We start from the raw sequence: 144179 nt of genomic DNA on the forward strand, positions 1-144179 counted from the left end.
ATCAACACATGAGAAAACATGGTGTCTGAAATGAATCAACACATGAGAAAACATGGCGCCTGAAATGAATCAACACATGACCGCTTTTTCTTATGCTATTCACTTTTGTTCCAGTTTGGTCAGTTATCAGTAATTGACTTATGTTTCATATTATATAGCCGGGCTCTCATAGGGCTCCGTTTCAAACGCTATCATGTCTAATCGTTCTATAAGTACTGAATTATTCACGTGCCAAAATCACGAATAGTTGGCTAGGTTACTCCAAGGACGAACAAAGCTTGAGCTTTGTGGATATTCTGCAACACATTGTATCTACATTAGTCAAATCGATACAACAAGACTGCTTTTAACCGGTTGTTGCTGAGACAGGAAGTAAACTCAATAACGACACTAAGGAACCGAAGATTGGCGTCGTAGAAATAAAGTTTGTACAAATAAGGTTTGTACAAATATCAATATGAATGTATTTTTTTTATAAATGTTTAGCTTTCTAAATATAAAACATATATATATCACTAAGTCCTAGTTGTACATTCTCTCTCTATTTTTTATATATTTCAAATTCAAAACATTTAAAATAAAACCTAAATAATTCAAAGCAAACATATTTATCTATTACCAATCCTTTTCATTGTTATTAAGTCATAAATTATATTAGATATAATACGCCTTTGTGGTATGGTTTGTTTTTGAATTTCGAGCAAAGCTACACGAGTGCTATCTGCGCTAGCCGTCCCTAATTTAGCAGTGTAAAACAGATTACGAGTCGAACGCTTTAACCCACCTGGCCATGCCGGGCCACCTTGGTGTAATGTCGTAATGTTATCTCGCTCATTTCTACCCTGTTTCCTTACTTTTTGGTACTCCCATTATTGAATATTAATTTTATTTATTTATTTTTAACCTGTAAAGAAGTAAAGGGTTTGTTTTAGTTCTGTTGATGTTAAGTGTAAAGATACACAATGGGCTATCTGTGCTAAGGCCAACCTGAGTAGCGTGATAAGCCTAAGGACATACTGCTGAGCCACTGAGTGGAGAAGGGGATGACGTTCATCCTAATATGAAGTTGTGTCATACGGAGGCTCTGCGTGTGACTTCGATTAATATTAGTTATTTAGTTACACGTTAAAGAAGTTTATCACCGGCCATAATATAGACTCTCCTCCTTCCCAATAGAGAATCCTGTCGCATCACTTTCTCAGTCCAGGTAACATTAGTTAATTAACAGAAAATAGACGGTTCTGAGAACTCATTTAACACCAAATAGGTCAATTAACATCGCCTTAAGATATCGAGATACGCCCCCTTTTGTTTTCTTTACACATTAAGATATCGAGATACGCCCCCTTTTGTTTTCTTTACACATTAAGATATCGAGATTCGCCCCCTTTTGTTTTCTTTACACATTAAGGTATCGAGATACGCCCCCTTTTGTTTTCTTTACACATTAAGATATCGAGATACGCCCCTTTTGTTTTCTTTACACATTAAGATATCGAGATACGCCCCCTTTTGTTTTCTTTACACATTAAGATATCGAGATACGCCCCCTTTTCTTTTCTTTACACATTAAGGTATCGAGATACGCCCCCTTTTGTTTTCTTTACACATTAAGATATCGAGATACGCCCCCTTTTCTTTTCTTTACACATTAAGCTATCGAGATACGCCCCTTTTGTTGTTTTTACACATTAAGGTATCGAGATACGCCCCTTTTGTTTTCTTTACACATTAAGGTATCGAGATACGCCCCTTTGTTTTCTTTACACAATTCGTCTCACTTTAATTCATATTCCCCATGTTTTGTCAAAAACAAGAAATCTCACACTAAACTTTATCTGATACTGTTTGTGTTTTTATGCAAGGTGGCTTATAGCATCACTAGTGATTAGTTTTTTACTATCAGGTTCGCACTCTATGGAGATATTATAATCTCGTCTTACGATGTAGAATAGGTAGTCGTCAAGTAATCACCTTAATATCCTTGATGTATGACATATAATTAAGTGTTACTACTTTCAGAATATATCGATAAAGCTAGTACAGAATAATATACAAAAGAATGGATAAGAAATACTCCCTTTTCAGTCCATTCTATTAATCTAAACACTTTATATAAAAATGAACAAATATTTTTTTCATTTTTTGTACCTATTTATTATTTTTCACTTTCAGTTCTTCAATACCTCACAGAGTACAATATATTACAACTTCAAATTTCACAAATTCCTTTTTCCTTGTTATACGCCATTTGTGGAGCAACAAAAGGGTCACTGTCAATATCCTCATTTTACATTTTTGGATCAGTAAATGTGTCTATTCTCATATCATTAACATTTACTGAACTTACTGTCTGGACTCGTTATTATTTGTTGAAGAGTTGGTTCTTATCGTACTCTAATAGCTTCCGCAAGGCGACATGGCATGCTGTCGATGAGGTTACTGATGTAATCTACAATGATTTCATCACTACTTGTCACTAGAAGGCGCTGCAACTCATCTACTGTAGCTGGTTTAGAGTCGCGTTAAGCGTGTGCGTATTTTTCTATAGCAAAGCCACATCTAATGTGTCCACCGAGGCGAATCGAACCCGTACTTTAGTTACCAAATATGAGTTATAGGAACACTTTTGAATTAAAGAAAAAATAGCACATTTGGTGTTATAAGATCGTTTATTACCAGTTAAAATACTGATTTTGTATTTTATATTGTGCATATTTTATTTTTCACTGGTTTCTTATGCCTGAAAGTCCCCCAGTAGCTGAGCAAGAAATCTGAAACCCGGGTTTCAATACCTTTGGTTGACACAGCTTAGAAAGCACACTGTGTAAGTTCGCGCTTAACAACAAAAAAACAAACTTAAGCCTAAGAATAGCGTAAGTAAAATGTCGGAACGTTGAATGACAGTATATATACATACAATACATATGTGAATGTGTAGTTAAACGAAATGAAGCATTAGCTAAACTGTAGACGACAAAATTTCGGTATTATTAATACAAGAGTTCTTTTTTACATTAAAACTGTCAGTATACTAACTCATAAACACGGACGAAACTTATATTATAATTCCGATCACTTGAGAAACGTGACTTCAAATGTGAAAAACGTGAACAACGAGAGCGGAAAACAAATTCCTCGCTGTTCCCATGGTTACATGAACTAAGGTGTTTCTGGGCAGTTTTATAAATAAGAATTTAAGCACTACAAAAGCTGAGAGGATATTTTAAATTTTACTTCACTTCTATAAAAAATAAAAAAAGCTTTCATGATATGTGATAGTAGTAATAATTTATTGTTTTTACGAGAAGTTGATTTAAATTGATTTCTAGTACGTTGGTTAAAATAAAATAAAAATAACAGAAAAAAGCATTCATGTACTAGAATTATTAAAAATAACTGGCAAACGATATTCGCTTAAAAACAGAAGCGAACCGGAAGAAGTCGACAAACTAAAAGTTTATAAAACTTTGTAGAATGGACGGTGGAGAAACAAGTGTAAAGGACGACGTTTCGAAAGTCTTCCGCCAGGTGGATAATGCACTCGATTCGTACGTAATAAGAGGGTCGCGGGTTCGAATTCCCTTCGCACCAAACATGCTCGCCCTTTCAGCCGTGGGGGCGTTGTAATGTTATGGTAAATCCCATTATTTGTTGGTAAAAGAGTAGCCCAAGAATTTGCGGTGGGTAGTGATGACTAGATGACTTCCCTTTAGTATTTCACTGCTAAATTAGGGACGGCTAGCGGAGATAGTTCTCGTGCAGCTTTGCGCGAAATTCAATAACAAACAAACATACACCAAGGTAGAGTAACTGTATAAGACAAGAGAAAGCTATGTTTTTCCTACAACGTTAATCAGTCAGTTATAAAGATTTTGTGAAGTTTCTGTTTTTACTCCACCGAGTTTCTCAAGTATGTTAGTACCTTATGCTCTAAACTTAGTTTGTTTACTACTCAACAATGTGTATGAACTGCTTATACAGTTTTCTTTACATGCTGTTTATAGTATGTTTTAGATTTTGATTTGCATTGCAAATATGCACATCTGAACCATTCCTGCTATAAGGACTACCGCGCTTATGACATAGCACGTGCGCCTTTGAACGACTTTTGAAAGAACAAACAAGCATAATACCCAACTTTTCATTATTCTCCATTTTCTCGAATTTCTATGCTGAGTATAGTTTGTAAGTTTCTACGATTTAAACTGCCTCTTCTTGAAATTCAATTTTCTATGGATAATTTTCATGGTGTGACCCATGTGATATCTACATTGAGCGACGAGACAGATCTTTGTAACCACGATTGTATTTTCTCTGCCGTAAGATCCACTTAAAATATTTTTAACAAAAAGGGAGTCATTTTATTATCTATTCCGATTTTTTTCTTTCCATAAACTTACACAGTTGTATTACTATGTATAAACTTACACAGTTGTATTACTATGTATAAACTTACACAGTTGTATTACTATGTATAAACTTACACAGTTGTATTACTATGTATAAACTTACACAGTTGTATTACTATGTATAAACTTACACAGTTGTACTACTATGTATAAACTTACACAGTTGTACTACTATGTATAAACTTACACAGTTGTATTACTATGTATAAACTTACACAGTTGTATTACTATGCATAAACTTACACATATGTATTACTATGTATAAACTTACACAGTTGTATTACTATGTATAAACTTACACAGTTGTATTACTATGTATAAACTTACACAGTTGTATTACTATGCATAAACTTACACAGTTGTATTACTATGCATAAACTTACACAGTTGTATTACTATGCATAAACTTACACAGTTGTATTACTATGTATAAACTTACACAGTTGTATTACTATGTATAAACTTACACAGTTGTATTACTATGTATAAACTTACACAGTTGTATTACTATGTATAAACTTACACAGTTGTATTACTATGTATAAACTTACACAGTTGTACTACTATGTATAAACTTACACAGTTGTATTACTATGTATAAACTTACACAGTTGTATTACTATGTATAAACTTACACAGTTGTATTACTATGTATAAACTTACACAGTTGTATTACTATGTATAAACTTACACAGTTGTACTACTATGTATAAACTTACACAGTTGTATTACTATGTATAAACTTACACAGTTGTATTACTATGCATAAACTTACACAGTTGTATTACTATGCATAAACTTACACAGTTGTATTACTATGTATAAATTTACACAGTTGTATTACTATGCATAAACTTACACAGTTGTATTACTATGTATAAACTTACATAGTTGTATTACTATGTATAAACTTACACAGTTGTATTACTATGTATAAACTTACACAGTTGTATAACTATGCATAAACTTACACAGTTGTATTACTATGCATAAACTTACACAGTTGTATTACTATGTATAAACTTACACAGTTGTATTACTATGCCTAAACTTACACAGTTGTATTACTATGTATAAACTTACACAGTTGTATTACTATGTATAAACTTACACAGTTGTATTACTATGCTCTTTTCACCACAGAGAATCGTACACTGAATATTAGCATTATAAATCACTGAACTTTCTGTTTACCCAACAGAGAGTTAAACATGGTTTTCCTCAAGTGGTTAAAGTGGTTCAAAGTTCGTGATTTGTTACCGTTCAGTAAGTTACATACTTTCAACAGTCGGTTCACCGTAAGTGACAGTCTATCCCTTTACTCCTTTCAAAGTCAGACGAAGCCCTTGTGGCGGCGGGCGCTGTTGATTAGCAAGTCTTCTTTCTGGGTACTAATTCAAAATTAGGGACTACTATACTCTACACTCGAATTCTAAGTGTTTCTGACTTGGCCGAGTAGTTCATGTGCTCCCTTCAGATTAAAAATATTAACTTTTGTTCCCTCGAAAAAAATAAATAAATGTTAAAATGTGTTTGTCTTACGGAAATGGTTCCGTGAATCCTTTATTTCGATGTGAATTTCACACTATGGTGAAGTTATATATTACAAAAAAAAACAGATTTTCTTTAACCAAAATAAAATTTACAAAGTCGTAATTATAAACAAGTTAACATGGCACTTCCGTAGAATACATCTGTTTATCCAACTTTGTCGTGTTTAAACTCAGACTATGATGAAAAATCACTGTCGTAAGCAAAGATATGTGTTGAAACATTTCTTTAACAAAAATTCAAAGTTCAACCAGTTTATAGTTTTATTAGCAATGACACGGATTTGTTTTCTGGTTCGAGAAAGCAGGAAAAAATTGATAATTACTTTCATTTGTCTGCCAGGTGTCACAGCGGTAAGTCTAAAGGCTTTTAATGATAAAAACCAAGTTTCGATATCCGAGGTTGGTGCAGCACAGATAGCCCGTTGTGTAGATTTGTTCTTAACTATAAAAAAAGAAAAACACATTTATTGAAATCCATCTTCTATTGCCATCTTCCTCCGCTAGTACAGCTGTAAGTCTACGGATTTACAACTCTAAAATCAGGGGTTCGATTCCTCCAGGTGGACTTAGCAGATAGCCCGATGTGGCTTTGCTATAAAAAAACACACACTATCTTCACCTAGTAGAGAATTTTTAAAAACAGTAATGCATATTCTCCAACATACACCTGTACAGTGACTTAGCTGTACGTCTGAGGGCTTATAATCTCAAAAATCTGGTTTTCATCCTCGATATGCGCACATCACAGATAAAACACATTGTGTACGTTTGCGCTCGACAACAATTCAACATGCAATGTTGGAACCAAACTTTCAATGAAACAACTTCATAATTTCGTATATATGATTCTCTGGAAAGAAACGAAGTGTCACAGCTTGCTTTAGAACTTCATCCAAATAACCATTTGTCTCTCTCGAGCTCTCAGAAATCACAGGTGAATTCTCGTTCATACATTACACTTTTGTATCCTTGGATTCGTAAGTAATCCTCATGGAAATTAGAAGCCTAGTATTCTTCTGAGACCTTTCCAGATGGATAGGTGATTTAATAACAGTGCAGTGGCGCGATACCGACAAGTGTATGTAAAACCTTTTCATGCGTAGTCGTGACCAATGAGTTTACATCTGCAATTATCATGAGACTTCAACATTAGGCCTATTACATTTTGAAACACTTCTGTTCTTTATCCAGTCCGTTAGAGATTTTCAAGAATGGTAGAAGTGTATAATAATAACTATATTTGGGATACCCAGATCAGCTGGGATACAACAAACATATTGCAACAATTGTTATTGTATAAAACGGTTTATACAAGAAGTGTTAAGACCATTGTTGTGTTTGTTATATCACAACCATACTGACGAGCTGTAAGTTGAACGAAATGCGTCGTCGGATGTGGCAAATATAATAAGGTTGTACTAATATTACTACACATTATTCTAATTATTGAAACTTTCTGAGGGACAAGGTATAGAAAGTAAAGTTAAAAAACCTAAGATACCTAATTCTGATGTCTTATGACAAGTATATCTGTAATCATACCTCACCACATGACCAACGAGCTAATAGTTGATTTATTTGAATTTCCTTCATTCACAGAACTAATCTTTGGCTCATTGTATCCAATCTTTTGACTAATGTGATTTTATTCGTTAAACACAAGGATAAGTAAAGAAATGTATCCTATCGGTGTTTAACGTAACAATTTCTTCTTATAAGATACAAAGACTTTTACAAAAAACGTGATTTGATATTTTACAAAGATCTTATATCTTAAGCAGAAACCATAAACATGCTATATCATTAGCTGAGTTGTTACTACTTAGAGCTATATAACATTTCTTGCTGTTCGCAGAACGTGTAGTTTGGTGTTGAAATTTACTTTGAAGACTAACAACTCCTGACATTTTTAAAGAACGTAAATTCCAGTTATATGTTTTCCCTTCAGGTTTTGAATCTTCGGCAAGAGCATGCGCAAATGAGTTGCAGGTTTAAACCTATATCTCGTATCGAGTTATTTATGTGCAGGCTAACACACTTTCTGTCGTTGTTACCATAAACATACTTTTGTTTTGTTTTTATTTAATCCTTTGTTAATATATTCTAACTGTTCTGTTCGTGTTTCTGCCTTCTAATTAAAATAGGAACTGAAAAGCAAGAAAAGAAACATTTTGATCTCAAAGAAAGACGCTGGATTTAACCACGTGACTGGGTTTGAAGTTTCTTTCCTTTACGAAGAAACATTGATTTTATAATAAAACAGTTGCCTTGGCAACTCTGTTACGGGAACTGCATGAACCGCTGTTATGTTATAAACATACAACAATGGATGCCGCAAATACTTTTATCTCTGAATATAATGTTACAAACACACAACATGGAAAGCAACAATAATCAATTGCCATAAAATAATGTTACAAACACACAACATGGAAAGCAACAATAATCAATTGCCATAAAATAATGTTACAAACACACAACAGTGGATGCAACAATATCCCGTTTCTCTAAAATAATGTTAAACACACAGTAATAGATGCAACAATATCCCGTTTCCCTAAAATAATGTTACAAACACACAGTAATAGATGCAACAATATTCCGTTTCCCTTAAATAATGTTACAAACACACAGTAATAGATGCAACAATATTCCGTTTCCCTTAAATAATGTTACAAACACACAGTAATAGATGCAACAATATTCCGTTTCCCTTAAATAATGTTACAAACACACCACAGTCGATGCAACAATATCCCGTTTCCCCAGAATAATGTTACAAACACTGCGATGGATGCAACGCTATTCTGATTCCCTAAAATAATGCATAGAAATAACATTGTGATTTCTACAACATTAAGAAAACGTTTAACGAATAGCACAAAGTTAAATTTATATTTTAACATATAGTATAAAAGTAACACATAATTTTTCCCAGGCTTACTAGGAAACGTAGTTATAGTATTAAAATGCTGATCAGAAGGTTCAAGGTTCGAGACGGAATATTGTGCTAAAACAGATTCTACACTTATCTGAGGGATTGTTAAAGTGGTTACTAGTGAATACTGACTTAACGCCCAACTCTACACATTAACAGCGCATATTAACAGCGAGTAAGATAATGTATGTGTATATCCTAAACGTACATGTTAACTAATATTTCAAATGTGACAGTGTTTGTATAAATAGCAGGTACATCGAGAAAGATAGTGTGTGTATCACCCACACTTACATAAATTAACATCTATTAAACTAATGTATGCATATCCCAAACTTACATAGAATCTAGTAGTAAGGGTTAGCGTAACGTGTGTGTATATCCCAAAATTATTTCAGTTATTGTAGTGATTATGGTTTCTGATCAAAATTTCCATAAAAGAAATATTTCTTTATCGAGTCCCATGTCATTAGATTGAAAAGTCTTCGAAAAAAAACACCTAATGTAACTTTTAAAAGAAATACTGTTTTAAAAGTTATTTGTAGGAGATGCAGTGGAACAAAGGATGGCATCTGTTTTTCATCATCCATCGCTTCCAACATCATGATGGAAGGATGTGTCACAACTGGAATAAAAAAGTATAACATCTCAGACAATTTTTCTCCATTATCACCTAGTTTCTTACTACAGACCCGAACAGATATATTACTTAGAAGAGAACCCAAGAATCGATGAATACCTATCTAATATCAACCCAAGAATCGATGAATACCTATCTAATATCTACCCAAGAATCGATGAATACCTATCTAATATCTTTCTGGTCAACAAATTTGTTTTCTAAATAGTTGCGTACGAGTTTAATTCAGTTTTCGGTGTGTGTTTTTTTCTTGTAGATTCTTAGTTAGATACCTTATTTTTTATTTATTAACTTGAGTAGCTATATCGAAAGAATTTTATTACATTTTATACGTTAGAGAAAAATTGGAAAACAAAATACCAATATCCTCTGTTCCACTGATGTCTTTTAAAAAGCAAATTTTTCTTAGATATTGATTATATATAGATGTGTATATATAGCATATCTGCTTCTGTATATTGGCCACATATCAGTGTATCGGTTACTAAATATTGATTAGATAACAAATTCATATAACGTAGCTGTGAATGGATATTGATGAAATCACAGCTATGAACAACATATGAATAATATATTTATTTGGCATATCTTCTGCAGGATTTTAATGAAATATCAACTTTTCTATAGCATATATGTTACAGTGCATTGAATAAATAGTAATATTATAATTTAAATTATATATTGAATAAATCCGCATATAAACAGGTTTTCAGAATTTCATTTCTCTGCAAGAAACAGCTATAATAGCAAAGTCATCACTATATTAAATGACAACAGTTATTATGATGGTACAACATCGTGTCTCTAGGCTTGAAGAACGCAACTAAAACAAAAAGCAATATATCAATGTTTACAAATGAGCTTAGAAGACGAAAAATCTCTGCTAGAGATCTTATACTTTCTCAATGTATATTTATTAGTTATTTAAACTGTTTTGGTGTACAGACGAACTATCTTTCCAAGTTCAGCCTCCATCACACAGAACTTACCAAGCTACGACATCTCCCGACCACAGGTCCTATTACAGCATTCAGACTTGATTCTTGTTTTCTTTATATTTTCGTGTGTGTCAGCTAAGCCTAACATTAGGCTTAATCGCAAAAGTTGACAAAAAAAGAATCATATTTTATTTTGATGGATTTATATCCTCCAAATTAACTTCCCGTTTTATACTTTGCTCACAGCGTCCTCTGTTGTGGTTCGAACGCAGCGTGAAGATGAAGAAGTAGGCACTACACTGTCCTCCTCGCCATCAGTAGGGAGAGCTGATGTCGCTGGCATTGATGGCTGTCGTTTAGACAGTCGAATAAATCTATCTCTACGAACAAACTCGTCATACAGGTGAGTCAGGCGAGATTCGTAACGTTCTGTTCTTATATACTTTATCATTACTATTACTAGTGCTAAGGCATACAAAAGTAACACCACCATAACATAAATGATAGCGTTTGATTGGCTGTTAGCATGCATCTCCAGAATAGCCTTATGTCCTGCAGGTATGTCGTCTACTATTTTTGTTGTATTGTTTTGAACTGCTAGGTAATTCTCCATAGTAACACGCTTTATGTGAGCTCCAGACACCTGCTAAATAATAAAAATAAGATGTTATTACAGAAAAAAATTACTTTAAGTGACTGGTAATTAGTATATGTATACAATGAAAGATATGTAATTCAAGAGAATATATTTTGCTTTTAAATACATGAATTAGCATTTTTTCTTTACATAACCAAACATTAACGTATTGCCTGATCGCTTACATATTTGTTAATTACTGTCTTATTAGAGACTTTTTCTAGCTACCAAAATATATTCAAAAACTAATTCACTAAACTTGTTTAATTAACTATAACGCAATGTCTAAATACTGCATCTATGTAACTATAATAGTACTATCAGTTGTATGTTCATGTAACTACTTATCTATATAAATATAATAGTACTGTCTGCTGTATATCCATCTAACATCTTATCTATATAAACATAACAATACTGTCTGTTGTATATTCGTGTAACTACTTTACCATATAAATATAACAGTGTTGTCTGTTGTATGTCCATGTAGTTACTTATCTATAGAAATATAATAGAAGAATATGTTGTATATCCACGTAATTACTTCGCAAGCAGTGGGTGGATCTTCACCCAAATTGATATGGACGTTTATTGGTTCCACGTGGGATACATACTCGTACATATATAACTTTTCACATTTACGTTTTTTGCCACTACTTCGTTATCCCCTCTTCAAGGATCTTCACCAAACTGAGCAGGAAGATAAGTTGGTTTCATTCGGAAATACATGAAATTTACAGTATCGTATCTTAAGATAGGCTTTCATTAATCATGAATTTACGTAACTTCCGTTCAGGGTACTGGTACACCAGCTAATAATGAAAGAATTTTCTAGATTATGTTTTTACCTGACACTTTTGTACTGTTAATTGATTATAAAAGGTTTGACGTCATGTGATGAATGCAGTATTTAACGTCTCGACATTTCTCCAATCTGTATATTGTATAAAACGCGAGTTTGACAAGATTACATGGATTATTGAGCCGTTTGTTAAGGTTCATTGAGTCTGAAGCAGTGAAGTATTATTCAGTATTGGTTGAGTTTGTTAACCAGCTTGTTCAGTATTGGTTGAGTTTGTTAACCAACTTGTTCAGTATTGGTTGAGTTTGTTAACCAACTTGTTCAGTATTGGTTGAGTTTGTTACCCAACTTGTTCAGTATTGGTTGAGTTTGTTAACCAACTTGTTCAGTATTGGTTGAGTTTGTTAACCAACTTGTTCAGTATTGGTTGAGTTTGTTAACCAACTTGTTCAATATTGGTTGAGTTTGTTACCCAACTTGTTCAGTATTGGTTGAGTTTGTTACCCAACTTGTTCAGTATTGGTTGAGTTTGTTAACCAGCTTGTTCAGTATTGGTTGAGTTTGTTAACCAACTTGTTCAGTATTGGTTGAGTTTGTTAACCAGCTTGTTCAGTATTGGTTGAGTTTGTTAACCAGCTTGTTCAGTATTGGTTGAGTTTGTTAACCAGCTTGTTCAGTATTGGTTGAGTTTGTTAACCAACTTGTTCAGTATTGGTTGAGTTTGTTAACCAGCTTATTCAGTATTGGTTGAGTTTGTTAACTAGCTTGTTCAGTATTGGTTGAGTTTGTTAACCAGCTTGTTCAGTATTGGTTGAGTTTGTTAACCAACTTGTTCAGTATTGGTTGAGTTTGTTAACCAGCTTGTTCAGGATTGGTTGAGTTTGTTAACCAGCTTGTTCAGTATTGGTTGAGTTTGTTAACCAGCTTTTTCAGTATTGGTTGAGTTTGTTAACCAGCTTATTCAGTATTGGTTGAGTTTGTTAACCAGCTTGTTCAGGATTGGTTGAGTTTGTATTTCAAAAGTAAGATAAATGAATGGAAGAATTGTATGAGCAATATGTAATTTCTGTATTAGTCAGTGAAATTATATCTATCAATGACCATTGTTAGGTAACTTGTCGTTGAAGAAATAAAACGCTTTTGTTACCTGTAAATGGACTAGGATCTCTAATCTTGATTTTAGAACCTTCGCAACAATTAAAACTTTAGCAACAATTAAACTTTAGCAACAATAGTCTCCGGTGCGAGATTATTTTGGGTAAAGCCCGGCGATGACACAAGGGGTATGTCTGCGGACTCATACCGCCAGAAATGGGGCTTCAATACCTGTGGTGAGCAGAGCACCGATAACTCTTTGTGTAGCTTTTTCTTTAATTCTAAAACAATGAATCAATTTAGTAAAAAATAAAGTTTAATCTCGACTCAGTTCAAGATGATTACAAGAAACTGAAATGTTATTGTACGGTAAAGAAGAAAGATACGGTTAATTAAAGAAATTAGAAAACATGAGAATCAGTTTGATATCCAGGAAAATGTACTGAATCTAACAACAAAGTCAAACAATTGCGAAAGAATAATGAAGTAAAAAAGAAATACAAAAGATTTGTTTGTTTGTTTTAAATTTCGCGCAAAGGTACACGAGGTCTATCTGCACTAGCGGTCCTTAATTTAGCAGTGTAAGACTAAAAGGAAGACAACTAGCTATTGCCACTCACCGCCAACTCTTGGGCTATTTTTTTAGCAACGAATAGTGGGAATGACCGTAACATTATAACGCTTTCACGGCTAAAAGGGTAATGATATTTGTTGTGACAGGGATTCGAACTTGCGACGCTGGGATTACGAGTCGAGCGCCTTAACCACCTGACCATGCCGGGCCTTAAATACAGAAGGACTATAGTAGTACGACCCCAAAAGTAGAGAGGGATTATAACAACAATAGCGAACAATGTAAAAGGTTGTAAAAATACAATTAAAAAGTAAATAAATACAATAATGGCAAGATCGAATAAGAATAGAAAATGTAGGGGACGCTCATGTCAAAGTAAAACGTAAAACTGAATTTGTAAGTTGAAGGATCAAAACGTTCACACTTCTCATCTGCTCAACAGTTCCAAACTTTAAACATCAATAACAATTTAGATTAGGAAAACCCACGTGACCTATCTATATCTGTTATTACAACTGTCACTACCACAAGACCTTTATGGGCTACTCTAGTTACTTCTTCAAATTGCTGAGTATAGGAGATGAGTTAAGCAACATCACCCAACTGAGAAACCAATAGATAATACCATTGGAAGCACATCATGTGCAGTTGGAAATCATTTTCAAGTGAATGATTAGAATAATGAACAACAGGATTTCATTTTGTTGCACATTTAAAAACACAAGCTTTGACAACGTTAAGCAATGTTCAAAAAGAGGACCTAACCAGATATTAGTGGCCACCTTATGAAACAGATTTGGTATGACACGTCATCTTCCAACAGAGAACCTAACCAGACATTAGTGGCCACTTATGAAACAGATTTAGAATGTCGCGTCATCTTCCAATAGATAACCTAATGTAGTGGCCACTTTAAGAAACAGATTTTTGTAGTGTTACGTCATCTTTCAACAGAGAACCTAACCAGACATTAGTGGCCACTTATGAAACAGATTTAAAATGTCACGTCATCTTTCCACAGAGAACCTAACCAGACATTAGTGGCCACTTATGAAACAGATTTAAAATGTCACGTCATCTTTCCACAGAGAACCTAACCAGACATTAGTGCTCATCTTATGAAACAGATTTAAAATGTCACGTCATCTTTCCACAGAGAACCTAACCAGACATTAGTGGCCACTTATGAAACAGATTTAAAATGTCACGTCATCTTTCCACAGAGAGCCTAACCAGACATTAGTGCTCATCTTATGAAACAGATTTAAAATGTCACGTCATCTTTTCACAGTGAACCTAACCAGACATTAGTGGCCATCTTATGAAACAGATTTTGAGTATTATATCAGTTTCTAAAGCAAAGTAAGGAGGAAGTGCAAAACCTTATCAGAACTGGCTGAAGAGTGGAAACACTTCCACAACTGTCAGGTGCTCCACACTAAATAATGGATTTGATGGTTCGTGACCAATTCCTAGAGGCCACAAGGAATGAGGATATGTGAATTAGACTAAAGGAAAGTCGATATAGTCCCTTAAAAGAAGTTCTTCAGTTGGTAATAACACTTGAATAGTCTCAAGTCTCTGATAAATAACTAAATCAGGAATTACTTACTATATTATCGGATCAATTAGTTTAGAAACATCAACTCTCTTTGATGGAAGTCGAGAATAATTTAAAGGATTAATTAGAAAACTGTTTACTTAAGACAGAAGATGCTTTAATTATAATTTAAAATGTTTATTGCTCGGAACGGTAGACAAAATTCATTATTGTACTCAAAATGGAGGAAGTAAACCGGTATTAATAAAACAGGGAATCGATATCTTGAGTACAAAAATACTCCAAATGTCCAGTTGAAGTAATGAGTATATTAGTGGATTCATTGACGAGAAGCTTTGCAATTTGTTAATCAACATTCGTTATATAGTTACTATTGTTTATTTGATATGGTAATAAAAGGTAAGAAGTTGTCTTCAGAAATTAGTAAAGATGGGTTGATGCGAAAAGCAAACGGTTATAAAGTTCCAGCAAGAAGAAAGTTGAAAGTTGTCCTCACAGTTGAAGGCTTCTCTAGATAACAAGATGTGTGGGTGGTTGACACTGAGGAATATTCCATATTTGAAATATACTTTAAGTGTAAACGCAGATATTAGGTTTAAGTTAATCCATATATTCTTATAAGTAGCAATATAAAAAGTTAGAATAATGAGACTGAAATCAGTTTGAGATGATTAATAACATTATTTTAAAATTAGTGTTAAAAAACAAACAATTTTACAAATGCTTAACACTCATGTTCTAAAACCATGTATTGCTGTTTTTTGTTTTGTTGTTTTCTTTGCTGAAAATTTAAAAAGTTGTAGCACCCAAAGGTTAAAACTGGTTAACACTTGACTGTTCCGTTTCACCTATTAATTATTAAACACAGTGGCTTTCAAATGTAAAGTTTCAGTGGAAACAAATCAAAGAATAGACCCTATTTTTATTTATTTATACATTTCGGAGACTCTCTTCATTATTGGCTCTTGCTAAAATCTAAAACCAATTAGAATGAACTTCGACGTCACGTCCTCTCAGAATTCAAGTGCACTTAACGTAATGGAGGAATGTTAGGATAGCGCGCTCTTTTACTGGCGTCAACAATTTTCTTTTACTACAATCGATACTGCCTTACTAACAGTGACGAAACACAAATTTACAAACTACAAATGATGAGAGGAAAGAAGACTTTGATCCTTAAATATAAAAAAAAAACATATCCAACAATTAGGTTTAAACACATCTCAACCACACCTGCGTATACACCCTTGGAACATTTTAAAACTAATTGTTAATAATTGAAAGATATTTAGTATAGTCGACTGATGGCAACAGGTTTCTTAGATACTTTAAATATACATTCTGAAATAACACTTTGCTCATCTAAACTATGACGAACTATTCTCTCAGAAGAAAAATGATTAACCATTCTTGGATAAAAGTTATTTGGCATTATTATTATTTTCTTTATACAAAACTTTACACCTGTTTTATAAACACGATAAAACACTATTTTGGCTATATTTTCCTTTAACATGTTCACAATAAAGCGTACAAAATTTAATTGTAGGCCTGTAAATGTATTTTTATGGTGGAGTTCACACTTTAAGTGACATTTGTTATTACTAATTAAAACGTCCAAGAATGAAAGTTTATGGTCTTCCAGATGTTTTACAGTAAAGTTTATATCGTTACGTTTAGTGTTTAAGTACTAAAGGAACTATGAAGATTGGTCAGTCCTCAAAGGCAATAAATGTGACATCATCATGGCTACGATAGTAGAGAGATTTAAACTGTTACAGGCAACTTTTTTACCATTGTTTTTTTTCATAAAAACACAACAGTAGATTGGTGTCAACCTCAAATCTATGTCGAGACGGGAGTAAACTTACAGATTCATAACAATAAAATCCGGGGTTTGCTTCTCCACAATGAACACAACAGATAACCCAATGTGGCTTTGGTCTAAAACAAACAAATACTGCGAATCCAGTAATAAAACTCTTGATAAAATGACAAGAACAAGTCTGTATTACTCCGAATGTAATTAACCACAAAACTATAAAAATAGGCTATCTATACTTTGCTCACCGAGAGTATCGAATTCCGGTTTCTAGCATTGTAGGTCCGAAGGCATACCACTGTGCCACTGATGGCTACTCCGAATATATTTGGCCCGGCATGGCCAGGTGGGTTAAAGCATTCGACTCGTAATCCGAGGGTCGCAGGTTCGAATCCCCCGTCGCACCAAACATGCTTGCCCTTTCAACCGTTGGGGCGTTATAATGTTACGGTCACTCTCACTATTCGTTGCTAAAAGAGTAGCCCAAGAGTTGGCGGTGGATGGTAATGACTAGTTACCTTCCCTCTAGTCTTACACTATAAAATTGGGGACACCTAGCGAAGACAGCCCTCGTGTAGCTTTTAGCGCAAAATTAAAAAAAACAGAACAAAACCGAATATATTTAAGGAAAGTGTAATTGAAATACTCTTTCATCGTGCATCTAACATATCCAATATGTATGAAGTTCATAATATTAAATTAAAGAGATTGCAAGTAAAAATAATTTCCCTTTTTTCTTTTATTGATAGAATACCTTGTAATTATTTAAATAAGTAAATCGTTAGTTCAACCTGTATATATCCTGTTGTCACAAGTCTGTCGTACGTGGGTAAATATTCTTTACTTATTAAAAATTAGTTTTAAAATGTCATTAGAGGAGAGTATTCGCACATTCGACCCCAAATGGCACATTGATATGTCTACAGACCTATACCAGTAGAAACCGGGTTTTGATACCCGTGGTGTGCAGAATGTAAATAGTCATTTGTACAGCTTTGAATCTAAGTACAAACAACAATCGACGCTTGCTGTTGAATTGGGCGTTTAAATCTAATCGTCTCCTACGGGGTTTTAATTCATGCTTTTAGATTTGAAAGATAATTCCTACTTTACTGTCTCGATCTGCAGTTTTCTGAACAAAATTGATACATATATATATATATATTCCAATTCAAAGAGCTTTTTAAATTAAATGAATGTGTGCATTAGGGTTAATATGAAAAGACTGCGTTGATGTAATAAATGTTTAAAACCACGTCGGCAAACATTTTATGAAACTGCTGGTTTTATGTGTGTAATAGACTCATTGATGTTTTATGAACCTGTTTGACAGAAACTCGTTAAGAACTGAAAACATTCTGCCTCTTGTTTTCGTTGATGCTGTTTGTTTCTTTTTAAGCCTAATAAAAGCATCTTAAACTATCGGTTACGACAAACTTCTTGTTTGATGAATGGGCTTTCTTTTTAAGTCTTAAAAAACGCTTATTTTATATTATCGGTTACATCAAAAAGTTTGATTTCAATTGAGTGCTCTCCAGTAATTTTTTTTCTTTTATTTCGTATTTATTTTCTCCATGGAAACAGAACTGCGTCTACATAATAAGGCCTAGCACGGGCTGATGGTTAGGGAACTTGCCTCTCAAGTTCCGGGTAACGTGTTCAAATATTCGTCCCACCAAACATGTTCACCCTTTCAGCCGTGGAGACGATATAATGTTACGATCAATCCCATGATTCGTTGGCAAGATAGTACTCCAAAAAGTTGGTGGTGGGTATTGATGACTAGCTGCCTTCCCATTAGTCTTTCTCTGCTACGTTAGGGAAGGTTAGCGCAGATAGTCCTCATGTAGTTTGCTTAAAATTAAAACCAAAAATCAAACCAATCTATAAGCCCTTGTATAGCTTTCCACGACAGTGTTGAAACAAACGAACATAATAATGATTAATAATAAACATTTGGATATGAATGTTAACTGTAATTCGTCATATCTTGCTCTTTTATGTCTGCTACTTTAGTTCACAAAATCTATCACTTAGAATAAATATGCATTTTCTCTGCTAAAATGTAAATAAAAGCGAATAAGCCTACATGATTATAACTAATCATAGCTCTGTAAAGCCTACATAGATTATAGCTAGCCCTAACTCTGTTAAGCTTGCATAAATTATAACTAATCCTAACTCTGTTAAGCCTACATAAATTATAACTAGCCATAGCTTTGTTAAGCCCACATGAATTAAAAATAATACTAACTCTGTTAAGCCTACATAAATTGTTCTTCATGTTTATTATTGTGTTTCATATAATAACCATAATGCATTGATTGTTGTTCATATTTATTATTGTGTTTAATAGATTAATTGTAATAAATTTAGATTAAGTTAGTCAGGTTCCTTTACACAATACCTTGAAAAATTTTCATGCCTATAGTTGGCTCGACTAGATTAACCCTGATGTACCGGTGCATGTTTATTGTTGAATTCAATAGATTGACCACAACGCAGTGATTGTTGTTCATGTTTATTATTGTGTCCAATAGATTAACTACACCGCATTGATTATTGTTTGTGTTTATAGTATATCTAATATATTAACCACAATGCACTGATTAACAGTTTAATATATCTAATATATTAACCACAATGCACTGATTAACAGTTTAACCATAATGCACCAAATGTTGTGCGTACCTATTGTTAGGTTTAATAACCTAAGCCTAATACGACAAGTGCTGGTATATACATATTGATGAGTCTTGCTGTACCTGTATTTCTTGTTCCCGTAAGTTACGGTGTCATTTTAGAAACTGAGATCTGTTATCGTAATGTATGCTCTTCATATTCACGTATGTTTTGCATTACATGGAACTGTTTAACAAGCAGACAATTAAGCACTAGTTACGTCAGAATAAGAAACTGATTTGAACAAATGATGTTAGTCAGAAGAACAGAAATATAAAGATGAAAGAAAATCTCGTGTGTTTTAGCATAATATCAAGATCGCACCAAACATGCTGTTAAAATTAGTGTTAATAATTAATATTGTCAGCTGTTATTTCCAAAACGTGCATGTAAATAATTTTGGAGTTAAAAGTGTAAATCTTGGCCTAATGAATAACCCGCTAGTGTTATTAAAGTGTAAATCTTGGCCTAATGAATAACCCACTAATGTTATTAAAGTGTAAATCTTGGCCTAATAAATAACCCACTAATGTTATTAAAGTGTAAATCTTGGCCTAATGAATAACCCGCTAGTGTTATTAAAGTGTAAATCTTGGCCTAATGAATAACCCACTAATGTTATTAAAGTGTAAATCTTGGCCTAATGAATAACCCACTAATGTTATTAAAGTGTAAATCTTGGCCTAATGAATAACCCACTAATCTTATTAAAGTGTAAATCTTGGCCTAATGAATAACCCGCTAGTGTTATTAAAGTGTAAATCTTGGCCTAACGAATAACCCGCTAGTGTTATTAAAGTATAAACCGTTCCTGGGTTAATCTTGTGGTATAATAGTAAACTATTTTTATTTTTTTTCTGAAATGAGATGTTTTATAAATTTATACCGTATATAATTAACCTTTATTCTTTTGCGGTCGTTTCATCATTTCATTTTCTCTCTCCATCTTTATGTTTATATTTTCTAGTTGCACGAATAAATATATTATTACTTGCATACAATTAGTAACAAATAAACACATATACCTAACTGCTAATCCACAGCCGTTGTACAGACGCATAAAAACTATAGATTAAGCGAACTCGGATGCACACTCGTTAGTCCTAACATTTAGTCACCTCTGGCCCGGCATGGCCAGGTGGACTAAAGCGTTCGACTCGTAATCTGAGGGTTGCGAGTTCAAATCCCCGTTTCACCAAACGTGCTCGCCCTTTCAGCCGCGGAGGCGTTATAATGTGACGTTCAATCCCACTATTCGTTGGTAAAAGAGTAGCCCAAGAGTTGGCGGTGGGTGGTGATGACTAGCTGCTTTCCCTCTAGTTTCCCACTGCTAAATTAAGAACGGCTAGCGAAGATAGCCCTCTTGTAGCTTTGCGCGAGATTCAAAAGCAAAAAACAAACAAAAACTTAACTTAGTCAACAAGGGTTAAAGGAACGCATGTATGTAGCCTTTGATCCCAACCCACAGCCAAGAAAGATTAAGCGATCGGTGCAGATTCGATAAAACAGTGTCTAAGTGATGCAATAGAGCGAAAAGAAAGCAGTTCCAAAGCCTCGTGGAAAGAAATCTGTAAAAATGAACAATGGGCACACTTATTGCAGCATGTATCACGTAGGAATAGCAACTACAATACCCAGGGCCATAATTGTAATGAAAGTTAATACACTTCCGTTGACCACATGAAATACGTAAAGACAAACATTAGACCTCATGTGTTTGCACACAATTTTGAAACACGGTTTATTCAGAATATATATTTATAGACGTGTGTATGGGAAAATGATGAAACTGTCCAAATTAAAGTTGCTACTTTCCCAACTTTTCCTCTATACTTTATATTAATTAATTAATTCACATTTAGAAATGACGGAGTTCTGAATATTGTTTGTACAAGTGCTTTAGATTATTCGTAAGACAGTAAAAAGGAAAATTGTTTTCTATCTAGCGTCGTATAGTACTGTCTTAGTTTACCCAAATCATCCTGTTTACATCCATTTTATTTTACAGTTTTGTGTATTTAATAACAATTCTGTAAGCTTATGACCAGCGCGTGACTTCGCTCACATCATTGGTTAGTCAACATGAGAAGCCCATAATCAAATATAATAAAATAAAACCGCATTAAAAGACACAAACTAAGGCGGTAAGGTGATTTAATACACGTACGTTACACGATACCAAGGAAATTAATGTCGTTAGAAAGAAATTAATGTAGAGGGGCTCGGATCTGCCACAAAGAAAAATATCATTTAATTTTACTTTATAATATTATTTTCTTTCTATTAAAACCATTGTTTGATTTTATCTTACAATACTGTTTTCTTTCTATTAAAACAATTATTTGTTTATATCTGATAGTTTTGTTTTCTTTATATTAAAATAATTGTTTGATTTTATCTTAGAGTTTGTTTTTTTATTAAAACTATTGTTTGGTTTTATCTTAGAGCATTGCTATATATCTATTACAACTGTTTGATTTTACCTTTTTTGTATTGTTTTCTTTCTATTAAAACAATTATTTGTTTATATCTGATAGTTTTGGTTTCTTCATATTAAAATCATTGTTTGATTTTATCTTCTAGTATTGCTTTCTTTCTATTACAACAACTGCTTGGTTTTATCTTAGAATATTGTTTCCTTTCTATTAAAATAACTGTTTGATTTTTATGTTGGAATATTATTTTCTTTCTTTTAAAGCAACTGTATAATTTTATCTTATTGTATTATTGTTTTCATACTATTAACACAACTGTTTGATTTTTATCTAATAGTATCGTTTTCATACTACTAACAATTATTTGAGTTTATCTGACAGGATTGTTTTCTTGTTTTTAACATCACTATTTGATTTTATCTAAGTTACAAATAATAAGACAAACATTCTGCTTTAACTCTAATCACGTGGACAATATAATGTTAAAAGAAAGGTTCACTTGTGGAGACTTTAACGTGAATTAAAATATTATCCGTCTACTACAATAATTGGGTGGGTTTTTTAAATCATAATAAACGAGTTTCATTTTTATTGATGAAAAACATTTAAAAGAAGTTAGTGTAATTAATATTGGTGATACGTGCTAATACTGGGTGTAATTATTATTGGTGATACGTGCTAATACTGGGTGTAATTAATATTGGTGATACGTGCTAATACTGGGTGTAATTAATATTGGTGATACGTGCTAATACTGGGTGTAATTAATATTGGTGATACGTGCTAATACTGGGTGTAATTAATATTGGTGATACGTGCTAATACTGGGTGTAATTAATATTGGTGATACGTGCTAATACTGGGTGTAATTAATATTGGTGATACGTGCTAATACTTGGTGTAATTAATTAATACGTGCTGATACGTGTAATAATACTGGATACGTGTAATACTAATAATACTGGTGATACGTGCTAATACTGGATACGTGCCAGTGTAATTAATACTGGTGATACGTGCCAATACTGATACGTGCTAATACTGGGTGTAATTAATATTGGTGATACGTGCTAATACTTGGTGTAATTAATATTGGTGATACGTGCTAATACTGGGTGTAATTAATATTGGTGATACGTGCTAATACTGGGTGTAATTAATACTGGTGATACGTGCCAATACGGGTGTAATAATACTGGTGATACGTAATACCGGGTGTAATTAATGGATACGTGCTAATACCGGGTGTATTAATATTACGTGCTATACGTGCTAATACTGGTGTACGTAATTAATAATGGTGATACGGGTGCTTAATACTGGTGATACGTGTAATACCGGGTAATATTGATGATACGTACTGCTAATACTACTGGTGATACGTAAATTAATATATTGGTGATACGCGCTAATACTGGTGATACGTGCTAATAATTAATACTGGTGATACGTGCTAATACTGGGTGCGGTGATACGTGCTAATACTGGGTGTAATTAATATTGGTGATACCGTGCTAATACTGGGTGTAATTAATAATACTGGTGATACGCGCTGTAATTAATACTGGTGATACGTGCTAATACTCGGTGTAATTAATATTGGTGATACGTGCTAATACTCGGTGTAATTAATATTGGTGATACGTGCTAATACTCGGTCTAATTAATATTGGTGATACGTGCTAATACTGGGTGTAATTAATATTGGTGATACGTGCTAATACTGGGTGTAATTAATATTGGTGATACGTGCTAATACTGGGTGTAATTAATATTGGTGATACGTGCTAATACTGGGTGTAATTAATATTGGTGATACGGTGATACGTGCCAATACTGGGATACGTAATACTAAATTAATATGGTGATATGTGGCAATACTGGGTGTAATTAATATTGGTGATATGTGCTAATACTTGGTGTAATTAATATTGGTGATACGTGCTAATACTGGGTGTAATTAATATTGGTGATACGTGCTAATACTGGGTGTAATTAATATTGGTGATACGTGCTAATACTGGGTGTAATTAATATTGGTGATATGTGCTAATACTGGGTGTAATTAATATTGGTGATACGTGCTAATACTGGGTGTAATTAATATTGGTGATATGTGCTAATACTGGATGTAATTAATATTGGTGATATGTGCTAATACTGGGTGTAATTAATATTGGTGATATGTGCTAATACTGGGTGTAATTAATATTGGTGATATGTGCTAATACTCGGATTTATTGAATTTTATTCGTTCCTGCTTCCCTGATATCGTCACACTTTCAATTGTTGGTAAATATACTTAACTTTATATACAGATACAAAAAATGACTTGCCACATGGAAGCAAAATAAACTTTTTATAAAGTTTGTCATTGTTTGTTTCTTTGTTTTTTTGACAAGAGATTTTTACAAATGTATTTTTGTTGCTAATCTAAGAGGATTTTCCTTTCCTGACAAAAAAACACTTATAGATAAAAATGTAATTTGGATACTTAACAATTAATTAACGGCGAAACGTAAGCCTAAAGGACTTGACGGAACAATCGCTCACAAGAGAAGAACAGATAACCATTTGTCAACATAAACAAACGAATGAGCTTGTGCGGTTAACTTGGCGTTTCTGATTGTAATTTAGGTTTGAGCAATATGCATCTTCGTTGTATTTTAACGACTGGCAAAAATTCATTTTTTTTTGTATTTCAAATTTCGAAACTCGAGTCTAATGTTATTAAAAATAACAAACCACTGTATGTATATTCAGCGATTTAAATAATTCCAATGTAGTGTAAGAAACACAGACTACTCGATGAAATTTAAGCAAATATCTCATCTTTATTTTTTTATTTCGTTGCACTGTGGGTGTGTGTGTGTTTTTATAGCAAAGCTATATTGAGCTATCTTCTGATTAAACCGAGGGGAATCGAACCCCTGATTTTAGCGTTCTAAATCCGAAGACTTACCGCTGTATCAGAGGAGGACTTAACATGTGGAACAGAAACGCAATAGAAGAAACAAAGTTATTGGATCCTGAGAGTTATAAAATACAAATATATCAACTGAATCTTGACAGTGTTCAATAACTATTCACCCAGACAGTTGTCCAGTAGTTCTATTTCTGAAAGCTGACAATTAGAAAACGTATTAGTTAAGCTTGTCCAAGAATTTTACTACCTATCCGTTTACTACTGTTTGTTTATTCATAAGTGTTAGTAAATCAAAATACGAGAATAAAGTGAATCAGTTGAAAATTAGTTGTTGATAGATTACGCTACTGTTTAAACACTCAAATATTATCAACCTTTATACAAGTCGACCAAGCCAATCATGTGGTCCCTGGTATTTCAGTTTACGTTAAGAAAACAAGAATGCTTAGAACTGCATGCAGTAAAACAATGACCTGTTTTGACACAATATAGTTGGTTATTTTATGTAACCAAGGTAACCTGGCGGTGACTATTACTGTATTGGCTGATTTTCATCTTATTATAATTCAACAAAATATCTACGAAACACTTGTTAACACTACAAGAATCTACTAGACACATGCGTCAATAAGGGCAATAATACGTGTATAAAGTCTTGAAATAGAATTGTTACTTTTATAAAGACTGTCTATCTTTTGTGGTCACTAACTCCTGGCGCCGCCACAGGAGACCTCGACATTGTTACATAAAAGTTTCTGTTATTGTTCCTGCCGAAAAATCTAGAAAAGAATACACTTCAATTCCATCCCAGCAGTAAAGTACATTGTAAGACATAAAATTAGTTTGTTTTTTGCGACCTGCTCAGCAACTCGTCACTAAGATGAGTGTGTTTACTCCGTCAGGCAACAGTTGTAGTATGAGGCGTTACTGTGCGGGTTTATTTTAGCTAGATACATACACGGAGGAAGAATCGTCTAATTCACTTCGTTTACTGAGTTTTGTTGTCTAATCTTAGCTTAATTCTACGACGAGGAATAAAACGATATTTATTGAATAACAAGTTAAAATAGACGTTTATCTTGTTTTAACACTAGTTGCGTATTTGAAAAACATTGTAATTGTTTTAGCGTTATTTACGTACTCGAGACACATTCTAATTATTGTTGTAGAGTTATCTACAGACTCGAGACACGTCTTAATTGTTGTAGAGTTATCTACATACTCGAGACACGTCTTAATTGTTGTAGTTATTTACATACTCGAGACACGTCTTTATTGTTGTAGTTATCTACATACTCGAGACACGTCTTAATTGTTGTAGAGTTATCTACATACTCGAGACACGTCTTTATTGTTGTAGAGTTATCTACAGACTCGAGACACGTCTTAATTGTTGTAGAGTTATCTACAGACTCGAGACACGTCTTAATTGTTGTAGTTATCTACATACTCGAGACACGTCTTAATTGTTGTAGAGTTATCTACAGACTCGAGACACGTCTTAATTGTTGTAGAGTTATTTACAGACTCGAGACACGTCTTAATTGTTGTAGAGTTATCTACATACTCGAGACACGTCTTTATTGTTGTAGAGTTATCTACAGACTCGAGACACGTCTTAATTGTTGTAGAGTTATCTACAGACTCGAGACACGTCTTAATTGTTGTAGTTATCTACAGACTCGAGACACGTCTTAATTGTTGTAGTTATCTACATACTCGAGACACGACTTAATTGTTGTAGAGTTATCTACATACTCGAGACACGTCTTTATTGTTGTAGAGTTATCTACAGACTCGAGACACGTCTTAATTGTTGTAGTTATCTACAGACTCGAGACACGTCTTAATTGTTGTAGTTATCTACATACTCGAGACACGACTTAATTGTTGTAGAGTTATCTACATACTCGAGACACGTCTTTATTGTTGTAGAGTTATCTACAGACTCGAGACACGTCTTAATTGTTGTAGTTATCTACAGACTCGAGACACGTCTTTATTGTTGTAGTTATCTACAGACTCGAGACACATCTTAATTGTTGTAGTTATCTACATACTCGAGACACGACTTAATTGTTGTAGTTATCTACATACTCGAGACACGTCTTTATTGTTGTAGAGTTATCTACAGACTCGAGACACGTCTTAATTGTTGTAGAGTTATCTACAGACTCGAGACACGTCTTAATTGTTGTAGAGTTATCTACAGACTCGAGACACGTCTTAATTGTTGTAGAGTTATCTACAGACTCGAGACACGTCTTAATTGTTGTAGAGTTATTTACAGACTCGAGACACGTCTTTATTGTTGTAGAGTTATCTACAGACTCGAGACACGTCGTAATTGTAGTTATCTACATACTCGAGACACGTCTTTATTGTTGTAGAGTTATCTACATACTCGAGACACGTCTTAATTGTTGTAGAGTTATATACATACTCGAGACACGTCTTAATTTTTGTAGAGTTATCTACAGACTCGAGACACGTCTTAATTGTTGTAGTTATCTACAGACTCGAGACACGTCTTTATTGTTGTAGTTATCTACAGACTCAAGACACGTCGTAATTGTTGTAGTTATCTACATACACGAGACACGTCTTAATTGTTGTAGTTATCTACATACTCGAGACACGTCTTAATTGTTGTAGAGTTATCTACATACTCGAGACACGTCTTTATTGTTGTAGAGTTATCTACAGACTCGAGACACGTCTTAATTGTTGTAGTTATCTACAGACTCGAGACACGTCTTTATTGTTGTAGTTATCTACAGACACGAGACACGTCTTTATTGTTGTAGAGTTGTCTACAGACTCGAGACACGTCTTAATTGTTGTAGTTATCTACAGACTCGAGACACGTCTTAATTGTTGTATTTATCTACAGACTCGAGACACGTCTTAATTGTTGTAGTTATCTACATACACGAGACACGTCTTTTTTGTTGTAGAGTTATCTACAGACTCGAGACACCTTAATGTCGTTGTATTATTGTTTTCGTATTCTATATGTGCATATAGTTAAGCTTTGTTTACAGACCCGAGATCTTTTCATACAGCAAATTAATATAGTGGTGTTTACAGTTGTAGACAGCTTTTGTTTTGTCAGAAATTCTCCTATTTAATAAACTTGTATAATAATACAGTATACAACAACCAAATTCCAGCAACGAAATTATTTTAAATTGGATAATAAAGTTTACAATTAATCTTTTAGGAACACTGTTCCTGGTATATATAGCCATGGTACACAGTATTAGTTAGTTAATTCAATTGTATAGAAATGAAATACTTGAAATATAGTGGACTTTACCTCCGTTAACTTCTGCTATTGATAATACCGTAATTCATTAACTAGTCCTTATACCCGGATTTAAGCAGACTCTGGAAAAACAGAGATAAAACATCGTTTTGAAATAATGTAATAAAGGTTAGCAGATGTTTTTAATGTCCCACATTTAGATTCATCATTACACATAACCTCCACTCTGACAATTTTATTATTATTTAGTATAAATATGAGGCCTATTAAAGCTCGGAACCCTAATTCACTATCGTATTAGTTACGATTATTTCTCTTCAATTCATCAAAAGCTGTAATTTAACATCGTACCCATTTCTCGAGCTCTTAACAGCGCACGAGCCTCAGTTCCTGGTTTAATAAGGCCTCGCTTCTAATTTTAATACCACATAGAGAGCGTTTAATTCACTGATGATATATATGTATCCATAACCAGAATGTTCCCCCGTTGATGGTGCATGAAACATGTTCGTTAATTTTCTTTTAATAATGAAATGATGCGTGAAGCAGGGTCGTTGTTTGATGTTATTTAAGGAAAGTGTGACGAGATTTCTCGTCGTGTTGTAAGTAAACTCTGTCATCAGCAAAAGTAATGACGTGGATGAAAATACAACCCTATCATGGAATGAGTTTCAGAAACAACATTCACCTTTATTAAACACCTCTATTATGAGTAACCACGTTTTAATGGATACTCGTTGTTATTGGTCGGTAGGTTGTCTAATACATATATACCACAATAACATTAATAATAGTTTTTAAGGAATATTTCTTTCCTGGCAATATCCGAATCTTCAGGAAAAAGAATGTAATAGCATACATTACGTACGTCACTTTCTGTCAACGAGGCACTTCGTTTAATACCATAACTTGTCAATTTACGTTAAAAATTAACATCTGTGTTGGCGAAATGTGGTGTAAAGATGTCAGGCATGCATCACAAGCAAAGCATTCGTCAAATCTCTTGCAGTGGTCCTATGAGGCATCACTTCACAAGGTATATCAACGTAGTATGTTTTTGTGGAATTACGTCACAGTCATGATGACAATAACGTTTAACTTATGAGCTGCAGCAGCGCCACCACAGACAATGCTATGACATCATCCAACTGGAAATTCTTATAAGGTCTGCAAGAATATATTTGTTAGTTTGTTTCTTGTTAAGCGCAAAGCTACACAATGAGCTAGCTATTTGTACTTTGCCCACCGCGGGTATAAAACACAATTTTTAGTATTATAAGCCTTCCGATTTACCAATGGGTCACTGGATACCGCGGGAAAAAAAATAGAGTTTGTTTTTGTTGAATTTCACGCCATTCGAAGGTTCTCTGAGCTCGTGGTCTCTAGCTTTAAAGTAATAGACTAAAGGGAAGATGGTTAGTCAACATCACCTGTCGTCAACTCTTGGGCTACCTTTTTTACCAACAAATAATGGGATTTCGTCAGTTTATAATGGTCCTGTGGCTGAAAGAGCTCGCATGTTCGGTGAAGGGACAGTGAGTGGACAGTCCTACCCACCAGGCTATGTCAGCCAAAAAGGTTTAGGTTTGTTAAGAAAAAAATATTAGCAGGGGTAGGCTTCGGAACTGTAATGCTAAATTCGAGGTTCTCTCCCGCCATGTGTCGCAGATTTTGTTCGTACACGAACAAAAAGGATATTTTAGCTTCTGATAAAGTTTTACCGCACATGAAAGTAATTTTGTCTGCACCATTATATTTGTTGAATAAAAAACATGATTACGTAATAATAACCACTAAACGAAATAATACATGTAGGACTATTTACTGTCTCTTGTTCCACGGGTAACACAACGTATGCAGCTGTGTGCTACGACTTATTCTTCCGCGTGTGAGTTTAGAAACAAGATTCCAATGTTGTAAACAAGATACTTTGGAAACAAAATTTATATCGTTTCAGAATTGTCGTAAGATAGTATGATATCATATTATTAAATAAAATCCATTGTTCTATAAGACTTATTGCAGATAAACTGATATTTTGAATTATACACGAACTTTTCTTTACGTTAAAATAATCTTATATTCTGTCTTTCAGCTGTCTTAGCCAATCTTATATTCTGTCTTTCAGCTGTCTTAGCCGAAACTTCGCTGTTGCTCGATGGATTGGTTTGGTTTGTTTTGAATTTCGAGCAAAATTGCATGAGGGCTACCTGCTCTAGCCGTCCCTAATTTAGCAGTATAAGACTAAAGGGAAGGCAACTAGTCATCACCACCAACCGCCAACTCTTAAACTACTTTTCTACCAACGAATAGTGAAATTAATGGTCATGTTATAATACCCGCACGGCTAAAAGGGCAAGCATGTTTGGTGCAACAGGGATTCGAACCCGCGACCCTCAGATTACGAATCGTGTGTCTTAACCACCTGGCCAGGCCGGGGCCTGTTGGCTGGAAGAATGAGACGATTTATTTGTTTGTTTGGAATTAATCTGTGCACTGCCCACCACGGGTATCTGAACCCGGTTCTTAACGTTAAAAATCTGCAGACATAACACTATGTTACTGTAGGTTTGTGGGTGTGTGAGTGGGAAAGTAATAATAATAATGTTCATATATGGGCTTGTAGTCAAGACGACGTCCGTGGGCTTGTTGTCAAGACGACGTCTGGTCTGTGTAGGACGCGAAGCCCTGCGATTCAAGAAGAAAGAACGATCTAATTTTTTTAAATTAATTTTTTCATACTTTGTCCTTGAACTTTGTCGCGGGTTCGCATCCCGGTCGTGCCAAACATGCTCGCCCTTTCAGCCGTGGGGGCGTTATAATGTTACGGTCAATCCCACTATTTGTTGGTAAAAAGAGTAGCCCAAGAGTTGGCGGTGGGTGGTGATGACTAGATGCCTTCCCTCTAGTTTTACACTACTAAATTGGGGACGGCTAGCACAGATAGCCCTCGAGTAGCTTTGTGCGAAATTCCAAAACAAACAATCTTTGAACTTTTTATTCGGTTCTGGTTATTACACTTACTATTGCTTTTATTGAGTAAGAACTACACTGGCCTAGCTCGAGACAATAACAATGTTTTTCCATTGTTAGAAATCTAACGTATGTTGAATCGTTTCACCTGATATATTCCACCCTTTCAGTCGATTTTTAAATGCACTGATTCAACGTTTCTTTTCCGATCATTGATTAGTCATGGCATATTCTTAAACTTACCCCAAAGAGCCAGTCATCACTCGTGAAACATTTCCAGTAGAACTTCAGCCAATGAATAAGCTTTACTACTTTACGCGTCAAACGCACGCTGTAAATACGATTAAAACTTACTATTTAAACCAATTGAAGATTTGTATTATAAGTTACAATTTGATTTAGTTTAGCGGGGTCTTCTATAAAAGCTATAAAGCGAAACGTCGAGTGTTCAATTGAAGAATTAAACAAATCTGGTGTTATAAGGTCGTTTATTACTGGTGTTAAAATGCTCTGATACACCAATAAGCACTAAAGAGAATTAAACAAATTTGGTGTTATGAGGTCGTTTATTACCAGTGTTAAAATGTCTCTGATACATTAATAAGCACTAAAGAGAATTAAACAAATCTGGTGTTATAAGGTTGTTTATTACTGGTGTTAAAATGTCTCTGATACACCAATAAGCACTAAACAAAAGTAATAACAAGCTTACAATATTTTTGTTTGTGTATCGTAGGCTGGTGTAAATAAAAAAAAAAAATCTGGTAGCTGTTTTATTGACCGAAAAACGTGGCATTATTACAAAACAAATTATTGATGTTGAGGCATAAAACATAACCTTTGTCCCCAGAGGGTGACCAGGATATTACAATCGGATCAAAGTGTGTTGGAATGATTTCTGCGCACGTATCACAAAAACTAATAAGTCAATCAATGTACATGAAACTTTTACGCAAGGTGGGGATTCAATATGAGACAATCCTCCCCAAATTTAGGATCCGCATTGCGGATCATTTTATAGCTTTTTTATATACATATATGTGTATAATGGAAAGATAAGACATTTTCGGGGTTTTGAATTAATAAGTCTCTAAAGTGTGATTAGATTTGTGCTAAATAAGAGGCACATTAAAACTGAGACTTCTGATCACTCTACAAAAAAGTATTCGGAGCTGACAAGGATTTCCTAAGTTTTCGAAGGTGAAGTTTTCCAAAAGGAACGGCGAGTAGATGATACACAATATCTCTGATTGCTCTTGTATTGAAGGTTTGGAAAAACAAAGATTCCATCATCAATATTCTATAGAAATGGAAGCAAGTATAAAGAGAGTAACAGAAAAAGTAATAGGCCTAAAGTTTGTGATAAAACTCACATCAGAAGCACATGTACTTTATATAAGTATAACAATACTGTCTGTTGTTTGTCCACGTAACTACTTATATATACAAATATAACAATACTGTCTGTTGTTTGTCCACGTAACTACTTATATATATAAATATAACAATACTGTCTGTTGTTTGTCCACGTAACTACTTATATATATAAATATAACAATACTGTCTGTTGTTTGTCCACGTAACTACTTATCTATATAAATATAACAATACTGTCTGTTGTTTGTCCACGTAACTACTTATATATATATAAATATAACAATACTGTCTGTTGTATGTCCATGTAACTACTTATATATATAAATATAACAATACTGTCTGTTGTTTGTCCACGTAACTACTTATATATATAAATATAACAATACTGTCTGTTGTTTGTCCACGTAACTACTTATATATATATAAATATAACAATACTGTCTGTTGTTTGTCCACGTAACTACTTATATATATAAATATAACAATACTGTCTGTTGTATGTCCACGTAACTACTTATCTATATAAATATAACAATACTATCTGTTGTTTGTCCACATAACTACTTATATATATAAATATAACAATACTGTCTGTTGTATGTCCATGTAACTACTTATATATATAAATATAACAATACTGTCTGTTGTTTGTCCACGTAACTACTTATATATATAAATATAACAATACTGTCTGTTGTTTGTCCATGTAACTACTTATATATATAAATATAACAATACTGTCTGTTGTTTGTCCATGTAACTACTTATATATATAAATATAACAATACTGTCTGTTGTTTGTCCATGTAACTACTTATATATATAAAATATAACAATACTGTCTGTTGTTTGTCCATGTAACTACTTATATATATAAATATAACAATACTGTCTGTTGTATGTCCACGTAACTACTTATACAATACTGTCTGTTGTATGTCCATGTAACTACTTATATATATATAAATATAACAGTACTGTCTGTTGTTTGTCCATATAACTACTTATTATTATAAATATAACAATACTGTCTGTTGTATGTCCATGTAACTACTTATATATATAAATATAACAATACTGTCTGTTGTTTGTCCACGTAACTACTTATATATATAAATATAACAATACTGTCTGTTGTTTGTCCATGTAACTACTTATATATATAAATAACTGTCTGTTGTTTGTCCATGTAACTACTTATATATATATAAATATAACAATACTGTCTGTTGTTTGTCCATGTAACTACTTATATATATAAATATAACAATACTGTCTGTTGTATGTCCACGTAACTACTTATATATATAAATATAACAATACTGTCTGTTGTTTGTCCATGTAACTACTTATATATATAAATATAACAATACTGTCTGTTGTTTGTCCACGTAACTACTTATATATATATAAATATAACAATACTGTCTGTTGTTTGTCCATGTAACTACTTATATATATAAATATAACAATACTGTCTGTTGTTTGTCCATGTAACTACTTATATATATAAATATAACAATACTGTCTGTTGTTTGTCCATGTAACTACTTATCTATATAAATATAACAATACTGTCTGTTGTATGTCCATGTAACTACTTATATATATATAAATATAACAGTACTGTCTGTTGTTTGTCCATATAACTACTTATTATTATAAATATAACAATACTGTCTGTTGTATGTCCACGTAACTACTTATATATATAAATATAACAATACTGTCTGTTGTTTGTCCATGTAACTACTTATATATATAAATATAACAATACTGTCTGTTGTTTGTCCACGTAACTACTTATATATATATAAATATAACAATACTGTCTGTTGTTTGTCCATGTAACTACTTATATATATAAATATAACAATACTGTCTGTTGTTTGTCCATGTAACTACTTATATATATAAATATAACAATACTGTCTGTTGTTTGTCCACGTAACTACTTATATATATAAATATAACAATACTGTCTGTTGTTTGTCCATGTAACTACTTATATATATAAATATAACAATACTGTCTGTTGTTTGTCCACGTAACTACTTATATATATAAATATAACAATACTTTCTGTTGTTTGTTCATGTAACTACTTATATATATAAATATAACAATACTGTCTGTTGTTTGTCCACGTAACTACTTATATATATAAATATAACAATACTGTCTGTTGTTTGTCCATATAACTACTTATCTATATACTTATCTATATAAATATAACAATACTGTCTGTTGTTTGTCCATGTAACTACTTATATATATAAATATAACAATACTGTATGTGATGTGTCCATGTAACTACTTATATATATAAATATAACAATACTGTTTGTTGTTTGTCCATGTAACTACTTATATATATAAATATAACAATACTGTTTGTTGTTTGTCCATGTAACTACTTATATATATAAATATAACAATACTGTCTGTTGTTTGTCCATGTAACTACTTATCTATATAAATATAACAATACTGTATGTGGTGTGTCCATGTAACTACTTATCTATATAAATATAACAGTACTGTATGTGGTGTGTCCATGTAACTACTTCACAGAGTGTAGATGGATCTTTACCAATATTGGAATGCAGCTTCGTTATGTCTATACAAAGGAACATACAAATTTTCAGTTTTTGCCTTTTACGTTTTCAGGTTTTTATGGCCATTAGGTTTTATTACTACTTTATCTTCTACTGATGGATATTCACCAAATATAATATAAAGGTTTGTCGGATCCATGGGGAGGTACATACACATTTTGTGTTTTTATGTGCGTTCTTTGTAATGGAAGCAGCTTTTCTTGTCCTAAGATATTCTTTCCATTAAAAAGAATTTATGTTTCTTCCATTTCCAAAAGTCTCCAGTTAGTTTTTCACTTGATATGAAGTTTTCCTAACTTGAGTTTGTCACTTATATTTAACCTTGTGTGTCTGTTAAAGCAATTTTATTTCTTTTCATTTTTATTCGTTACTGTTGACGGAAACCTTGATCTTCCGAAACGTTTGTTAAATAAGTGTTATTTTTATCACAAAACAAAATATGAAACCTTGATCTTCCGAAACGTTTGATAAATAGGTGTTACCTTTATCACAAAACAAAATATGAAACCTTGATCTTCCGAAACGTTTGATAAATAGGTGTTACCTTTATCACAAAACAAAATATGAAACCTTGATCTTCCGAAACGTTTGATAAATAGGTGTTACCTTTATCACAAAACAAAATATGAAACCCTGTTTAAAGGTTTGTTGACAAGTCGCCCTTTATATCTAGTCGCGTTTAGTTATTTCATTTGGATTAAAATATAAATTTTAATTTTGATATTAAATAAACGTTTACAATAAATGCTTTTTAAATGAATGTGTTGTCGGGGTTTGGAGTTACAGCGCTAAAATCTGGGGTTCGATTCCTGCGATGGATAAAGCAAATAAACATCTATAACGTCCAATAAAACCTATTGTCTGTATAATCGAGTTTGTATCAAACATATTTCTAGAAGTAATGTTTCGGTTCTGTCTGTTTGTTTGTTCTCAAGTGCCAGTAATCGGCAAAAAAAAAAAAAAATTCTAAATACGTTATTTGCTCCAGTCTTGATTCAGGTTGATTATCGAAACGTTAGACGTCTTATTACAAAATATCACAGTGGATTTAGTGGCCCAAAGTGACTTTATTTGTTCGCACTCTGGTTGGACGTTCTTATTTCTGTCATAGGTTTTATTGCCGAGCTGCAATCAGTCTGTTTGTCTCTTTCACGAGATGCCTAAGTGACACGGGGTCGAATTTATTCAAGCAAGAGTTGAACAAAAAATCATCTTTCAGAAAAGTAATCAACATAAAATAAATATCTTGATAGCCCAACAATGAAGGCGAGAAACGAATTAGATTAGGTCTAGTTTAATTATAGATGTGTAAAGTAGAAATTTAGTTTTGTAGTAATGTAATATTCTTCCTATTTGTGTGTTTATTTATATGTATGTGTGATCCATCTATTTATCTGTGGTGTAGAAAAATAAAATAACTGGTTCTTTAATTTTTGCTCATTTGTCTATTTTTTAATCCATTTGTGTGATTATCTATCTCTCTATTTCTCTGAATGTTCATCTGTTCATCTATATCTAGGTATAAAAATAAAACTATCTATTATTTATCTGTTTTCTATTGTGTGTGATTATGTCTGTATGTCTATATTATGCCTATGTATCTATGTAATATAATAAAACTACTGCTTTTTTACTAGTTCGTTCATCTTTCTATCTGCAGATACGTTAGTTTTTGTATAGAATTAAAACACATAAGTGGATTCGTACAATTCACATACAAATGACGTGGACTTCTCCGGGTCCTCGGAAATTGTTCTCCGTGCACAGTTGATGTAGACATTAGAATGTGTGTAAAAAGAAATGGAACATTAATATATTACTCATTGTACTGTGGAGAAGGCTCTTCAATAGAACAAACAGTGCATAAGGAGTTGAATCAACACCAGTAGTGAAACAAGAAACTGCACTTGTCTTTATGTAGCTACTGTAACTCGTCAACACTACTCTGTATTTGTTTGTTTCTTTGTAATTAAGCACGGGTATTGAAACCCAGTTTCTTGTAGCAGACACTTCCGCTGTGCCACAAGGGGCCACAGCTCTGTAGCTTAGGCACTTCTCTGAAATACGCGCACCAAATTTAGCTTACAAGGTAAATCACGCTGTGAAAATTACTTATTGGTCCCCGCTCCGCCCCTCTCCTGAAATCTGTCGTTGCTGAGAAATAATTAAAACCATTTGATGTTTGTTTGTTTGTTTTGGAATTTCGCACAAAGCTACTCGAGGGCTATCTGTGCTAGCCGTCCCTAATTTAGCAGTGTAAGACTAGAGGGAAAGCAGCTGGTCATCACCACCCACCGCCAACTCTTGGGCTACTCTTTTACCAACGAATAGTGGGATTGACCGTCACATTATACACCCCCACAGCTGGGAGTGCGAGCATGTTTAGCGCGACGCGGGCGCGAACCCGCGACCCTCGGATTACGAGTCGCACGCCTTACGCGCGTGGCCATGCCAGGCCACCAAAACCATTTGTAAACAAAACACTTTGATATTTTACTACAAAAATTATGTGATTTATTTATTGTTCCTGATGTTTCTCCAATTCTTCACAAAAGGAAATTCCTCAGGTTGGAATGAACTGAGTAATCACCGGCACCGTACGACGTACGTCATTTAGTTGATACTGGGACCTGGCATGACCAGGTGGGTTAAGGCGTTCAACTCGTACTCTGAGGGTCGTGGGTTCGAATCGCCGTCGCACCAAACATGCTCGCCCTTTCAGCCGTGGGAGTATTATAATGTGACGGTCAATCCAACTATTCGTTAGTAAAAGAGTAACCCAAGAGTTGGCGTTAGGTGGTGATGACTAGCTGCCTTCCCTCTAGTCTTACACTGCTAAATTAGGGACGGCTAGCGCAGATAGTCCTCGTGTAACTTTGCGCGAAATTCAAAAAACAAACAGTTAAGACTGAAAATGAAAAATTACGGACGAAGACACATAACCTTATATTAAAAAAATATGAACATTTAAACAACATTAGCGTTGAAATGTAAAACGAAATACTAAGAAAAATTACAAACTGTGCGATTTGAGATAATTACTCTAAAACCTTTAGTTTTAACTTTTATTGCCTTGGCCACATTTCCAATAAACGCTGTCCTTCAAGAAATAAGTTTATCGGCTAATCACAAACCACAGTTGTATATTGCACATCATGCTCAAATATATAAATACAACGATAAAAAATTACATATTGTTTATCACGTGACTGCACGCGGAAATACTTTGTACACTATTGAACACTATGTTACTCCGTTACTTAAACTTATGATGTCTCTGTATTTAAACAAACATTTCTCCGTGACGACTCATTGCGAATATAACAATGTGCGTTATCTTCATGGCGATTATTATGTACATAATAATATATGTTTTCTTCATGAACCGGTTCTTGTGATAGCCTCTCAAGAGAAATACTTTCGGACTTTTGTAGATACAATCACAGATGTCGCCTCAGATTTCTGTTTTCGTGTGATGTTTAGGCGTCAGTGTATTTGTTGTACACTTTGTTTTCTGTTGAACTTTCGAGACATGTAAACTTTGCAGCTTTTTTTACGTAATAATTTATATTACTGTCTCGCTAGCGCAAGTGATAATCGTTTTAAAATTATTTTAAACATTGTCGAATATAATTTAACAAATGAAACCATTCGGGTGGAATTGTTTTGTTTTATATTCTAACTCTGCAAAGCTTGTAAAAACTCCAACACTTTGTATTTTGCGTGGAAATTCAGTTATAACCATCCTTTCTCAATTAGAAACAATAACAATAAAACAGAATCACAGTTATGTTTCAGCATCTGTTAGTTTTCATAAAGTCCGCCTGTTGGGATACCGTGTAATAACGCCTGTTGGGATACCGTGTAATAACGCCTGTTGTGATACCGTGTAATAACGCTTGTTGGGATACCGTGTAATAACGCCTGTTGGGATACCGTGCAATAACGCCTGTTGTGATACCGTGTAATAACGCCTGTTGTGATACCGTGTATTAACGCCTGTTGGGATACCGTGTAATAACGCCTGTTGGGATACCGTGTAATAACGCCTGTTGGGATACCGTGTAATAACGCCTGTTGTGATACCGTGTAATAACGCCTGTTGGGATACCGTGTAATAACGCCTGTTGTGATACCGTGTAATAACGCCTGTTGTGATACCGTGTAATAACGCCTGTTGGGATACCGTGTAATAACGCCTGTTGTGATACCGTGTAATAACGCCTGTTGGGATACCGTGTAATAACGCCTGTTGGGATACCGTGTAATAACGCCTGTTGTGATACCGTGTAATAACGAATAAAGTAACTTTGAATGATTTTCATATTCTCACTTCTTTATCAAAAATATAGTTCGCAGTAGAAGTACAAACGCCAATAATACAAAATGCAGTTAAGTTTATCAGACAGCGAAGGTGATCATACTGAACAACACTATCAATACCTTCAGTGAAAGTGACAATATGGAGCAACACTACTAACTATAAATATGGTTGTCAGACAGCCGTGGTTACAATACTGAGCAACACCATGTTGTATTAAAATGGTTGTCAGTCAGACAGGCAGTGTGCCAGTGTTGAGAGATGTTTATATTTATTCAAAAACGCGATTGTTGGGCCTGTATTGCATCACTCCTGGTATCCCGACTGTTGTGGGCTTGTATTGCATCACTCCTTGTATCCCGACTGTTGTGGGCTTGTATTGCATCACTCCTGGTATCCCGACTGTTGTGGTCTTGTATTGCACCACTGGTACTCCTGGTATCCCGACCCGACTGTGGGGCTTGTATTGCATCACTCCTGATATCCCGGCTGTTGTGGGCTTGTATTGTACTACTCCTGACTGTTGTGGGTATCCCGACTGTTGTGGGCTTGTATTGCATCACTCCTGGTATCCCGACTGTTGTGGTCTTGTATTGTACTACTCCTGGTATCCCGACTGTTGTGGTCTTGTATTGTACCACTCCTGGTATCCCGACTGTTGTGGGCTTGTATTGCATCACTCCTTGTATCCCGACTGTTGTGGGCTTGTATTGCATCACTCCTGGTATCCCGACTGTTGTGGGCTTGTATTGCACCACTCCTGGTATCCCGACTGTTGTGGTCTTGTATTGTACTCCTGGTATCCCGACTGTTGTGGTCTGGTATCCCGACTGTTGTGGTCTTGTATTGCACCACTCCTGGTATCCCGACTGTTGTGGGCTTGTATTGCATCACTCCTGGTATCCCGACTGTTGTGGTCTTGTATTGCACCACTCCTGGTATCCGACTGTTGTGGGATTGTATTGCACCACTCCTGGTATCCCGACTGTTGTGGTCTTGTATTGTACTACTCCTGGTATCCGACTGTTGTGGGCTTGTATTGCACCACTCCTGGTATCCCGACTGTTGTGGTCTTGTATTGCACTACTCCTGCTATCCCGACTGTTGTGGTCTTGTATTGCATCACTCCTGGTATCCCGACTGTTGTGGGATTGTATTGTACTACTCCTGGCATCTCGACTGTTGTGGTCTTGTACTGCATCACTCCTGGTATCCCGACTGTTGTGGTCTTGTATTGTACTACTCCTGGTATCCCGACTGTTGTGGGCTTGTATTGCACCACTCCTGGTATCCCGACTGTTGTGGTCTTGTATTGCATCACTCCTGGTATCCCGACTGTTGTGGTCTTGTATTGCATCACTCCTGGTATCCCGACTGTTGTGGGCTTGTGTTGCATCACTCCTTGTATCCCGACTGTTGTGGCCTTGTGTTGCACCACTCCTGGTATCCCGACTGTTGTGGGATTATATTGTACCACTCCTGGTATCCCGACTGTTGTGGTCTTGTATTGCACCACTTCTGGTATCCCGACTGTTGTGGTCTTGTATTGCACCACTCCTGGTATCCCGACTGTTGTGGGCTTGTGTTGCATCACTCCTTGTATCCCGACTGTTGTGGGCTTGTGTTGCACCACTCCTGGTATCCCGACTGTTGTGGGATTGTATTGTACCACTCCTGGTATCCCGACTGTTGTGGGATTATATTGTACCACTCCTGGTATCCCGACTGTTGTGGTCTTGTATTGCATCACTCCTGGTATCCCGACTGTTGTGGTCTTGTATTGCACCACTCCTGGTATCCCGACTGTTGTGGGCTTGTGTTGCATCACTCCTGGTATCCCGACTGTTGTGGGCTTGTGTTGCACCACTCCTGGTATCCCGACTGTTGTGGGATTGTATTGTACCACTCCTGGTATCCCGACTGTTGTGGGATTGTATTGTACCACTTCTGGTATCCCGACTGTTGTGGTCTTGTATTGTACCACTCCTGGTATCCCGACTGTTGTGGGATTATATTGTACCACTTCTGGTATCCCGACTGTTGGGGATTATATTGTACTACTCCTGGTATCCCGACTGTTGTGGTCTTGTGTTGTACCACTTCTGGTATCCCGACTGTTGTGGTCTTGTATTGTACCACTTCTGGTATCCCGACTGTTGTGGTCTTGTATTGTACCACTTCTGGTATCCCGACTGTTGTGGTCTTGTATTGTACCACTTCTGGTATCCCGACTGTTGTGGGCTTCTATTGTACCACTTCTGGTATCCCGACTGTTGTGGGATTGTATTGTACCACTTCTGGTATCCCGACTGTTGTGGGATTGTATTGTACCACTTCTGGTATCCCGACTGTTGTGGTCTTGTATTGCATCACTCCTGGTATCCCGACTGTTGTGGTCTTGTATTGCACCACTCCTGGTATCCCGACTGTTGTGGGCTTGTATTGCATCACTCCTGGTATCCCGACTGTTGTGGGCTTGTATTGTACCACTTCTGGTATCCCGACTGTTGTGGGCTTGTATTGTACCACTTCTGGTATCCCGACTGTTGTGGGCTTGTATTGTACCACTTCTGGTATCCCGACTGTTGTGGGCTTGTATTGCATCACTCCTGGTATCCCGACTGTTGTGGTCTTGTGTTGTACCACTTCTGGTATCCCGACTGTTGTGGTCTTGTATTGTACCACTTCTGGTATCCCGACTGTTGTGGTCTTGTATTGTACCACTTCTGGTATCCCGACTGTTGTAATGTTTCCATCTTGTACTCGTTGTTCTCTTAACATCGTTTGAAACCTTTTTGATTTAACTAACATTCATGTGTATTGTGTATATAAATAAAAAAAAGAAATGGGTCAGTAACTATAATTATCCTATGTCCAATTCAACAATAATTAAGTGTACCTCTAACTAAAGATAACCCTAAATGAAATCCTACAAGTACTAAATATATCTACCAAGTCTTACAGAACAGTGGAGGCTCGGCATAGCCAGGTTGTTAGGGCACTCAACTCGTAATCCCGCCGTCGCAGATTCGAATCCCCATCACACCAAACATGCTCGCCCTTTTAGCCGTGAGAGCGTTATAAGTAACGGTCAATCCCACTATTCGTTGGTAAAAAAGTAGCACTAGAGTTGGCGGTTGGGGGTGATGACTAACTGCCTTCCCTTTAATCTTACACTGCTAAATTAGGGACGGCTAGCGCAGATAACCGTCAAGTAGCTTTGCGCGAAATTCAAACCAAACAGAACAGTAGTTAAATTTATGGTTTACCTATCGTCTTTAGAAATCCAGATAATACATATATATAATACATAATGTATATTCTAAGTAAACTAAAGGTATCGATATTTGTACTAAATACAATATCAAGTACAAATAACTCTAGAAAGGAAAAACAAGGAACAATTGTTTCATAAAGTTTTATTTTTTTGTGAAAACATAACACTTTAAAAGATCCCCAGACTAATCATTTTGTTCGGTGTATTATGACATGAGTTTATTCACTAAAAGTTTATGATAGGATATGTGTTAATAAAATATAAATGGTTATTATTTTGGTGTTGATCACGGATTTTTTTTTCTGATTAACTCAGTATTTTTTAAAGAACATGGTTTCTTCCAAAGACTATAAACCCTGAAGATAATAGTACAACCCCCCCCCATACACGCACACACACACAAACACACTTACTACCCTCGTTGATAAATGAATAGGTCTGGATGCTAAAAACCAATGGCTGCGGTCGTTAAAATATATTTTTGTTTAACAACAAACACAAAAATTTAGTGTATTAGATTTATGGCCTACATGACCCCAAGCGATTTTTTTTTCTGTGTTAATAACGAATTTTTTACTAATATTGAAATCTCGCTGGTTATTATGATGAAAACTATTGGATGCACTAACACACTTTTACAGATGGTCCATTTCGTAGCTTTGCAGTTAATTCTAGAAAACAAACAAACCAGTTAAAAATAACCTCAGTTGAGGTCCCAATTCTTTTGAAACCTCAACATTCGTATCTTTTTGTAATATGTCACATGTTTATTACCAATCTGAAGATACGGTCAGTGACAAACGTTCGGGTTAAAATTCATATATTTTTTTAAATTTTGCTTAGTTCGTTGTATAATATAATGTTTGTTTAATCTTTATATGACAGAAGTCGTGACCGAGTGGTTAAAGGTGATGGACTCGAAATCTAGTGGGATGTTCTTGCACAGGTTCGAATCCTGCTGTGTGAGTTGTGACTATGGGAAATGTTTAAATAAAAATTCTATATCACACAAGGGATTTCATAAGATTATGACACGCGATATTTCTATAGATTATTATATACGATTTGGTTCAGCAAACTGAGATATATGATTTTTGTTTAGTAGATGATGGCACCAGTTTGTTCAGCAGATTACGACAAATGGTTGTTTGTTTTTTTTGTTTTTAATTTCGCGTAAAGCTACACGAGGGCTATCTTTGCTATCCGTCCCTAATTTAGCAGTGTAAGTCTACAGGAAATGCAGCTAGTCATCACAACTACCACCAACACTTTTACCAACGAATACTGGGATTGACCGTAACATTATAACGTCCCCACGGCTAAAAGAGCGAGTAAGTTTGGTATGACGGAGATTTGAACCCGCGATCCTTACATTACGAGTCGAGTGCCTTAACCACCTGGCTCTGCTGAGCCGTATGGTTGTTGTTTTATATATTATGAAATGCAATTTTCGTTTAGTATATTATAAAATATTGTTTCTGTTTAGTAGAACCAATCAAAAAATGCCTCGGGAGTGTTTTGGTTTTTCACCAACACTTCCCAAATTGAACAAAAAATCGCGGCCAGGTTAACTAATGAATAAATATCTCCTGTAACAGTCTTTTCGATGCTATCTACAGCTGTAGCTACCAGTTTGGTTTTGACTTCATTCCTTTAAGTCACACACTCAATCCATTTTTGTCACCTGTAACTATACACCAAAAAAACCGCAGCAAATAAAGTGACACTCGATAGTAACTAACATTACCTTTAGGATTATAACTCTATTATTCGGAACATATCTATATTTTACAGAACCAACCAGATTCATTAAAATATATGCTAGTATTTTTTTCTCTCTCAGACAGTGTTAATAACTTCCTTTATAGTAACAAATGGAATCTAGATTAACAGATTCTTGTCATCACCCGCGTTCCGTATAAAGCATCATTATTTACAATAATTACTTAAATTAATATCACATGACGATAAAACCCACTTTAATTGAAAGAATTTCATAAATTTTAGCAAACTTGTGCTTAGAAGTTTGCAATCAACAATAACTGCTCACCCATTTGATTATTTTTATAATATGAACTAGAAACTGAAAATATTGTTTGCTTGGGCTAACTACTACTTACGTATCATCACGTTGTTTCAGACTATAGTTTTGCTACTATAAATCAGCCATCTTTAATCCGATGACAGAAAAAACACTAAATACTGTCCACTTTCACTCTAAGATGAAGCTGTGAAGAAGTTTCCAGACATGTGTTTTTTGTTTAGTATGTCACGACACGTGGTTTTCTTTAGATAGGTTTTGACATGTCACGTTTGCTTAATAGCTTAAGGCTTATGATTTTCCTAGATTTACATTCATGACGATGAGAAACACTTGATGTAAATATATATATAGTGGAGGCAGATGAGAGGGGCGTTTTGAACTTCTCTTCGAAATAAACAAAACAAATAACATGGTTTCGACCTCTTTAGGTCATCATCAGGTTCAGAATGACGAAGGAAACCCAAACGTTGTTAGTTGCTTTGAGCTTTTCAAGTAAATATTTAGAGTATCCATATCAGCCGTCTCTACTATAATATACATGTATAGACTTGGACATATTAGTTTATGTTGTATATCATAGTACACTCTTTTGGTTTAGTAAATTTTGATACACCAGTTTCTTCGGAACATTGTAGTCTATAATGTTTTTTTGAGTAATTATTAATCAGCAGTCATGGACGAGTGGTTTTTGGTTGAGCTCGAAATCCAGTGGGATATTCAGACGCACGGTCGAATTCTGCCGAGTGCGTAATGTTTACATCAAAAGATAAATGATTTATGTTCTCTATATTATGACATGAGTTTAGGTTGATATAGGCCTAATGATTTTCATTAGAAATCTATAAAATATTATTTTTCTAGTGTTTATTATGTATTTATTTTGTAATTTATCTCACCATTTTTTTAAAAAATAATTTGTTTGATTACAAGCACTAGAAACTTAAGAAATAATAATTTTCCGTTTTAATTGTGCAAACTTAATCAAGATAAACATCCATTTATCTCGTTAGCAAAACTTTGATTTTACCGCAAATATAGTTTCCTTAATATCCAGGAAAATACCTGAAAGAAATAGGCTCAGTACTAAAAACCGGGTTTCGATACCCGTGATGAGCACAGCACATTAAGTCGTTTGTGTAATTGTGTATTTGGCCCGGCATGGTCAGGTGACGTTCGACTCGTCATCTGAGGGTCGCGGGTTCGAATCCCCGTCAGACCAAACATGCTCGCTCTTTCAGCCGTGGAGGGTGTTATAGTGTCATGGTCAATCCCACTATTTGTTGATGAAAGAATAGCCCAAAAGTTGGCGATGGGTGGTGATGACTAGGAGACTGCCTTCCCTCTAGTCTGCTAAATTAAGAACGACTAGCGCTGATAGCTCTCGTGTAGCTTTGTGCGAAATTCAAAAACAAACAAACTTTGTATTTAAAGATAAGGAGTGCTTATAATGGTATAAATGGAGTTTTGATGGCTGCAGTTGTTTAACAAAAAATAAAAATATTTAAGCTACGAAATTTGGAGCCTGCAGCACCCCAAGCAATTTTGTTGTTAATAAAAAATGTGTTACTAATATTAACATTTCACAGGTTTTGATAATGGAAGTTACTGGATACACTAACGCACTTTTTTTAAGAAATTCGAATTTTCAAGAAAGCATATTCTTTGAAGTTTGTGCAAACATATTATAAATCACCCGTCGTTATGGGTTAATTCGTATCTTCTTCTAATAACACGACACAAGTTCAATATACTATATGTATGTTACCAATCTGAAGATAAGGTTATTGGTAGAAGTGAACACAATATAAAATCTTATTCTTTAGTAGAATTTTGTCCCTAAACTTACATCAACTTAAGACTAATTTCATTAGCAGAAGGTGACATTATATCTTGTAGAAATTAAAAATACATTTTATTTTATTTAAAAACTAAAAACAGCAGTTGTGGCCGAATGGCCGATTCGACAGTTTGCATGTTTGTTTTTATATTTCGCGCATAGCTACACGAGGGCTATCTGCGCTTGCTGTCCCTAATTTAGTAGTGTAAGCTCTTGGGCTTCTCTTTTACCAACGAATATTGGGATTGACCGTAACCTTATAACGCCCCCACTAATCTATAGGTGATGGACTTGCAATACAGTTTCTTCTTTCTGCCATGTGTATGGATACCAGCCACTCTATGTAGTACAATCTTTAAATCAGTCATGTTGTGATCACTGTATAGTTTCGATTCATTGATTTTAACAATCCACAGTACAGCTTGATGTATGGTTTCAACTCCATCCTCGTGGAATGTCCTACCAGCAAAGTGTTGTTGCTCTACATAATGATGAATGTCCAACCAGGTCTCTTCCTACTTGTAGTGTGGGAACCATCTGTGGTTATGGTGATAGATGACAGTACATCGTGGTCTTTGGCGTAAGAACATTCTGTAGCTATGACAGCAGATAAAAGTCCATCGTGGTCTTTGCTGCAGGAACCATCTGTAGCTCTGATGACAGGTGAGTGCCCATAATGATATTTAGTGTAAAAACCATCGGAGGATATGAGGACAAATGTGTGTCCATCGTGGGTTTTTCTGCACCATCATCATGTCCAAGATCTGCATTCTCTGTATAAGATGATTCCAAAGATCCCTGTGGTTTCAGGTGATTATTCTACATGGCGACCTCCGAGATCTGGTGAAGAACTATTATATCTCTAGTGGCTCTACAGCATCTGTCCACGCATCACTGTTTCCTGATGCACATTTTAGGAAATATCCTGCTTGGTTGTTGGCCGAAATCGTCGTAAAACTGGAATGTCTCAGTAATGGAATAGGGGACTTTACACTACAAGGTCCTAGTAAAGATACTTGTGTTAACTAAGTTTTGATATTTGTTACTAAAGTACAGCCCAGAGCCAGTCTTAAATATGTGTTTCTATCTTTTCAATTTTATCTTGTTGCATAGTATTAATACTAACCATCGGTGGCGAATCATTCAGGATGGAGTGGACAAGACTTTGTAAACCATGTGATATTCTTCAGCTTTATATCACTATGTAAGTATCAGTGCATTGATGACTTAAGTAGTTCAGGTTATAATAGCATTAATGGGCTAGTAAATCCTAAGGTGTTTACCAAAGGCTACCCCACGGCACTTCAGTTTCTTCCAAAGAACTAATAGTGCCTGCAAACGATGGAGAGGGTTTGTTTCCATCAGCATGTCTCTTGTTAAGCTTATAACATGGCTGCGATTTGAGAAAGATTGTTGAGCATTCCCGTGTCACCACATCATTGTCCACCCCACCCCACCCTTAAAATTGTTATTGCATCATTTGTTCGGTTTCGGTTTCGCTCTGCTGTACACCAGAATGTCTTTATCGTTGTTGATTACTTGTCCTCCCCTAGCCTAGTGATCTAAAAGTTAGGGCACTGGACTCTCTAACTGTAGGTGGCGTTTCGGATCCCATCACCCAACACGCTCGTCCTTTCAGACAAGGGTTGTGTTGATTAGCTGCTTCATTTTCAGTCTATCACTTCAAAATTATGGAAGAACTTGGACAGATAGCTCTCAAGTATTTATGCGCAAAATTTCAAAAACATACAAACAAACTTTCCAGTAGATTCAAACTAAAATAAAATTATTAACTGGAAATAAATATTTAGTTGTAAAGTGAAACCTGCACGAGACATTTGAGCCAAAATTAAAAAAAAATAATCTTACTCCTACAAACTATAGCTCAAAACATTATCAACAAAAGTGAAAATAAACAATGTGCCACGTGAGGGCGCTTCTTGACATAGAAATCATTCAGGTATTGTTGGGGTCTCAGATAATTCAAATGCAGATACACAGAAATAAAAAACTGGAGTAATGCCACAGTAAATAACTTATCTACTGTTTGTTAGTTCGCAATTTCTCCGGCAGACGCCATTTCTCACAAGCTAGACTGGTGAAGAAAATCGATGGGAGGTTTGAACATATAAAGGCTCTAATATTGTTTGGTTGGTTTAATCGCAAAGCAACGCCATGTTCTATCTGAGCTGTGCCCGCTGCGGACATCGAACCCCCTAGTTTGGCGTTATTATCCCCCCTATCTTACAGCTGAATTATTGGGGTAGAAGGTTCTAATTACGAACGCGCTACGTGGACTACGTTTACGAAAATAGTGTTTAATGTCTATTGAAGATATAGCAATATTCGCAAGAGTGTGTGTGTTCTTATAGCAAAACCACATCTGGCTATCTAGTAAGTCCACCGAGGGGAATCGAACCTCTAATATTCGCAAGAGAACGTACCACATTTTTCACACAACTTATTATTCTAAAATCAATGTTTTCTATATAAAATCTAATTAACTCACCGCGTGGTTTGTTGAAAGCAAATAAAAAAAATTATATCGTCTATACAATAAAAAGAACGTGTTTGTATGTGTGAAAAGTTTATATTTATAATAATTAAATTGTCCACAAATGAAAATAAGAGTAAGAAATTCAACACCATGCCAACGAATGTGTAACTGAGAAACTTGATGCATAGTACTAGACATCGCAAAGACAAAGGTTCTGGGGAAGTGGATCTGTCATCCCTCAGAGTCCAATCTGAGATAGCAGTATTTAGGTGTTAAGATTTTATGTCATTATTTCATTTGTTTATAGACCTTTAGAATACTGGTACTCTCACCCTGTTTAATGTTGATACTTTAGAATACTGGTACTGTCACCCTGTTTAATGTTGATACTTTAGAATACTGGTACTGTCACCCTGTTTAATGTTGATACTTTAGAATACTAGTACTGTCACCCTGTTTAATGTTGATACTTTAGGATACTAATACTGTCACCCTGTTTAATGTTGATACTTTAGAATACTGGTACTATCACCCTGTTTAATGTTGATACTTTAGAATACTGGTACTCTCACCCTGTTTAATGTTGATACTTTAGAATACTAGTACTGTCACCCTGTTTAATGTTGATACTTTAGAATACTAGTACTGTCACCCTGTTTAATGTTGATACTTTAGAATACTGGTACTCTCACCCTGTTTAATGTTGATACTTTAGAATACTGGTACTGTCATCCTGTTTAATGTTGATACTTTAGAATACTGGTACTGTCATCCTGTTTAATGTTGATACTTTAGAATACTGGTACTCTCACCCTGTTTAATGTTGATACTTTAGAATACTAGTACTGTCACCCTGTTTAATGTTGATACTTTAGAATACTAGTACTGTCACCCTGTTTAATGTTGATACTTTAGAATACTGGTACTCTCACCCTGTTTAATGTTGATACTTTAGAATACTGGTACTGTCATCCTGTTTAATGTTGATACTTTATAATACTGGTACTCTCACCCTGTTTAATGTTGATACTTTAGAATACTAGTACTGTCACCCTGTTTAATGTTGATACTTTAGAATACTAGTACTGTCACCCTGTTTCATGTTGATACTTTAGAATACTAGTACTGTCACCCTGTTTAATGTTGATACTTTAGAATACTGGTACTCTCACCCTGTTTAATGTTGATACTTTAGAATACTGGTACTGTCACCCTGTTTCATGTTGATACTTTAGAGTACTGGTACTGTCACCCTGTTTCATGTTGATACTTTAGAATACCAGTACTGTCACCTTCTTTAATGTTGATACTTTAGAATACTGGTACTGTCACCCTGTTTAATGTTGATACTTTAGAATACTGGTACTCTCACCCTGTTTAATGTTGATACTTTAGAATACTGGTACTCTCACCCTGTTTAATGTTGATACTTTAGAATACTAGTACTGTCACCCTGTTTAATGTTGATACTTTAGAATACTAGTACTCTAACCCTGTTTAATGTTGATACTTTAGAATACTAGTACTGTCATCCTGTTTAATGTTGATACTTTAGAATACTGGTACTCTCATCCTGTTTAATGTTGATACTTTAGAATACTAGTACTGTCACCCTGTTTAATGTTGATACTTTAGAATACTAGTACTCTCACCCTGTTTAATGTTGATACTTTAGAATACTAGTACTGTCACCTTGTTTAATGTTGATACTTTAGAATACTAGTACTGTCACCCTGTTTAATGTTGATACTTTAGAATACTAATACTCTCACCCTGTTTAACGTTGATACTTTAGAATACTAGTACTGTCACCCTGTTTAATGTTGATACTTTAGAATACTAGTACTCTCACCCTGTTTAACGTTGATACTTTAGAATACTAGTACTGTCACCCTGTTTAATGTTGATACTTTAGAATACTGGTACTGTCACCCTGTTTAATGTTGATACTTTAGAATACTAGTACTCTCACCCTGTTTAATGTTGATACTTTAGAATACTAGTACTGTCACCCTGTTTAATGTTGATACTTTAGAATACTAGTACTGTCACCCTGTTTAATGTTGATACTTTAGAATACTAGTACTGTCACCCTGTTTAATGTTGATACTTTAGAATACTGGTACTGTCACCCTGTTTAATGTTGATACTTTAGAATACTAGTACTGTCACCCTGTTTAATGTTGATACTTTAGAATACTGGTACTGTCACCCTGTTTAACGTTGATACTTTAGAATACTAGTACTCTCACCGTGTTTAATGTTGATACTTTAGAATACTGGTACTGTCACCCTGTTTAATGTTGATACTTTAGAATACTAGTACTCTCACCCTGTTTAACGTTGATACTTTAGAATACTAATACTGTCATCCTGTTTAATGTTGATACTTTAGAATACTAGTACTGTCATCCTGTTTAATGTTGATACTTTAGAATACTAGTACTGTCACCTTGTTTAATGTTGATACTTTAGAATACTAGTACTGTCACCCTGTTTAATGTTGATACTTTAGAATACTGGTACTCTCACCCTGTTTAATGTTGATACTTTAGAATACTGGTACTGTCACCCTGTTTCATGTTGATACTTTAGAGTACTGGTACTGTCACCCTGTTTAATGTTGATACTTTAGAATACTAGTACTGTCACCTTCTTTAATGTTGATACTTTAGAATACTGGTACTGTCACCCTGTTTAATGTTGATACTTTAGAATACTGGTACTGTCACCCTGTTTAATGTTGATACTTTAGAATACTGGTACTGTCACCCTGTTTCATGTTGATACTTTAGAATACTAGTACTGTCACCCTGTTTAATGTTGATACTTTAAAATACTAGTACTCTAACCCTGTTTAATGTTGATACTTTAGAATACTGGTACTCTCACCCTGTTTAATGTTGATACTTTAGAATACTGGTACTGTCACCCTGTTTAATGTTGATACTTTAGAATACTGGTACTGTCACCCTGTTTAATGTTGATACTTTAGAATACTAGTACTCTCACCCTGTTTAATGTTGATACTTTAGGATACTAATACTGTCACCCTGTTTAATGTTGATACTTTAGAATACTGGTACTATCACCCTGTTTAATGTTGATACTTTAGAATACTGGTACTCTCACCCTGTTTAATGTTGATACTTTAGAATACTAGTACTGTCACCCTGTTTAATGTTGATACTTTAGAATACTAGTACTGTCACCCTGTTTAATGTTGATACTTTAGAATACTGGTACTCTCACCCTGTTTAATGTTGATACTTTAGAATACTGGTACTGTCATCCTGTTTAATGTTGATACTTTAGAATACTGGTACTGTCATCCTGTTTAATGTTGATACTTTAGAATACTGGTACTCTCACCCTGTTTAATGTTGATACTTTAGAATACTAGTACTGTCACCCTGTTTAATGTTGATACTTTAGAATACTAGTACTGTCACCCTGTTTAATGTTGATACTTTAGAATACTGGTACTCTCACCCTGTTTAATGTTGATACTTTAGAATACTGGTACTGTCATCCTGTTTAATGTTGATACTTTAGAATACTGGTACTCTCACCCTGTTTAATGTTGATACTTTAGAATACTAGTACTGTCACCCTGTTTAATGTTGATACTTTAGAATACTAGTACTGTCACCCTGTTTAATGTTGATACTTTAGAATACTAGTACTGTCACCCTGTTTAATGTTGATACTTTAGAATACTAGTACTGTCACCCTGTTTAATGTTGATACTTTAGAATACTGGTACTGTCACCCTGTTTAATGTTGATACTTTAGAATACTAGTACTGTCACCCTGTTTAATGTTGATACTTTAGAATACTGGTACTGTCACCCTGTTTAACGTTGATACTTTAGAATACTAGTACTCTCACCGTGTTTAATGTTGATACTTTAGAATACTGGTACTGTCACCCTGTTTAATGTTGATACTTTAGAATACTAGTACTCTCACCCTGTTTAACGTTGATACTTTAGAATACTAATACTGTCATCCTGTTTAATGTTGATACTTTAGAATACTAGTACTGTCATCCTGTTTAATGTTGATACTTTAGAATACTAGTACTGTCACCTTCTTTAATGTTGATACTTTAGAATACTAGTACTGTCACCCTGTTTAATGTTGATACTTTAGAATACTGGTACTCTCACCCTGTTTAATGTTGATACTTTAGAATACTGGTACTGTCACCCTGTTTCATGTTGATACTTTAGAGTACTGGTACTGTCACCCTGTTTAATGTCGATACTTTAGAATACTAGTACTGTCACCTTCTTTAATGTTGATACTTTAGAATACTGGTACTGTCACCCTGTTTAATGTTGATACTTTAGAATACTGGTACTGTCACCCTGTTTAATGTTGATACTTTAGAATACTGGTACTGTCACCCTGTTTCATGTTGATACTTTAGAATACTAGTACTGTCACCCTGTTTAATGTTGATACTTTAAAATACTAGTACTCTAACCCTGTTTAATGTTGATACTTTAGAATACTGGTACTCTCATCCTGTTTAATGTTGATACTTTAGAATACTAGTACTGTCATCCTGTTTAATGTTGATACTTTAGAATACTAGTACTCTCACCCTGTTTAATGTTGATACTTTAGAATACTAGTACTGTCACCTTGTTTAATGTTGATACTTTAGAATACTAGTACTGTCACCTTGTTTAATGTTGATACTTTAGAATACTAGTACTGTCACCCTGTTTAATATTGATACTTTAGAATACTAGTACTGTCACCTTGAATAATGTTGATACTTTAGAATACTAGTACTGTCACCTTGTTTAATGTTGATACTTTAGAATACTAGTACTGTCACCTTGTTTAATGTTGATACTTTGGAATACTAGTACTGTCACCTTGTTTAATGTTGATACTTTAGAATACTAATACTGTCATCCTGTTTAATGTTGATACTTTAGAATACTAGTACTGTCATCCTGTTTAATGTTGATACTTTAGAATACTAGTACTGTCACCTTGTTTAATGTTGATACTTTAAATTCTAGTACTGTCACCCTGTTTGATGTTGATACTTTAGAATTCTAGTACTGTCACCCTGTTTAATGTTGATACTTTAGAATACTGGTTCTGTCACCCTGTTTAATGTTGATACTTTAGAATACTAGTACTGTCACCCTGTTTAATGTTGATACTTTAGAATTCTAGTACTGTCACCCTGTTTAATGTTGATTCTTTAGAATACTAGTACTGTCACCCTGTTTAATGTTGATACTTGCCCCCGATATCCACATTTTCAAAGCGTCACTAGATCTGGTGTTTCTTGTTAAATGTGACAAAACACTTGTTTCAAAGTGTATTTCATACTAGTGGTGTTTGATTGGTATGACATGTTGTGAAATGGGTTTAACCTCGCAGCCGTAGAAACATCCCTCACGGCCACCATGTTTGTTCAAATTTCTACGTATTAAAACGTCTCAGATAAATAGCTTAGGTAAAACATCTAACTGTGTTAATTACTTTAAATACACAATATTGCCTTTACACTCTATAAGCTTAGTATATTTAAGTACAAAATACAACAGTTAAAAAAAATGTTTCGCACTCGAAGCACGGGTTTTCTCCCTAGTTATAAGTGAAAATGAAAGATATAACATATTTTAACATAAAAGTTGTGGTTTTTGAATTAAGCACAAAGTTACACAAAGGGCTATCTGTGCTCTGCCTACCACTGGTATCGAAACCCGGATTTTAGCGTTGTAAGTCCGCAGACAAACAGCTGAGCCACTGGGTGACTAACATAAAAGAAATATAAGGACTCTTAGTGAACACGTTGAAACTTAAAACATTAGACGGTAACAGTTATTTCACATTTAGTGAAATGCAGTTTTATGCAAGAAAACAATTCAAATAATTACTGAGGTAAATATGGAGAGATATTCATATGAGATGTACAAGGGGAGAAAAACAATTTGGTTGTTGCATTGCAACATTTACAGCAATTATAGTTATTGCTATACATCCTAACCATAAACACCAGGGGGCGTTTGTGTTAAGGGCAGAAAACTGCCACTAAAGTTTTAAGTAATAAATGTTTGATTTCTACTTCAAAGCTGCTTCTCGGCAGTAAAATGTTGACAATAGTGTGTTTTTAATTTCAGTTCCCTCTAAATAGAATGATCCGATTGGATAATTTTGAATTATACTAATTACTTAAGAAATTAAGGCACGAGCAAATCAAACAGCCTGGAAAATTACAACAGAATGAAACTGGTTCAATCAATACTGCATTGCCTATTTACACACATTAAGTGTGTCATTGTTAGAATGCGAGTCTGTGTCGGTGTATCTTTCTTGTGTTTCTCAAACTGAAAAGACACTGCCAGTTAATCTAAAAGTTTGACTATTTGCTGACTTACTGCCATAGTAATCATTAACTCGTCTACTCTATAACAACCAGTAAAAGAAAGAAGAATACACATTTTTTTTTCCACATCAGACAAATAATGAAGACAGAGTTATCTCTTTTATGTCAGATCAAGTAGCGACGGTAAAATAGTCTGTTTTCTATCACAGTAAATAAAAATTATTAATGAGTTAATAGATCAGAAAAAAACCGATCAGTTGGTTATAATTATGTCAGGAAAAGTAAAACAAGATAAAAATGGTCTTCTCTTACATCAGATTAGTAAATTGTTTGTTATAGGACAGATCACGTACAAAGAAAAGTTAATTAATACCTCTATATATTCTACGCCAAACAAGTCCTACATCATGTTTTGTACATTAGACGAAGAAGAAAAAAAAATTAAACCATCTCTTTGTTCCACACCAGACAAGTACTATTAATCGTGGAGCTGTTAGTTACGACAGCAGAACTGTTTGTGGACATGTCAAATGTCACTACCTGTGTTAGCCGTTCTTGGTTCTGAAGTGATAGACTAGAAAGAAGATAACAGGTCGACGTCATCCACCACCAATTCTTGGACTACACTTCACCAACGTAAAGCATGATTGATAGTCATATTATAACGTCCCTCTGACTTAAAGGATGAATATGTACGGTGACGATATTCGAACCCTTGACCCGTATATTGCGTTTGGTTGTTTGACCTTTTTAACTCAAAACAATTAGGCTAGGTCCGTATATTATAGGTCCAGCATGGTTAGGTGTTTAAGGCACTCGACTCGTAATCTAAGGGTCCGGGTTCGAATCCCCCTCGCACCAAACATGCTCACCTTTTCAGCTGTGGGGGCGTTATAATGTAACGGTCAATACCACTATTCGTTGGTAAAAGAGTAGCTCAAAAGTCGGTGGTGGGTGGTGATGACTAGCTGCCTTCCCTCTAGTCTTACACCGCTAAATTAGGGTCGGCTAGCGCAGATAGCCCTCGAGTAGCTTTGCGCAAAATGTAAAACACACCAAACCAAATCGTATATTATGAGTTGAGTGTCCCAACCAGTGAACTATGCCATTTATATAGCGAGCTTAACAAAAGAACTTATAATATTACTAAGTAGTATATGACTCAATAAAGTGAATAAATTATGTTAATGTGGTAAACTGGATGCTGAATAATGTAAAAGGAAAGAGTGAATAAGTTATGTTAATGTGGTAAACTTGGTAACATACCACTAAACCAACATTAAGAAAAGTAATTCAATGTTGAACATTGTAACATGTGGTAGATATATATATATATATAGATAGATATATCAAAGCTGTTTCCTGAGCAATTTGTTTTCTTTCTTGTCGTTAGCTCAAAGCTACACGATGGACTGTCCGTGCTGTGCCCACCCAAGTACCGAAACCAGGTTTTGGAGTTATAAATATTTAGACTTACCGCTGATTCCTGGATCATATTAAAAGTGGATTCTGGAACCTGTGCATTAAAATTTAAAACTGGATAAAACGTAAGATTTTTTTAAAAGCTTAAACAATGAAAATATTGGTAAAATATTTATGTTTAAATGTACGTCTGTTAAAACCATAAGTTCAAGAGAAATTAAAATACTGAATTTTATAAAATATTTATAAAAACCCTATTACCAGAGAAGTTAAATTAAGGACTTTATTTCCGGAAAACTTTTACGGTCCTGTCGAAACTGGATGCAACTCTACTTGATAGCTTAAAAAAAATGAACTCACCAGATAAGTTCAAACTAAGTGGAGACATATAGCATTAGTTCTAAGGGGGGTTAATTGTAAGCTTGATTCACAGAGAAATTAGACGTAAACGATACTAGTTTAGAAGTCCTCTCTCACCCCACCAAGGGCAGGGGATCCTTAGCCTTTCCTCAGAAAAAGAAACAAAGGAAATGAAGACTAAAACTGTCATTCAAGGAAAATCTTTAGGAACAACTGAAAGGAATCTTGGTAAGAAAGGTATTTGAAGAGGTAGAGCTCACACAGTGGGTAGACGTCGTCTATCATATTTAATCATTTCTATCACAGTCCTCAAATGTACAACTGAACTAGGACTTAAAAACTCAGAACATCCCACATCTTCGTTTGCATCCAGTTTGGGGAAAGTATTTTTGTTTAGTAAAACAGGAAACAATGAAATAGAAAAAAACACATAAACACGCTGATATTAAAGTTTGATCAATTTTATCTCTTGAAGTTTACTGTTCTGTTCTCATAATGGTCACTTACCTGTGTGAACTCCAAGATGTCTATGTCACAGTATAGAGTAATAGAAATAATTATGAAAATACAAAACGATACGATACGATAACGTACAGGAGACAAAACTAGAAGGCACAAAGCATTTTCACAGAAAGCAGAAAATAGAAATAAATAGGATATAGAATCCTAATTTTTTTTTTTGTATGGAAGCCCTTTGTTTAACACATAATATTTATACCTTGCTTTCTTACTGCCATACAGTTTATAAATCTAAAGCTATGGAATTTTATTCGAAATGTTTTGTTTTATTGTTTACAATTCATCAATATTGTTTGTTCATTTTTCGTTCAGGCAAGGGTTGTGAGTATTCCATTAGTCTTCTTACTGTCCACATATATTACACTCCATTTTCTGTATGCTTAGGCTTAGGATTACTGTCTTGTAGGAAGACGAATCTCTACCCAATTTTCTGAAGGAATGGTATGACACATCAGAATCTACAGTGCATGTCTACATTCAATGTGCCATCACTTTGTTGTAGATCACTCATACCGTTGACCTAGACAGTTCTAGCCTGCACTGAATCACTGTAGCTGTTGTAAACTGACTGTGATAACACTTGCTTTCTGCTGTGGAACAAACAGTCAGTGAGTGTTTCCGAATAAATCAGACTTGAATTAATCTGTAGCTAACACTGTTGTCAACCTTTCCTACGTAAATACGAAGTCTTGAAGCAACTTTCCTCTTGGAATATATTTGACCAGCCAAAACTTTGATTTATACATGCTTGTCGTTCTCTATTTCAGTCCTGGAAGCCATGACTGTTCACTCTGCTATTGCTGGGAATAGTATACCTGTGTGTACTTGTTAAGGTGTGACAACTTCTGATTGGTTGTTATCTAACCAACCACAGTGTATAAGTTATCAACGAGTAGATATACTCTGGTATAATTCATTTTTACTCAAGAAGAAATGTGAGTTTCTCCCATTTCCATTCTTCTTTTTCTCACTGTTTCCACAATTACTTCCAATACTATATCTACTGGTTTCCTGTTCCGGAATGATGGAATACATTATCAAACCTTCCTTCGTCAAACAATGTCAATATTAAAATGATTAACTAACAATTATTACTATTACGACGTTGAGTTACATTCTTTATGGATCACACTCCAAAGACATTAACTAACAATTATTACTATTACGACTCTGAGGTACATTCTTTATGGATCACACTCCAAAGACATTAACTAACAATTATTACTATTACGACTCTGAGGTACATTCTTTATGGATCAAACTCCAAAGACATTAACTAACAATTATTACTATTACGACTCTGAGTTACATTCTTTATGGATCACACTCCAAAGACACAAATTACTAAAAGTAAAGTAAAAAAAAAAAAAGATTTTATTTTGTTTTACGTGTGAAATAATTTAATGATTTCATGTACCATTACTTTAGATGACCTATTATTTAATATCACGAAACATTAAATATGGTATTTTTACTCATAATTATTTGTTACCTGTGTTAAATCACTCAGAATCGAATGTTCAAAACATTCATAAGTCAGACTAATTATTTTAAACTTTGAACTCTAAATAGAAACGCAGAACTGAAAGAAGTCATAAGGTAAGTACGAATATAAAACAGAAACCCACGTGAACTGATTAATTGGGCAGCAATATAATTAATGAAATGTGATAAATAGACGCAAGAGCATAAATATATGACATAGAAAAAATTCCAAACAATAATGTTATTGCGTCAGTAAACTTAATTTCGTTTTCACCAATGATAGAAAACAATACATTGTACTTAAGGCGCGAGATCTTGACGTAAGCGAGAACACCTAGAAATACGCTGTTATATGTATATATACATATATAACTCGATACAAAGCTTCCTTCGGTGTTGACACAGATAGCCTAGCTGCTTTGTGCCATAAAACACTAAATCAATCAATCCTTCGGTGTTTTAAGGTTTCTTGGGGACTACTGACAATGTTCTAAACGCACACTGGATATTTGCAGAGAATGTTGAAGAACAAAAACGATCATTCGTTCCATTTTGTGAACGTTTCTTTGAACTGCAACTGTGTTAGTGTCAGGTCCTTCTCACTGAACGTTGTCCCCCCTTGGCACAGACTCATACCGCTAGAAACTGGGTTTCGATACCCGTAGTAAGGAGAACCCACACAGTTCCTGAAGCATTTGCTTGGCAATGGTTAGTTGTAATCTCTCTTTGTTAACCTGAAGTTGGTCTAAGAAAGTGAAAACGCTCTTCTGCAATTTATTTTAATACCAGTTTTAATACCAGTACCAGCCGTCTTGAGAACACATTTTTACTTCAAGTGGGTTTCTCGTCATTACGAAGATAGCCCATTGTGTAACTTTGTGGTTAATTCCAAACAAAGAAAACACAGAACGTTAATTCCCGCCTGCTAAACAACTTGTTACAACTATCGATAAGAGATATCTTGTTCACAGCTATGATTAGCTGTGAGATAGCCCATTGTGTAACTTTGTGGTTAATTCCAAACAAAGAAAACACAGAACGTTAATTCCCGCCTGCTAAAGATATTAACTTGTTACAACTATCGATAAGAGATATCTTGTTCACAGCTATGATTACTTTCTGAAATCTTATTGGTTGACAACTTATTTAAAACCGTGGTTCTTAGTGTTACATACAATTTAACACTGAGTTAAGTCATTTTCAACGGTACTTTATTTCTACAAAACGATTCACATTTAGATAAAATGTGAAACTTTATTACATATGTAAAAACAGCTCAAACCTCTGGACTTCACATTAGTAATGTAACCACAAAATAGTTCAATGTGAACATAATTGGAATATCTTGTTATTTTTTTAAGGAGTTTTGTTGTATTTTAATTAATATGCAAATTAATTAACTTAATTAATTTAAACTCAAGTCTAAATTAAAGTACATGAAATGTCAGGATATGTTATGGGTTTTGACTTGCAGTGTTTTTCGTTTGCCGCCAGATCAGTCAAAACTCACTCGGTCTCTGTAAGATTGTGGTTAGAGACAACCAAAGTTAAAGTTCTAAGACTGCTACTACAAAACTCCATTAGTCAAATAATTTTACCCTAAAATTTAATAAAAATTTTCAGAATAAAATTCATAACTATTATTGTAAACCAACAACTATAGCTCAATGTAATTCATAACCTAAGTTATCACCCATAGGTTCATCTGTTTATGAAAAATTCAGAGCTACTTGTTGCAAACTATCACCTGTTGTTGAGAGTACTGTACTTTAAAAGCGAGGTTATCACCAATAAGTTCACCTGTTTATGAACTAAAAGTAAAACACAATAAGCACCATAAAATCAAGTAAAGTAACTGCTTACCTGTGTAAATGTTTCTTTTTTCTAGCGGATAATTTTACCTCATGCTCAGGAGACTTCTAACAAAACAAATGAAGAAATGAATGTCACCTAACACCAAATTGGTTCCTGTATTATTCAGTCTACAGAAGAAACTGTATGTCTAGTACATACTGTGGGATGTGGAGTTCTGATGTTAATAAAAGCCGAAACAGTCTCTATAAACGCAGAACGAGGAAGTGACGTGGAAGAAGATGCACAGTTAAATAAGTTGTTGCCCATGTAAGCTCTGACTGACTGGAGTTTATGTCTTTTTACCAGTTACTAGATCTGGAGCAATCGATTCCTGAATGTTCTTACGTCATCTCCAATCAGAGGAAGAAAGATTCAGCAGTGTTGCTCACGTGATACTTGTAACCATCCTCTGTTACACTATAACGAAAGTCGTAGATTGGGTGGGTATCAGCGTGATGTCCGTCCATCCTTAACAGCTGTTTACTTAATTAGAGGGAACGAAACTCAAGTCTTTGAATTCTAGGTTGAAGCCTTTCGAGGTTGAAATATAATTTACAAATTGTTATAAACTCAGCGCGAAATGTATAAAAAAACTAAAAATAGATTATTGTATAAAGCTAACTTTTTTCATAAGATACAAAGTCATCATAACCAAAATTTGACTGAGATAATACAGTATTCTAAAGTCTTATATGTATTTTTTGCGCTAAGTAAGTAAATATCTGAACTCTAAAACGACAGCATATTTTACTAAGTGTCTACACATTATGACAGAAGGCCGCGAGACACGAACAAAATGTTTTGTTGTTGTTAAAATTGCTTAGTTTTGTATAAACATCTTTAACATTTACAGACAAATGTTAAATCAATAATCCTAAACAATGCTTTATTGTTACAACAGCAGTTTGCAAACTACTTATGAAAGAAAATATTTTATTGTTTCGGTAAATCATAAGCTTAAGCAGTACGCATGCGTTATGACAGCGACTCTAAAACTACTTGTAAACAATTAGAGTAATTATTGTTATTGTTGTTTCGTAATGCGCTACACCTGAACTGTGTTTGCGTGATATGACAGCAGCTCACGAACTACTAAATATATGTGATTGTTTCGTAATGCGCTACGCCTAAACTATGCTTCCATCTTACTACAACAGCTCGCGTCTGAATTATCTTCATCATAACCTGAGCACAGATATATAGTTTAAAAATATTATGTTATGCGAAGCTATTTATAATATTTGCTATCGAAATAGTATTATTGTTGTATTAGAGTGAAAGAAACATATAATTGTTACTGAGTTCCAAAACAATGTTGGATCCAGTGGCGTATTTAGGTAAGAGTTAGAGGGGTCTCAGCCCCAGGGCCCATTAATAATTCTATTCTATGTAACAAATACATAGGATATAGGGCCCACGTAACCTTAAATCCGCCACTGGTTGTTCCGGCTTGACTAGACTCTTAATCTGAGGGTCGCGGGTTCGACTTCCCGTCACACAAAACATGTTCGGCTGAGGGAGCGTTATTATGTGACGGTAAATCCCAGTATTCGTTGGTGAAAGGATATTCCAAGAGTTGGCGGTGGGGAGTGTTAACTAGCTGATTTTCCGTCTAATTTTACACTGATAAATTAAGGATGGCTAGCGCAGGTGCACCTGGTGTAGCTTTGCGCGAAATTCAAAAGCAAACAAACATCACCCAACGACAACTCTTAGGCTACTCTTTTACCAACGATATTGGGATTGTCTGAACATTATAATTTCCCTAGGCTGAAAGTGTGAGCATGTTTGGTGTGGCGAGGGAATCGAGCTCGCGACCCTCAGATTACGAGTCCAGCACCCCTGGCATGCCGGACAGTAAGGAGTATTGTTTGTTTGTTTTTTGAATTTCGCGCAAAGCTGCACGAGGGCTATCTGCGCTAGCCATCCATAGTTTAGCAGTGTAAGATTAGACGGAAAATCAGCTAGTTAGCACTCCCCACCGCCAACTCTTGAATTACTCTTTCACCAACGAATACTGGGATTGACCGTCACATTATAGCGCCCCCACGGCTGAAAGGGCGATCATGTTCGAAACCGCGACCCTCAGATTATGAATCGAACGCCTTAACCCACCTGACCATGCCGTGCCCGTAACGATAAAAAAAAAACGTATTTAAAATAAAAGATAAGACTAGTAGTGTTATAAGTGTATAAATGCTCATGCTAGCTATCCCAGGATGCCTCAGGGTGAATATTGAAAATTCGGTTTTCGAACACCGCAGCGGACACGGTGCATACAGAATAATATGTCTATTCCATTTAAGCAAACAAACTGCCGTCATTCTTGATGACGAGAAACCCACTTGAAATAAAAAATGTATCTCAGAACGGCTGGTATTGGTATTAATACTTTTATTGATAAGTGTTAATATCCATACTAACCATTCTGAGATACAAATTACCGTCATGTTGTTCATACGTTTTAGCGGTAATTCTTCCACGTGATATTTTCCATGTTTGTACAATACAGTACCTAGCCATATACTTTAGACGAATTCCTAATGACAACACGACACATTCTGATTTTGTGTTTAATAGTCCTACACAAGTTTAGCACGAGCTGTAAAACTGGTTTATTTCCTTCTAACAACTGGTTGAGAGTTAATCTTCTCGGAAGAAAGTGGTTACTAATCTTGACAAGGGTACTCAGAATGGTTACTAATCTTGACAAGGGCACTCAGAATGGTTACTAATCTTGACAAGGGCACTCAGAATGGTTACTAATCTTGACAAGGGCACTGAGAATAGTTACTAATCTTGATAGGGCACTCAGAATGGTTACTAATCTTGACAAGGGCACTCAGAATGGTTACTAATCTTGACAAAGGCACTCAGAATGGTTACTTATCTTGACAAGGGCACTCAGAATGGTTACTAATCTTGACAAGGGCACTCAGAAAAGTCCTAATGTTGCAGTGACAGACGAGGTAATGAACATTTCAAACTCTTCAAACAAATGGAAAATCACCTTCTTAAAACCGGACTAAACTTATGCCAGCTTCTTACTTTTAATATAAGAAAGTGATATTGATATAAATAGCTTCTATGTTTACAACCTAGTGACGCGATGAACTGAACTGAATAATTAATTAATTCACAATTACAGTAACAGCAATGTTTACATTGAACAACAATACAAAATCCTCTTCCCTTGTGGCACAGCGGAATGTCTGCGAACCGAGTTACGATACCCTTCGTAAGCAGAGCAGAGAGAGCCCTTTGTGCAGCGACTTTAACCCCACCTGGAAACTTGTCCTCATCATCTGTAAACCATCCTGGAATTAAACGGTCTTTCTTAATGTAACTTTGACCTGCTGATGACCTGGCACCGTGGGTCGAAGTGTGATTAAAATCACAGTATGACTACTGTTAAAGTTGTTATTATTCTATGTTTGACTTAACCTTTAATGTTTGCGTTTCAAATGTTACAACAGAACTTTAATGCACGTTGTCGTCGTATAAGTATTTAACAAATATGTTAAACGTTTTCTAGGAGATCATAAGTTACATTCCATAAATAACGGGATTTATATACATCTTTTAATCATCTATATATATGTGTGTGTGTGTATAATTATTACTATGTTAAAGATGTTTCATATATTGTGTATATACAGCCTTGTGTATCATTTTTGTTCTTCATACTGTACTGAAGACGGACAGAGATACGTATTCTAAAGAGTATTATGTGTATTTTAAAGGACGGATTATTCTCTTCCAGACATCCGGGAGTGTCTTCAGTGATTTCTATAAATGATTCTTTGAATTCTATGATAGATTGTTTAGGAAGAGTATTCCTGATGAAACTGTAGAATGGAAGGAAAGTGCCTGTTGTGGAAACACAAGTATAGAGGACAACGTTTCGAAAATCTTCCACCTTTCGTCTTCAAGATCACAAGTTTCATTGATTCTTTGAATGTTTTCTAATTCACTCTATATGTAATAATGTGAATGGTACTTTTGTATTTTACAGGTAATCATACTGATGTTCTTTCTTGTATTATGTTTAATAATTCACTGTATATGTAATAATGTGCATGGTACTTGTTGTATTTTACAGGTAATCATAGTGATGTTCTTTCTTGCAATACGTTTAATAATTTGCTCTATATGTAATAATGTGGATGGTGCTTGTTGTATTTTACAGGTAATCATAGTGATGTTCTTTCTTGTAATACGTTTAATAATTTGCTCTATATGTAATAATGTGGATGGTGCTTGTTGTATTTTACAGGTAATCATAGTGATGTTCTTTCTTGTAATACGTTTAATAATTTGCTCTATATGTAATAATGTGGATGGTACTTGTATTTTACAGGTAATCATACTGATGTCCTTTCTTGTATTATGTTTAATAATTCACTGCATATGTAATAATGTGGATGGTACTTGTTGTATTTTACAGGTAATCATAGTGATGTTCTTTCTTGTATTATGTTTAATAATTCACTGTATATGTAATAATGTGGATGGTACTTGTTGTATTTTACAGGTAATCATAGTGATGTTCTTTCTTGTATTATGTTTAATAATTCACTGCATATGTAATAATGTGGATGGTACTTGTTGTATTTTACAGGTAATCATACTGATGTCCTTTCTTGTATTATGTTTAATAATTCACTGTATATGTAATAATGTGCATGGTACTTGTTGTATTTTACAGGTAATCATAATGATGTCCTTTCTTGTATAATGTTTAATAATTCACTGTATATGTAATAATGTGAATGGTACTTGTTATATTTTACAGGTAATCATAGTGATGTTCTTTCTTGTATTATGTTTAATAATTCACTGTATATGTAATAATGTGGATGGTACTTGTTGTATTTTACAGGTAATCATAGTGATGTCCTTTCTTGTATTATGTTTAATAATTCACTGCATATGTAATAATGTGGATGGTACTTGTTGTAATTTTACAGGTAATCATAGTGATGTTCTTTCTTGTATTATGTTTAATAATTCACTGCATATGTAATAATGTGGATGGTACTTGTTGTATTTTGCAGGTAATCATACTGATGTCCTTTCTTGTATAATGTTTAATAATTCACTGTATATGTAATAATGTGGACGGTACTTGTTGTATTTTACAGGTAATCATACTGATGTCCTTTCTTGTATAATGTTTAATAATTCACTGTATATGTAATAATGTGAATGGTACTTGTTATATTTTACAGGTAATCATAGTGATGTTCTTTCTTGTATTATGTTTTTATAATTCACTGTATATGTAATAATGTGGACGGTACTTGTTGTATTTTACAGGTAATCATACTGATGTCCTTTCTTGTATAATGTTTAATAATTCACTGTATATGTAATAATGTGGATGGTACTTGTTGTATTTTACAGGTAATCATAGTGAGTCCTTTCTTGTATTATGTTTAATAATTCACTGTATATGTAATAATGTGGATGGTACTTGTTGTATTTTACAGGTAATCATACTGATGTTCTTTCTTGTATAATGTTTAATAATTCACTGTATATGTAATGATGTGGATGGTACTTGTTGTATTTTACAGGTAATCATACTGATGTTCTTTCTTGTATAATGTTTAATAATTCACTGTATATGTAATGATGTGGATGGTACTTGTTGTATTTTACAGGTAATCATACTGATGTTCTTTCTTGTATAATGTTTAATAATTCACTGTATATGTAATGATGTGGATGGTACTTGTTGTATTTTACAGGTAATCATAGTGATGTTCTTTCTTGTATTATGTTTAATAATTCACTGTATATGTAATAATGTGGATGGTACTTGTTGTATTTTACAGGTAATCATAGTGATGTTCTTTCTTGTATTATGTTTAATAATTCACTGCATATGTAATAATGTGGATGGTACTTGTTGTATTTTACAGGTAATCATACTGATGTCCTTTCTTGTATTATGTTTAATAATTCACTGTATATGTAATAATGTGCATGGTACTTGTTGTATTTTACAGGTAATCATAATGATGTCCTTTCTTGTATAATGTTTAATAATTCACTGTATATGTAATAATGTGGACGGTACTTGTTGTATTTTACAGGTAATCATACTGATGTCCTTTCTTGTATAATGTTTAATAATTCACTGTATATGTAATAATGTGAATGGTACTTGTTATATTTTACAGGTAATCATAGTGATGTTCTTTCTTGTATTATGTTTAATAATTCACTGTATATGTAATAATGTGGACGGTACTTGTTGTATTTTACAGGTAATCATACTGATGTCCTTTCTTGTATAATGTTTAATAATTCACTGTATATGTAATAATGTGGATGGTACTTGTTGTATTTTACAGGTAATCATAGTGAGTCCTTTCTTGTATTATGTTTAATAATTCACTGTATATGTAATAATGTGGATGGTACTTGTTGTATTTTACAGGTAATCATACTGATGTTCTTTCTTGTATAATGTTTAATAATTCACTGTATATGTAATGATGTGGATGGTACTTGTTGTATTTTACAGGTAATCATAGTGATGTTCTTTCTTGTATAATGTTTAATAATTCACTGTATATGTAATAATGTGGATGGTACTTGTTGTATTTTACAGGTAATCATAGTGATGTTCTTTCTTGTATTATGTTTAATAATTCACTCTATATGTAATAATGTGGATGGTACTTGTTGTATTTTACAGGTAATCATACTGATGTTCTTTCTTGTAATACGTTTAATAATTTGCTCTATATGTAATAATGTGGATGGTACTTGTTGTATTTTACAGGTAATCATAGTGATGTTCTTTCTTGTATTATGTTTAATAATTCACTCTATATGTAATAATGTGGATGGTACTTGTTGTATTTTACAGGTAATCATACTGATGTTCTTTCTTGTAATACGTTTAATAATTCACTCTATATGTAATAATGTGGATGGTACTTGTTATATTTTACAGGTAATCATACTGATGTCCTTTCTTGTATTATGTTTAATAATATGAAAGGTATCTCCTACATTTTATTAACAAATATTAAATCAGTATTGATTTATTCTACAAATAACAGTGTTTAAGTCAACAAACTCAAACAAGAATATAACGTTACAACAGGAGCTACTGAATTACTTTTAAGAAATGTTTTACTGTGTCCTTAAGTCGTAAGAATGGATTCGAATGCACTCTGTCCCTAATATATAGAAGGTATTTTTATGTATTGTTTCCATAATAACATTGATTGAAACATAGAGAACTTTACAATTAATCCAGAGTACAATCATTTAAACAGTAAAGCTTCTGTATTCCACTACTACGCGTTTATCACAAGAGAAAAGCAATAAGGATAACATATGGGAACTTAAGGGTATCTCCTACAAATACTAATTTAGTGCACCTTCGTGTATTCTATAGATAGTACAAGTGCCTGTTAAAGGCATTCGTTATGGAAACAATTTTTAAAATATGTTTGTTTTTTAATTTTGCGTACAGTTCTATGATAGAAGATATTTATGTAGAAGCCATCTCTTAATTTGTATAAGTTACGTGAAAAAATTAATGTGCGAGATAGTTTGAGAACTATATGCACTGCTTGACTATTTCATTACGACACCTAGCTAATGGATCACCTTTCCACGATAACCAATTCTTACTAGATAAGCTTTGGACTTTACATAGTTCCAAGTGCGTCTTTTCTATTGTTATCCATCCACCAAAGAGTATGGTGTAAAACTGGTTCAAAGATGTCAGTACAGGAATACAATGATTTGTGGAAATTTGATGAATGTAGTGACCAAGGAGAGACGAATCATATCGTGGCCAAGGAGAGACGAGTTATGTAGTGGTCAAGGAGAAACGAATCATGTAGTAGCTAAGAGAGACGAGTCATGTAGTAGCTTAGAGAGACGAGTCATGTAGTAGCTAAGAGAGACGAGTCAGGCACTAATTTCATTTTACAATCACTTCTGCTTAATGTGAGAGGAGAAGTTTGTTAGATTATACTAATAGCAGTGGGTTGTTAGATTATACTAATAGCAGTGGGTTGTTAGATTATACTAATAGCAGTGGTTTGTTAGATTATACTAATAGCAGTGGGTTGTTAGATTATACTAATAGCAGTGGGTTGTTAGATTATACTAATAGCAGTGGGTTGTTAGATTATACTAATAGCAGTGGGTTGTTAGATTATACTAATAGCAGTGGTTTGTTAGATTATACTAATAGCAGTGGTTTGTTAGATTATACTAATAGCAGTGGTTTGTTAGATTATACTAATAGCAGTGGTTTGTTAGATTATACTAATAGCAGTGGGTTGTTAGATTATACTAATAGCAGTGGTTTGTTAGATTATACTAATAGCAGTGGTTTGTTAGATTATACTAATAGCAGTGGTTTGTTAGATTATACTAATAGCAGTGGGTTGTTAGATTATACTAATAGCAGTGGTTTGTTAGATTATACTAATAGCAGTGGGTTGTTAGATTATACTAATAGCAGTGGGTTGTTAGATTATACTAATAGCAGTGGTTTGTTAGATTATACTAATAGCAGTGGTTTGTTAGATTATACTAATAGCAGTGGGTTGTTAGATTATACTAATAGCAGTGGTTTGTTAGATTATACTAATAGCAGTGGGTTGTTAGATTATACTAATAGCAGTGGTTTGTTAGATTATACTAATAGCAGTGGTTTGTTAGATTATACTAATAGCAGTGGTTTGTTAGATTATACTAATAGCAGTGGGTTGTTAGATTATACTAATAGCAGTGGTTTGTTAGATTATACTAATAGCAGTGGGTTGTTAGATTATACTAATAGCAGTGGTTTGTTAGATTATACTAATAGCAGTGGGTTGTTAGATTATACTAATAGCAGTGGTTTGTTAGATTATACTAATAGCAGTGGTTTGTTAGATTATACTAATAGCAGTGGGTTGTTAGATTATACTAATAGCAGTGGTTTGTTGGATTATACTAATAGCAGTGGTTTGTTAGATTATACTAATAGCAGTGGGTTGTTAGATTATACTAATAGCAGTGGTTTGTTAGATTATACTAATAGCAGTGGGTTGTTAGATTATACTAATAGCAGTGGGTTGTTAGATTATACTAATAGCAGTGGGTTGTTAGATTATACTAATAGCAGTGGTTTGTTAGATTATACTAATAGCAGTGGTTTGTTAGATTATACTAATAGCAGTGGTTTGTTAGATTATACTAATAGCAGTGGGTTGTTAGATTATACTAATAGCAGTGGTTTGTTAGATTATACTAATAGCAGTGGGTTGTTAGATTATACTAATAGCAGTGGTTTGTTAGATTATACTAATAGCAGTGGTTTGTTAGATTATACTAATAGCAGTGGTTTGTTAGATTATACTAATAGCAGTGGGTTGTTAGATTATACTAATAGCAGTGGTTTGTTAGATTATACCAATAGCAGTGGGTTGTTAGATTATACTAATAGCAGTGGTTTGTTAGATTATACTAATAGCAGTGGGTTGTTAGATTATACTAATAGCAGTGGTTTGTTAGATTATACTAATAGCAGTGGGTTGTTAGATTATACTAATAGCAGTGGTTTGTTGGATTATACTAATAGCAGTGGTTTGTTAGATTATACTAATAGCAGTGGGTTGTTAGATTATACTAATAGCAGTGGGTTGTTAGATTATACTAATAGCAGTGGGTTGTTAGATTATACTAATAGCAGTGGTTTGTTAGATTATACTAATAGCAGTGGTTTGTTAGATTATACTAATAGCAGTGGTTTGTTAGATTATACTAATAGCAGTGGGTTGTTAGATTATACTAATAGCAGTGGGTTGTTAGATTATACTAATAGCAGTGGGTTGTTAGATTATACTAATAGCAGTGGTTTGTTAGATTATACTAATAGCAGTGGGTTGTTAGATTATACTAATAGCAGTGGGTTGTTAGATTATACTAATAGCAGTGGGTTGTTAGATTATACTAATAGCAGTGGTTTGTTAGATTATACTAATAGCAGTGGGTTGTTAGATTATACTAATAGCAGTGGGTTGTTAGATTATACTAATAGCAGTGGTTTGTTAGATTATACTAATAGCAGTGGGTTGTTAGATTATACTAATAGCAGTGGTTTGTTAGATTATACTAATAGCAGTGGTTTGTTAGATTATACTAATAGCAGTGGTTTGTTAGATTATACTAATAGCAGTGGGTTGTTAGATTATACTAATAGCAGTGGGTTGTTAGATTATACTAATAGCAGTGGTTTGTTAGATTATACTATTGGTAGTGGGTTGTTAGATTATACTATTGACAGTGGGTTGTTAGATTATACTATTGGCAACATAATTGTCTTACCCCACAGCGAAGAAGTATATTTCCGTTATAAGCTTCTACCACAGCTGTACGCCTGTGTTCCAGTTCGTTTATTGTTTAGTACCATTGCCATAGATAATACTCCATGGTTTGTCCAATCCACGCCGAGAGGAGTTAAATGGTTATTTAAAATATTCAAACACAGTTTTTAAATGCTGCATTTATTATAAGTTAGAACTGTTAACAAAAATAGTTTTGTAATAAAAGATGGTTCATTTAAATCATTTTGATATGTCATGACATTAACTAGCAAAAACCGCATTCAAAGCTAAGGTGGCCGTTTTACCAACCTTTTCCTGTTTATAAATAATGAAATTACTCGACATTTTGCTTTTAGAATCCTTTAAGTCTATTTTTAGTGGTCTTTATACATCCATTACTTGTTGTTCTTGTGTTATTAGTTTTTCTGTTTCTTTAGGGTTAACTACTAAAGACCTGGGGCTCTGTTAGCATGAGTACATATATTTTTTCTTATTTCTGAAGTTCGACAGCTTTCTCACGTGCGACGACGGAGAGAAAAAGATTGTCTGATAAATCGTGCAAGCTTTAGAGATACCTCTTCTATCAGGATACATTTAACCACGCCAGCTTTATACGTAGTAGCTCCCTGTTGTATTTCTGTGTACTGTATATATATGAACGATACTTGGATTTTTGGTTAAGCTGGTACAATGTTTAAAATATATATACAAAGAAACCAAATGCTCTGCTGTTACTTTCACCTTATCGTAAATTCGAAATTAAAATACTGATTGTGTTGTCACTGTAAATATAATAATGTATACTACGTAACGTAAATGTATATATAGGGGGACATTTGTTAAGATAAGGTCGTATATAATCGCTCTCTGCAACCAGATCACAAGTATTTGGTTTTCAGTCACATAAGTTATAAACAATTTAATATATAAATGAATGTTCATAAATTACAGAATTTGTAAGCGATGGACAGAGAAAAATATATTGCCATAGTACGTCTAACTGTGCTTTATAGAACAAAAGTTTATTTGTTTTCTTTCATGTGGGCTATCTGCGTTAGCCACTTATATTTAATAATCATGAATTAGAGGGGAGTCTAGTCTACACAACCCACCGTCAACTCTGGCGCTATTCTTTTACCAAAGAGAATTGCGACTGACAGTCACATTATGAAAGCTGAAACGGCGAATATGTCCGGTGACCTTTAGGTTACGAGTGAAAGTCCCTAATTAGCAGCCCATTTCAGGCCGTTTCGTCAAAAGCTGTTTATTATCAAGAATCATATTTCTATACTCTTGTTTGACAATGTTTGTCACACGGATAACGCTTCTAACTTCATTAACTCTGAGAAGTTGAACATGTATATATAATAACAAATAGTTAACTTCCTTAAAAAAATAAAGGCAAATAAACGATAGTTAGGCTTAATTGTGTCAACCAATTATAATTTTATGTTTCTTTATTTTTCCACAGTTTTTTCTCTTCTTATTTTCCAATTCTCGAATAATTCTTTTCTTTTATTCATCGAATATTCTATAAGTTACAAAAAAAACATAATATTGATTGACCATAACACAATCATAACACAGAAATAGTAATCTTATCATTGCTCTATTAATGTATGAATATGTATTAGCTAGACTGTATCAACAAGTCATCTCAGCGATATTGCGTCAACGTTTTGTATGAACGTGTTATAGTATCTCACTTTTACCAACAGATTCTATGATAAGCTCCCTTTAAACAGCGTGTCATACCAGAGTGTAGTACTTACAACAGCGTGTCATACCAGAGTGTAGTACTTACAACAGCGTGTCATACCAGAGTGTAGTACTTACAACAGTAGCGTGTCATATAAGAGTGTAGTACTTACAACAGCGTGTCATACCAGAGTGTAGTACTTACACCAGTAGCGTGTCATATAAGAGTGTAGTACTTACAACAGCGTGTCATACCAGAGTGTAGTACTTACAACAGCGTGTCATACCAGAGTGTAGTACTTACAACAGCGTGTCATACCAGAGTGTAGTACTTACAACAGTAGCGTGTCATACCAGAGTGTAGTTCTTACACCAGTAGCGTGTCATATAAGAGTGTAGTACTTACAACAGCGTGTCATACCAGAGTGTAGTACTTACAACAGCGTGTCATACCAGAGTGTAGTACTTACAACAGCGTGTCATACCAGAGTGTAGTACTTACAGCAATAGCGTGTCATATAAGTGTGCAGTACTTAGAGCGACAGCGTGTCATATAAGAGTGTAGTATTTACAGCAGTAGCGTGTCATATAAGAGTGTAGTACTTACAGCGACAGCGTGTCATATAAGACACTGGTGAGGTTGGTTTCTTTCGGCGCCTCACCAGTGAAAGTGGGTTTTCTCGGGGTACTCCCGTTTCCCCCCACAACTAAATTTCCGTTTGATAGGATTTTAGATCCCGGCCCTGAGAAGAGGCACATCATTTGACTTACTGTATTCAAACATAAATTCTATCATCAGTTTAGTTCTCAAAATTTCAAATAATCATAACGTCTCGTGACAACAACTCCTGTCCATGTCGACGCACTGTGTTTGCATCTCCCGGCTCTCTCCACGTCAGTCAATCAATCTAAACACATCTCATCGTAAGCCTGTGGATGTGGTTCTCGATCTGTCTTCGGCGGGCCTTACCGTGCTGACTCTCAGCTCTCCATGACGCTCCTCCTGATGAAAACTTATACCATATTAGACTCGCGGTCATCTATGACCATCACATTCGGAAAAATAAACCATTCGCCAGCAATTGGAACCTTACTCCATCACTCCTATTCTCACTTACACTAGTTATTCTTGCCATGTGTGGGGTGAAAAGAAACAGCAGTTTCTGACCGCCCCTGGTTATTTTTCGTTCGTAATGAACGAAATCATAATTTAACCAAAATTCCTACCATGACCTAAGAGTGTCATATAAGAGTGTAGTATTTACAGCAATAGCGTGTCATATAAGAGTGCAGTTCTTACAGCGACAGTGTGTCATATAAGAGTGTAGTACTTACAGCGACAGTGTGTCATATAAGAGTGCAGTACTTACAGCGACAGTGTGTCATATAAGAGTGTAGTACTTACAGCGACAGTGTGTCATATAAGAGTGCAGTACTTACAGCGATAACTTGTCATATAAGAGTGTAGTACTTACAGCGATAACGTGTCATATAAGAGTGTAGTACTTACAGAAATAGCGTGTCATATCAGTGTGTAGTACTTACAGCGACAGCGTGTCATATAAGAGTGTAGTACTTACAGCGACAGTGTGTCATATAAGAGTGCAGTACTTACAGCAATAACTTGTCATATAAGAGTGTAGTACTTACAGCGATAACGTGTCATATAAGAGTGTAGTACTTACAGCAATAGCGTGTCATATAAGAGTGTAGTACTTACAGCGATAACGTGTCATATAAGAGTGTAGTACTTACAGCGATAACGTGTCATATAAGAGTGTAGTACTTACAGCGACAGCGTGTCATATAAGAGTGTAGTACTTACAGGCATAACGTGTCATGTAAGAGTGCAGTACTTACAGCGACAGTGTGTCATATAAGAGTGTAGTACTTACAGCGACAGCGTGTCATATAACAGTGTAGTACTTATAGGCATAACGTGTCATGTAAGAGTGCAGTACTTACAGCGACAGCGTGTCATATAAGAGTGCAGTACTTACAGCGACAGCGTGCCATATAAGAGTGTAGTACTTACAGCGACAGTGTGTTATATAAGAGTGCAGTACTTACAGCGACAGCGTGTCATATAAGAGTGTAGTACTTACAGCGACAGTGTGTCATATAAGAGTGCAGTACTTACAGTGACAGCGTGTCATATAAGAGTGTAGTACTTACAGTGACAGCGTGTCATATAAGAGTGTAGTACTTACAGCGACAGTGTGTCATATAAGAGTGCAGTACTTACAGCGACAGTGTGTCATATAAGAGTGTAGTACTTACAGCAATAACGTGTCATATAAGAGTGTAGTAGTTGCAGCGATAACGTGTGATATAAGAGTGTAGTACTTACAGCGATAACGTGTCATATAAGAGTGTAGTACTTACAGCGACAGCGTGTCATATAAGAGTGTAGTACTTACAGGCATAACGTGTCATATAAGAGTGCAGTACTTACAGCGACAGTGTGTCATATAAGAGTGTAGTACTTACAGCGATAACGTGTCATATAAGAGTGTAGTACTTACAGCAATAGCGTGTCATATAAGAGTGTAGTACTTACAGCGATAACGTGTCATATAAGAGTGTAGTACTTACAGCGATAACGTGTCATATAAGAGTGTAGTACTTACAGCGACAGCGTGTCATATAAGAGTGTAGTACTTACAGGCATAACGTGTCATGTAAGAGTGCAGTACTTACAGCGACAGTGTGTCATATAAGAGTGTAGTACTTACAGCGACAGCGTGTCATATAACAGTGTAGTACTTATAGGCATAACGTGTCATGTAAGAGTGCAGTACTTACAGCGACAGCGTGTCATATAAGCGCAGCACTTACAGCGACAGCGTGTCATATATAAGAGTGTAGTACTTACAGCGACAGTGTGTTATATAAGAGTGCAGTACCCCACAGCGACAGCGTGTCATATAAGAGTGTAGTACTTACAGCGACAGTGTGTCATATAAGAGTGCAGTACTTACAGCGACAGCGTGCCATATAAGAGTGTAGTACTTACAGCGACAGTGTGTTATATAAGAGTGCAGTACTTACAGCGACAGCGTGTCATATAAGAGTGTAGTACTTACAGCGACAGGGTGTCATATAAGAGTGCAGTACTTACAGTGACAGCGTGTCATATAAGAGCGTGTAGTACTTACAGTGACAGCGTGTCATATAAGAGTGTAGTACTTACAGCGACAGTGTGTCATATAAGAGTGCAGTACTTACAGCGACAGTGTGTCATATAAGAGTGTAGTACTTACAGCGATAACGTGTCATATAAGAGTGTAGTACTTACAGCAATAGCGTGTCATATAAGAGTGTAGTACTTACAGCGATAACGTGTCATATAAGAGTGTAGTACCCCACAGCGACAGCGTGTCATATAAGAGTGTAGCACCTTACAGGCATAACGTGTCATGTAAGAGTGCAGTACCCACAGCGACAGTGTGTCATATAAGAGTGTAGTACTTACAGCGACAGCGTGTCATATAACAGTGTAGTACTTATAGGCATAACGTGTCATGTAAGAGTGCAGTACTTACAGCGACAGCGTGTCATATAACAGTGCAGTACTTACAGCGACAGCGTGTCATATAAGAGTGTAGTACTTACAGCGACAGTGTGTTATATAAGAGTGCAGTACTTACAGCGACAGCGTGTCATATAAGAGTGTAGTACTTACAGCGACAGTGTGTCATATAAGAGTGTAGTACTTACAGTGACAGCGTGTCATATAAGAGTGTAGTACTTACAGCGACAGTGTGTCATATAAGAGTGCAGTACCCACAGCGACAGTGTGTCATATAAGAGTGTAGTACTTACAGCAATAACGTGTCATATAAGAGTGTAGTAGTTGCAGCGATAACGTGTGATATAAGAGTGTAGTACTTACAGCGATAACGTGTCATATAAGAGTGTAGTACTTACAGCGACAGCGTGTCATATAAGAGTGTAGTACTTACAGGCATAACGTGTCATATAAGAGTGTAGTACTTACAGCGACAGCGTGTCATATAACAGTGTAGTACTTATAGGCATAACGTGTCATGTAAGAGTGCAGTACTTACAGCGACAGTGTGTCATATAAGAGTGTAGTACTTACAGCGACAGCGTGTCATATAACAGTGTAGTACTTATAGGCATAACGTGTCATGTAAGAGTGCAATACTTACAGCGACAGCGTGTCATATAACAGTGTAGTACTTACAGCGACAGTGTGTCATATAAAAGTGTAATACTTACAGCCATAACGTGTCATATAAGTGTGCAGTACTTACAGCGACAGTGTGTCATATAAAAGTTGAGTACTTACAGCAATAACGTGTCATATAATAATGTAGTACTTACAGCGACATCGTGTCATACCAGAGTGTAGTACTTACAGCAATAATATATATATATATATCACGTGATCAATAGTTTGTAAATATAAATAACCTTTTATGGTTTCTAATAAAATATCCACCAAGTTTAAATATATATATATATTGTTTTAGCCTTACCCATGCTGAGCTGCAGTTATGCGAGAAGCAGCCAGTAAGCCAACAGACAAAAGCAAGAATATTTCCGACTCTCAAAGGAGCATGAGAATTGGTGTGCTGCTATACGTCAGTATGAGAAATGTAGAGAAAATAGTGTAACAATATGTACAGATATAATAGTGTTTGAAATGCTATTTATACCATGAAACTATCTGAAAAAACAAATGTTTTAGTGACATAGAATAAGCTAATGAAATATAGTTCAGTGCTGCCATATCACGTAACGTTTCTTTGACCGGCTGCTCAGAAGTAGCTGTCATCAAATTCTGTCAACAGTGGCAGTTTCAAGAAAACATATCTGCTAACTACTGATAACTCACCGAGTCAACGAAAGTTTATTTAATAAACTGGTGCAGTATAAAAGTATATTAAACTTTATCGATCTTTTTCAACAGCAGTCAAAATTGGATATCATCAATCATGTCACGTGCAGGATATCACAAAAACTACTTTTAACAAAACTGGAAGCCACATACCTGGATGCCTGTTTTGTAATATGATGAGCTACATTCAGGCACTCTTATAGTAACGGTACAGTGGTAAGTATAGAGTGGGTGTCATTTCCAGACAAGGTTAATTCATTCAGTCAGAACACTGCACTGTTCTTTATAAAGTCAATAGAAAACATTATATCCAGCTGTGATCAAAGAAGATAAATAGGCTATTCATTTCATTTATATGATTTCCTAGTACATTAATGATTCGTACGTAATGTTCAATCAATGCTGTTTGGTCCTATTTGACAATCGAATTCCATGTTTCTGTTTTGTTGTTTTTTAATTTGTACTTAAGCACAAAGCTTCATAATGGGCTATCTATGCTCTGCCCATCACAAGTATTGAAACTAGGTCTTTAACGTTGTAAACCCACAAACATTCCACTGTGCCACTGGTAGGGATGGGGGAAGTTCCATGAAATCTTGTAACTAGTAATTAACTTCTTGGAAAAATCAGAGATGTGGCTTCCATTGTAAGTTTTATTATACAAAAGTCATTATCTACTGTCTAATAACTTTCTTCAGTTAAGACAGTCCTAATTCTAACTGATTACTGAATTTATATAATTCACTCAAACGTGTAAAGCGTATCTTAATGATCAAAATCCCTTTCTACAGTCCGAGCTAAATACAAATGAACATTTCTTTCCATGTTTACTCTCTCTACATCTGGCAATATCAGGCTTGTGTATTTAGGTGACAGAGTCGGTCTATTTGAACGAGTTTTACATGCACTTACTTTGAATGCCACAGAAAACTGATGCCTTGAGTAGTGGCACTTAGTTTAGGTTTGGGTTTATCCTTGATCTGGTGTCTCATTTATAATACTCGTGATTTTCTTCAACCCTACCTTTCGTCTAAGCACGTAGCAAAGGCTTTGGAAACTTTTGTTTGTAGTTTATTTTTTACGTTTTTCTATAATTTTAATTGATAATTATCATTATTACCATTTTGTTTAATTGTTTCAGTTTGTTTTTCTTGTTGTTATTATTATTAAGCATAGTATACTACCACTACTGTAAATATGGTATGTTTATGGGATGTAAAAGGCTTCTTCATGGCCATTAATTTTTGCATAAAGTTTTCTACGTATGTTACCACTCATGTCGCGACTAGTAAACCAAGATATCAATTCCTACTAGCGTGAAAAACTAGGTGTTTGTGATCTTTCCAAAACTAGATCTTAGATCCCGTTTCATATATTTCTCTGTTTTACGCTGGACCAAAGTACTTTTTCAACTCTGCTCTGACTTCAGTCTACTTTCTCATCCTTTTTGGAGTAACACGTCTCCGAAGTTACGTTAGAAACCGGTTTTCGATATCGGTGGTGGGCATAGCACAGATAGCCCATTGTATAGCTTTGTGTTTAACTACAAACAAACAAAAATACAATCGTTTTGTTCTGCTTACCACGTGACTCAAACACTAATAATGTATTTCTTCTCTTTTGGAGAAACAGTTTGAATGTAAATTAGAATGTTATTCTAACAATTATTGGTACGATTTGGTTTGTTTGGAATTTCGCGCAAAGCTACATGAGGGCAATCTGTGCTAGCCGACCCTAATTTTACAGTGTAAGAGTAAAGGAAGGGCAGTTAGTCATCGCCACCCACCGTCAACTCTTGGACTACTCTTTTACTAACGAATAGTTGGATTGACTGTAACATTATAACGCCCCCACTGCTAAAAGATCAAGCATGTTTGGTGCGAAGGAGACTCAAACCAGCGACACTCAGATTACGAGTCGCGTCCCTTAACCACCTGGCCATGTCGGGCCTATTGGTATTATAACATGTATCTTCTCTCGTGCGTTTTGTCGTCACCATGTTAAACTATGTTCCAGTTTTCTCAAACTTATGCACTTTTCTCCATTAATAACTTGGTTAAAAAGATTGTTTTACCACTTCTGGTAGTGAACATATCGGCCTGACTTGTCATTTCCCATCCCATCAGCGTTGTAATCCTAAACTCTAATCCAACATCGTTCTATTCCAGTTTAAAACTTTACTTATATATTAAACAGTAATAATTGAGTTTAGATGTGACTACATAATATTTTATTTTATAAAGCTACCTTAGCGACAATTATATGTCCACACACGTACTGCAATTTTCCATTCTTTAGTTATGCCACAGTTGAGATATTGGTGTTTTGAGTTAACCCTTTGTCTAAATTGTTAGAGTACTGGTCTAGTGTTTAAAATTACCAAGTTTTATTCCAGATAGAATACACATAAAATACTACAGAAAACTGGCATCCAATTAGAGTCGTTCAATGACTCTCAGATAAGACCCGTAGAGAGGCTATGTTTGTGAATGGAGAAGGTTGTGTTGGTTTGGCTTGTAGAAACCGGTAAATTAATACAGTGTTAATTTTATACTTGAGGTAGTAGAGCATTCGGTTATAGAGTAAGAGATTCGAAACCGATGTAGAGAAATAAATAAAAAACATTGGATTACCACAAAAATATATTGTGTCTCTACATTGAAAAATGGACAGCAATAACATACTTAACCCATACGCCCGAAATGTTTAGGCAGTTCTTCATTTGGTTAACCACCTTAACTTATTCAAATGTTAACCTACATACTCGTCATGGTTAGACAGTTCTTCATTTTGTTAACCTTCTTTACCTATTCGAATGTTAACCTACATACTTGCCATGGTTAGCGAGTTCTTCATTTTGTTAACCTTCTTTATCTATTCGAATGTTAAGTTACATACTCGTCATGGTTAGAGAGTTCATCATTTTGTTAACCTTCTCTACCTATTCGAATGTTAAGTTACATACTCGTCATGGTTATACAGTTCATCATTTTGTTAACCTTCTTTACCTATTCGAATGTTAAGTTACATACTCGTCATGGTTATACAGTTCATCATTTTGTTAACCTTCTCTACCTATTCGAATGTTAAGTTACATACTCGTCATGGTTAGAGAGTTCTTCATTTTGTTAACCTTCTTTACCTATTCGAATGTTAAGTTACATACTCGTCATGGTTATACAGTTCATCATTTTGTTAACCTTCTTTACCCATTCGAATGTTAAGTTACATACTCGTCATGGTTATACAGTTCATCATTTTGTTAACCATCTTTACCTATTCGAATGTTAAGTTACATACTCGTCATGGTTATACAGTTCATCATTTTGTTAATCTTCTTTATCTATTCGAATGTTAAGTTACATACTCTTCATGGTTATACAGTTCATCATTTTGTTAACCTTCTTTACCTATTCGAATGTTAAGTTACATACTCGTCATGGTTAGACAGTTCATCATTTTGTTAACCTTCTTTACCTATTCGAATGTTAACCTACATACACGTCATGGTTAGTGAGTTCTTCATTTTGTTAACCTTCTTTATCTATTCGAATGTTAAGTTACATACTCGTCATGGTTAGACAGTTCATCATTTTGTTATTATTATTCATAACATTATTCGAATGTTAACCTACATACTCGTCATGGTTAGCGAGTTCTTCATTTTGTTAACCTTCTTTACCTATTCGAATGTTAACCTACATACTCGTCATGGTTAGCGAGTTCTTCATTTTGTTAACCTTCTTTACCTATTCGAATGTTAACCTACATACTCGTCATGGTTAGCGAGTTCATCATTTTGTTAACCTTCTTTACCTATTCGAATGTTAAGTTACATACTCGTCATGGTTAGAGAGTTCTTCATTTTGTTAACCTTCTTTATCTATTCGAATGTTAAGTTACATACTCGTCATGGTTATACAGTTCATCATTTTGTTAACCTTCTTTACCTATTCGAATGTTAAGTTACATACTCGTCATGGTTATACAGTTCATCATTTTGTTAACCTTCTTTACCCATTCGAATGTTAAGTTACATACTCGTCATGGTTATACAGTTCATCATTTTGTTAACCATCTTTACCTATTCGAATGTTAAGTTACATACTCGTCATGGTTATACAGTTCATCATTTTGTTAACCTTCTTTACCCATTCGAATGTTAAGTTACATACTCGTCATGGTTATACAGTTCATCATTTTGTTAACCATCTTTACCTATTCGAATGTTAAGTTACATACTCGTCATGGTTAGACAATTCATCATTTTGTTAACCTTCTTTACCTATTCGAATGTTAACCTACATACATGTCATGGTTAGAGAGTTCTTCATTTTGTTAACCTTCTTTACCTATTCGAATGTTAAGTTACATACTCGTCATGGTTATACAGTTCATCATTTTGTTAACCTTCTTTACCCATTCGAATGTTAAGTTACATACTCGTCATGGTTATACAGTTCATCATTTTGTTAACCATCTTTACCTATTCGAATGTTAAGTTACATACTCGTCATGGTTATACAGTTCATCATTTTGTTAACCTTCTTTACCCATTCGAATGTTAAGTTACATACTCGTCATGGTTATACAGTTCATCATTTTGTTAACCATCTTTACCTATTCGAATGTTAAGTTACATACTCGTCATGGTTAGACAGTTCATCATTTTGTTAACCTTCTTTACCTATTCGAATGTTAACCTACATACATGTCATGGTTAGTGAGTTCTTCATTTTGTTAATCTTCTTTATCTATTCGAATGTTAAGTTACATACTCTTCATGGTTATACAGTTCATCATTTTGTTAACCTTCTTTACCTATTCGAATGTTAAGTTACATACTCGTCATGGTTAGACAGTTCATCATTTTGTTAACCTTCTTTACCTATTCGAATGTTAACCTACATACACGTCATGGTTAGTGAGTTCTTCATTTTGTTAACCTTCTTTATCTATTCGAATGTTAAGTTACATACTCGTCATGGTTAGACAGTTCATCATTTTGTTATTATTATTCATAACATTATTCGAATGTTAACCTACATACTCGTCATGGTTAGCGAGTTCTTCATTTTGTTAACCTTCTTTACCTATTCGAATGTTAACCTACATACTCGTCATGGTTAGCGAGTTCTTCATTTTGTTAACCTTCTTTACCTATTCGAATGTTAACCTACATACTCGTCATGGTTAGCGAGTTCATCATTTTGTTAACCTTCTTTACCTATTCGAATGTTAAGTTACATACTCGTCATGGTTAGAGAGTTCTTCATTTTGTTAACCTTCTTTATCTATTCGAATGTTAAGTTACATACTCGTCATGGTTATACAGTTCATCATTTTGTTAACCTTCTTTACCTATTCGAATGTTAAGTTACATACTCGTCATGGTTAGAGAGTTCTTCATTTTATTAACCTTCTTTACCTATTCGAATGTTAAGTTACATACTCGTCATGGTTAGACAGTTCATCATTTTGTTAACCTTCTTTACCTATTCGAATGTTAACCTACATACATGTCATGGTTAGTGAGTTCTTCATTTTGTTAATCTTCTTTATCTATTCGAATGTTAAGTTACATACTCTTCATGGTTATACAGTTCATCATTTTGTTAACCTTCTTTACCTATTCGAATGTTAACCTACATACTCGTCATGGTTAGCGAGTTCTTCATTTTGTTAACCTTCTTAACCCATTAACCTGGTAAAGACCAACAATCAAATGTAGGAACACATTTTTTAGGTTAGACAAAAATTCAACTCTTGTTACACTGCTGTCATTATAAGCTCTCAAACCACTTAAAGTTAAAAACGTGAATTATTCAATCTTCCGACCATATGTCACAGTTACTTAGCTCAACCCGAAGACCTCATGTTCATTTTGTACTAATTCCCAAAAACAATAGAGATAAATTATTATTTTAGAACCATCAATATATCACGTAGTAAAGTTAGAAATACCAGACATTATAAATACATAACCAAATCCTAAAGAGGTGCTACGAACCAGCTGTTACATTTATACACAAGTTTAGTTCCTGTTAGCAAAACAGCGCAAAATAATTTTTATTTTAACCCCCAGTCTTTTCTGCATCTGCCGACACAGCTGCATACATCTGTGAATTGCTAATTTTAACAATTATGTTCCACGTAAGCCCTGGAAATTTAAATTCACGAGATTCTCAGTACAATTTTAAACGTAACTCTAGAACAAAACAGTTATGAGTAATTCATAGTTTAGACGTCAATGCAAGTCATGCAATCAAAAAGGTTGTTACAAAACACAACGACAAATAAATGAACCAGAAAATATCTGTCTGATTTCACTTTACAAACGATAACTACTGGCTTATGAAAGTAAACACGTGTTAAATGTCATAAAGAATTTATCTACACTTAGAAACACGTATTGGAGATGTATTTAATTATTAAATATGTTATAAACATTTCCTGATTGAAATCAAATATGATCTTATATGTTTTACAACTGAAGCGATAGAGGGCAGGGATTATGGGCTAAGAGGGAACATTATTTCGTTGTTTAAGAAATAGCGTGTAAAACATTATATCTTGAATAAAATTATCGACTGTAATGACATTAAAATCATGTTGAGATTTGACGTCACTGCACACAAAAAAAATGTTTTTCTGTTCAATTGGATGTAACATGAAAGTTGAAAGAAAATTGGTGAAGTCTTATGACTATGACCATTTACTGGTGTAGATTTTTAAAACTAAGAAATAATTGGAGCTAAGTCTATGACTGTGTAGCTCGCTGTGACTCTTCACTAGCGTAATGTTTTAAAACTAAGAAAAATTGGGGCTAAGTCTATGACTGTGTAGTCAACTGCAGCTCTTCACTTGTATATATTTGTCATCAGCTGTAACAGTTAAATGTGTCATGTGCAGCCCTTAATAAACATATATTATTTTTAAGAACCGAAGAAGATACACACTGTAAGTACCATAGATTAGTTTTACATATCCAGTAGTGACAACATATTTACAGGGTAATTGGTGATGTTTACGTTGACAAAGGAAGCAGTAGAGTTATATTTTTAGAGTCAATGATAGTGACTACACTTGCGGAGTCAGTTGTGCAGGCCACATTATCATACACAGTAGATATGAGTACAGTATGGGCCTAACAACATGAACATTTATCATACACAGTAGATATGAGTACAGTGTGGGCCTAACAACATGAACATTTATCATACACAGTAGATATGAGTAAAGTGTGGGCCTAACAACATGAACATTTATCATACACAGTGGATATGAGTACACTGTGGGCCTAACAACATGAACATTTATCATACACAGTAGATATGAGTACACTGTGGGCCTAACAACATGAACATTTATCATACACAGTAGATATGAGTAAAGTGTGAGCCTAACAACATGAACATTTATCATACACAGTAGATATGAGTACAGTGTGGGCCTAACAACATGAACATTTATCATACACAGTAGATATGAGTACACTGTGGGCCTAACAACATGAACATTTATCATACACAGTAGATATGAGTAAAGTGTGAGCCTAACAACATGAACATTTATCATACACAGTAGATATGAGTACAGTGTGGGCCTAACAACATCAACATTTATCATACACAGTAGATATGAGTACAGTGTGGGCCTGACAACATGAACATTTATCATACACAGTAGATATGAGTACACTGTGGGCCTAACAACATGAACATTTATCATACACAGTAGATATGAGTAAAGTGTGAGCCTAACAACATGAACATTTATCATACACAGTAGATATGAGTACAGTGTGGGCCTAACAACATGAACATTTATCATACACAGTAGATATGAGTACACTGTGGGCCTAACAACATGAACATTTATCATACACAGTAGATATGAGTACACTGTGGGCCTAACAACATGAACATTTATCATACACAGTGGATATGAGTACACTGTGGGCCTAACAACATGAACATTTATCATACACAGTAGATATGAGTACACTGTGGGCCTAACAACATGAACATTTATCATACACAGTAGATATGAGTAAAGTGTGAGCCTAACAACATGAACATTTATCATACACAGTAGATATGAGTACAGTGTGGGCCTAACAACATGAACATTTATCATACACAGTAGATATGAGTACAGTGTGGGCCTAACAACATGAACATTTATCATACACAGTGGATATGAGTACAGTGTGGGCCTAACAACATGAACATTTATCATACACAGTAGATATGAGTACACTGTGGGCCTAACAACATGAACATTCCAGTCCTGATGGCAGACAACATGAAGGAAAAGGGGTGTTTCTTACGTGTTTAATAAATTTAATCTTTTCTCTAAAATAAGATGTCTTACACTTCATAACATTAAACGTTTCTCGTGGGAATATGTTGTATACATTATAACTATCCTTAGGGAAGAACAAAAATTACAATAACATTTTATTTTCTACGGATAGTAATTTGAATGACTGCTAAAGAGAGCAAAATCTTTAAAACAGAAACTATATTATCCTATTTAAAGGTCATCTCAAATTGTTCTAATCCAGCTTAAAGATCGTGAAATAAAGAAATTTAAAATTAACAGGAACAAAAGTAAGAACCAGGAGAAGTGATACGTTTTACACTATTCTTTGTTACGGAACTTGTTTATAATGGTATAGATCTGTCAACTGTTGTATGTGAGACCAAAACCGATTTATTATTAATGTATTAAAGCCACTTATGTTGTTTAGAAACTCGGAGATAAGAAAGAAACATATTTTATAAGTAATAATTTATTTATTTGACACATAACTATCCATGTGATGAAACTTTAAATACATGTAATAGGAACAGTTGTAGAAGGAAGACACTAGAGTCCAATATTCCTGTAACTTTGGATAACACAGTTTAAAAATTATTACAAATAACATGATTTTAAGAACCCGGTGAAGTGGACAAATTATTTTATTTAAGTTTCAAGAAGGAACCTATTATGTTTCCGAGCTAGATTTTACAAACTTTGTATTACATACAAACACAGACTTGTATTAAATTTATACTTTTATAATTAAAGTTATAAGAAAATATTTATGAGCAATCGAGAGAAAAACTTATACTGCAAAAACTGAAACTGAAACCTAGTGTTAGTTTTATATTTATTTGCTCATTACTGTAGTTTAGTCTTTGTTGTAACAGGCGTTGTTTCACACAATATGCTTAGATTAACTGTCGTGTTTTCGTTCCTTAGTAAGTTAAGATAGATTTTCAATCTAGAAAACCATATGTAACATTACCATGTAAGGAACTGACTGTAACATCAACACATAATAAACTATATGTAATATCACGATGTAAGAAACTATATATAACATAGCCATGTAAGAAACACACTGCAATATCACTGTGTACAAAATTGTACGTAATGTCAACTCGTAAAAAGCTATATGTAACATCACCATGAAAGAAACTGCTTGTAACATCACCATGTAAAAAGCTATATGCAACATCACTATGTAACAAACTGGTTGTAATATCACCGTGTAAGAAACTGGTTGTAACATCACCGTGTAAGAAACTGGCTGTAACATCACCGTGTAAAAAAGAGGTTGTAACTTTTGACATAAGAGTACGTATAAGGGTACTAGACAGAATTGGAACAGAATTTAGAATGGTAAATATATGTTTAAAAACATACTGAGTTTGCACACCTTTCGACGCTTCTGTTTTCCTATACAAGCGTTGAGACAACAATATACTATCTCAGACCATAATAGTCAAGAGGAAGAATGGTAAGCCTTTTGGATTACTTATTATAAATATTTAAGCACCGAAGTTGTAAAATTTACTTGTTTAGAAAAATATCACATTTAACTATCATATATTTTTTAAATGTCAGTTTCTTTTCAATATCTCTATAAACTGAACATTTGTTCACACTGACAAAATTTAACAGTGAATTTCTGTAGTGGTCAATAATTGATATTCTGTTTATTATTTTCTTTGAGGTTTAAATTAAAATTACATGTTTATCAGTATCTTGTCCGTTACGTTCGATAAGCCGCAGTACTTTGAGCATGAACATGAATTAGAAACAGACTCGATGTCTGTTTCATTTAAATACATATATTCAACTCGAGATTGTACGTATATAAAGTATAGCTGAACATCGGGTTGATTCGTGTTATTTTACCCACATTACAAGGATGATCCTAGATTATTGCAACTTTTTATTAGAAAAAACATCTATCGTCTTCGAATCACTTCTATAAACAAAAGAGAAATTGCAGTTGCTAAGTTCTCTAATTCATTCTTTACATTTTCAGTTACGAAACATCAATCTTGACTAATAATTGACTCTACAGAAAACGAAATTGCTGGTCGTTTTGAGTCGTTTTCCCTTTTACTGGATGACTCTGGTCTGTACATCAAGGTCTCTTGCTTGTCGTCAGCTGAAACAGGTTTGGCCCCACGTACTTCTTTGAAGGCTGAACATTTTCCATGAATTCCACCGAGGGCTATTCTCGTAATATCTCGCATGACATTGTCAACGTTCGAGAGTTCAGCAGAGACAGGCGAGAGTGCAGGCGTGGAATTAAAGAGCATAGATTGGAAAGGAAGTCTTACTCCAACTGCTCCATGGATTTCAGGTTCGGACAAACTCCGTACTGGAGCGAGAAACTTGTATGGCTCGTAAGGACTATCTACTATCCGGGGAAATGGCACTGACGACTCCAGGAAATTAAGACTGGTATGACTATGGTTTAAAACACTTCTTCCGGAACACTTGTGATAGGCCTCGCTGTTGTTATCCATCAGGTCGACGGTGTTGGTCAGTAGAGTTGGCATGGGCAGGTGACTTTTGCATGGGTGGTGAAATGCACGTTCTAGGTAATCAAAAGGTTGGAACCCAAACTTCCCTGTCCATGAGGTACATCCTAACACCTCCATGCGTCGGTGTAACTGAGATCTTTGTTCCCTTTCAAACATGACTGCCTCTAATTCTCTGTCTGCAAAGCATCGTCTTTTGCGCATGCGTTCGCTTATGTAAGACATCCCACTATGGGTAAGGTCACAAGAAGAGGTTAACGGAAAAAACCTGGACCTGTAGTCTGGGGAGGGAGGAAGGAATGTATTTCATATAAACAGGTTTTCATAAGGTTTAAAATAAAGTTATTTTTTATTTTTTAAATGATGGAATAAAATTAGTAAGTTATCAAATCAGAATAAAATGTGAGATTGTCATTATGAAACAAAGTTGTTATTTTGATTTCATTTGTGGTTACATAAAAGAAATGAAACTTTAACTATTTAAACCTATGTAACACACTTCCAGTTTAAACACAAGTAACACAGTTCTTTCATTCTTAACACAAAGAATAAGAGTCTTTATGTTTAAATACACATAAGAAAGTTTTCAGGATTAAATCTGAACATACAGTTTATCCTATTGAAATAAACATCTTTCTATTTAAAGAGCCCCGGCATGGCCAGGTGGTTAGGGCGCTCGACTCGTAATCTGCGGATCGCGCATTCGAATCCCCGTCGCACCGAACATGCTCGCTCTTTCAGCCGTGGGGGCGTTATAATGTGACGATCAAACCCATTATTTGTTGGTAAAAGAGTAGCCAAGAGTTGGCGGTGGGTGATGATAACTAGCTGCCTTCCCTCTTGTCTTACACTGCTAAATTAGGAACTGCCAACGCAGACAGCCCTCCAGTAGCTTTGCGCGAAACTCGAAAACAAACAAACAAATCCTATTTAAAGATACAGGAACAACTTTATTTATCTAAATCACAAGACCTTACGAGTGAAAGTGAAAAATAATGTGTCAAACAACTACGTTTCTTATATCCAGTGCCGACGAGGCCTTTCTCCCAATACCAAGAATCATGAGGCTGGCTGAAATGTGAGAGAAACAGCAGTGGTACACGAACCATTTGTATCATCCATTTTTATGAATAATAACTGTTAAGGGTAAAATTATAAGAAAGTGTGTTACTTATTTACGTAAAAAAAGGGACAAATCATTTGTCATGTATATATACAAAACGTTTCCCAGTGAAACATACAGGACCAAGCTTTTCCTCTTTGTGCTGTGTTTAAATAAAATTGTTTGTTTGTTTGAATTTCACGCAAAGTTACACGTAGGCTATCTACGCCAGCTGTTCCTAATTTAGCAATGTAAGACAAGAGGGAAGCCAGCTAGTCGTCACCACTCACCACCAACTCTTGAGCTACTCTTTTACAAACGAATAGTGGAATTTACCGCCACATAATGACACTCCCACGGCTGAAAGGGCGAGCATGTTTAGTGTGACTGAGATTCGAACCCACAACCCCCAGATTACGAGTCGATCGCCTTAATCACCAGGCCATGTACCCACTGATAGTTTTTTCCATACATAACAACAATCACGCATTATTTTTAATCAAACAGAAAGGGGGTATTGACTGTCACATTTATATCACCATGTTTTCAGTGGCATGGTGTGACTCAAATCTCAGCCATTTCGACTCCATCTTGGCCATTAGGTCGCAATCCTCTCTAGATGGATTTAAATTCAGCATTTCATAAAAGGTTGGGAAATACAGTTGTTCACGTTAATTAACGAATCATAAAGATAAACCAGCCACAAAAAACCCGAAGTCTTACTTTGAAGAATTTCCCTCGAAATTGAACTCTTCTGTAAATTTCGCAGATGGCGCTGATATATTTTCTTCTGCTCCAGTAAAGCTTCGGCATTTCTCAGCTTCTCGCTCGTGTCTTTCCCTTCGGCGGCTTGTTGTCTGCAATGAACAAAAAAATAAAAGAGTTATCTTTGAAAAGAATATCATTAACCCAAGATATCCATTAGACTTTCGTGAGGGTAATATAATTTTATCGGTCTTCATAAGACGCGATCACTCGCTGCGTTTTCCTATATCACACCACAGGTTTTTTACGTCTTTTATATGATCATCCTGCACGTGTTTGCATTCCTGGGGTTTTGCAAATAATGTTACACTAAAGTAAACATGTATTAGTGATTGCAACTAACGAGCAAAGTTTACGTAAATAATTATTCGTTTCATGTCCACAAGAAACAGACGCTAACGTGAACACGTGCTGATTGAAATTGATGAATAACATGTTATGATTTACACATTTATGTCTCCATAGCAACAGCTACAGTTGTTTTTAGTCTTGGATGAACTAATCTACCTTTCGAAGTGTACTTTGGTTGGTACTTAAAATATAAATGTTGTCAGATAATTTTAGGTAGTCAATAATTTTATAACAGTCATATGGCTTTTAAAAGAGTATCACATTTAGACATATGAGCCTAAAAACTGATATTGTATTAGAACCTTAATTATACATCAGCTGTGAACAGTATTTAGATATGAATAATACCTTAACAAAACCATCGTTATTAAAACTACGTACAGATGAGTAAGACTTCACAAAGGGTCTCAGTACCCTTTCTGTTAATACTATTTAGAAGTCAGCAGTAATAAACCTATAGAGAAAAAACTAAAGATAGAAGAATTGAAACAAATAAATTATCCATGTTTATTTCACCTAAAACAACGAAAGAGAATACTACATTAATATTATTTAGCCCAGAAGGTAATACACGTAGAGATACACTCTTTAAATACACGTAATACACGTAGAGAAACACTCTTTAAATACACGTAATACACGCGAGAAACACTCTTTAAATACACGTAATACACGTAGAGAAACACTCTTTTAAATACACGTAATACACGTAGAGAAACACTCTTTAAATACACGTAATACACGTAGAGAAACACTCTTTAAAGTTATCCCAAGAGTAATTTTCAGTTGATAAAAAAAGAATACAAGAACAATTGCAACACAATGAGAACTTGTAACTTGTCACATGAAGAAAGAGTGGAAAGTCAACTATAAAATAAAAATAAATTATGAAGTGATGGTTTTAAATGTTTGGAACTATGGACCATAAAAGCTTTGTTAAGTAAAGATTTCGTCACTTGTTTCACTATTTTTTCTTTAACTTACACATCTTTAGAAAGATATTCATAACATACATATGACTAACTCAACATAACATAACATAATGTTTGAGGGCAACAATCAACCTATTGATACAACTCGGCTGTCCCAATCCCAGAAAAACTAGAAAATAAATTTTAAACATAGCTTTAGAGTATTGTTAAGGTTATTCTGACCTAAATCATACTTATAATTCTAATTATGATTAAAGAAATATTTAGAACATTGTTAAGGTTATTCTGACCTAAATCATACTTATAATTCTAATTATGATTAAAGAAATATTTAGAACATTGTTAAGGTTATTCTGACCTAAATCATACTTATGATTCTAATTATGATTAAAGAAATATTTAGAACATTGTTAAGGTTATTCTGACCTAAATCATACTTATGATTCTAATTATGATTAAAGAAATATTTAGAACATTGTTTAGGTTATTCTGACCTCAATCATACTTATGATTCTAATTATGATTAAAGAAATATTTAGAACTTACATGTTTTGTAAGTGTAACTCCGTTAACACAAAGCTTCAATTAACTTTCTAAGTAACATCACTGGAACTTTAAACACGCATTTTTGTCATGATTTCTATAAACGAGCAAATGAACTGTATAATAACCTGGAACCTACAGTATAACATAACTTATAAATGGTATATTGGAACCTACAGTATAACCTAACCAATAAATGATAATCTGGAACCTACAGTATAACCAATCTATAAATAAAAACCTGTATCCTACAGTATAAACTAATCTACAAATGAAAACCTAGAAAGCCTACACTATAATCTTAGCTACATATAAATTTCAGGAATCTAAACTATAACCTAACCTATAAGTAAAAAATCTGTATCCTACAGTATAAACTAATCTACAAATGAAAACCTAGAAAACCTAAACTATAATCTTAGCTACATATAAATTCCAGGAACCTAAACTATAACCTAACCTATAAGTAAAAAACCTGTATCCTACAGTATAAACTAATCTACAAATGAAAACCTAGAAAACCTAAACTATAATCTTAGCTACATATACATTCCAGGAACCTAAACTATAACCTAACCTATAAGTAAAAAACCTGTATCCTACAGTATAAACTAATCTACAAATGAAAACCTAGAAAACCTAAACTATAATCTTAGCTACATATAAATTCCAGGAACCTAAACTATAACCTAACCTATAAGTAAAAAACCTGTATCCTACAGTATAAACTAATCTACAAATGAAAACCTAGAAAACCTAAACTATAATCTTAGCTACATATAAATTTCAGGAATCTAAACTATAACCTAACCTATAAGTAAAAAACCTGTATCCTACAGTATAAACTAATCTACAAATGAAAACCTAGAAAACCTACACTATAATCTTAGCTAGATATAAATTTCAGGAATCTAAACTATAACCTAACCTATAAGTAAAAAACCTGTATCCTACAGTATAAACTAATCTACAAATGAAAACCTAGAAAACCTAAACTATAATCTTAGCTACATATAAATTCCAGGAACCTAAACTATAACCTAACCTATAAGTAAAAAACCTGTATCCTACAGTATAAACTAATCTACAAATGAAAACCTAGAAAACCTACACTATAATCTTAGCTAGATATAAATTTCAGGAATCTAAACTATAACCTAACCTATAAGTAAAAAACCTGTATCCTACAGTATAAACTAATCTACAAATGAAAACCTAGAAAACCTAAACTATAATCTTAGCTACATATAAATTCCAGGAACCTAAACTATAACCTAACCTATAAGTAAAAAACCTGTATCCTACAGTATAAACTAATCTACAAATGAAAACCTAGAAAACCTACACTATAATCTTAGCTACATATAAATTTCAGGAATCTAAACTATAACCTAACCTATAAGTAAAAAACCTGTATCCTACAGTATAAACTAATCTACAAATGAAAACCTAGAAAACCTAAACTATAATCTTAGCTACATATAAATTCCAGGAACCTAAACTATAACCTAACCTATAAATAAAAACCTGTATCCTACAGTATAAACTAATCTACAAATGAAAACCTAGAAAACCTACACTATAATCTTAGCTACATATAAATTTCAGGAACCTAAACTATAACCTAACCTATAAGTAAAAAACCTGTATCCTACAGTATAAACTAATCTACAAATGAAAACCTAGAAAACCTAAACTATAATCTTAGCTACATATAAATTCCAGGAACCTAAACTATAACCTAACCTATAAATAAAAACCTGTATCCTACAGTATAAACTAATCTACAAATGAAAACCTACACTATAATCTTAGCTACATATAAATTCCAGGAACCTAAACTATAACCTAACCTATAAGTAAAAAACCTGTATCCTACAGTATAAACTAATCTACAAATGAAAACCTAGAAAACCTACACTATAATCTTAGCTACATATAAATTTCAGGAATCTAAACTATAACCTAACCTATAAGTAAAAAACCTGTATCCTACAGTATAAACTAATCTACAAATGAAAACCTACACTATAATCTTAGCTACATATAAATTCCAGGAACCTAAACTATAACCTAACCTATAAGTAAAAAACCTGTATCCTACAGTATAAACTAATCTACAAATGAAAACCTAGAAAACCTACACTATAATCTTAGCTACATATAAATTTCAGGAATCTAAACTATAACCTAACCTATAAGTAAAAAACCTGTATCCTACAGTATAAACTAATCTACAAATGAAAACCTAGAAAACCTACACTATAATCTTAGCTACATATAAATTTCAGGAATCTAAACTATAACCTAACCTATAAGTAAAAAACCTGTATCCTACAGTATAAACTAATCTACAAATGAAAACCTACACTATAATCTTAGCTACATATAAATTCCAGGAACCTAAACTATAACCTAACCTATAAGTAAAAAACCTGTATCCTACAGTATAAACTAATCTACAAATGAAAACCTAGAAAACCTACACTATAATCTTAGCTACATATAAATTTCAGGAATCTAAACTATAACCTAACCTATAAGTAAAAAACCTGTATCCTACAGTATAAACTAATCTACAAATGAAAACCTAGAAAACCTAAACTATAATCTTAGCTACATATAAATTCCAGGAACCTAAACTATAACCTAACCTATAAGTAAAAAACCTATATCCTACAGTATAAACTAATCTACAAATGAAAACCTAGAACCTAAACTATAATCTTAGCTACATATAAATTCCAGGAATCTAAACTATAACCTAACCTATAAGTAAAAAAACCTACAGTATAAACTAATCTACTAATGAAAACCTAGAACCTAAACTATAAGCTTAGCTACATATAAATTCCAGGAATCTAAACTATAACCTAACCTATAAGTAAAAAAACCTACAGTATAAACTAATCTACAAATGAAAACCTAGAACCTAAACTATAATCTTAGCTACATATAAATTTCAGAAATCTAAACTATAACCTAACCTATAAGTAAAAAAACCTACAGTATAAACTAATCTACAAATGAAAACCTAGAACCTAAACTATAATCTTAGCTACATATAAATTCCAGGAATCTAAACTATAACCTAACCTATAAGTAAAAAAACCTACAGTATAAACTAATCTACAAATGAAAACCTAGAACCTACACTATAATCTTAGCTACATATAAATTCCAGGAATCTAAACTATAACCTAACCTATAAGTAAAAAAACCTACAGTATAAACTAATCTACAAATGAAAACCTAGAACCTAAACTATAATCTTAGCTACATATAAATTCCAGGAATCTAAACTATAACCTAACCTATAAGTAAAAAAACCTGTATCCTATAGTATAAACTAATCTGCAAATAAAACCTGGAACCTACACTAAAACTTAACCTAAAAATAATAATATGGAACATACATCGTAAACTAACCTACAAAAAAACCTAGAAGCTACACTATAACCTTAGTTGCAAGCAATACCCAGGAACCTACACTATAACTTAACCAATAAATAGAAATCTCAAACCCTTACTATAACCTAACCTACAAATAAAAACCTGGAATCTACACCATAACTTTATACACGAATAAAAACCTGTGATCTACACTATAACTTTAGCTACAAGTAAAATCCAGGTACCTACACTATAACTTAACCTATAAATACACGTCTGACACTTTCACCAATAACCTTACCCACAAGTAAAAACCCTAAATCTTCACTTTACTTTGTACACTGTTGTAATATAGCAGACGAAAGCTTTCTAGACAAAAACGGAATAAAACTGTAGTAATTCTTAATCAACTAAATCATAAAGCCTTGATGGAGAGTTTATAAGTAATCTCCCTCTTCATAGAAGTTCTTACAACTGAAGCCTACAAGATAACTTTAGAACTTTATATCCAAAACCCCAACCTATTAATATACATCCCCAGCAACCAATTAGCAACCCTTATAAAATTCACTACCACCAAAACTAACTTTATGTTCAATAACCAAAACTACCTACAAATAAATGGTCTAAGTATGGGGAATCCCGTGTCACCAGTTCTATCCAACATTTTATTACACAGATTAAATCATAAGCGATCAATTCAACACTACACCCGCTACTGTATTGGTGCAGATATGTTGATGATACAGTTGCTGGATTCACATCTACAGAACACACATTTAGTTTTATTCAGCCACGTTAACTCGATACATCCCAACATTAAGTTCACCTGTGAACAGGAAAAAGCTAACCAAATAGCATTTCTTAACCTCAAGATCACGAGAAGTGATACACAATTCAAAACAGAAATCCACAGAAAAATCACCCATACTGGACTATACTTTCCCTGGGACTTAGCACATGAAACAAAACAAAAACTCGACATATTAAAAAACCAAATAAACACAACCACAAAACTATGTTCACCAGATAAAATTAACGATAAAATCAACAAAATAAAACAATACTTCATCAACATCAACAAATGTCCTCAAAATAACGTGGAAAAAATTATACGCACACACCTAGACCAACAACAAACAACAAACAGTAAATCCCAAGATACAACAAACTACAAAACATTATATACTGCTGCATATCATATGTTCCGGTCATCAACGAAAAAATAACCAACATTTGGAAAAAAAACTTATAACAAAACACAAAATTCCAGTAAACACCAAATTTATTTAAAAAACCACATACAAAACTAAAGTACATACTAAAAACTACACTGACAAACACAGCGCCAACATAATTCATAAAATACAATGCAACAACTGCCACGACTTCTATATTGGAGAAACAAGCAGAAAAATGGAAACTAGATTCAAAGAACAAACAAAAAACAGTTGTACCTTTTTGAACACTGCAAATCAAATAAACACAACATAACCATAAAAAACATTCAGATATTAAATAGGGAAACAAATATAAACAAACGCAAAATTCAAGAAGCCTTACTTATACAGTAACTAAAATCAACATTAAACCAATATAAAGGAACACCTTTACACCTATACCAATTAGTAGCCTAACATTCGACTGCAACGCCCCCTACAGTCCCGTACCCGTTTATACTGTCGTCCCTAGGACAAGAGCTCTTCAAGGGTCGCACTCCCTCTTTCTTAACCTGAAGATGACCAAGGAATGTCGAAACGTTGTTCGCTCCTTATCAATAAAAATGTTAATACCCATACCAGCCGTTTTGAGATACAAAACTTTAGTCATTCATTTTGTTGCTGTGAAAATCTACTTTATGGATGTGAAAAAAATGGTTTTTTAACAGCCTACGTAAGTTTTATTGTTATTAGAAACATTTCGTAATTATATATACAACTTTAATACAGAACGTTGCTAGAGACAGATATATCTATGCGTAATTTGTATGGTAGAATCGGTGTCATGAGTGACTCACATAATTTTCACCTCTAAGGTTTTCAGTTATTTGATATAAGTGTCACTTACAGAGTGTTTTATGTTTCATCAGAAAGGTCACTGAACTCTAAACAAACATAACAATGATTCACGCAAAACCAGTAACGCATTCAGAACCCATAGCAACGAAACAATTCCCCGATCCGCTGTCGTTTGTTTTGTTGGGGTCTTTTTTTAACATATAAATGGAGCTTCGAATTCAAGTCACGTGAGAAGTTAACTAGAATTGCGATATTATAAGTAAATATAATTATGCTCGTGGAACATCGACATGCGCGTGACTATCAGGACTATTAAGTTCCAACTCCAGTGAATGGAAACTTATAAACACAAGAATGTAGCATGCACGAAAAATGACAATATTTACCTAACTGTTGCTATGGTAACCAACATGAATTAAATAGACTAAATTATGTATTATGACATTTGAAGTGGAAAATCGTTTGTTTTTTTCTTTTTCACTTTTTCCACCAATATAATTGCGATTATATAACGTTATTAACAATGCACAGGGAAAAACCACGACATAATCAACCATCTAATAACCATCATATCTCCAAGAAGAAAGGAAAGGACATCATTTAGACTGATTAGATTTATCTTCTCAGAAACATTCTCCCAGTCAGTGCCTAACGACCATCATATGTCCAACGTCTCCAAGAAGAGAGGGACATCACTTACACTGATTAGATTTATTTTCATATAAATATTCTGCCATCCAATGTCTAACACCCATCTCATGTCCAATATTTTTAAGAGGGAGGGGACATCATTTAGACATATCTTTAAGAACATTGACATGGTCAGTTTCGAATAATCATCATACTAAGGATGGACGTCACGAACATTATAAATATGAATGTTTATTAAATATCACATCAATAAGAAGGTTATGATTATCGCATAATTATCTCTATAATTATTATTTTATTTTCATACTGCGGATGACATAACTTATCACATCTTCACGACGGTGATGGACATCATACCACCAAGGGAAGGTATTAACGTTCATCTTCATTACGATATAATTAAAATCTTCTTTATCAAAGATGGTATTTTGTTTTGTTCATTTATTTTCGTTTCAGTTAATTAAATCATTTGCCAATTATTTTTATCACTGATTAAACAACGTCGTAAAAACTAAAAGTGTCCAATCTTTTGATTGGATAATACAAGGCACCATGAAGGGACTGTGGTTCCTTTTACAAATCTGTAAAGACACCCCTAACAGTTTGTTATTACTTAGATAAAACATGATTTGAAAGTCGTGAGGAAAAAAATAAATAATTTTTGGGGCTGACCCCACAATTATCGACTCTCAGCTGAAGAAGATCTCGTGCTCTATCACAAACGCTCGTGTTCAATAACAACATTCAGAAGTTAATTCAGTCATTTCTTTTCGGTTACAAACTATAGTATGCTTGAAGGTAAACAACACTTAATATAATTAAAACAAACAAAAGTAGTTAGTTATTCAGCGTTATATTGATAACTGGGATAGATACTCTACGATAACCATGAAAATTGGAAAACTGTGTAGTTTAAGTTAAAAGTTGCAGTTAGCGACAGTTGCTTGACCAAGTCTAACAGTGAAATCATTCAAGAGAAGTGAAAGATATTAAAATAGTTTAATGTTATCACTAACCACAGATCTTAATTATTTATAAAATGCACACAAATGACTAAGTTTTAAATGGATCAGATGTAATCTCATAGTTCATATAAACAAGATGTTACAGTCTGTGATTCAGATTAAACATACAATATCACTGCTATTGTACTTGTATGCACAATCTGGACTTGCATAAACACACAGACCACGCTTTTATACATAAACAACGCGGACATTTATAAAGACACAGTCTGGACTTGTACATATAAACAATGTGGACGTGTAAATATAGTCTGGACTTGTACGTATAAACAAGGTAGACGTGTACATATAGTCTCGACTTGTACGTATAAACAAGGTAGACGTGTACATATAGTCTCGACTTGTACTTATAAACAATGTAGAGATGTACAAATAGTCTCGACTTGTACTTATAAACAATGTAGAGATGTACAAATAGTCTGGACTTGTACTTATAAACAAGGTAGACGTGTACATATAGTCTCGACTTGTACTTATAAACAATGTAGAGATGTACAAATAGTCTGGACTTGTACTTATAAACAATTTAGATTGGTACAAATAGTCTGGACTTGTACTTATAAACAAGGTAGACGTGTACATATAGTCTCAACTTGTACTTATAAACAATGTAGAGATGTACAAATAGTCTCGACTTGTACTTATAAACAATGTAGAGATGTACAAATAGTCTGGACTTGTACTTATAAACAAGGTAGACGTGTACATATAGTCTCGACTTGTACTTATAAACAATGTAGAGATGTACAAATAGTCTGGACTTGTACTTATAAACAATTTAGATTGGTACAAATAGTCTGGACTTGTACTTATAAACAAGGTAGACGTGTACATATAGTCTCAACTTGTACTTATAAACAATGTAGAGATGTACAAATAGTCTGGACTTGTACTTATAAACAATTTAGATTGGTACATATAGTGTGGACTTGTACTTATGAACAATGTAGAGATGTACAAATAGTCTGGACTTGTACTTATAAACAATTTAGATTGGTACATATAGTGGGACTTGTACTTATAAACAATGTAGAGATGTACATATAGTCTGGACTTGTACATATAAACAATGTGGACGTGTAAATATAGTCTGGACTTGTACGTATAAACAAGGTAGACGTGTACATATAGTCTCGACTTATACTTATAAACAATGTAGATTTGTGCATATTGTCTGGTCTTGTACGTATAAACAATGTAGATTTGTGCATATAGTCTGGACTTGTACGTATAAACAATCTGGATCTGCACATACGTACAATCTGGATTTCTACAAGCATCCAGTATGGTCATTAGAAACACGTCTAAATATCATTATTTATTTGTCTTTCCGTTTGAAAAATACAAAGCACAACACAACAAATAAATGAGCAGCAGACAACCAGTTGATGTAAGCAGTAAGTTCCTCTTAATAGTAGGTGACACATAACGCATCTAAACATAACACATAACGCATTCCAGAGTTGATTGGTTGTTGCTACTGTTTTCTAGTGTAGCAGCAGTGTTTTGAAAGTGTAACACTACTGACTGCCTCTAAAATTAGCTGATATTTATATTTCTTAGGGTAGCAGGTTTAATAATATCGATAACTAAACTAACTCTTGTTTATGTGTAACAGGTGTAATATTGTTGACTGTCTAAAGTTAATTGTTACTTATATTTCTTAGTTTAACAGGTTTAACAATATTGCACTCTAAACCTAGCTCTTGTTTATGTGTAACAGGTGTAATATTGTTGACTGTCTAAAGTTAATTGTTACTTATATTTCTTAGTTTAACAGGTTTAACAATATTGCACTCTAAACCTAGCTCTTGTTTATGTGTAACAGGTGTAATATTGTTGACTGTCTAAAGTTAATTGTTACTTATATTTCTTAGTTTAACAGGTTTAACAATATTGCACTCTAAACCTAGCTCTTGTTTATGTGTAACAGGTGTAATATTGTTGACTGTCTAAAGTTAATTGTTACTTATATTTCTTAGTTTAACAGGTTTAACAATATTGCACTCTAAACCTAGCTCTTGTTTATGTGCCCTAGTGTTATAGCGGGTGTAATAACGTTGACTTCCCAAAAGTAACTGTTGTTTATATTTTCTAGTGTAGCAGGTTTAATACTGTTCACTGCCTCTAAAATTAGCCTCTCATATTTCTTAGTGTAACAGATTTATCAATGTTGATTGCGTTAGAAACATTGCGCTCCAGCGCGTCAAACATGGACATTGGTTCTACAACAATAAAGATCTGCATTTTCCTTGTCCTTTAGTTCTCCTTGTTACAATGATGACTATAAGTGAACATATGCTGTTACAAGAAACTAGAAGGGTAGTCAAACGGTCAGAAGCATCATCAGTCAGATATGATTAACGTCAAACGGTCAGAAGCATCATCAGTTAGATATGATTAACGTCAAACGGACAGAAGCATCATCAGTTAGATATGATTTAACAAACACGCGAAGCAACAAGAAGTGTAGCAGCTTCTAACGTTTTTTTCCATCGAACGTAACAGCAACAGAGATCAGATGTTATTAAATAGACATTGGGGAAACAGATTTTCTTGAATAAACCTAAATCCAACACTGAAATAGTAACTATCATTCTTGCAGCTGGCATTTGTTGAATATCATGAAACACTATTCGAGGGATTTCTGGGATAGCCGTCCCTAATTTAAATACATGCACGTTATGTTTGAGAAATTACAAATTATTACTTTAAAGTTTAACTCCTAAAATTTGATAATTGATATCATGTGCTTTAAACACTACTTGTTCGTTAGGTATTAGGGTTTGAAATTCGTGGAAAGCTACACGAGGGCTATCCGCGCTAGCTGTCCCTAATTTAGCAGTATAAGACTAGAAGGAGTGCAGCTAGTTATCGCTACGACGAACTTTGTTTAGATAGAAAAGAAACTGAACTGTGAATGTGTTGTTCGATGTTGAAGTCTGTTTAGACAGATAGGAAATAGAGCTAACAATGAATTATTCAACAATATATATCACATAATATTTCACAAGGGCTCTTGTCTTCGGCTTTGTTACAAGTTCAAATTCGATTATTTTTACGTTATTCTACACCAAACAACAACTTCTCCAAAATGACGCGGTACGTCAACTTTATGGAAACATAAATGTTTTAATTTTCACAAACTTTTCGATATTGTTTGAAAAATTTAATCTAAATCTTATATTGCGTCACAATTTGAAACAATTTACAATCATCAAAAATCATAGTTCTCTTGCCACACAAAACACGAGATGGCGCGATGTTCGATCGTTAATAATTTACTAGCAATTTACGCACATTTTAAGTTCAGTTGTACAAATAAATATATATATATGAAACTAGTGTTAACTAGATTAAACATTTTTTTTCTCACAGAAATCAGTTATTATAAATAATTATACAACGCGTTGCTGGAACGCTCAAGATAAAAGAGTGCTTTGAAGCTTACATCTAACAGCCTTCATTGGTAAAATACAGTTTTAAAAGCATTTTGTGACCAGGAGCGCAGCAGCTGTTTCCATGGATCCTAGGATGCAAGAAAGGGTGTACGCTAACTAGGGTCCATAACGCTATAACAAATCGAATATGAAGGGTACTGTTGCGAAAATTCACAGGGTACAGGAAGATTGTGTGATACGTGTGCGAGTGTGTGTTTTTCTTAAAGCAGATCCACATTAGGCTATCTGCCGAGTCCACCGAGGATAATCGAACACCTGATTTTGTGTGATACGTCTCTGTTAGTGAGTAACTAGGTATTATATCGTGTTACAGAAATGTATTGATTTATGCAGCCTGTAAGTACGGGTCTGGAAAACGGATTAGTAGTTCAACTCCCGAACTACACTTCTATTACTAGTGTAAGTCAAATGGTGAAAAAAAACACAGTTTATGTAGGAGTGTAACTCAGCGCTTGGTTGAAATGTGTAACAAAAATTAAAGACGTAAATACTAAACAGGAAATTTTACAAAGAGCTAAGTTGTTCTCTCAGGAGGCCACAGCAGTGTTATGAGTTCCTCTGCCATCTGTTCGCACATCAGTTCTCTCGCGACCACGTGAAACATTCAACAAGAGACTGGCTGCACTGTCACATGTCGGTCACGCGCCGCGTGTTTAATGGTATGTTTACTTTAAAACACGAGCACGCTGACGTTGTACATCATATATAGCTCAATGCCGCCACAAAAAGCCTCTTCACATAAGTATCAAGGACCATGATAGTGGTTCATAATAGGGTTCGCTCAGGAATTTTACAGAACTTCTAATAGAACATACAGGCAAAAGTTATCTTAAAGAGCAGACTTGTTTCACACTCAAGATTTTCTATTTCTGTGGCTAAGGCTGCTACAATATTGATAATAGCAACAATTTTGATTTTCCGATTGTTGAACAAAATTCGTCCATTTTTTTCTTCATAATATTATTTTTCATATTTTCTCGTTTCACAAGCCTACAGAAAAAAAGTTTTTGGATATTTTATTTAAACCTGAGCAAATACTAAAACAAAAGCAAAAACTCCTGTGCAGATTATGGGGCTATTTTTATGCTGATTATTTAAAGGGAAAGAGAGATTTTATCAGTTTTTTATCGTTACTGAACAAGTTTCTCTTCGAAGCCATTCAATCACCGAAACATACGGCAAAAACGACTAAGTATACTGCACCCAAATCTACGCACATCTACCAAACAAACTCCTTAGAAGGTTGTAGAATTTTCTTTTAGTTTATTCTTACAGTCTCTAAAATTTTCTAAGTTTTCCTCGCTACCAGCAAAGCTCTTCAAATATTGCAAAAACGTAAAACCATTCAAGCACCGTTATACTGGTCAGAAATATTCCATTTTATATTAGATGGAAGTGCTTCGTTTCATTGCAGTACACAATGTGTATATTTATAATAGTGTCTCCAGCCTCATTATTAATGATTATAATTTTACAAGTAACTACAGAGAAAATGGCTGCGAAAATTTTACTAAAACGTGGACAATATTTATGGATGCAATATTGAATGTGTCATGGAGTAGTTTTAAATTAATTCAAATGCTGTGTTTTTGTATGCCAAAAAAATACTCTAAGTTCTTCAATTTTAGCCATCGAGAAAAATCCAATGTTTTTATTAAATCGCTTAAACAGAAAAATAATTTGAGCAACTTATAGCGCGTCAGTTGGAAATTGCTACAGTTAAGATTCATCATTTCTTGAGTTCGTTGTTGTACTTTGTCTCCACGTGATTTTCTGCGACTATTTCATTGGGCTCTCTGACGGTAGTCTCTACTCTTGTGACTGATTTTCTTACTTCGCTGAAATTGTGAGTGTATATTTTATAATTCATATTTTTGTTTCACGACTTGATATTTTACATCAAAACCTAGGTAACCGATATACTGTATGAAACGCTGAGAATGACCATGACCTATTTAATGAGTCTATTATTTGTCATTGAATATTGACTAGAGGGAGTGACAACACCTGTCACTGCACGGGATCTGTCGATCTTTGGATTTAAAAAATTGAAATTCAATATTAATTTTCTAACGAAAAAGGTTGAGTAGTATCACGTCTCGAGCCTTGGACCTTTCGACAAGCAGTCTAAGGAATTAAAACTAAGCTACAAAATATTCTTTACTAACTACGTCACTCCTTGTTAGAATGTAAATAATATTGTAGCTTTGAATTATGTATGCAAGAATATCGCTAGGTTTTGAATAACTGTCTGGAGTTTAAAGGAATAAAAAACAAATTAGTTCTTCAGAAACGGTATAAACTATTCTTTCAGTCATCGCATAATTAAAAAATTGTATTATTCCTTATACGTTCGACCAAATTAAAACTTTGTAGTTTTAAGCTGTGGCCTCCCGCTAGTACAGCGGTAAGTTTACGGATTTAAAACAATAAAATCAGAGGTTCGATTCCCTTCGGTGGGCTCAGCAGATAGCCCGAAGTGTCTTCGTTATAAGAAAGCACAAACTTTAAGCTGTGTTTTTACAACAGTGCAGGTATGAACTATATTTTGCCAAAACAAAGCCTCATTCTTTGTAGATCTGTCGACTTACCTGTTGTGGAAACGTGTCTTGATACAGACCACTAAGGGCTTAACGTTCCATCTTCATAAGTAGCACGCTATAAGGTGTTAAAATTTAATGTGAGGGACTGTTTAAATTTACATATTTCACTCAGAATATGTATTTCAATACTTTGTGTCCATTTTGTCTTATCTTCCATACAGATTTAAAGCTGTTAGGTTCACTCAAAACTTTTTTTTTATCTCCCTTATAAAAGTGAATAATGACAAATCAGATTATTAGCAGGTAAACGTCTGCAGGTTAAAGCAGGGAACTTCATATTTATATTTACAGTCCCCTATTCGTGACGCACGAGATATACTTAATCCATTTACTTACTACCCTGCCAACAAGGATGACGTGCTTGACACTCCCCACTAGTTTAAAGTCTTCATGTAGTCACTTAGGTGTATTAAAGCGGTATGTGTGAAGAAAAAACGAACTATTTAAAAACCGTGTTGCCTACAAATCCGTCAACTTTAAAACCAAGTCCGTCTCATAAGAGAGACCAATCATCCAACAGGATAAAAGTAATCTCTGGAAACACAAAAGATTTACTATCCTTCACATACAGTAAAAAATGAGAATATGCTGTGAACATTGTTGCAATATTGTTTGTTTGTTTTTTTAATTTGGCGCAAAGCCACACGAGCGCTATCTGCGCTAGCTGTCCCTAATTTAGAACTGTAAGCCTAAGGGAAGGTAACTAGTCATCACTACCTACCTCCAATTCTTGGGCTACTCTTTTATAAACGAATTGTGGGATTGATCGTTGCGCTACAAACCCATCACGACTGAGAGGGCGAGCATGTTTCGAACCCGCCATCCTCGCATTACGAGCTGAGCGCCCTGACACCTGGCCATTGTTAACCATTTCTCTTCTCACAAACCTTCTGTCCTTAATCTGATTAGACTACACTCACAGATCCTCTTCCCTTAAACTGGTTAGACCAGACTCACAAATACTCTATCCTTAATCTGGTTAGACTAGACTCACAAATTCTGTCCTTTAATTGATTAAACCACACTCACAAATTCTCTGCTCTTAAACCGAACACCACACACTCACAAGATCTCTGTCCTTAAACTGATTAGACCAGACTCACAAATTCTCTGTCCTTAAACTGGTTAGACTAGACTCATAAATCCTGTGTCCTTAAACCGATCACACCACACTCACAAATCCTCTGTCTTTAAACTGATTAGACCAGTCTCACAAATCCTCTGCTCTTAAACCGAACACCACACACTCACAAGTTCTCTGTCCTTAAACTGATTAGACCAGTCTCACAAATCCTGTGTCCTTAAACTGGTTAGACTAGACTCACAAATCCTGTGTCCTTAAACTGGTTACACCACACTCACAGATCTTCTGCCCTTAATCTGGTTAGACTAGACTCACAAATCCTGTGTCCTTAAACTGGTTACACCACACTCACAGATCTTCTTCCCTTAATCTGGTTAGACTAGACTCACAAATTCTGTGTCCTTAAACTGGTTACACCACACTCACAGATCTTCTGCCCTTAATCTGGTTAGACTAGACTCACAAATCCTGTGTCCTTAAACTGGTTACACCACACTCACAGATCTTCTGCCCTTATACTGGTTAGACTAGACTCACAAATCCTGTGTCCTTAAACTGGTTACACCACACTCACAGATCTTCTGCCCTTATACTGGTTAGACCAGACTCACAAATACTCTATCCTTAATCTGGTTAGACGAGACTCACAAATTCTGTCCTTTAATTGATTAAACCACACTCACAAATTCTCTGCTCTTAAACCGAACACCACACACTCACAAGATCTCTGTCCTTAAACTGATTAGACCAGACTCACAAATCCTCTGTCCTTAAACTGGTTAGACTAGACTCATAAATCCTGTGTCCTTAAACCGATCACACCACACTCACAAATCCTCTGTCTTTAAACTGATTAGACCAGTCTCACAAATCCTCTGCTCTTAAACCGAACACCACACACTCACAAGTTCTCTGTCCTTAAACTGATTAGACCAGTCTCACAAATCCTCTGCCCTTATACTGGTTAGACTAGACTCACAAATCCTGTGTCCTTAAACTGGTTACACCACACTCACAGATCTTCTGCCCTTAATCTGGTTAGACTAGACTCACAAATCCTGTGTCCTTAAACTGGTTACACCACACTCACAGATCTTCTTCCCTTAATCTGGTTAGACTAGACTCACAAATTCTGTGTCCTTAAACTGGTTACACCACACTCACAGATCTTCTGCCCTTATACTGGTTAGACTAGACTCACAAATCCTGTGTCCTTAAACTGGTTACACCACACTCACAGATCTTCTGCCCTTAATCTGGTTAGACTAGACTCACAAATCCTGTGTCCTTAAACTGGTTACACCACACTCACAGATCTTTTGCCCTTAATCTGGTTAGACTAGACTCACAAATCCTGTGTCCTTAAACTGGTTACACCACACTCACAGATCTTCTGCCCTTATACTGGTTAGACTAGACTCACAAATCCTGTGTCCTTAAACTGGTTACACCACACTCACAGATCTTCTGCCCTTATACTGGTTAGACTAGACTTACAAATTCTGTGTCCTTAAACTGGTTACACCACACTCACAGATCTTCTGCCCTTAATCTGGTTAGACTAGACTCACAAATCCTGTGTCCTTAAACTGGTTACACCACACTCACAGATCTTCTGCCCTTATACTGGTTAGACTAGACTCACAAATCCTGTGTCCTTAAACTGGTTACACCACACTCACAGATCTTCTGCCATTAATCTGGTTAGACTAGACTCACAAATCCTGTGTCCTTAAACTGGTTACACCACACTCACAGATCTTCTGCCCTTATACTGGTTAGACTAGACTCACAAATCCTGTGTCCTTAAACTGGTTACACCACACTCACAAATCCTCTGCCCTTATACTGGTTAGACTAGACTCATAAATTCTGTGTCCTTAAACTGATTAGAACAGACTCACAAATCCTGTGTTCTTAAATTAATTAGACCAAACTCACAAATCCTGTGTTCTTAAATTAATTAGACCAAACTCACAAATCCTCTGTCCTTAAACTGTTTAGACTTGACTCACAAATCCTTTGTCCTCAAACTGTTTAAAGCTTCATTTAATTAAGCTATTTAGTTGTTCTTGTGCTCTACAAAGTTGACATATTTTATATAAGATAAACAAGTTGTCTTCCCTGTACTACACATAATAGTCTATGTTTTATTATGTTTTTAAAACTCCTGTCTTAGTTTAGGGCACAAGTTGTGACAGGAATAAAAATATGGGAAGTTTAGACTAACATAGCTAACTGTAAGTTTTTGTTTTGTCTTTTAAAGTTATTAGATTTTATAATAATTGTTACAGACATTTCGTCTGTAAAAATCATACAAATGTTAAGAATATTAGTTTATTATTTTCAGTTCAACTAACCTTTCTTAATAGGATTTCTTATTTTGTTCTTAAAACCTTAAAATATTATTACTACTGTTACTGAAGGTAAAAATCTTTACTCGTGTATTTATCAATGAAATTAAATAATACATTCTTCCCCCTTTTACCTTCGCAACGCCACCTGTGCAGCCATAACTCTTTGCCTTTCTACCACCAGGAGACAGTTTGGACATTGACAGTCTCGCCATCTACAGAATCGCTTATGACCCTTCAAACAGGATATCACTCCATGGTTTCGGCAGCGAGCACACTTCGGAGTTCGTAAAAGACGTCGTGCTACCTTCGTGCTACACTCGACGTCCACATCCTCTTCGGGTACATCCGAGGAACCGCCCGGACTAGATACCGAAGTGCTGTCGGCAATCGCCCCCTCTGAATCGGAAGTCTCCATACCGAAAGATTCAGTGTGTCTGTCACAAGTTATGAGTCAGACTCTGAAATTTGTAGTAAACGTTTCAATCTATTTAGTCAAACAAAATACGGCTATGATTTCTTATAATAAATTTTTTGGTATAAAAACAAATAATACTAACTTTTAATATTCATAATTTGACCATGAAGACAGTTGTGTGATATATTTAACATTAGGATTGAAATTATATACGCGTCATTTGATCCTATTAGAAACTACTCCAGTTAAATCTTACATACGTGAGACACATACTAAGAAATATCTGACAGTTAAAACGATATTAACTACGTGTACTTGGTGATTTTCTGTAAAAGTTAATTTTCTATTTATATATTTGATTACAACACACAATACTTGTAACCAAGTAATGATATTACTCATAATAACACAGGACAACTTGAATGCCCAAACCACGCAATAAAGTTGTGACCAGGAAACAATTACCAGACGTGCAAATATTGAAATTGAGCATATAGCTCATAAAGTAACATAAATCACAGTAAAAACAGTGAGTTGTCAAATAACAAACAATATAGTAGACTAAAAAATAAAAACTGCTACAGCAAAAACTGTAGGTGACCAAATAACGTATATTACATTGAAACCTTAGACTATTAAATAGCTTATATTACACTAAAGCTTTAGACTATTAAATAACATATCTATCCACAGAAACTAGTTAGTGGATCTCTCCCTTGAGATCTTGATTTTTTCTTGATCTACAAAAGAATCATCTTTCGTTCTTTATTATGATGATGGTTGTCTTCCTCCGAAAGCGATACGGTTACCTACTTTATTTTTTGTTTGTTTTTCTAATTTCGCGCAACGCTACATGAGGGCTACCTGCGCTAGCCGTCCCTAATTTAGCAGTGTAAGACTAGAGGAAAAACAGCTAGTCATCATTATCCATCGCCAACTCTTGGACTACTCTTTTATTAACGAATAGTTGGATTGACCGTCACTTTATAACGCCCCATTGCTGAAAGGTCGAGCGGATTTGGTGCGATAGGGATTCGAACCCGCGATCTTCAGAGTACGAGTTGAGCGCCTTAACCATTCGGTTTCATCGGTTTCTTACTTTTTTTGTACATTAAATCACTAAACTTAATATTTACATAGAAAACATATTCTGTGCCTTTAACTTCTTTTGTTACAATTGAAAAGAAATAATAACATTAGAAACGAATATCAAAATAAAAATATTGTTTAACGTTAATGTTATTTTATTTACAAATCATCGCTAATAAAAAAACGATATTTATTTTCAAACTAACAGTTCATCTTTATGTAAAGGTGTGGTAAGATATACATGTCGTTGTTATTATTTATAGAATTGCATTAGTAAGGAAGAAATCCAAAAAATTTTCCATCGCACATATTTGGAAACATCCTTTTAGTGCCATCTTTTGCTAACCATGTGAACTAAAATATTTCATTCAGTATTTTAAAATGTTTTTATTATCGTTATCTCACCTCAGGAAACAATGTTAACATTTGACAATTATATACACATTGACAGGTACACTGCTCTACAGCTAAGATTCCATAACAAATCAAGGAAGTTCCCAGTTAATACTTTTGTTACCTCTGCAGATCAACTTACTCTGGACAGATGGTACGTTTGTTTTTAATCATTTAGATGACCTTTTCCTTGTATTTAGCATAACTCGTTATTTTCTTCAAACATTTGCCCCCTAGTTACTCAACGGTAGGTCAGGAGACTTATAAAGTGGTAAAATTAAGGTTTCGATACCTGCGGCAGACAGATTACCTTTCTGCTTAATATCAAGCCAATATCAGTCCAATCATTAAAATTATTTGTTTACCTTAATTTTTTTTAGAAAGTAAAACAACTAAATGTAATATCCTGCTCACTGTATTTATTCTCTATTCTAATACTCTTGGCCCGGTATGGCCAGGTGGTAAGGCACTCGACTCGTAATTTGAGGGTCGCGGGTTCGAATCCCCGTCGCACCAAACATGCTCGCCTTTTCAGCCGTGGAGACGTTTCAATGTGACATTCAATCCCATTATTCGTTGGTAAAAGAGTCCTCAAGGATGGCGGTGGGTGGTGATGACTAACTTGCCTTCCCTCTAATCTTGCATTAGTAAATTAGGAACGACTTCGTGTAGCTTTGCGCAAAATCCATAAACAAACAAAACTAATATTCTCACCAGGTAGAGAACAAGTAAACAGTTTATTTGATTATTATACTCTATCGAGACAGTAAGAAAAGGGAAGGAAACCATTGCTGTTCGTTTGATTTGTTGAACAGTTTATACTCGAAGGTGAAGCTTGGCGCATAAAGAGTTGAAAGTCAGAATCATGAAGCTACTACGATAACATGTGTTGAAGTAACAATAAAGTGTTACTGCACATTAACGTGCACACAGTCAGAGAAGGTTACAAGCATTACTACGTATAGACATGAACATACTCAGAAGAAGGTACAAGCGTCACTATATATTAATTTAGACACAGTCAGTAGACGTTCAAATGTTACTGCGTAAACATACATGTAGTCGCTGGACGTTACAAGTGTTTCTACAGAGTAATAGAGAATCAAAAATACGACATAACTTTAAAATCCACTATTTAGTAAAACGTAAACCTTAAAAGTCCTGTCCTCTTAGAAACATAAAGATTCACATTGCATGTGTTGCGTGTTTCAAAACCTCACCACAAGCCATAAAATAAATTATTACACTCATAATGATCTTATATTCTGAAACACTATGAACATAACATTTAAAAATGACGAGGGCTTGCAGGCCAAAGGTTATTAACCTCTGGGAAACAACTTAATTTGTTTTCATTAGAAAGGAGCTATTGAAAAAGGCTTAATAACGAATCTATTTTACCACATAGTTCTCAACTTGTCTATGTTATTAATTACAGTAAGTTACTAAAGCTATTTACTATGTGTGTTTCCTTATAGCAAAGCCACTTTGGGCTATCTCCTTAGTTCACCGAGGAGAATCAAGCCCCTGATCTTACCGTTGTAAATCCGTAGACTGACCGCTGTACTAGAGGGGAACAGTCTATTTACTGCTGTCCCTAATTTGGAGATCCTCAACTGAAGGAAAACAGCCAGTGATAAGCACCCTATCACCCATAAATTAAAGAGCGGGAATTATTGAGAGGTGTGGAACAGATTCAAACCCATCTTGCCAGTTTAATGGTCCAGACGTTTTCTACAGAGCCAACTTACACGGATATTTAGTTCTCTTCCAGTGGCACGGCGGTATGGCTGCAGAATTTCAACGCTAGGAACCGAGCTTCGATACCCATTGTGACCAGAGCACAGTTGCCCTAATATGTAGCTTTGTGCTTGAACTGCAAACAAACAAACTATTCGTCTCCAATGAAGTTTTGTGTTCCGATAATGAAGGGTATCATCTCCGTACAAGTGCAATGCACTAACCGAATGAATCGAACCCCAAATGCTAGAGTTATAAACCCTCACACCAAAGGGAACTAATCATTAGGACCAATAAACTCACACATATGCTTTATTTGGTTTTTCATATTTACCAAAAAACAATGACATATTATTCCAGCGTGAAACAGCCCGGCATGGCCAGTAGTTAGGGTAGTTAGTTAGTACTCAATTCTCAATCTGAAGATCACGGGTTCGAATCCCCGACTCCAATAAAGAGGCTCGTCCTTTCAGCTGGGGGTTCATTATAATGTTACGGTCAATCTCACTATTTGTTGATAAAGGAACAGTTCAATAGTTGGTGGTGATGACTAGCTTCTTTCCCTCTAGTATTATACTGCTAAACAATTCAACGTATACTGATAACTGTTTGTTTGTTTTTTCTATCAAGCAAATTTCAAATTCCCAGTTTGACCCTGAAGAAGAAAGGTTCACCACCTTTCGAAGTCGTTCATTTCTATCAAGACTTCTTCATCCTGCGATTTTTCTAACATCATAAATAGAAGTTCAAAGATAGTTAGCTTCTGTGTTGTCGCTCTATAGTTAGCTTTTGTATTGTCGCTCTATAGTTAGCTTCTGTATTGTCGCTCTATAGTTAGCTTCTGTATTGTCGCTCTATAGTTAGCTTCTGTGTTGTCGCTCTATAGTTAGCTTCTGTATTGTCGCTCTATAGTTAGCTTCTGTGCTGTCGATAAAATTAGGTGTTGTCGCTCTATAGTTAGCTTCTGTGTTGTCGCTCTATAGTTAGCTTCTGTATTGTTGCTCGAACAAAAAAAAATAAGAAAAATTGGTTTATATTTCCTTGCACAATAAAATTTAACTCACAGTGAATACGAAAACCCGTGATCAGAACTTTGGAATGTGGGTGAATTAAAAAAAAGTGAATCCCCTCTAATTTACTAGAGAATGCCTCAAGTGTTGGTGGTATATACTGTTCACTAGTTGCCTCAAGTGTTGGTGGTATATACTGTTCACTAGTTGCCTCAAGTGTTGGTGGTATATACTGTTCACTAGTTGCCTCAAGTGTTGGTGGTATATACTGTTCACTAGTTGCCTCAAGTGTTGGTGGTATATACTGTTCACTAGTTGCACTAGTTGCCTCAAGTGTTGGTGGTATATACTGTTCACCAGTTGCCTCAAGTGTTGGTGGTATATACTGTTCACTAGTTGCCTCAAGTGTTGGTGGTATATACTGTTCACTAGTTGGTGGTATATACTGTTCACTAGCCTGCCTGTTGGTGGTATATACTCACTAGTTGTGTGGTATATACTGTTCAAGTGCCTCAAGTTGGTGGTATATACTGTTCACTAGTTGCCTCAAGTGTTGGTGGTATATACTGTTCACTAGTTGCCTCAAGTGTTGGTGGTATATACTGTTCACTAGTTGCCTCAAGTGTTGGTGGTATATACTGTTCACTAGTTGCCTCAAGTGTTGGTGGTATATACTGTTCACTAGTTGCCTCAAGTGTTGGTGGTATATACTGTTCACTAGTTGCCTCAAGTGTTGGTGGTATATACTGTTCACTAGTTGCCTCAAGTGTTGGTGGTATATACTGTTCACTAGTTGCCTCAAGTGTTGGTGGTATATACTGTTCACTAGCTGCCTCAAGTGTTGGTGGTATATACTGTTCACTAGTTGTGTTGATGGTATATACTGTTCACTAGTTGCAAGTGTTGGTGGTATATACTAGTTGCCTCAAGTGTTGGTGGTATATACTGTTCACTAGTTGCCTCAAGTGTTGGTGGTATATACTGTTCACTAGTTGCCTCAAGTGTTGGTGGTATATACTGTTCACTAGGTTGTTCACTAGTTCAAGTGTTGGTGGTATATACTGTTCACTAGTTGCCTTGGTGGTATATACTGTTCACTAGTTGTGTGTTGGTGGTATATACTGTTCACTAGTTGCCTCAAGTGTTGGTGGTATATACTGTTCACTAGTTGTTGTTCACTAGTTGCCTCAAGTGTTGGTGGTATATACTGTTCACTAGTTGCCTCAAGTGTTGGTGGTATATACTGTTCACTAGTTGCCTCAAGTGTTGGTGGTATATACTGTTCACTAGTTGCCTCAAGTGTTGGTGGTATATACTGTTCACTAGTTGCCTCAAGTGTTGGTGGTATATACTGTTCACTAGTTGCCTCAAGTGTTGGTGGTATATACTGTTCACTAGTTGCCTCAAGTGTTGGTGGTATATACTGTTCACTAGTTGCCTCAAGTGTTGGTGGTATATACTGTTCACTAGTTGCCTCAAGTGTTGGTGGTATATACTGTTCACTAGTTGCCTCAAGTGTTGGTGGTATATACTGTTCACTAGTTGCCTCAAGTGTTGGTGGTATATACTGTTCACTAGTTGCCTCAAGTGTTGGTGGTATATACTGTTCACTAGTTGCCTCAAGTGTTGGTGGTATATACTGTTCACTAGTTGCCTCAAGTGTTGGTGGTATATACTGTTCACTAGTTGCCTCAAGTGTTGGTGGTATATACTGTTCACTAGCTGCCTCAAGTGTTGGTGGTATATACTGTTCACTAGTTGTCTCAAGTGTTGGTGGTATATACTGTTCACTAGTTGCCTCAAGTGTTGGTGGTATATACTGTTCACTAGTTGCTTCAAGTGTTGGTGGTATATACTGTTCAAGTGTTGGTGGTATATACTGTTCACTAGTTGCCTCAAGTGTTGGTGGTATATACTGTTCACTAGTTGCCTCAAGTGTTGGTGGTATATACTGTTCACTAGTTGCCTCAAGTGTTGGTGGTATATACTGTTCACTAGTTGCCTCAAGTGTTGGTGGTATATACTGTTCACTAGTTGCCTCAAGTGTTGGTGGTATATACTGTTCACTAGTTGCCTCAAGTGTTGGTGGTATATACTGTTCACTAGTTGCCTCAAGTGTTGGTGGTATATACTGTTCACTAGTTGCCTCAAGTGTTGGTGGTATATACTGTTCACTAGTAAGTGTTGGTGGTATATACTGTTCACTAGTTGCCTCAAGTGTTGGTGGTATATACTGTTCACTAGTTGCCTCAAGTGTTGGTGGTATATACTGTTCACTAGTTGCCTCAAGTGTTGGTGGTATATACTGTTCACTAGTTGCCTCAAGTGTTGGTGGTATATACTGTTCACTAGTTGCCCGTGTTGCCTCAGTTGCCTCAAGTGTTGGTGGTATATACAGTGTTGGTGGTATATACTGTTCACTAGTTGCCTCAAGTGTTGGTGGTATATACTGTTCACTAGTTGCCTCAAGTGTTGGTGGTATATACTGTTCACTAGTTGCCCAAGTGTTGGTGGTATATACTGTTCACTAGTTGCCTCAAGTGTTGGTGGTATATACTGTTCACTAGTTCACTACTAGTTGCCTCAAGTGTTGGTGGTATATACTGTTCACTAGCTGCCTCAAGTGTTGGTGGTATATACTGTTCACTAGTTGTCCCAAGTGTTGGTGGTATATACTGTTCACTAGTTGCCAAGTGTTGGTGGTATATACTGTTCACTAGTGTGTTGGTGGTATATACTGTTCACTATATACTGTTCACTAGTTGCCTCAAGTGTTGGTGGTATATACTGTTCACTAGTTGCCTAGTTGCCTCAAGTGTTGGTGGTATATACAAGTGTTGGTGGTATATACTGTTCACTAGTTGCCTCAAGTGTTGGTGGTATATACTGTTCACTAGTTGCCTCAAGTGTTCAAGTGTTGGTGGTATATACTGTTCACTAGTTGCCTCAAGTGTTGGTGGTATATACTGTTCACTAGTTGCCACTAGTCTGTTCAAGTGTTGGTGGTATATACTGTTCACTAGTTGTCTCAAGTGTTGGTGGTATATACTGTTCACTAGTTGCCTCAAGTGTTGGTGGTATATACTGTTCACTAGTTGCTTCAAGTGTTGGTGGTATATACTGTTCACTAGTTGCCTCAAGTGTTGGTGGTATATACTGTTCACTAGTTGCCTCAAGTGTTGGTGGTATATACTGTTCACTAGTTGCCTCAAGTGTTGGTGGTATATACTGTTCACTAGTTGCCTTCCCTCTAGTCTATCATTTCAAAATTAAGAATGGCTAACACAAACATTTCGTGATTAGTGAGACACAATTATCTGAAACAAACAGAAAGTCCCTAAAAGGCTTCTTTTTGTTGCCCTGAAATCCACCCTGCATGTGATGATTTATGTTGAGAAGCTTTTTTATACCTAAGCACCAAGTCTTCTACGTTTAATTCTTATAGGTGTCAGCACTGTTCATTTCACCAACAAACTTAGTTTTCCTAAGGGTTTATAGTTTCTTCAACCCAGCCTTTATTCGTTGTGAAAATACCGTCTCCTTAGGTGGCTTGTTATGGCAACAGTGGTACATATTTTGTATTTATAATAATGTTACTAAGGCTTTCTGCCGCCGTCAGTAACTTCGAAATATTGACCAGTTAGTGGCACTGACTGTCGTTCTCATAACACACCAGCAGATTAAAGTCCGGAGAATATTTTACGGTATCGCCCGGTTTCTAACCCAGCTCCGAACTCAAAAGCTCTACCATAGGGCCAACCTTCACCCTAGAATCAGAGTTTACATTTTGTGTGTTTGAGTGTAGTTAAGCACAGAACTACACAATGGGTTATGTGTACTGTGCCCACCATGGGTATCGAAACCAGAATTTTAGCGTATAAGTTCACAGACTTACCGGTGTGTCACTAGAAACTAGGAATATAAAAAGTCGTACCAACTATAAATAAAAACATCTTCTGTTTGGTGTTATTAAATAACGCTAATCAAATAGCGACCTTTTTCAATGGATCTCAGGTTTATAAATTTTTATGGGGAAAAAAAAACCAGTATTTGCTTTCAAACATCAAGCCGTCGAATGTAATTTTATTTTTTGTCGTTAAGTGATCACTTCTAAAATTTTAAATACATATCAGGAAATTTAAACTTTCGACAGGTGCGCCACCTTATGTGCCTTAGGATTCGGTCGTAGCTGTCCCTAAATTTAAAAGACTGAATAGAGAAAAAAGCAACCAGCCAGTAGCACCTAACAGCACAAAGGATTTGTCTGGATTTGGGTGCCTTATAATGGAACGTTTGTTCATTTTATTAATCGCACGAGTTCGACAGTGTCAAGTTTTTGTCATCAGATCCTTGGGTTTAGAGTACGGCGTGTCATCAATAGGATACGGCCTGCCCTAAAATATTGGAAAATCATTCTGTCGGAACATCGCTAATACACATTTACGTACTATAATTTATATCGGACGACTCGCCGATGTTACGTTAAGTCTGTTTGCTTTTGAATTTCGCACAAAGCTACTCGAGGGCTATCTGTGCTAGCCGTCCCTAATTTAGTAGTGTAAGACTAGACGGAAGGCAGCTAGTCATCACCACCCACCGCCAATTCTTGGGCTACTCTTTTACCAACGAATAGTGGGATTAACCGTTACATTATAACGCCCCCACGGCTGGGAGGGCGAGCATGTTTAGCGCGACGCGGGCATGAACCCGCGACCCTCGGATTACGAGTCGCACGCCTTACGCGCTCGGCCATGCCAGGCCATTACGTTAAGTCACGTATTATGATTTCAAATAGCCATTAATTTTAATTTTAATTCAGAAGTGAATTAAATGTCAATAGGTATAAAATTTATAACATTTGACAGCAAGACTGATAAAAACAATTTTCTTTCTTAACACGAATATATTTTAATGTACAAACAACAGTACAACGGTTTGTGATAACGGTTATTACAAATATTGGCTTATATAGAAACGTTTTACAAACTTGAAAACAATACTGAATATTCTATCTGATTGGGAACTGAATATTCTTTGTCGATTCACAACGAATAAATTAATTTTATGTTGATATATGTACACTTCACTTAACTGGTGTCGGATTAGTTTAATTGTTAGGTTGCCTTATTAAGTGCTCTGATTGAGTAGTTTAACCCTTAGTCTGCTATATTCAGTGGTCTGATTGAGTAGTTTAACTCTTAGGTTGCTATATTCAGTAGTCTGATTGAGTAGTTTAATTGTTAGTCTGCTATATTCAGTGGTCTGATTGAGTAGTTTAATTGTTATTCCGTTATATTCACTAGTCTGATTGAGTAGTTTAACTCTTAGTTTGCTGTATTCAGTGGTCTGATTGAGTAGTTTAATTGTTATTCTGTTATATTCAGTGGTCTGATTGAGTAGTTTAATTGTTAGTCTGCTATATTCAGTAGTCTGATTGAGTAGTTTAATTGTTATTCTGCTATATTCAAAGGTCTGATTGAGTAGTTTAATTGTTAGTCTGCTATATTCAACGGTCTGATTGAGTAGTTTAATTGTTAGTCTGCTATATTCAGTGGTCTGATTGAGTAGTTGTTTTTTCCCTATTGAAGCAGAGAATAACAAATCCAGAATCGTATAAATGTGGTCACGTTTTGTTTTACAGATCTGATTGTCTCCTCCTGGTGTCTAGTGTGAAATATTATAAACCATAAACCGTAGTCTTGATATAAATCATTGAGCTATAGAGTCCATGTTTACGTCCTGACAGAAGTATTTCATTTCAGGATTAAATGCAAAAACAAAATCAGAATCATATAACCAAAGCCGATGTAAGAAAGAAGGAAGACCGTGTTTAACGTAAACTCCATTTTTTATCTTTGCAGAAAAGATACTTATGGCTTGACATAATCTCAGTGAGTGTATTAGAACAAATACCAATATATACTAAATTCTACGGCTCGGCACGGCCAGATGGGTTAAGGCGTTCAACTCGTAATCTGAGGGTCGCAGATTCGAATTCCCACCGCACCAAATATGCTCACCCTTTCATATGTGGGGGCATTATAATGTGACGGTCAATCCCACTATTCGTTGGTAAAAGAGCAGCCTAAGAGTTGGCGGTGGGTGGTGATGACTAACTTCCTTCCCTCTAGTCTTATATTGCTGAATTAGGGACGGCTAGCGCAGATAGCCCTTGAATAGCTTTGCACGAAATTCAAAACAAACTTAATTGTATAAATGTCTTAATAAATTTTAAACTTTACATCCAACTAATTCCAGTTTTTCAGTTTCAAAAGCCTCACTGTGGAACACTGCAGACATAAAAACTAAAATCCAGTGTTCGGTTCTCCGCTGCTGACACAGCAGATAGCTCAATATGGTTTAAGCAATATTTAGTTCTAGGTTGACCTTTAGTTGTGACCCATGTAGCAATCTTGTTCTGACGAGAAGTTGGTATTAATTAATCATAAATTAGTGATGACCCCTCGATGTATCTTACACAGAAAATGTGTGAATTGGCCAGTTTCTCATCACTTCTTCATCAATATCATGCAATATGTCCCGTCCACAGGTAGTGAAGTGTATAAAAACAAGTTAGTAACGTGAAGCTAGTTTGTGGTAGTACTTATCATGCATCTTACGCAAGAATTTATATTAGACTGAGGTCGTTTTGCGATATAACCTGTGCGACATCCCATTACCAAAACATAGTTCAAGAAACAAAACGGAACCGGAAAATGAGACAAAAATGCACGAGAGCATTGAATCACAGTTTGAGAAACTGTCTTGTATTAAAAAGTTGTTCTTTACCAGTTAATCGAAAAACATTTTAAAGAGATGTTCAAAAATTTGTCAACCGAAGAAATTGCTCGTTTATAAATGTTTCTGTAATCGCTTACAGGCTGGTCTAGTGTATGACGTTCCCTTTTTGTATCATTTAATGTCGGCCATCTGGATGGAAAAACACGAGAATGAAATGTACTGCTGCTTTTAAACGATGTAGAAGTTCACTGGAAAATTATTTTGAAACTTCAATAACGTATCAACTTTTTGTCTTTTTATGTCTGTTCATAAATTAATTACATAAAGATATTATTGGTTTTAACCAGTTGCTGTCTAAAAAGTAAAATCCAAAGTCTAGTCGCGGATCAAAACCAATAACATTTTTAACAGTACAGATAATAATTGGGAAATTATTAGATACTTAATGAAACTGGATATAAAAATGTGTGATGAATTTACATACACAAAGAACTACATTATACAGAACAATTAAAACGTGTATTACGTATGTAATTCGTGTTTAGGAAATTCGTTATAAGCTTGTATGACAGTGATTGTTCCTTCAATGTGCTCTTTTATTTTCATTAGAGAAACAGTTTGTTTGTTTTTTGAATTTTGCGCAAAGCTACTCGAGGGCAATCTGCGCTAGTCATCCATAATTTAGCAGTCAAAGATTAGAGGGAAGGCAGAGAGTCATCACCATCCACCGCCAACTCTTGGGCTACTCGTTTACCAACGAATGGTGGTGGGATTGACCATCACATTATAACGCTCCCATTGCTGACAAGGCGAACGTGTTTGATGGGACAGGGACTCGAAACCGCGACCCTCGGATGGCGAGTCGTCGATAGCCCTAATCACTTTCTACAGATTTACTACGCTAAAATGAGGGGTTCGATTACCCTCGGTATATTCAGCAGATAGCCCGATGTGGCTTTGCTATAAGAAAAAGAGACCCTAATAACTTGGCCATCCTAGGCTTCTGACAGTGAGACACACACACCCTAATAACTTTGCCATGCTAGGTTCCTGACAGTGAGACACACACACACATCCTTATCTCTTGGCCATGCTAGGCTCCTGGCAGCAGTGTAAGAACTGATAAGGAGTGTGGTGACCCTTTGGTCAATCCCTGACTTAACTGTATCTTAAAAAACTGCTCCAACTGACATCACAACAATTTTATTTCATACAAGAAAAATCACGGAAGTGTTTTTAAAGCAGCATTTCCTTCTTATGTGTTAAGTTGGGAGACTATTAGAGAAGAAAAAGTCTGGTTCATCGTCATTTGTGTGATAACTTTATAATAATCCTTCTTATGTGTTAAGTTGGGAGACTATTAGAGAAGAAACAGTCTGGTTCATCGTCATTTGTGTAATTACTTTATAATAATCCTTCTTATGTGCTAAGTTGGGAGACTATTAGAGAAGAAACAGTCTGGTTCATCGTCATTTGTGTAATTACTTTATAATAATCCTTCTTATGTGCTAAGTTGGGAGACTATTAGAGAAGAAACAGTCTGGTTCATCGTCATTTGTGTGATAACTTTATAATAATCCTTCTTATGTGCTAAGTTGGGAGACTATTAGAGAAGAAACAGTCTGGTTCATCGTCATTTGTGTAATTACTTTATAATAATCCTTCTTATGTGCTAAGTTGGGAGACTATTAGAGAAGAAACAGTCTGGTTCGTCGTCATTTGTGTGATAACTTTATAATAATCCTTCTTATGTGTTAAGTTGGGAGACTATTAGAGAAGAAACAGTCTGGTTCATCGTCATTTGTGTGATAACTTTATAATAATCCTTCTTATGTGCTAAGTTGGGAGACTATTAGAGAAGAAACAGTCTGGTTCATCGTCATTTGTGTGATAACTTTATAATAATCGTTCTTATGTGCTAAGTTGGGAGACTATTAGAGAAGAAACAGTCTGGTTCATCGTCATTTGTGTGGTAACTTTATAATAATCGTTCTTATGTGTTAAGTTGGGAGACTATTAGAGAAGAAACAGTCTGGTTCATCGTCATTTGTGTGGTAACTTTATAATAATCCTTCTTATGTGCTAAGTTGGGAGACTATTAGAGAAGAAACAGTCTGGTTCATCGTCATTTGTGTGATAACTTTATAATAATCCTTCTTATGTGTTAAGTTGGGAGACTATTAGAGAAGAAACAGTCTGGTTCATCGTCATTTGTGTAATTACTTTATAATAATCCTTCTTATGTGCTAAGTTGGGAGACTATTAGAGAAGAAACAGTCTGGTTCATCGTCATTTGTGTGATAACTTTATAATAATCCTTCTTATGGGCTAAGTTGGGAGACTATTAGAGAAGAAACAGTCTGGTTCATCGTCATTTGTGTAATTACTTTATAATAATCCTTCTTATGTGCTAAGTTGGGAGACTATTAGAGAAGAAACAGTCTGGTTCATCGTCATTTGTGTGATAACTTTATAATAATCCTTCTTATGTGTTAAGTTGGGAGACTATTAGAGAAGAAACAGTCTGGTTCATCGTCATTTGTGTGATAACTTTATAATAATCCTTCTTATGTGCTAAGTTGGGAGACTATTAGAGAAGAAACAGTCTGGTTCATCGTCATTTGTGTGGTAACTTTATAATAATCGTTCTTATGTGTTAAGTTGGGAGACTATTAGAGAAGAAACAGTCTGGTTCATCGTCATTTGTGTGGTAACTTTATAATAATCCTTCTTATGTGTTAAGTTGGGAGACTATTAGAGAAGAAACAGTCTGGTTCATCGTCATTTGTGTGGTAACTTTATAATAATCCTTCTTATGTGTTAAGTTGGGAGACTATTAGAGAAGAAACAGTCTGGTTCATCGTCATTTGTGTGGTAACTTTATAATAATCGTTCTTATGTGTTAAGTTGGGAGACTATTAGAGAAGAAACAGTCTGGTTCATCGTCATTTGTGTGGTAACTTTATAATAATCCTTCTTATGTGTTAAGTTGGGAGACTATTAGAGAAGAAACAGTCTGGTTCATCGTCATTTGTGTGGTAACTTTATAATAATCCTTCTTATGTGTTAAGTTGGGAGACTATTAGAGAAGAAACAGTCTGGTTCATCGTCATTTGTGTGGTAACTTTATAATAATCCTTCTTATGTGTTAAGTTGGGAGACTATTAGAGAAGAAACAGTCTGGTTCATCGTCATTTGTGTGATAACTTTATAATAATCCTTCTTATGTGCTAAGTTGGGAGACTATTAGAGAAGAAACAGTCTGGTTCATCGTCATTTGTGTGATAACTTTATAATAAAACATACATTGATTGTGGCTGCCAAATAATCTAGTACAAGCCAATTTATATAATAGATTTAGAAGGATGCGTTTGGTAAAATTGTCGTCTATATTTTTACGAGATAGATGTGGCAAATTTGCCGGATAGTTTTTAACGTTACGTCATAAAGTCTTTTCACAATAGCAGCAAATCAATTTTTCAAAATTAAAAAAAAAAGTTATAAGAAAATCCATTGTCTAAGATTACAGTTGTCGGTTATATCAATATAGCAACAACCAGCAGTTACGTTAATATGGAACTGTTGTCATTAATGGTATATAATACATCTCTCTTCTCATATCTTATACAGTATAAATATACAGAATAAGTCTTGTGTGTGTTTCTGAAATGACATCTTTTAGTTAAGAATCTCAGACTCAATCTAAACATATTTTAACTATCTACTAAACCTTTACTATAACGCATGCGTTAAAATATACAATGGTTATACAATATATTTCTTACGTTTAATTTATTAAGTTTACTTTACTTTCTGGTGAAATATGATACAGTACTTTAACTTACTTCTTTGTATCTGGGAATGTTCTTATTAGGTGACCCGAAGATGTTCTTCCTAGGTGACCTAAAGATGTCCCTGCTAGGTGACTCAAAGATGTCCTTGCTAGATGACACGAAGATGTTCCTGCTAGGTGACCCGAAGATGTTCTTACTAGGTGACTCGAAGATATCCTCACTAGGTGACCCGGGGACTTTCTCACTTGGTAGTCTGTGGGTGTGTGACTAGGTATCTCGTGTACGTTCTGTTAACGTGACCCAAATACGTCCTAAGGGATCCCCGGATGTTCTGACTAGGTGACCTAAGGATGAACTGACTAGAAGTACTTAGAAGCAGTGTTAAAACTATAGATCTTAAATGGTTTTCAACAAAGTTCGATATTTTAAACATTAACGATAGAGTTTATCATTTTATGAAGAGTCGGTAGGAAACCGTTAAGTTTCACTCAGAGACATATAGTGAGGGTTTCATGTATTTTGGAAGAATTCTGGAAGACGTTTTTACAGCCAGTAAGCAATTCCAAATCTGTATTAGAAACTAGTTAGCTGTGGAGTCCGTTTATAGGGCCATCTCACCATCGAATGTTCCCAGCTGAAGTCTGTGTCTCTTCTGCCGCCCTGGCAGTTTACTGTAGGGCGGGGACTTTACTTGTCAGCTGATTGGGAGGGTCCTTCTATCTCTGGGCCCAGGACGATACCATATCGCCAATAACGGCCGACAGTTTTTAAGGCTAAGCTTTAAATGTTAAGTTACTTCTTCCAACCAGTTGATAGGTATTTTTACATAACTTTCTTGATGTCTTGTAAATCCTTAAGAGTTATGCATTGATTATAGAAACTAAACATTATTTTATCTATACAGATAATTACATAATTTCACCTCATTACTTCTAATCACTGCGTTAGAATCATACCAGGCATTAAATAAAAATGTGTTTTTAAAAATAATTTGTTATTTCATTGTGTATCTGGTAACATAACATCGGCTGAGTCCGCAATCAAACAGAACCAAAACAAACGCACTTATATATAATAGCGTAACAAGTAATCCCAGTAATTACCTTTTACAGTTTTTAGAAGCTGTAAGTGTAACGTAAGCGTCTTCACATTACAGGTGATTATGTGGCAGAAACCAAAATACTATTTGAAGTGTTATTGAAAGTTCTAAGTGGTAAAAGGCGCCGCTGTTTGTGCAACATATTAAAATAGAATACAGAACTCTTCAGTTGTATCGAACAACATATTAAAATAGAATACAAAACTCTTCAGTTGTATCGAACAACATATTAAAATAGAATACAAAACTCTTCAGTTGTATCGAACAACATATTAAAATAGAATATAAAACTCTTCAGTTGTATCGAACAACATATTAAAATAGAATACAAAACTCTTCAGTTGTATCGAACAACATATTAAAATAGAATACAAAACTCTTCAGTTGTATCGAACAACATATTAAAATAGAATACAAAACTCTTCAGTTGTATCGAACAACATATTAAAATAGAATACAAAACTCTTCAGTTGTATCGAACAACATATTAAAATAGAATACAAAACTCTTCAGTTGTATCGAACAACATATTAAAATAGAATACAAAACTCTTCAGTTGTATCGAACAACATATTAAAATAGAATACAAAACTCTTCAGTTGTATCGAACAACATATTAAAATAGAATACAAAACTCTTCAGTTGTATCGAACAACATATTTAGTTGATTGTTTCCTCGAGGGGGGGAAGAAGTATACAACAATGTCCATAGAGAGTTAAGGATTGACTCAATAGCTGTGTATGTCTGTGATCTTTCTTTGTTCTGTTTTAACAGAATGTATATCATTCTGTCATTGTCTCTCGACTGTTGAAGTTGCTTACAACAAACAAGAGATTTGAACAAACTCACATACACTTCCTGTTATTTTTATAGTAAAACATCATCATAAACACTTTAAATAACTAATAGATGATGTTATTCACAGCTTATCTGTATCATTATATTCACAGCTTATATTATCATTATATTCACAGCTTATCTGCCTTATTGTATTCACAGCTTATCTGTCTTATTGTATTCGGAGTTTAGCTGCCTGATTGTATTCACAACTTATCTGCCTTATTGTATTCACAGCTTATCTGTCTTATTGTATTCACAGCTTATCTGTCTTATTCTATTCACAGCTTATCTGCCTTATTGTTATCTGTCATTGTATTCAACTTATCTGTCTTATATGTATTTATCATTATATTCCTTATCTGTCTTATTGTATTCACAGCTTATCCTGTCTTATTGTATTCACAGCTTATATTATCATTATATTCACAGTTTAATCTGCCTTATCTGCTTATTGTATTCACAGTTTATATTATCATTATATTCACAGCTTATCTGTCTTATTGTATTCACAACTTATCTGTCTTATTGTATTCAGAGTTTAACTGCCTTATTGTATTCACAACTTATTTGCCTTATTGCTTATTGTATTCATAGCTTATATTATCATTATATTCACAGCTTATCTGCCTTATTGTATTCACACCTCATCTGCTTTATTGTATTTTACAAAACAAATCAATAAATCAATTTCGCCTTATATATATATAAATATAAATACATGCGAAACAAATGAGCAACATATGTTTCAATATATAAAATCATGTGAAACAAGTTACTGATTTATGATAATTTCTTTTATGCACTTCACCGATCTTAGAGCATAATCTATGAATATCCAATAGACCATGATGTGGTTTCACGTGGAGATAACTACTTCTATTACATTCTGCATGAGATGTTCAGTTGAATTAGATTGATAAAACGAACTACAGTAACATGTGAGTTACTGACGTGAATTATTTTGTAACAAACCAAGTTTCATACCCTTCAACAAATATGAGAACAAAGATAAATTCATGATTTACGATACCAAGTAAAGCGTTCAACAGTGGGTAATCCTCGTCTATCTGTGTAGTGTTACCAACACAAGTTTGTTTTTGGTAATTCGGTTAATTATATCATACAAACATGAATGTAGACTCATCAACAAAACTGACATTGTCTGTCTGTTTAGACTGATATGTTTAATTTCACAGTTGATACGGATCTATACAAGATACTATCAATTTGCTGAGTAAATGGATGATACTGTCACTGATGAAGATTTAGAAAAATGACTCACTGAGCATAGTTAACACTAACTCATTAACTAGACTCACCGCCACTAAGTAAGTAAGACAATTTAAATATCAGTTCTCATTACAGGAATGTCTTCTTGTTATACTAGTCATTCAAGGCTCGTTTCTTGAATGAAATTGGTGTCTATCGTCTTTGTTAAACTAACCAGATGTCTCAGAACTTTACGTGGCCTTAACGTCTTTCACTGTAAACTGATGTACAGAAGATATAAATACACCAAGACTCATAAGTTGTAAATGCACTAAGATATGTAAACTATAAATACACTAAGATATATAAACTGTAAATACACCAAGACATATAAACTGTAAATACACCAAGACATATAAACTGTAAATACACCAAGACATATAAACTGTAAATACACTAAGATATGTAAACTGTAAATACACTAAGATATGTAAACTGTAAATACACTAAGATATATAAACTGTAAATACACCAAGACATATAAACTGTAAATACACCAAGACATATAAACTGTAAATACACTAAGATATATAAACTGTAAATACACCAAGACATATAAACTGTAAATACACTAAGATATATAAACTGTAAATACACCAAGACATATAAACTGTAAACACTCTAAGATATATAAACTGTAAATACACTAAGATACATAAACTGTAAATATATTAGTTGTAAGTATAAGTCTTCCCAGAATACATTTCTCTGACAGAGTTTGTTAAATATCATTGACAGATGAAAATAGTTTTATATCATCAGATTTCTTCCAAATGTCATTTACAATCACGTTCGTAAGACCATTTGTATCTCCTTGGAATAACACAGTGCATAGAATTCTTAACGATCATTAGAACACAAACAGTCTATTGTTCTTGTCTGAAACACTGACACTAGATTCCTTTCGTCAAGCTTCTTCGTTTGGAAAGTTTGATGTTAATGTGGATTCGATATCTAAGAACTACCGATTTAAATATACATCGTTCGAGTTCTACAACAACGACGCTTTGTTTTCACACTTGAGTTCGTGGATAACCGATGTCGTTCCTTCAGTGTCACAAATTCCAAAGGATCCTCAATATTATTGCTAGGCATTTCATCTTCATCCTTGTCCAATGGAACAGCGTCATCCTTCATATTTTGCTTATTCGTGCCTTTAATTTGCTCTGTATGTGTATCTCACCTACTGTTTGCTCTGTGGGTGTATCTCACCTACTGTTCGTGCCATTTTGACTGTTACATTCAAATTGACATCGAGAGAATTTCCCACAAGTACCAACATTACACTTACTAACCATTTTCTTCATTTCCTGTATTAATGTTGCTTTATCAATATAAGATCGGTACACTTAGTCACTGAATATCGATAATATGTCGATATCTGTTTTGCGGCTAGTCGTGAATCCGATGTTTACAAAGGATAAAGCAATCGCCTGCTTTTTGTCCAATCAGGTTTTGGTAAAAGTGTCAGTCAATAAACAAAGATCCAGAATTACTTGAAACATTAGGTTTCCTGACTGGCTGACTTGTTCACTGTTCATTCTTCACTACAGTTTCATTCACAATTTAATTCGTGAAGTAAGATACTGAGTAAGATACTATAATTTCATTCAAACTATGTCGTAGGTTGTATCTAAGTAAGGTACAATAATTTCATTCAAACTTTGATTATTATAGGTTGTATCTAAATAAGTTATTATAATTTCATTCAAACTTTAATTATTATAGGTTGTATCTAAATAAGTTATTATAATTTTATTCAAAGTTTGATTGTTGTAGGTTGTGTCTCAGTAAGTTACTCTAAATTCATTCAAACTTTCATTGTTGTAGGTTGTATCAAAATAGGTTACTATAATTTCATTCAATCTTTGATTGGTGTAGTGATGTGTAAATAAAATTGTATTTTTACCGTCGAGATCTGTGTCTTATATTTTGCTAGACAAGTTTTGATAGTGTACAATAGACAGCTTCATCAGTTATATTAACAAAAATAAATAAATACATTAATAAAATGTCAATAATATATATTAATATTAGTACAAAAACTAACAGACTAGTTTGTTCATTTTCATAGGCGTGTTGAAACTAGTTTTTCCGAGTCTTTGTGGTTTGTTCATTTTCATAGACGCGTTGAAACTAGTTTTTCCGAGTCTTTGTGGTTTGTTCATTTTCATAGACGCGTTGAAACTAGTTTTTCCGAGTCTTTGTGCTAATTTTTATTTCAAGTGTTTATAAAAACACAGAACCTTGTCACCATAACGACACAGCTTTCTGTAAAAGACAGGTGTTAATGAAACATACTTGCACGTTTGCTTGTTGGTATTTCGTATCTAATAGTAACGATATGCTTGACTCTGATCCTGTCCTTTCTTTTAGTTAAGAGCCCGGCATGGCCAAGCGTGTTAAGGTGTGCGACTTGTAATCTGAGGGTCGCGGGTTCGCATCCCCGTCACACCAAACATGCTTGCCCTTTCAGCTGTTGGGGCGTAATAATGTTACGGACAATCCCACTATTCGTTGGTAAAAGAGTAGCCCAAGAGTTAGCGGTGGGTGGTGATGACTAGCTGCCTTCCATCTGTCTTACACTGCTAATTTATGGAATGGCTAGCGCAGGTAGTCCTCGAGTAGCTTTGTGTGAAATTCAAAAACAAACAAACTTTCAGTTAAGCAACTTCAATTCGAATGTTTTACAATACAGCTGTTAGACAGTATGAGAAAATAACAATAATAATCACAGGGTTTTTAATTGTTCAATAATTTAAGACCCCCCCAGTCGCGAAAAACCGACCCAAATTGAAGGCGCCAGATTACGTAACCATAATCCGATAATACAATCTAAAAAAGCTTCTTCCCAGTGAAAAAAATATATTCATAAGTCAAATCTGTAAAATTTCTTGTCAGGAACATAAACATAGAAAGACAGGAAACTATTGTGTTTTAGTTGCTGCTTACCTTTGGATTTATGTTCGAATAAAACAGATTATGTTAATTGGAAGGTAAGTGTCCTGATGGGTCAAAACAGATTGTGTTAATTGGAAGCTAAGTGTCCTGATGGGTCAAAACATATCATGTTGATTGGAAGCTAAGTGTCCTGATGGGTCAAACAGATCATATTAATTGGAAGCTAAGTGTCCTGATGGGTCAAAACAGATCATGTTGATTGGAAGCTAAGTGTCTTGATGAGTCAAAACAGATCATGTTGATTGGAAGCTAAGTGTCCTGATGGGTCAAAATAAATCATGTTGATTGGAAGCTAAGTGTTCTGATGGGTCAAAACAGATCATGTTAATTATAAGTTAAATTTCATGAGGGGTCTAAACAGATCACTTGGAAGCCAAGTGTCTTTAGAGATCAAAATAGAATTATATTAGAAGAAAACAAGGTGTATAATACTGATTCTGAAGAATATGGAAACAATGAAACCTCTAAAACCATTACTGCTATATACAACTGTATCTTTTGTCATACTTCTCAGATTTCAAATCTGATAAAAGATTCTTAATGGTCGAGTTAAGTAGTTTATTTCTACCAATCAACACTTTTGGGGGCATAATATTTCAAAATTTGGCGCAACGTCTAGAGGGTTCAGTTGTTTCTGCCTGGGGGACTTAAAGAAATTGCCATTTTTGTGTTTTTAACGTCACTGTGTTAATGTGACAAATATAAAAGATAATACCAAAATAACTTATTAAAATCTCCCCAGTTGGCCTTTGAAACAATTATGAAACAAATAGTGATCTACTCCACTAACAAACCATTTCTCCAGACCTTATACCTGTGTTGCAAAGAACGTGTTCAAAGACAGACGTATCTCTTGTCGTAATAAAAATGGACATAAAAGAAGAAGAAAGTATTTGTATCAAGTTTTGTGTGATGAATGGTAAAGGAGGAACAGAAATCATCGAAATGTTAAGAACTGTCTTTGGTGATGACTGCTTAAGTAAGGCTGTCGTTTATCAGTGGATAAAACGCTTCCATGATGGCCAGGAAGCAATCAAAGATGGCCCAAGTTCTGGGCGACCGTCGACATCGTCCACTGATGAAACGGTCACTAAGGTAAAAGACAGTTAACCAGCCTTTTATAAAGAGGTCTTAATTCGCTTGAGAGAGAATGTTAGAACAAACCGCCACGAGCTGTTGGAGAATAGTCACTGGTTTATTCATCATGACAACGCACTTTCACGCAGTGCTGTGTCTGTTTACGAAATTTTGGCAAAAAAAAAACATTCTTGTGATACCACACCTTCTGTATTATCTCGATCTTGCCCCGTGCGATTGTTTTTGTTCTCAAAAATAAAAATTAACTTGAAAGGAAAGAGATTTTATGACACTCCAACCATCCATAATAATGTGAGGACAGAACTCTGTCACACAAGAGTTGAAGCCTTCCAGCATTACTTTGAAACAAGTGTGTATCAGCTAGGGAGATAACATTAAAGGTGGTAGCGTATAATACTAATGTTTGTGCGTTAGTCTTTGGAATAAAAGTGAAGTTTGAGAACGTTTTGATCACACCATCAATCACTCAGTATTAAGTTGGTACATCAATCACTCTGTATTAAGTTGGCACATCAATCACTCTGTATTAAGTTGATACATCAATCACTCTGTATTAAGTTGGTACATCAATCGCTCTGTATTAAGTTGGTACATCAATCACTCTGTATTAAGTTGGTACATCAATCGCTCTGTATTAAGTTGGTACATCAATCGCTCTGTATTAAGTTGGTACATCAATCGCTCTGTATTAAGTTGGTACATCAATCGCTCTGTATTAAGTTGGTACATCAATCACTCTGTATTAAGTTGGTACATCAATCGCTCTGTATTAAGTTGGTACATCAATCACTCTGTATTAAGTTGGTACATCAATCACTCTGTATTAAGTTGGTACATCAATCGCTCTGTATTAAGTTGGTACATCAATCACTCTGTATTAAGTTGGTACATCAATCACTCTGTAATAAGTTGGTACATCAATCACTCAGTATTAAGTTGGTACATCAATCACTCTGTATTAAGTTGGTACATCAATCACTCTGTATTAATTCACTTTTCTTTATGCTCACGCGAAGAAAAAAAAAAAAAGGGTAAAAGGGTCCAGCATGGCCAGGTGGGTTAAGGTGTTCGACTCGTAATTTGAGGGTCGCGGATTCGCGCCTGAGTCGCGCCAAACATGCTCGCCCTCCCAGCCGTGGGGGCGTTATAATGTGACGGTCAATCCCACTATTCGTTGGTAAAAGAGTAGCCCAAGAGTTGGCGGTGGGTGGTGATGACTAGCTGCCTTCCCTCTAGTCTTACACTGCTAAATTAGGGACGGCGAGCACAGATAGCCCTCGAGTAGCTTTGTGCGAAATTCCAAAACAAACAGTTCTTACCCCCTAATTATCGTTCCAACCAAACTTATAGAAAGCGCTTTGTTCACCATCAAATGGATGCATTTCTTGTGTCTGTTACGTGCACATGTCCGTGACGAAGACGAACGAGTGCCTTTTCCGTGTCGTCTGAACTGAATGTAAACTATTAATGCGTAACTTCATCCAAGAAGAGGAGTGTGGTGGTCACTCCTGCAACAGTCCACGTGCGGTAACCGCACCCCGGAGATGGGGCATACAGAAGTTTAACAGACAATAAACTTTTGATATTTAAAACCAGATTAAACCGAAAGTAAACAAAAACACACAACTAATTTCCTCAAATCGCATCACTAGAAACGAAAAACACACTCCCTACTGTTTTAAAAACCTTTATATCACCATCTACTTGAAGATGGTAGCAGTTTGGGAACCGGGTAAACATAGTTTAAGGAAACGAAAATTAGAATTAATTATTTTGATTACTTACCATAAAATTCAAATTTAGTTAATTAGTAATCGTTAAGTGATTACCAGTAAAGTATCATTGAAAGGAGAATCCTATTAAGGTTCGTTATTATATTTACCACTGAGAGCTTCCTTTCTATTTGTCAGTTTACTAAATGATTCCATAATATTAAGAATAAAACATAATCCATGTAGCCTTATTTTACAAAGTTTCAATTTACATATAAAATATGAATAACTCATAGTGTCCCCGCAGCCTGGCTAACATATTTATGTTCTATGTATATTTATGTTAAATGCATAGTTATGTTCCATGTATATATTTATATTCAATGTATATATATGTTCTATATATATATTTATCTTCTATGTATATATTTATATTCAAAGTATATATTTACGTTCCATGTATATATTTTTGTTCTATGTATATTTATGTTCTACGAATTTCCAACTAAAATATTTTCTTACAGAAAATGTTCTTATTTATATTCTAGATATATCTTTACTAATAATACTGGTATTTGTGTTCTAGATATCTAGATATCCCACTACTAGAGATGTTGGTATATTTCTTCTAGATATCCTACTACTAGAGATGTTGGTATATTTATTCTAGATATCCTACAACTAGAGATGTTGGTATATTTATTCTAGATATCCTACAACTAGAGATGTTGGTATATTTATTCTGCATATCCTCCTACTAGAGATGATGGTATATTTGTTTTAGATATTTCATACTAGAAATGATGATATATTTCTTATAAATATCCCTCTACTAATGGTGATGATATATTAATCTAGATATCCTGCTATTAGAGATGATGGTATATTTGTTCTAGATATTCTACTACTAGAGATGATAATGTATTTGTTCTGAATATACCTCTACTAGAGATGATGGTGAATTTGTTCAAGATAGCCTCCTACTAGAGATGATGGTATGTTTGTTCAAGATATCCTTCTACTAGAAATGATCGTATATTTGTTCTAGATATCCTTCTACTAGAGATTATGGTATGTTTGTTCAAGATATCCTTCTACTAGAGATGATGGTATATTTGTTCTAGATGTCCTCCTACTAGAGATGATGGTATATTTGTTGTAAATATCCCCCTACTACAGGTGATTGGGTATTTGTTTTAGATATCCTTTCACTAGAGATGATTGTGTATTTGTTTTAGATATCCTTTTACTAGAGATGATTGTGTATTTGTTTTAGATATCCTTTTACTAGAGATGATTGTGTATTTGTTTTAGATATCCTTTTACTAGAGATGATTGTGTATTTGTTTTAGATATCCTTTTACTAGAGATGATGGTGTATTTGTTTTAGATATCCTTTTACTAGAGATGATGGTGTATTTGTTTTAGATATCCTTTTACTAGAGATGATTGTGTATTTGGTTTAGATATCCTTTTACTAGAGATGATGGTGTATTTGGTTTAGATATCCTTTTACTAGAGATGATGGTGTATTTGCTCCAGATATCATTCTACTAGTGATGATGGTATATATTTTTCTGGATATCCCCCTACTAGAGATGATGGTATATATTGTTCTACTGGAAATAATGGTATATTTTTCTATATATCCTTTTACTAGAGATGATAGTGTATTTATTCTAAATCTCCTCCTACTGGAGATGATGGTGTATTTGTTCTAAATATTCCCCTACTAGAGATGATGGTGTGTTTGCTCTAGATATCATCCTACTAGTTATGATGGTATATTTGTTCTATATATCCTCCTACTAGAGATGATGGTGTACCTTTGCTTGATGTTAACCTGTAAAAATATAAATTTTCATCTCATCTGCATCTTCTCTCGAAAGCGAAACTATTTTTATTTTGGGGTCTCTTATGCCGTGAATGATAGGTGTTCATTCTCTTGTATTTTTTTAAATAACGTATAGTTTATCCTTTATGGTTAAGGGCCTGAGATGGACAATAGTTATTGAGTTACAGTTTGAAGACTCTGACATTATTGGCGGTTTTAACAAGTGCTGTCTCACCACTGTCTTGACAAAGTAGGTATTTTAACCTTTATAATACACTCCCGAATAATATTATTATATATTTGTTCAGAGTGTTTTCCTAACCAAACAATAATGTTTATGTGTTTGAAGTCATTATCCTTAAAGAGACAATATTGTGTCTTCTTTAGATTTAGGGTTAATATCTTAAGTTTTATAATTAATATTTTAAATGTATAGTTAATATCCTCAGAGCTCTGGTTAAGATCTTAAGATTTACAGTAAATATCTTTAGAGGTATGATTGATAACTTGAGGTTTATAGTTAATATCTTTAGAGTTATGGTTAATATCTTTGGGTTTATATTTAATATTTTATGAGTTATGGTTCATATCTTTAGATTTATAGTTAATATATTTGGAGTTATGGTTAATGTACTTGGATGTTTTTCTGAGTGCGTTAAAAAACAAATGGTATCGCTATGCTCATTAAACTTCCTTGGAGGTTAAATGAAGTTAATGTCACCACCTGTTTGTTACAATTCCGTGAGATGTTTATTAAACAGAATGTCTTTTGTTCACTCAACAGTGTTATTAGAGCATACTCCTTACAACTTCTAAACTTATTAGTATTTTACTCAGATAGCGTTCCTTAGTTCTTGTCAACACATTTATTTCAAAAGCACAAAATAATTCGTTCTTCTCTACAGTTGTAGTGTGTGAAGAGTGGGTAGTTACCCCATTTCTACTATTGTAGTGTATAAATAGTACACATAATTGGTTCTGCATTACATCATGGTCTGCAAGGTTTACTATACTAACACATAATTCTATTTATACTAAAGAACTATTCTCAAAATGAATGTAGAGCTGAAAGTCGTTGAAACTGGAAGAACATTTATTTTTCCCCTTCCGAAACGTTATTTCACATTGCGTACCTGAAATGTAGTGGATACATGTCATTACGTACAATCATCACAGCTATTTAAAGAAACACGTGTAATTTAGTGTCGAATTCCTTGTGTTAAACATGTTTCGAAAGTCAATTAAAGAATAACTCTGTGTTTTACTGCCAACAAAAGAAAGTTAACGTTAAGACATTGTCATGAAAGGTACATAAAATAAGGTACATTGCGCGTCTTTAAAATTAACTAACTAACTATTTTCGGGCGTAACATTCCTTACATGTTGAACACGTGCGGTTATCTGTTCTTACAAATATAACGTTTACTAGCTGTCCAAACTTTCGGCGTGCCTCAATATTACCCGTCGTGCCAGCAGGGTTATCGGAATTCATATTCTAGTTGACAAGATGTCGGTTGTCATTACTGCTGCTGTCATTGTTAACTAAGTACCTAGGCTGCTCTGTACAACGGTTTACGTATTCCACTGGACGTTTAGCTGTGTGCGTGACAACTTACAAACTGAGTACTTGATCTTTGACCTCAGTGACAATCAGTCAGGACTGTAAGAATGCTTATGGTTAAACATATATACGTAGCTTTGCAACGAAAGTCAAATTTCTCACCCATTCTCGTCCTGTCTTGATCCCATATCTTTCATCTAACCACTCGTTCAAACCCCCTCTCTCCCATTCTCTCCAGATACTCCTTTCCCTATAAAGTTTTATATTATAACAAATGAAGAGCATAATGGCTATCAATCTTCAGAAACTGAAGACGTTTGTACACACGTGCCTTACTGGTTCTGACGTCACTCCCAACCCCGTCCCTCTCCTACGTGTTTAAGAATTCACCATCAGGGGGACTTGAGAACTGTTTAGCTACTTCCTACTTTATTCTTCATTCTGGAAACTTCCTTCTTAAGACTTGAAACAACAACAAACAAAAGTATTTAACAAGATTTACTGAACTTCTGTGTCAGTAACAAGTAACTTTATTTTGCTAGTTTTAGCCTAAAAAACAACTTCACAGGCATATTAGTAGTTAATAGAAGTGCCGATAAAATATTATGTTTCACGTTTTTGTTGCGTTCTAAAAAACCTAAGCGGAAATAGTTGCTAACAAAAACTAAAAAGAGGAAAAAAATTATCGGTTACTATTATGTTGACGTCTTGGGGTGTAATAATTCACCCGCCTGAAAACGTTCTTGTTCTGATAAATACATTTAATAGACTATATTTGAAAGATTTCAAGTTTACAAAAATCGATTTTTGTCGGAATTTTACAAAAATACTAGATGAAAAAAAAATTATCTTAAAGCAAAGTCGCTTTTACTTTAGGCCTTAAACAGTGAAGCTCGCTAAACAAAAAACGAAAAAAAAACTTTATTACTAGGCTGAACCACGTACATCAACCCGTGTGTTTATGTCTGTTGCGTCACTTCCTGTCAGAAGCGGAACATGACGTCAAGAGAAGAATATGCAATTATATGGTCAACTATTTGTTGGGTTCATGATTGAAAACATGTGTCCGAAGTCTTTCTGTTAAAAAAATTGTTTGCTTTCATTAAATACGAATGAAAACTGTCTCAGTAACAATACACAATGCCGCTTCGTTTCATAGCAAGGCTATCGTTTCCTCCTTACTATGTAAATATTAGTGCGTATCTGACTTCATTTTCATACGAATTTCCTTCTTCTTCAGGGTTCTATGTTATGGATTGGTTTATGTGATTTCACTTTTTCTTTATTTTGGCGAGAAAATTACTAGTGTTATTACAATACGAGAAACAGTGACAGTGTCCAGTTTTACGGGCACGTGCTCGTAATAGTCTTAACTCGTGGAATCAGCGTTTAAAAGGAAGCGAAAATAAATACTTATCAAGAAACTGAGATCACCAGAACATGTGACTGTGACACATGTCGAACTTGTTCTTTGAAACAGATAATTTTTTGTAATATTCGAAAGTTCTCAATCAGAACTGATATTTGTTCTTTGTTACTAAGCGTGACTTTTGGCCTTTTGTAAATTTGTTTTGTTTGTTTTGAAATTTCGCACAAAGCTACTCGAGGGCTATCTGTGCTAGCCGTCCCTAATTTAGCAGTGTACGACTAGACTAGAGGGAAGGCAGCTAGGCATCACCACCCACCGCCAACTCTTGGGCTACTCTTTTACCAACGAATAGTGGGATTGACCGTCACTTATAACGCCCCCACGGCTGAAAGGGCGAGCATGTTTGGCGCGACAGGGATGCGAACCCGCTACCCTCAGATAACGAGTCGCACGCCTTAACACGCTTGGCCATGCTGGACGTCCTTTTGTAAGTGCTTGTTTGTTTGTTTTAAATGTTGCGCAAAGCTACACGAGGGCTATCTGTGCTAGCCGTCCCTAATTTAGCAGTGTAAGACTATAGGGAAGGCAACTAGTCATCACCACCCACTGCTAGCTTTTGGGCTACTATTTCACCAACAAATAGTGGGATTGACCGGCACATTATAACGCCCCCATGGCTGAAAGGGCGAGCATGTTTGGTGTAATGAGAATTCGAACCCGCGACCCTCAGAATTCAGAATACGAGTCGAGTGCCTTAACCGCCTGGCTATGTCGGGTCGTGTAAGAATAGAGGGAAGGCAGCAAGTCATCACCACCCACTGCCAACTCTTGGGCTAATCTTTTACTTACAAATAGTGAGATTGATCGTAATATTATAACGCCCCCACGGCTGAAAGGGCGAGCATGTTTGGCGCGACGGGGATAATTATGGAAAGATAGACTCGAGGGAATTACTTATTGTTATCTATTTGGTTTCTAAATCTCTCTTCATCTTTATAAATTAAACACTCAAGTCAATATTCCAACACCTCATTCATCCCGTATTATTTCTAATGATAGTAAATTATTAGAGGAGTATCATACACGATGGAGACAGATTTGCCTCTCCCAGCACTAATCAACTAGTATAGTAATAGTTCATAGTCTTGTCACTTTGTCGGTTGGTTTACCCTCCTGGCGGTTTGAATCAAAGCATAGAAACTACCTTTGAAGTTTGAAGAACACGACGTAAAATATGGACTAAGCAAAAGGTATAAACTGAAATGAATGTTGTGAATAGCAGGATATGATTAAAGCACGAAAACCTCGTGGTGATAAGAAATCAGAGAGTTGAAATACTTTCGTCAAGGGTGCACGAGATGCTTTATACTGTGCGTTCCTTAAATTATATAAACATATGTCAAAGAACAAGGATAAGTCATTAACAACATAATTTATGAGCGTAAAATTAATTTCAACGTCAATAGGAACCCGTGGTATTTTGGAATATTTAACATATAAGGTACGACAACAAAAACATTTAGTGAATGGTTGGTGCAGCTACCAGAAATACGCTTGATAATTATTAAATTCTGATCGAAAGTCACTTAACTTTGTAGAATAAAACTAAGCGGTTGCTTATAAACTAATAAAGTCTATTCTATATATATTGTACGTAATAGAATAATTACTTAATACACAGCACCTGATGATTAAAGTACTTTGAATGACGCCACATTTCGAATATTACTCGCCGTGCAAATAATGACAGCAAAACCAGATTTGAAAATCTTCTACAAACCTGCCAAGTTGATATACCGAATTCTTACTCTATTGTCCCTAGCGGCTCAGCAGTAAGTCAATGGACTTGTTAATGCTAAAAATCGGTTTTCCATAGGGTTTTGTTTACTTGTTGTAGAGCACAAAGCCACAAAATGGGTTAACTTTGCTCTGTGCAACACGGGTATTATTATTTAGAAAAATAAGAATTGAAAGCTAAGTACATTAAAGATTTTCATTTATTTGTGTTTTTAATATTTTTCTCCATTATTTATTACATTTTGTTCAACAACCGAAATTTAACTTTAATATTTTACCCGAGTCTGCAGAGTGCACTATTGAACTTTCCTGGACAACTATTATAAACTAAACCTCTTCATTATTACAAATACGAAGCCCTCTTGTAGCTTAACAGTAAGTATAAAACCTTATAACTCTAAAACTTAAGTTTCTATACCCATGTTGGGCAGAGCAGAGACAGCTCATAATGATTAATAACAAACAAATTTCAATGTATATATTTATTCGGCTTTTTATTTCTAATTTTCAGTGCTCATGTTTGGACTTAATTAGCTACAGGTATGCCCATTCTTTTGTGTGCGTTATGGAACACTGACTTAATGGCTCATCTACCTATACACGTAGTAACTTATCTACCTTTACACGTAGTAACTTATCTACCTATACACGTAGTAACTTATCTACCTATACACGTAGTTACTTATCTACCTTTACACGTAGTTATTTATCTACCTATACACGTAGTAACTTATCTACCTATACACGTAGTTACTTATCTACCTTTACACGTAGTAACTTATCTACTTATACACGTAGTTACATATCTACCTATACACGTAGTAACTTATCTACCTATACACGTAGTTACTTATCTACCTATTCACGTAGTAACTTAACTACCTATACACGTAGTAACTTATCTACCTATACACGTAGTTACTTATCTACCTATACACGTAGTTACTTATCTACCTATACACGTAGTAACTTATCTACCTATACACGTAGTTACATATCTACCTATACACGTAGTAACTTATCTACCTATACACGTAGTTACATATCTACCTATACACGTAGTAACTTATCTACCTATACACGTAGTAACTTATCTACCTATACACGTAGTAACTTATCTACCTATACACGTAGTTACTTATCTACCTATACACGTAGTAACTTATCTACCTATACACGTAGTAAGTTATCTACCTATACACGTAGTAACTTATCTACCTATACACGTAGTAACTTATCTACCCATAACACGTAGTTACATATCTACCTATACACGTAGTAACTTATCTACCTATACACGTAGTTACTTATCTACCTATACACGTAGTAACTTATCTACCTATACACGTAGTTACTTATCTACCTATACACGTAGTTACTTATCTACCTTTACACGTAGTTACTTATCTACCTATACAAGTAGTTACTTATCTACCTTTACACGTAGTAACTTATCTACCTATACACGTAGTTACTTATCTACCTATACACGTAGTAACTTATCTACCTATACACGTAGTTACTTATCTACCTATACACGTAGTTACTTATCTACCTATACACGTAGTTACTTATCTACCTATACACGTAGTTACTAGTAGTAACTTATCTACCTATACACGTTTACACGTAGTAACTTATCTACCTTATCTACACGTAGTTACTTATCTACCTATACACGTAGTTACTTATCTACCTATACACGTAGTATACTTATCTACTTACTTATACACGTAGTTATCTACCTATCTAGTAACCTAGTAGTACTTATCTAACTATACAAGTAGTTACTCTTATCTACCTACCTTATAGTAACTTATCGTAGTTATTTATCTACCTATACACGTAGTAGTAACTTATCTACCTACCTTTATACATCGTAGTAGTTACTTATCTACCTATACTAGTTACTTATCTATCACGTAGTAACTTATCTACCTATAGTAACTTATCTACGTAGTACTTATCTTATCTACCTTTACACGTAGTAACTTATCTACCTAGTAGTTACTTATCTACCTATACATACACGTAGTAACTTATCTACCTATACACGTAGTTACTTATACACGTAGTTACTTATCTACCTATACACGTAGTCTACTTATCTACCTATACACGTAGTTACTTATCTTATCTACCTATACACGTAGTAACTTATCTACCCATACTAGTAACTTATCTATATACACGTAGTTACTTATCTACCCATACACGTAGTTACTTATCTACCTATACACGTAGTTACTTATCTTATCTACCTATACACGTAGTTACTTCTATCTACCTTATCTATCTACCTATACACGTAGTTACTTATCTACCTATACACGTAGTTACTTATCTACCTTTACACGTAGTAACTTATCTACCTATACACGTAGTAACTTATCTACTTATACACGTAGTTACTTATCTACCTATACACGTAGTAACTTATCTACCTATACACGTAGTTACTTATCTACCTATACACGTACTTATCTACCTTATACTTACGTAGTTACTTATCTACCCATATACATCTACCCATACAAGTAGTTACTTATCTACCTATACACGTAGTTACACGTACTTATATACTAGTAACTTATCTATACACGTAGTTACATATATACCTATACACGTAGTAACTTATCTACCTTACACGTAGTTACTTATCTACCTATACACGTAGTTACTTATCTACCTATACACGTAGTTACTTATCTACCTATACACGTAGTAACTTATCTACCTATACACGTAGTTACTTATCTACCTATACACGTAGTAACTTATCTACTTATACACGTAGTTACATATCTACCTATACACGTAGTAACTTATCTACCTATACACGTAGTTACTTATCTATCTATACACGTAGTTACTCATCTACCTATACACGTAGTAACTTCTCTACCTATACACGTAATAACTGATCTACCTATACACGTAGTTACTTATCTACCTATACACGTAGTTACTGACTACGACTGTCAGGTTCATTAACTCCCTAAGCTGACGTTCATGGATTGATAGGCACATAAGATTTCGAAGAACCTTAAAATGACTTTGTCTATGCCAGCTTGCAGTCACAGCAGGACCTAAACTTTGTAGTAGAACCCCAGACAAGACTAGCAGCTTCAGAAGTACATTGTCACCTTCAAGTTTTCTAGATGATAACGGAGTATCTGGCCAAGATAAAAAACAAATATACAAGTTGCGTCTCCGCGAGTTACGTTATTCTCGATACTGAAAACTTACGTGTAATCTTCTTTGCATCTGAGTCTCTCCAAGTTCCAATTCTTTCTACTGCATCTCCTCAAACCTCCTGTTATTGTAGTTAATAACTTATATGCTAGTGTTAAGTTTGCCTTAGAGTACTAAAGAGGCGAACACTGAGGTGTTTCCATCTACAACAGAAAGCAACTAGATGTAGTTATAGTGTTCTTCTGTTAATCATTTGCATTTTTATTTCGAATGTATTCACCTATATTTAGGCCAGTGTTTCTTTCAGTAATACGTTTATGTGTTAAAACTATTGCTTATTTTAACGATGGGATTGTGGCCAATATGTCCACTCAAGAGTTCTTTTGTTTACTGCAATAAATCATGTAAAACTGCCATTAAAATTCTTGTTTATTCTTATTAAATTAATTTTTCAGTATGATTATTCTAAACTAATGAAAACTGCTTTTTTTAACTTGTGTAATATATTTATATAATGTCTATCTTATTCTATTTTTTTGTCACTACCTTTCTAACTGGCATTCATCTATGTATTTATATGTTTTGCTTTCCGTCTTTGTTTATCTACAGTCACAAGTAAACTATCTGCTTTTAGAACAGCTGCGAGCGTGATTTGGGTGTTTATAATAGTGTTAAAAGAGGTCCTGCAGGGGATGATTAAGGTATTAACCCTTATCACAGGTAGTATGGCACTCACCTGGTGTGAAAAGGTCTCGGGTTCGAATCTGAGAGAATGAACTACAAATACATTAAAATTACCATACGAGAACTTGACACCCGATTATTGATCGTCCAACAGTTCTGATATAAACCCCAGAATAGGATGGTTGTGAGATAGAAGTTAACCCTTTTGTCCGGCAAGCGAAAATTTTCAGATCCAAGTCGACTAAATAATATTATTACAACTAAGAAATGTTTAAGACTTAATTAATAAATAACTTATTGGATGAGGCTTGTGGT

General features: G+C 34.6%; 2 protein-coding genes across 3 annotated transcripts; both read right to left on the minus strand.

Moving 5' to 3' along the window:
• Positions 1-10003: 10003 nt before the first annotated feature.
• LOC143230476 (uncharacterized) lies at positions 10004-61602 on the minus strand. 2 transcript variants are annotated; one of them, XM_076464124.1, is made up of 2 exons: positions 61238-61602; positions 10004-11124 (listed from the first exon to the last, which is right to left on the minus strand). In XM_076464124.1, exon 2 carries the CDS (start codon positions 11092-11094, stop codon positions 10711-10713), a length of 384 nt encoding a protein of 127 aa, XP_076320239.1. In that variant the 5' UTR covers positions 11095-11124; positions 61238-61602; the 3' UTR covers positions 10004-10710. The 2 variants fall into 2 exon arrangements, with proteins under 2 accessions (XP_076320239.1, XP_076320229.1); XM_076464114.1 differs by having other exon boundaries at positions 10010-11127; positions 61238-61590.
• Positions 61603-86926: 25324 nt separating this feature from the next.
• LOC143230485 (uncharacterized) lies at positions 86927-125100 on the minus strand. Its single transcript, XM_076464138.1, has 4 exons — positions 124496-125100; positions 109394-109720; positions 90803-90936; positions 86927-89258 (listed from the first exon to the last, which is right to left on the minus strand). Exons 2-4 carry the CDS (start codon positions 109675-109677, stop codon positions 88483-88485), a joined length of 1194 nt encoding a protein of 397 aa, XP_076320253.1. The 5' UTR covers positions 109678-109720; positions 124496-125100; the 3' UTR covers positions 86927-88482.
• Positions 125101-144179: the final 19079 nt, after the last annotated feature.

This window comes from Tachypleus tridentatus, chromosome 1 (genome assembly GCF_004210375.1).
Source record: "Tachypleus tridentatus isolate NWPU-2018 chromosome 1, ASM421037v1, whole genome shotgun sequence".
In the NCBI taxonomy this organism is placed as follows: Eukaryota; Metazoa; Arthropoda; class Merostomata; order Xiphosura; family Limulidae; genus Tachypleus; species Tachypleus tridentatus.

Excerpts from the sequence above, each read along its gene's own strand:
- LOC143230485 (XM_076464138.1), bottom strand. The coding sequence starts at position 109,677 with ATGGAGACTTCCGATTCAGAGGGGGCGATTGCCGACAGCACTTCGGTA. Across the intron at positions 90,937-109,393 it reads GCACAGGTGGCGTTGCGAAG|ACAACAAGCCGCCGAAGGGA; the intron begins GTAAAAGGGGGA and ends TGTTCATTGCAG. Across the intron at positions 89,259-90,802 it reads TTCGAGGGAAATTCTTCAAA|ACTACAGGTCCAGGTTTTTT; the intron begins GTAAGACTTCGG and ends CTCCCTCCCCAG.
- LOC143230476 (XM_076464124.1), bottom strand. The coding sequence starts at position 11,094 with ATGGAGAATTACCTAGCAGTTCAAAACAATACAACAAAAATAGTAGAC.